The sequence below is a fragment of the Microchirus variegatus genome (assembly GCF_963457635.1).
Source record: "Microchirus variegatus genome assembly, chromosome: 2".
NCBI classification, from domain to species: Eukaryota; Metazoa; Chordata; class Actinopteri; order Pleuronectiformes; family Soleidae; genus Microchirus; species Microchirus variegatus.
Window position 1 is genome coordinate 23,902,122 of NC_139803.1, and position 104,855 is coordinate 24,006,976.

The window sequence follows — 104,855 nt, forward strand, 5'->3', positions numbered from 1 at the left end:
ATCATCCTGTACGAGCAACCACTTTGTTTCCTGCTGCTTGAGTCATTTGAGCAGCTATTACAAGAGTTGACTGCAGTGTCTTAAATGGTTGATTGTTGTTGACAGATGATGATAATCACTATAATCCTCCATCTAATGCTGCTTTATCATGATGGATGTTGTCTGGTGACAGTGTGGCACTGAGCTGCAAAGTCATTAATCCTTAGTGCTCACGTGCCACGGATCTCTGTACGTGTATTGCATTTTTTTTAAAGTATATTTTTTGTGGGCCTTTTCACCTTTAATGGACAAGATAGTTGAGAGAGAGAGAGAGACAGGACATGGGAGGCAGAGAAGAGGGGAATGACATGCAGTACAGGGCCGCTCAACGCAGGATTTGAACCAGGGCCGCCTGCAGAGAGGACTAACACATGACGCAAGTCGGGTGCTCTACCATCTGAGCTAATTACTGCCCCATATTGCATTTTTTTTAGTGATAATTGTGCAGAAGTCACAAAATAGAACTTAAGCTTTGAAATGTGATGCATTTCAGATGGCCTATGGATTGTGCTGAAAAAAAGGATACACTCAATATTGCACAATCTTACAGCTGTCTGTAAGAAGCAGCCTAAAATGCTCTGTGTTTTCAGGGTTAAATTTGATTGTTATCTCAGGATGCTTTGTTAAATGCTCCATCCTGTTAAGTCAATGTTTAGTTTGACACCATGATATTTGAGTTTACACAACAGCACAAAGCTTTTCTCCTCAAAGAGACAACTATTTGACTAAAGAGCGCCGCTTTTCATGGCCTTTCTCTGCAGATAACAATGTTGTAGATAATCTAATCACCAGCATCTGAGCCCATTCCAGTTACACACAGAGAAGCTTTTGATGTCGAGTCATCAGTCAAACTGTCTAAAAAGCCATATAATGAGATTCAAAAACTCACAGCCAGTAAGTGGACCTTGAATCAAACAACAAAATAAATAAGTGTGAAAAATCATGAGCACAAAATACATCCTCAAATATGATGAGTGTTACTTTTGTCATTTGTTCAGACAAAACAACTATTCTTTGAACAAAACGGAGATCTTTTTCACCATTCCCTTACCAAATCGTAATCTGTTTGAACCTAAAAAAAGATGATTTGAAGAAATCAGATTAGATTAGTTACAGTTGAGGGACGAGGCGGCTGCTTTTCCTAAATACCAGTGACACGTTTTTGATAAAACAGACTCATCTTTCAAAGCTCACCCATAAAAAAGTCCCTTAACCCTTTAAGGTACGCACCAAGAAAAAAGCAAAGGATAAATTATTTCTATTTATTTTATTGTTTTATTTTATTTACTTATGATAACAATAAGGACAATCAATATTTTCTTTCTTTTTTTTTTAATTAGACCCTACAGTATTTCAGATACAGGCCTCTACCAAACGGTTGAGACGTCTGTTCATAATAAACCTGGTTTGTATAATTCATAAAATACAACATTCAGAACAAGTGACATTAAGTGTTAGTGAGTTCAGCTTGATGCATTTTTCAATGAGATATAGTGACTTAAAGTGTGGTCGACCAAATGGTTGAGTAGTACCTTAAAGGGTTAATTATCCAGGTGGCTTACACTGCAATGTTGCCATCAGTGCCCATATAAGGAAACTCCTAATGTGAAGATTTTGTTTGCACCTGTAACACAGAGGTGTTAACTCAGTTGCATGCTCATTATGGAGGGTGTAGTGACTGATGCTGTTGGTGTCAATAACAACATCTTATCTCTGTTATCACAAGGCGTCGACTTTGTGCTGGAATTGTTTGACCTCTGTTTATCTGGCAAACCAAACATGTATACATCGTTTACTCTTTCTTTGACTTCCATGATTTGTTTCTTTTACTTTATTTAAGTGTTTATGAAGCGGTTATTAAGTTAGAACTGGGAACATTAAAAAAAATAAGGGAGCAGTAGCCTCTCCTCCTGTGTGAGATCGAGAGAGAGAGCGAAGAGTAGATTAAAGTGAATCATTCTCATCTGTGACATGATCCAGCATGTATATGTAGCCACACCTGGTTTTGTGCAATGGCATGAATTGCGTTCCTGTGGCCCTGCTTGGTGTTGTGTTGCATTCAGTGATGTGATGCAGGCTGTGGTCTTTACAACGATAACACAAACAATACATTTTCTATAGTATGTGAAGATTTAAAGCTAATTTAAAGCTTTTTTTTTATGCTGTTAATGTTATTATTCTGCCTCTGTTTTGGTCTTTGTGAACACCAATGATGTAACACTATTAGATGAGGTTTAATTGGTAGTTTTAATTCTCTGTTCCGCGGGAGTGATATAATGAAAGGTGTTGGGGTAATGTTGGGAGTGTCGAGTTGTCCTATAGTTTGACAAAGAACAACAAAGCTCTGTCTGTGTTTTCACCGCACCCACAGGCACCTCCAGTGAGAACTAAGTTATAGGTTATCTGAGCAAAAGTCAGGATTACACTACACTTGTGTTTTCAGTCACTCCCTACCTGTTTCTAGCCATCTGGCTTTACTAGCACATGTTGTTCTGCTCTCTGTCTATCATGATATAAATCAAACTAGAAAAGCACTCAGAGAGCGCAGACCTCCGCCAAGGCAGCTCAGCCCCCCACAAAATAGCAATAAAAATAGTGATAGTGTCTACGGATCCGTAATGTTCCGGGTCCCATTACGGACATTTCCTGAAAATTTCATCCAAATCCGTCTGCGACTTTTCGAGTTATGTTGCTAACAGACAGACAGACAAACAAACTCCGGCGAAAACATACACCTCCACCACCTTTGAATCTAATGTACAATTGTTTACATTTCAAAGTTACGCCCTGCAGTTTTGAGTAAAATAGACACTTGTCGTCTGATCCTGACCATTTATGACTGCCTGTATTTGTCAGAGCTTTGCGGATTTGACTTCTGCTTTTACTTCTCCTTACACAAATCAAAAACCTAGGAGATTAGGTATCTTTTCCCACACACACTATTTACACTTCCTGTTTCAGACAACTTCTTCTTTACTTTTGTCACAACTGTCTAATTTGCCTGCTCTTTTTTCGCAGTATGCTCCCATTCCAGGCTGCTCCAGGCCAGTTCGGTCCAGAGGTGCGGCAGCAGGGCCTCCGAGTGTGGAGGGTGGAAAAGATGAAGGCCGTGCCACTGGATGCCTCAGAGGTGGGATCCTTTTATAACGGGGACTCCTACCTGGTGCTGGAGAACCGCGGCGAGCAGGGAGCCGACGTCTACATGTGGATAGGTGAGGTTACGTGGTTTCCGTCTTGTCCGCGGCCGAACGTAAATCACGTGACACGTCTGTCATGACTGGGGAGAAAAACAACAACATCAATGTCTTTAATTAATAAACACACATCATAATGCAGCTTCCAGTGTGTCTGGGTGATCTCAGCATCAGTAATGTCACACCACTAATATTTAATTAAAGCTCCGGTGTGTAACATTAAGAAGGGTTTATTGACAGAAATCCAATATACTAGCTGTAAGTATGTTTGTATAGGTCAGGTGTCTGCAACCTGTGGCTCTGGAGCTGCATGTGGGTCTTCAGCACATGGATGTACTATAGGAACTGGATAGAGCACCTCCCCTTTGGCTCCGTTAATCTGACTTCCTGGTTTATTTCCGGGTTGTGTGCCCGAGAGCATGCGCAGCAGTGTTACTCCCATAACACTGCTGGGTCTCTTTTACTATTGTGTAATTAGTATTTTCTTGTTGCAGTACCCAGAGTGGCCACCATGACAAAATTGCCTTCAAGGCAGAGGGGGTGGTGCTCTATCCAGTTCAGTGACTCCCTGTAAGTTAGCTTTTAAAAAAAACTTTCCTTTCAAAGTGGACACCTCTTATTTAGAGTTCAAGGCGAGAAATAAAAGTGTGATTAAGTTGTACCGCATTTCACGAAACTTGGTGGGAACTTGTAATAGCCCAAAACGGACAAAAATGTAAATTCTCAACAGGAAGTCGGATATTTTGAATTCGGCGTCCATCCTGGTGGTTCGCACGCTTTGTAAAGAACAAACTCCTCTGAGCGTGTTTATCGTACCGACATGCTTTCTACCAGTTCTTTTTTGTTTTGTTTCTTTTTTCTACTCCTCAGTTATTTACTTCATTACAGCGCCCCCGTGTGTGCAAAAACAGTGTGTCGCACCTCATAATTATTTATAATTCTGCATTGCTGTTGATGTGCTGAGGCCTTAAAGCTATGGGGGAAAAACAGAAGTACATTCTACACAATTTGGTTATTTTAGTTTCTGCCTCCTCAATGTCACACACTGGACCTTTAACTGAGAGTAAAGAGATGTTTCTCATGTTTCTGTTTTACTGTTTACCCATTGTCACATGCTTACTACACACATAACCCTGACATAGCGCTGCGGTCGAGAAGCTAATAACCTTCTCGGTAATGGCGATGATGACACATGAGACACAACACTGACCTGCTGCATCACTGCGCGAGGAGATAGATTGATGAGTGGATGATGAGAGGGAGAGAAAGAAGGAGAGAGGTCCCATGGGAAACAGGGACGACTCAGGAGCAGAGCTCATTAAAAGTGCAGGAGGACTGTTGCAGTACTCAGATGTGGCTGCATTTGGTGCTTAGGTAACACAAAGAGGATTGTCACGGCTTGAAGAGGACTCTCTCTGCTCAAACAAGCATCTCTGACCCCCTCCTCCACTCATTCACTATTAATCACCGCTGTGTTTATTGCTCTGTGTCCACATCTCGTGCCTGCAGGACCTGTTACTCTCACTCAGAAAAGTCCAGTGTGTGGTATTTAATTGGGTTTATACGCTGAAGTATGTTTGCATCAGTGTATCATCACTTTAAAATAAAAAAATAATATTCTCATTTAGGAAGCTGCAAAAGTTTGTTTCATGTATTTAAAACAAAAAAACACTTAAACTGATTAATTGATTATCTAAGTAGTTGGCAAAAAAAAGGACTAATCAATTAATAATTACAGCCCTAATTTGTTGTTATACATAAATATTTTTGTATTTCGTCATAATCTGCCATGAATTTGTCTCTGTACGTATAAATACAACCAGTTCCATTAGTATTTGGAAAGTCTTTCTACAGAACCACACTGGATTTAAATGAAAACAATCATGATGTCATTTAAGTGTAGACTTTCAGCTGTAATTCAAGGGGTTTAACTTAATTATTGCTTTGACCATTTGACCAAGTGCTTATGTATAGAAAGGACGGTCGTTTCTAAAAAGTTAACGCAATAATAACATTTTAACCCTTTGAATTCAAGCTGAACATCAACACAGGTATCGATTGCTTCAAAATAAAAGTATTTTAGTTGTGTATTGAAACAAATGTGTCCAAATGCTGATTGTTAACACTTCCTCTCTGCAACAGGACTGTGTAGAAAAAAGGCCCGTCTTACTAAAACGATTGTGTGCTTCAGGTGAGAAGTCTTCTCGGGACGAGCAGGTGGCGGGTGCTATGCTGCTGACTCAGCTGGACACCTTCCTGGGCGGTGACCCCGTCCAGCACAGGGAAGCTCAGGGCTACGAGTCCGTGGAGTTTATGGTGCTCTTCCCCAGAGGGGTCAGCTACAAGGTGGGCAAACACCATTCTGTAATTTGAGATCATTGAAATATGATTATCAAACATTGTTCTTTAAACTACAGGGGCACAGTGACATTTCAATTAATTGCTGTTTGCACAATTTTAGATAAAATGTTTTCTCCAGGTCCAGGTCCATAAAGGAAAATAAATATTTGAAAATGCTAATTTAAAGACATTTTCACAGTTGGGTCAGTTAAAAATGCAATAACCTGGAATATATATATTATGTTTGCATACAGATCGACTTGAGATGAGGTCTTAGGAAATATCTTGGACAATATTGGACCAAAATTAGAGTCATGCATGCATCAAAGTTTCATTTATAACAAATTCAACTGAAATTTGAAAACATTTGAAAGGATTTTTTTATTGTTGTCTCTTGGCTTATCTCTCCGTTTATATGAAGTGGATTTTTTTATTATAGTTTTATTGTTTATCATGTCACAGCACATAATGGATGCCTCCCCCCATCTGTCTCTCTCTCTCTCTCTTTCAGGACGGAGGTGTGGATTCAGGCTTCAGGAAGTCTAAGGGCTCGGGGACGGTGCACAGGTTGTACCAAATCAAAGGGAAACGCAACATCCGTGCCAAGGAGGTGGATATGTCCTGGAACAGCTTCAACAAAGGAGACTGCTTCATCCTGGACCTCGGACAGGTGATAACACTTCACCTTTAACCCGGCTGAAGGAGGACATGACATAATATCGCAATTATGACATCACAACGTGCAAAGTAAAGTGTCAGCTCCTGATGCTGCGTCTCTGATCTTCCAGACCATCGTGTCGTGGATCGGATCTCAAGCCAACATCTTCGAGAAGCAGAAAGTGCGCGAGATCGCCTCGCTGATCCGGGACACGGACAGACACGGCAAAGCCAAAATCATGGACGCCAATGAGGGGGAGGAGCCTGAAGAGATGCTCAAGGTAAATACAGTCATTCATTCTGGAGCATGGACTGTGTATGAACATGGATGTAGTCTTCTCGTTTGAAAAGTGAAGGCCAGGAAGTAATACAAAAAAAAAAAACACAAGGTGGCGACTCCACTGCTGTTGTAATGTTAGTAAACATTTTCCTGAGGAGTTAATGGTCTAAATTAATAGTTTCAGGAGTTCTTCAGTAAACCATGATGCTACTTTTGTAAATGATGCTCCCTATTAGAGAAAATAGAGCATTAAAGTGAACACCAGTGTGATTGACAACTGGTATCTTGGTTTGAGTTGATTTGAGACAGGAAGACTATGTCAAATTTTTAGATGCCGACAATGCTCTGGAGATGTTCTATATCCTACATATCGTATACCTTGGTGCCAATCCCAGTCAATTTAGGGATGAACAACCATTCGCTCACCCACTCACACACTAATGGGCAATTAAGAGAGTATAATGTATAAACCCACACTCACACAGGGAGAACATGCGGAAAGGCCGGACTGGGACGCAAACCAGCAACCTCCTTGCTGTGAGGCAACCTATTTTTTATTTAGTTTTCTGTGTTGACGAACAGGTCCTGGGTCAGATGCCGGCTCTGGCAGAGAGTACGTCAGAGGAGGACTGCAAAGCAGACGCTTCCAACTCTGCCTCGCTCTACAAGGTAACGTCATCTGAAAACAGCACTGATGTATTTATTGAGCCAAACATAAACCTTTAGCAGGAGCGTTTGAAGACATTTCTAGGGGGCTCCACATTAAATATGTTACATGATGTTAGAAGAAAATCTAGTTATTGTTAGTCCAACTAAGACTGGACTTTAAAAATACATGTAAAGTCTTACTGCAATTGTACTAAATTGAATTTGTCATAGTTGGACGAACAGACCTCAATGCTTTGATCCAGAAATATTGGAAGGAATTCAAATATACGCTCTGTCATGTTAAAGAATACATTAGTCCAATTAAATGTTAGAGTCAAGCTACAATCACAGCTCATATTAAATACACAGTACAGTACATAATATCTTCCACAAGGGGTCTCTCAGTCAATTGATTACATTGATGTTTTATAGGGGAGAGTGTTGGAAATGTTTGGTGACTGTATGTTCACTATTCACCAACAATTTGAAATGCAGAAATGTTACATATGCTTTAACTCTGCACAGAAACGTACCACTTCCCCTCTGAACCTACGTCTGTTTCCTCCACAGGTGTCTGACGCCACAGGTTCCATGGCCATAACCAAAGTGTCGGCGAAGAGCCCGTTTGGTCGGGAGCTGCTGGTCTACGACGACTGCTTCATCCTGGACAACGGCGCCAACGGAAAGATCTTTGTGTGGAAAGGTGAGGAAACGCTGGCGCGATAGTAGCTGCATGCTGGTTGGATGAAGTTTTCATGAGCAGTTAAGTCTGAGGAGTGCAGATATAGGAAATATGACATTTGCATCATTTAGACTTCATAAAAACGTCCATGAATGAATCCACGATCCATGCTGCAATAACAATCATTTTATGTATACATCACTTTAAGTGCTACATAAAACAAAGTGCTTTCCAAAAAGGAAAATCAAATACCAAAAACAGCACAAGAGCAGCACTGAATCAATAAATAAACTTTAAATTAGGTCAATCTAAAAAAAACTATGACGATATAGATTATAGTAAACATGGATGTTTATATAAAATCCAGGACAAAGTTACTAGAACTAGTAAAATAATAATGAAACTATGAACAAAGTGATAAAGTGTGGTGAGTTGACCCCGATTTAAAGGAAATTATAGCACTAAAAATAAAAAATAAACTGTTGTTCTTCAATTATTAAAGGTTTTTTATTCATTTTGGACAATTATTATATTTTATTGCTCTGATTTTGATTTGTTAGAAATCTGCTGTATGAAAAATAACTGATTAATGATCATTGTTGACTGTTTGTCAGGTAAAGGAGCGAACGCCGAGGAGAAGCGCGAGGCGTTACAGATGGCAGATAACTTCATCGAACAAATGAAGTATCCCAGGATGAAAACACAGGTGCTGTTCACGTTTTTTTCCCCCGCATACGATCAAACTTTTACAGTCACGCGTAAACATCGTTCCAGCTGCTGTGCCTATAAACCTTTTACAGTAACTCGTTAAAAGTAGAAATCATTTACAGTCGTGGTTTATCTCCTACTGTGCATTTGATTATGATCGTTTCTGTGCCGCAGGTGGAGATTCTGCCTCAGGGGAAGGAGACCATCATCTTCAAGCAGTTCTTCCAGAACTGGAACTAAACCACGCAGAGAGAGAGGAGGAGGACAACGAGAACATCTCATACAGAAAAAATAAAGAAAAATATGCATTTACTTGTATGTACATATTTGTTTGTAGATTGTTCTGGACCAGAATCAGAGATGTGATGCCACTTTTATAAATGCAAACCTGTTTTCTTCTGCTAACATCTCAGTCTTATTAAAAAGTAAATTAGCTTCTTTTTTTTACAGTTTGTTCTAGTGTCACAGATATGGTGCCTTTGGAAAAAAAAAATAAACCTGCTTGTTACTTGTAAAGGAGGAGGTTTGAATTTATTTTGTCTCAAATATTTGCGAAACTTTGATCCACACCTTTTGCCCACGACAGGAATTTTTACAACAGTATAAAAACTCTGCATTGGCTCCACAAATATCATCTGCACACCAATAAACCGTCATACAGGACACTTACACTTCTGCAAAAACTGATTTTCTAGAACGCAAAAGAAGCCTCGTTTCAGGGAAACTGATCTTATTTTGGCACTAGAAAAATAATCAGATTTTGAGAAACAATATCTGCTTTTGTCTTAAACGGATAATACAGCTCGCTTTAAGATTTTGTCTCGTTTTTGGTCCATTTTCTTTGTTGTGCTTCTCGCCAAGCAAAATTTGTTATTTTTCTTAAATCAAGAGAATTTAATTAAATGTAAGTTGTAAGTAAGTACCTCTGGCAACACAAGGTATTTCTCCCCCCCAGAGAACTGCTCCTCAGTGGAGATTCTCTGTGGTAAATCCCAGTCGATCAGCAGTTAATTAAATACTCATTCAGCAGCTCGTCGTGACCATATTTGCATTAACAAGCGAGTTGAACAGGTGTACCTTATAAAGTGAAGCGTGTTTAAGTCCATAGATGTATATTAAAAGCAGGATTTTCGTATTCAAATGTATTTTTAAACAATTCATCTATGCATTTTTTTTCTTGTTTATTATTATTAACTGTATTTTAAAGAGAATCGGCTTTTAAAGCCACGTTTTTATCAAGGGTTATCATGCACTTTGACATTTCTTGGACACGTGAAGGCAGTGACATACTGTATATAGTCGTAAATGTAATGCTGAGGGGCAAAGTGTTTTCTTTTTCTTTTCCCCCCCTGACGTGTTACTGTTCACCAGGAAGTCAGTGTAGGCAATGTCAGTAGTAATTATTGAAAAGAAGAAAAAGGAGGAAAAAATAGAAGTACACTATTCTTTTCACTTTTCAAGGACAATAAACCAAGGTGTCAGAAATTGACACACGCTATCAGATTATGATCAGATTATGATCAGATTATGATCAGATTATCTGCAGTCTGATAAAACGCCCTCACTGTGGTGAAGATTGGACAAACTCCACGTCCCTTTGATGGGTTAGTTTATCTAAGAGAGACGTGACAGAAGGACGAGAAACAACAACATCTGTGATGTGTGAAAGCAGAGAATGTGTCTATTTGTGGTTATTTGTGTTTTTTTAATGACTCGCGCTGAAATAAGTAATCACTATCTTCCTGGAAGAGTGACCTCGTTCGTCCGACTCATGATTTAGACGCTCAGGTTGTTGTCAACCTCTCATACAAGTGTGTTAATGTCAATTTGACTGCGTGTAATTATCTGCTTTTAGATAGAGACTAGATGTTGTTGTTTACACTCAGATCTTCTCACCGAGCAAACCTACCACCAAACTTAAGGAGTTTGTCTGTTGTTGACCGTAAGTGGGAGGTTTTGTCAGATGGATATTACACTGCAGATAATAAAACAATGGATGTAAACATGTCCAAACTGTACAGCCATCTATCAACACTGAACGTAAATTATTTGCAGGTTTTGTTGTTGTTGTTTTACCCTGTAATTCCTATAGGTACAGCTAAAGTACTAAAGAATATATATGACATTGCCAGTGTGGAATAAAATTACACTAACTGTACTAACTGTAAAAAAAACACAAAAGTAGACGCCTTTAATTTACTGTGAACGTACAAATATTTTTACAGTGTAATAATGGACATAAACTACCGGTTTTTGAAGGAAAACCCCTTTTTGTCAATAAATATAACATTAAATGAATCAGAAATAAACTACTATTCTAGCTGCAAATGTCTGGTGTTTAATGGAATATGTACATATGTGTATAGAGGCTCATTTCCAGTGTTTGCTAATGACGAGACAAGGCTATTGGATGATTAGAAAACCCTTGAAAACTCTTGTGCAATGAAAACAGTTTGCTGGTTCTTTGAAGAAAGGGAAAAATTATTATTAATTTTGAATAAAAGTCATTATTTCTAATCTTGTCAATGTCTTGACCATATTTTCTATTCATTTTGCAACTCTTTTGATGAATAAAAGTGTGACCTTTAATGGACAAACATAAAAAAAATTGTATAGGTGACCCCAAACCAACTTGTGTGTTTTTTAGACTCTTATTTCTCTCTGTGATTTGTTAATTAGCTGAAACTCTTCACGGCAAAAGTGACATTTGCTTTATTCTTCGTGACATCGAGAGATTTATTGCAGTTATCAGTTCACGTCAGACTGTATGAGAAAGGGGTGTAAGGGTTTTTGTGTCAGAGGCAATTTAACGACAAGGGAGTCCAAAGATCAGGGAAACACAGACGGGAACAAATAGTCTGGAACAGCAAGATGAGAAGCCAGTTTTCTCCACCTGTCGATCTGGACCAGCGCACCACAGGTACCTCATAACCCATTATCTAATTTATATACTTTATAGACTGTATACTGTATACTGTATACTGTATACTACTCTGTGCTGTGACTGTGTGGATAACCTTTCATTTTGCATTATTTCAGCTTATTTTAGGATGTTTTTTTGCAGTTTTAGACTTCTTTTTGTACAGATTTCATTTTCTGACTTGGTTTTCAAGTATCACCTCATCAAAATTGGCTCTATTTGATTCGATAATGATAATAATTTTCATAGTAGTAATGGTTATTATGTAACACACTGCAAAAGACAGGAAAAACGGCTGAAAATGCAAGAAAATTAAAGCCCTGTGATACAAATACGAAGCTACAATAAACAACAAGAAGTGAGAATATGACGTAATTTAATTGAAGGTGAATACATACATACATCAATTTTTTGAAAACTTTAAATCAAATCAATAAATGTTTTAGCTGTTTGAAAAAACCTTTTTCATAAAGAAAAGAAAACCTTGAAATATTTATACACAACACACAATATATTGCAATGTATCTGTAAATTAACAGCAAACTGTTTTTCCCTGGCCGTGCAGGAGTTACCATCAACATGAACAGCATTCTGAAAACTGCCAGAAGTAAGTTTTTATCAATGTTGTAGAATGAATTGTTCCCTTTTCTTATCACATGAATCATGTCTGGTCTGGTAAAAGATTGATCATGTGCTGAAAGTCACTCTTAAAGGTGATTCATCTTAGTTTTGGTTTCTCTTTGGACTTCTATTCTGGATCGACTTCCTCTGAATAACGTCTTTCTCGTAAATCAGTGTGAATCAGTATTATCTGTGGTTCTAAGGACGATGTTCTCCTGTGCAGAACTGAGGGGCCATGGCTCCAACCAAAGCAGTTCAGTGGGGGTCGTGCGCTGGACCCAGCCCAACCTCAACGTCCCGGTCCACAGCTCGGCCCCCTGCAGACCTGGCAGCAACTACACCGAAACCTCACAGGTTTATCTCTTTAAACCCAACATTTCCATGTGTTTTTGAACCTTTCCCATAAAGGCTGTTTGACTTTTAATCAAAATAAAATACCAAAAATGAAATCTGACCTGATTTTTTTTTTTCCGTTTTAAAGCAGCTAAATCCTCGTCAGAACAGCCTGAAGGATCTGCGCAGCCTGCAAGAGTGTGTGCAGTTCATCCATCTCTGGAAAGAGCAGGTGGACCAAGTCTGTAAGGTGAGGAAAGGAAGACAAATGTGATTCAATTCAGCAATTAAACATAACACATTCCTATATTTGAGTTTTTTTGAATTGATATAGTGCATAGTGTGCTGTATATGTGTAGTTTTCACAGAAGTGTATTGCATTCATTTGAAAAAAAAAAAAAAAACACCAAAAATGTTTTTTTTACCCAGTTTTTAGAGTAACTTATTTTTGGGTTTGTTTTTTTGTATACATTTTTTTGGAGCAATTTTTTCTTTCTTTTATCTGTTTTTCTAAATAATTTTTTTTTTTTTTTCTGACAATTTTTTTTCTGTTTTTTGGAGTATTTATTTTTCTGTTCTTCAGAGTACTTTTTTCTGTTTTTCATGGTAATTATTTTTCTGTTTTTCGTGGTAATTTTTTCTGTTTTTCCAAGAAACTTTTTATGTTATACGTGGTCACATTTTCTGTTTTTCGGAGTTATTATTTTTCTGTTTTTCGGAGTAGTTATTTTTCTATTTTTCATGGTACTTTTTTCTGTTCTTCCAAGGAACTTTTTTCTGTATTTCGTGGTAATTTTATTCTGTTTTTCGTGGTCATTTTTTGCCCCTCAGGTTTTCATAGTAATTTTTTTCTGAATTATCGAGATACTTTGAACTCTCGCGAGAACCTCCAACCTGGGAAGTGACTCCCGTGGACCTTCCGAACAACCGTAAAATCCTCAGTCCTCTGCATAAAGTCGACAAACTAATGCTAATACGGTCTATGTGATTTAAAGACAGGACTATCTCCCAGTGTCAGAACAGAAAAAATTACCACGAAAAATAGAAAAATAATTACTCCAAAGAACAGAAAATATGACCACGTATAACTTAAAAAAGTTTATTGGAAAATCAGAAAAAAAATTACTCTGAAAAACCAACCATGAACCCCCACCACCACCACCACCACCACCACCTATAGACTTTGCTTCGTGCATAATGAGTTCATGTGAAACTTTATGATTGCAAATATTGTCTAAGCGTTGCCAGGGAAACAGAACATTATGTTTCTCGCTCATGCAACAGGTGACAAAACCGCTGATAGGAAACCTGTTTATTGAGCCTTTTTACGAGCCAGCTACATAACCTGCTCTTTGTAACGCAGGACTATAGAGATATTATGGGCTGTACGTGATCGTTTTACGCAAGTGTAAAATAAGGTTGACACATTTTTAAAGCAGTTTTAGAGCAATTGATTATTTTTAACCAGAAGGAATTTGTCATTCTGCTCTTTATATGGTCATTGTAAGACACTTTTAAATGTTTTTTTTTTTTTTTTAAATGTGTAAGACACTGTGTGACCGTGTGTGGTCTCGTGTTCTTGTAGGGTGCTTGTGATCCAGAGGAAGGCACCAGTAAGAAAGAGGACGAAAACTCAGACCCACATGCTGAGCGCAGTCTTGATAAGAGTAGGAAACTGATCCTGGAGTGGGCCGACGAACTCCACCATGTCGACCAGGTCAGTGAACATGATGGGATGGATGTGACGGATGTGTGCACGTCTTTAAATGACCATTATTTTTTCATTATTTATTGATTTAATTAAAATGATGCGTATTCTTTATTATATTTTTTTAAATTATTGTTTTATTTAAAATAATAATACAAATAATAACAATGGCTGTTCTTGAGTCCTCAGCTCCAGAAGGAAACGTCTGAAGGTGAAGGAAATGAAGAAGAAGAAGAAGAAGAAGAAGATGCAAATGAGGAAGCACAAATGAGGATCATGGGTTGGGCAAAGGAGCTGCAGACGGTGACTGAGGTGAGACGTCAAAATGTAAAACACATGTAGTAAAGGAAGTTTTATTCTAATTCCTGTTGAGAGAGTGAACGCAGGTGCATTAGGTGTGTGTTTGTGTGTGTGTTTACAGAATTGTGGTGTCGAGAGAGATGAGCTGGGAAAACTGCCGCTCATGTTGGGCCGCAAGAAAAAGAGACTGGTCAACCTGCTGCCTCTGCTCGAGTTCATCACCTGGTCTCTGCTCAAAGAAGACAGCAAGGTGAGCGGCCCGTTGTCTCCAGACTACTGACTTCATACTGCAGACGTGGTTGCAGTCATATGCAGGTGTTGTAAGGCCAGATTAGGGAAAACTGCTCAGGTTATAAAATAGAAATTGTGACCTGAGTGAACCCTGCTCTTCTTCTATCTCTGTGACCTTTATGGAACGCCTGGAGATACAAAACAAACATTCCAGGTGACATAATTTGCAGATGATGTTCCCGTGTATGTAGCTAAGAGCTGATTTAAACTATAAAGAAAAAAGGGACAAAAGGGAATAATAGAAGAAATCAAATTTAAAAAAGATTTTGCTTTTACCTTTTAGAGGATGATTCCACAAGCCTGGTTACTGGCAAAGCAAAGAATCGGGAAGGCAGGAATTCCAGGATACATCCCAGACTCAGGTGTGCATTTCATTATTATTATTATTGTTATTATTATTATTATTATTGTTGTTGTGACTGTCTGAAGGTTATATTTGCTTGTTGTGAGCAGTTTATTTGAATCCTTTTATTTGATTTTCCATTTCATTGTATTCAGCATCTCAAATAACAAAATAAATATAATTAACATTTCTAAAAATGTATATATTTAATATTACTAGTTTAGCCATTATTGTATGAGTCAATTATTGCACTTTCTGCCACTGAAGCTTTCCTCCTGTAAAACACAACATTCCCTTGATCCCACTCTGCTTCCTAATGTCAAGCAGTTTCTTTTCTTATCGTTTTTGTTTCGATTGGCTGATAAATTACAAATGAGTCCTGGTGATCATCTCATGACCTCTTCAAGCGTTTTCCCCTCCTGCAGCTTTGATTATAACGAGTGTTTCTCTTCTACTTGCAGTTTGGAGATGGATTTGCAGTGCAAAAGGTAAGAGAACAGAGCCTGATTCACCAAAAACCAAACCTCACATTGACAAGATGTTAAAGGTCCCATATTATGCAAAAACAACTTTTTAGTTATTTAAGTCCTTATATCTGGGACTCTTGAGGCCCTATCAGTCAGCAAAGTGTGAAAAAAGATGACTCACTCAAATTCCTTGAATTGTTGAATTTGTAAAACATGCGAGAGTGCTGGAGAGGGCAACCGCTTATCCGAAAACCAGAAGTCAACAAAAAGTTCTATTCTAGGCTCCACAGTGCAGCACAGAGTTCTACACAAACTTACAGCCTCAGAGGATTTATCTGTCCAGTGGATACATGTTATATATGACAGCAATGTGCCTGCTAGAGCCTGCAAATGATCACTTTTCCAAATGCTAACTGCTGTTAGCTCCCAGTAGCCTCTGTGGCTGATGTCTTTTCCTGTCCCTTAGGTTTAGTTTTTACTTTTTTTTAAGGTGGACGTAAAGAGATACTACTAAACAGAGCGTTCTGAACAGGGCTGTTTTGGCAGGGTGATTGAACTGCTGCGGTGCTTCATCCTTATGGTATTTTGACCAAAGAATGTCACAGACATGTTCATTAGGACACCAGGGAACTAGGTTAACTTGGAGAAACAGGGTATAATATGAGTCTTTTAAGCTAATTTACCTTTTGCTCCAAACAGCTGATGTGCTTCTTGATACCATGACCAACCACTCATGGCTGCAGCTGTCAGATGACCAGAGGATGGTCCGAGAGGGCCTTTCTGCATCTGACCCACCTGACAGCTCGCAGCGCTTTGACAGGTGGCCGTGCGTGCTGGGCTGGGAGGGCTACAGCAGCGGCCGCCACTACTGGGAGGTGGACATCGCCAACAAGGGCTACTGGCGCTTGGGGGTGACCACTGCTGACTCCAAACGGAAGGGCAGGTTCTCCATGACCCCAAAGCAAAAATACTGGGTGCTGTGGCACAGCACACAGGAGTTCTACGCCTGCACTAAACCAGAGACGGAGCTGCCGGTCGGCCTCGTCCCTCAGCGTATGGGCATCTACATAGACTACGAAGAAGGCCAGATCTCCTTCTACAACGCAGTGACAAAAGCTCACATTTACACCTTCACTGGAACCTTTAAAGAGAAGCTGTACCCTCTGTTCGCACCGCTGGACGGCCAAACAGTTCTGAAAATCATCCCGCCGCACAAACTCTCTTTGAACTGACAAAGTCGGACTTTAAAAAGCGTTTATCAGACATTTAAAATGTTTTAATTTGACTTCAAAGGAGATTGGGTTGAACTGGACAGAGAGTATACGACAAAGTCAAATAGCAGCAAAACTCACAAGGTGTTACTTTCAAAACAACATTTTTACCACTTTCTATCTGAACTAAAGACTGAACTAATGAAATCGTCCACACAATAAGTTCTTAGTGATCAAAACACATCTACAATGCACTTTTTGGATATATGCACAGAATAAACATGTATTGTAAAAACTGCATGTTGTCTTTTAATACTTTCGTCTGACAGATCCACATACATGCATTACCGTATGTCAGTCATTTTTATAAACATAAAACTCTTCTTCCAAAGAGCTCTTTGGTCGCACTTTATCACTGAAATGATACTGTATATGTGATGAATGAATATCAAATCAAATCATGCGGTTTTGTCTATCAGCCGATTGTCAGATTCCTCTCTTACAAACCCACGGTCCGAATGATTGACAGTCGACGGCGAAGAGACTCGCACCTCCGCGCAGGTCGGCACACACCCTAAAAAACTGCAGATAAACTACCATTCAAAAGGTTGGGGTCATCTGTACTTTTTTTTGTGTTTTCCATTAAAAGTCACACTTTATTCATCAAAAGAGTTGCAAAAGGAATAGAAAATATAGTCAAGACATTGACAAGACTGATAATGACAGTAATTTGTAATTGTAGCCCTACTTTAGATAGCATTAGCCTAATAGCATAGTTGCCTAAGTCATATTTGAGCGTTTTCGGGAAAACGAGAAAAAACAAATTTTTTAGCAAGCACGTTGGTAAAGTTAGGCAGGTATTCAAGTCGTGTTGAGCTTATTTGGTTTTATTCTGGAGTTGAAGATTTGCACATCTGTTTTTTTTTTTTTAAACCAAAGTCATTAGACTGGTTTACGTGTTTAATTCCAGGTCAGTATGACCACACAACAATGACACTGGTTTGGTGTAAATAACACAACCATAATTAATGCAATTCATCGTGTTACATTTGTTTCTATAATAGTCAAGGACTGGCTACAGTGAGGTGGGTGGAGGGGGCCCTTCAATTCAGTTTAGGGCCCCATAAAGACGGCTATATTAATATTTATGTCTTCCTTTTTCTCTCTTTATGATGCTTTCCCTGTACTGACATGTTGTCCCAGTGGACGTGGACTTACGGCATGTAGCCGTATGCTGGATGTCCATCCCGTCCCACCACAGCCACTGACCCTCCTGCCTGGAGTCCGTCAGTCCCACCCACAGGTACAGCGAGTGTGGACACTTCTCGATCACACCTTGGATGAAGTCCTATGGATGAAAGCAACGGCATCGAGAAGACTTTTCTTGATTAATTAAAGCTGCAGTGTGCGACTTTTTTCATTGAAACAAATCTCAGTTGTATTCAAACCTTTGTCAATTTAATTCATCATCATTCATTTCATAGTGTGCACGTGTTCTTTAGAGGACTTCAGTTCACCTATAGTTGATGGCTCTTAAACTTTCCAAGAGAAACTGCACAATATGTCACATATTCAACACATTAACTGATTGTATTCCACTCCAGTGGTGACAAGAACATCCTTTACCATCTCCGAAGAGTCTTCGATCACAGCCAGGCTGCTGTTGTGATGGCTGCAGAACTCTGCGCTCCCGTTCCACTCGCGGTTTTCCTGAAGTCCCACTGAGAAGAAGTAGCAGTGAGCTCTCCACCAAAGCCAGCCGCCTGGACACAAGCTGCACCTGGAGTTCAACAGAGTCACACTGGGAAAGATACACAACTTAACTTAACTTTTAAGTTTATAACATGAGGGAAAAAGAGGAAATTGTGACTCACCCTGAGTGACGGTGTGAAGCATCAAGTCCAGATCACGGCATTCTTTCGGACATTGCTGCAGACGCTCTGACACTTTTTGTCTCCGAGGTGCTAGAAGGTGTTTGACAAAGCCCCTGCACTGCCGTCCACATCGCTGAAGAATTAGTTTTCACACATTGAAACATGTTCACATCCAAACAACATTCAAAACACATTCCTTGTATTGTGAAACCTTGACGTGGCCATAAACCTGATTCTGAGTTTGAGGTCAACTGAGGTTGGAGGTCAAGTATACACAACATGTTATATAACCGTATTGGATCGAACTATTACTTTCTTTTTAGGATCAACATTTACGTTTTCACAATATAGATCAAATCTGTACAAATGTGCAGTCACAGACGATGACATTGACATAGAGTGGTGATATAAAAACATCCACTAGAGGGTGGAAAAATAAAATAAAACAGTTGTGAGGGCTGAAATAAAACAGGTCTAAAAAAAAAGAGTTAATCAATAATTATACATTTTTATGCATTAGTGTACTGCACATACGGTATATTACATAAGTGTGCAATCATTACACTTACCGAACGACACCAAGGCCAAAAGGAGTCCCGCGCTGATAACAGTTACCATGGCAACAGCCACTCGGGCTCTGCTGTGACAGATCTGACAGGATCCTGTGCCTGTGATTAGATTAAAATGTTTTATTTCTGGACCATCACTGATAGCAAAATAGAGGCCCCATTACATTGTTATACTTATCAGTAATAAAAGTAGACGATATACAGATTTTATACTTCATATAGAGGATTTGACTGCTAATCTTTTGACTTTTATGACAGGGAAAGTGAATATTTGCATGTTATTCCTCAGCCTACAGTCGAAGTGTAATATCAGGAAATATCGGACTATTGTCAGGAACTCACCTGCAGGTGTTTCTCTCTCTTTTTCGACCCCCGTGAGTCTCTGCGATGGATCCATGCTGGTCTTCGGTCTTCTCTACGTGTCATTTTGCACACATTTTAGCTGCACTAAAATGGAAACCACTCCACCTGTTCCTCAAATTACAACCATTCTGTCCTACACGGTCCAACGGTTCAAAATGCAAGTTTTAAAGCCCTTAAAAAAACACGGAGTAAAGGAAGCTGGCTGGGTGTGCAGTTCATGTGTTCATGTGCACCATATATATGTACAGAGGCTGAAGGTGTTATATATGTGTGAACGCAGCTTTTTCACAGTCGTGTTTTTGTTCTTATGTCAATAAGAACACTCTCACTGCTCCTCCAGTGTTTTACCTACTGATGGTCTTTTCTAAGTGTGCAAAAATGTATTTATTCATCTTTTGTTTTTGTACAAAAATAATCACTACTTCCACAGAAACTAGAAACCTCCTATTTGTGTAAAATCAAGTTTTTTTGTTTGTTAAAAAAAATAAAAATAAAAATAAAAAAAGGCATATTAATTCTCATGTGGTCAAATTTCCCTACAATCCCTAAAAGGTGCATTATGTAATAAATCTAAAGCAACTGGCCATAAAATCCTCCTAATATGTCACAGAGACTCAGGAATAATGTTCATATAACAAACTGAACTCACCAACAACAACAGTACAGACAAAATATTTGCATTAAAAAAAATCTTTTGCAGACTGCAAATCATGTTTATGTTTTGAAATCATGTTTTGGCATGTGGCGCCACCTACCGCCATCTACCACTCATTGCAGTCAGTAGAGTCTCAGCTGCAGAGCAACCACGGGTTGCCAGTTACTTCAGAAAATAAAACCTAAAAGACCTCGGTATTTTGAATTTGAATGTAGAAACCGTTTTTGGCCACATTCTTACATATGGCACCTTTAACTTCTGTTGTTCTGTTGTGTTTGATATTCATTTAAAATCCTAATTTGAAGGAATTGATTAGATAAGGTTTTACTGTTATAAAGCAATTTTTGAAATAAGGCAAACCTTCTTCACCACCATCTTTAATTTCGTCTCGTAACACACAACAATATAACAGAAATGAAAAATGTAAAACATGCTTAACATAATATGTACACTAAAGATTATTCCCCCGTGTTTCCACGCTCCTGCTTCTTCAGATTCCAGGAAATAGCATTCCCCAAAGACTGGCTGAAATGTGCTTGCAGCTGCAACACAACACATTTTTGAAACAAATTATGAAGAAAAAAAAAAAGAAAGAAGCAAAACAAACAAACAAACTCTGCACCTACATCTGGTAGTGAGTGACATACCTGGAGGATCACACTTTCCTCTGAGGCGGCGCTCGCGCAGAGGAGATATTCGGGGGACGAGCACATCATCGACAGGCCTATTTCCATTTCCTCTGATTCTGAGAAACAAGTGTGAAGAGGAAGTTTTTCTCTCATTCGTGCTTCAGTATTTGCATGTGGCACGTGAAATAAAGGCCTACTGTTCTAATGTCTGCACAGTCACCATGTTTTATCAGTATAGTGTGCATTTCGAAAGAACTTCCTCTTGTTTATTTTGCATTTTTAGCCCAACTGCTTTAAACAGAATTTCTTTTACAGAAGTGACAGCATTTATGTTGATGGTATTTTCAATAAAAAGGCAGTTTCAGCTGATAGAAGAGAAACAAAAAATAAAAAAGTAATAAAATCATACACGAAGCTTATAGGAAGGTGAAATTATCATGTAAAGTGTGCTAAATGACTAGGAAAACCCTCACCTGTAAAATGTGACGTGGTCGACGGAGGACTTTGAGCTTCATCAGTCACTGTTCGCACTTCAAATGTGTAATTGCTCCCTGATTTCAAGTCGCCAAACGTGTACGTGGTTCTGTTAATCTCCGACACGGACTGGCTGTGGCCCCAGAAGCTGGAGTTGAGGCGAACAGCGTACAGGGGTCTAACTGCATTCTCAGGCGCCGTCCACTGGAAAGTGATGTGGGATTTGTTGGTGGAAACAGCTTTGGCGTCAGTCGGTGGATCCGGCACTGAACAAAGAGAGAATGAAGTTACTATCTATACAGTTGTTGAATTTAAAACACTATTTTGCATCATATATGGACAAAAGTATTCAAACGTCTGATCATTACACGTACAGAGGCTGTATTGATGTATTGAAATACATATACAGGACTTTAATATGGAGTTGGTGGCCCTTTTGCATCATTCTTGGCATTTATAAAGTCAGGCACTGATGTTAGACGACAAGGCCTGGCTCACAATCTCTGCTCCAGTTCATCCCAAAGATGGTTAACAGAGTTGGGGTCAGGGCTCAAGTTCTTCCCAGGGTTATTATAGTTAACGTCAAAAACTAAAACTAGCAGTTAAAATAGTTTTCACTGAAATAAAAATAAAAACAACAATTAACAAAGCAAAACTAACTAAAACTAAACTGAATTGTAGATAAATTTAGCTTCGTCTTCATTTTTTCCACAACTTCTTCTAGAAGAACCATTTGAAGTTTTACTTTTGATTCACCTGCAGGTGTTAAAAGTTAAAGAATGAAATTAAAGGATTTGATAATCCATATTTGGTGTCACAGTGTCTACAAGTCAAGGCTTTCTCTTAATACCTTAAAAACTAAGACAAAGACAAAATGAAAACTAAACTGAAACTAGTCAATTCCTCAAAATAAAAACTAATGAAAGTTTCAAAACTATAGCTAGAAAAGCACTCGGTAGGCGCAGACCTCGGCCCAGGCCGCTCATTGCCTACAAAATACACCCTGGTGACAAGCAGCGTCTACGGATGACGGGCAAAATTTACACACTTGTTCCTGGTCCCATTGCGGACATTTCCTGAAAACTTCATCCAAATCCGTCTGGGACTTTTCCTCTATTAAATATAAGGGGCCGAGCCCAAAGCCCGACTAAAACACCTGAATTTAGTACTTAACAGGTGAGGCCAAATACTTTGTCCATATATCTGTATGTACTCTGCATTTTCCATACAACCTCCTCTTGATTATACATACTTATTAACAAACTTATGAGAGTTAATGTTACACACTGGACCTTTAAAAAGGGGGAAAGAGGAAAAACTCGACACCAGTGACTCACGGGTGAATTTGGAGCGTTTTACTTGCGAGCTGTGGAGATGTCCACTAACACAGGAGACCATCACTGTGTAATTGGCTGCCGTCTTGAGAGAGGAAAACGTCCTTGTTCGGTTGGTCAGTCCCTGGATTGTTTCAACATTTTCACCATCCAGCTGGAGAACGACGGCAAAGGATGAGCAATTTCTAGCAGCGGGGGTCCAGGTGGCAGAGAGGGAGTTATGTGTTGTTTGTAAGCTCAGGTTTGAAATCGGTCCAGGAGCTGGGATGGAGGCATAAAGTCAGATTAGTGACATTTCAGCAAAGGACATTTATAGATGAGGTTCTGTCACACACAGGTGTTGGTCTCCATGAAGACCACGTCCTGAGACACAGTATAGACAGACACTGGACCATAACAAGACTGGACATCCCTCCCTGTTAGCTGCAGAATCATTTGTAGAAAGTTACCGGTGTAGTTGACCACGGTCACTTTGTCTCCCTTCACAGTCCCATTGACCAGCGCCGTCACACTGAGCATGATCCTGGTGCCCATCGGCAGACCTGGTACTTTCACTTGCTGCCGAGTTTGAGTCGAGTTGTGGTTTATTACGTCATCAAACCATTCGCTGTTAGGAAGAGAAACAACAATAATGACGATAATGAAAGTTTACCAAAAAATCTGTAATATCCTACCTGTGTTCAGAAGGTTCTCTGATAAAGACTTGAGTTGTCAGATGACCAGATATAGACCGAATCTAGAAAAGCACTCGTGTTCTGTGTCTAGCAGTTTATGTTAGCTATTTATTTGTATTTATGAAATACATCCTTGGGGCTGGGAGGTTGTGAATTTTACTGCGACATTTACTGACTCGGAGAAAGATAGGCCACATACTCATTTCATGTGGACCGTAAAAAATAATGGAATTTAAACAGAATATCAAAAATATATATATATATATAATATAATGTATAACTCAGACTGCGCGCAGTCATGATAGGGCCCTCGCATCCCCACTCACTTTCGAATACACAAAAACTTTCGTCAACTTTCCACCTTTGACGTGTCCACCGAGTTTCGGGAAATTCAGTGGAACCCAATATTCCCTCCGTTTTCACCTTAGGGGGCGCTATAGAGCCATTGATCAGCGCATGGGTCCGGGAACTATGCCAATATCGCACTTTCACCAGACCTCACCTCCGTGCAAAGTTTCAAGAGTTTTTCTGAGCGTTAACCCCTCAAAAAAAAAAAGCCACGGATATCATAATAATCTGAAAGATAACAATAGGTTCCTCTCACAAATTTGTGCCAGGAGCCGTTTCGGCCACTGCCATTCTTGGCTCGTGGCCTAATTTTATATATATATACATATACATATACATATATATATATATTATTCTTATGTGGCACTTTGCCTTTATTTTTAATAGAGACAGGAAACATAGTGAGACAGTGGGGAGACAGTAGAAGGTTCCTTTATGACCAGTTGCTCAAGGTAAATCATCAATATGATGCACACCAGATGCCCCATCACCAGATGCCCCATCATTGCAGCTTTTAAATTGTTGTGCAAAAAATGTGCAAATAATGCGATTGAAACAGTCTGACTCCTCCTTGCTCTATTATGTATATGTGTGTATAAGTACAAGATTATGGCCACCCATTAATTATACAATCGAGATATGTAATTATCACCAAATACATACACATCTCTGTCATCCACCGCCTGCACCCAGTAAGCTGCAGCGTGTCCCTCTGGTGGCCTCCAGCTGAGCAGCAGGGAGATGTTGGTGTTCTCAGACACACTCAGGTTGGCTACTTTACCAGGTTCTGGAAAAGGGGGGAAAACAACAGATAAACACTGATAACAAAATACACAAGGCTCACAGGTGTTTCTGTTCAGGCTGGATGTGGCATCACTGATTTGAATTTGACATGATTTTAATAAACAAATATAAAGGGAAAGAAAAGGAGCATTGTGTGTAGCACCCATGTTATTTATGGAGTGCCGTTTGTAAAGCGGCTCAACTTGAGAATAACTGCAACATTTTGTCACAATTAGCTTCAAACAATGTTTGAAAAAGTGGTGTGAATTTTTGAAAGTCACTTTTTAGCACATTTACAACAATATTAGTTAACTTAGAAATGTATTAAATAGTCAAAGCTAAAGATTAAATGTTACACCTAAATGTTAAATCTAAATCTAAATGTTAAATATAAATGTTAAATGTAAATGCTAAATCTAAATGCTAAATCTAAATGTTGAATCTAAATCTAAAAATAAATATAAATGCTAAACATAAATATAAATGTTAAAAATAAATATAAATGTTAAATCTAAATCTTTTGGGTGAAACTAAATATTTAGCTAATATGTACCAAGACTAGTGTTTTTGTGATATAATCTCACTTGTATATGTCGAGATGCTCGATCCTTCGCTCAGTGTGATGTTGTCCCCGACTCCTGTGAGGACAGTGAACGTGTGAAGGCTCCCAGGCATCAAACCGTCAACTTCTGTGCCCTCTTCGTTATTCCTGTGATTATTCTCATCATCGTCGACCACAATAAGATAGAAATCCAAGTTCCCCGCCGGTCTGTTCCACATCAGAACCACGGATGTTTCCGTCACACTGGTTATTGTGAGGTTTCTTACTTTGTTAGGTACTGACAAAAAAAGAGACAATACAAATGACTAAATATCAACACAAAAATCGACCACTTTATTTGGCTAGTGTACTTCAACTTAAAGGCACCATATGTAAGAATGTGGCCACATACGGTCACTACACTCAAATTCAAAACACCAAGATCTTTTTAGGTTTTGTTTTCTCCGCAATTGTATCTCAGACGTAACTGGCAACCCGTGGTTGCTCAGCAGCTGAGACTCTACTGACTGCAATGATTGGTAGACGGCGGTAGGTGGCGCCACATGCCAAAACATGATTTTAAAACATAAACATGATTTGCAGTCTGCAAAATAGTTTTTTTTAATGTGAATATTTTGGCTGTACTGTTGTTGTTGGTGAGTTCAGTTTGTTATATGAACATTATTCCTGAGTCTCTGTGACATATTAGGAGGATTTTATGGCCAGTTGCTTTAGATTTATTACATAATGCACCTTTAAAGCTGCAGTAGGACACATAAATATAAGCAAATGTCCAAATGAGTTCACACAGTGCTGATTAAGTTAATCAGCTCCACACAACTTTCTGTGTTTCTCAGTATAGTCATCAATGATTCATTTCATACACAGCAGACAGACGTCTGTAACTCACTGGTGTAGAAAGAGACCTCCTGTGGGTTGAGGTCTCGCTCACATTTTACAGGGATCACCTGGACAGAGTAGAGTGTGCCCGCTGTCAGGTTGAAAATGTCGGTGGTCAAATTAGTCGGGGTTTCCGTCATTTGTTTGTCACCCGTGACCTCGACGCGGTAATGGCTGACGCCGTTGGGTGCCGGAAGCCACGAGAGCGAGGCACCGGCGGACGTCACGTTGGTCACGTTGACGTGGCCGAAGAAGCGATCTGGGATTTAAAATGAGACGATTATTGTGAATTGGGAGTACAAAAAAACAAAACGGTGAATATGATGCAAAATTTTTATCATGCATAAAAATAATTAATAGTTATTCCCTGGGCAGTGCTCAAAGACTTTACAATAAATGAAACAAGCAACAGATGCAATGCTGAGCTGAATTTGCATCTTCTTCTGGTTTTAATGAGTAGATAATTAGTGTCAGAATGCATACATTAGCTATATGCTTCATCCTAGATGTAGACATTATAAATTAAGTAGTTTTTGGCTGAATATTTGGTAGCGTGTGTCTATGGATTTGGGTTTTAAATGTGCTATTAGCATGTGGATTCGCAACCTTTGACACATGGAGAATGAATGGATTCTTTCTCGTTGGTGTGAAGTGAGGTCACATGCAACAGTCCATGTAAATGAAATACTTAGTCTCATTTAAATGTCATTTATCCTAAAAATGGAAGTGTTATCGCCAAATCTTCAATATGAATTTGATTTTAAAATAGGTACTAATACATACTAAGTAAGATCTCAGTATGAGGGGTAATTACTGTTTAAAATTCAAGATTTTTTTCATAAGTGGTGGGACAGGAGAAAATTCAACCAGTTTTGGCTTTCTGGTATAGTAAATGTTGTGAAGAGCAGCTAAACTGGGTATATGAATTCATTCATTCACAACAGCCATTTTGCATTTAGCATTTCATGCTAGCTCACTGTCGCACTGACCCCATGAAACATGTCAAAGTGTATTGTAAAACCATGTTGTGTGCCACACATATGACAAGAAGACGGCTTGAAATGAGTCCTTACCTTCATAACAAATAAAAGGCAGAGGCTCTGAGCAGCTTTTTTCAACCCAAGCCCCAAAGCTTAGCATGGCAACACAGGAGTCTTCCATATAATTGTCATCAGGCTCTGGGTCAGTGTGCAGCAGCGTTGACGAGCACATACATCCTCCTTCAACTGACAGCGGTGGGGCCATAGTTGTGAAGTCATTTTGGTCAGTGACACTGGTGAAGCTAGTCATGTTAGTCATATTGTAGTCAGGGACACTAGTGAAGCTAGTCATGTTAGTCATATTGTAGTCAGGGACACTGGTGAAGCTGGTTATGTTAGTCATATTGTAGTCAGGGACACCGGTGAAGCTGGTTATGTTAGTCATATTGTAGTCAGGGACACTGGTGAAGCTGGTTATGTTAGTCATATTGTAGTCAGGGACACTGGTGAAGCTGGTTATGTTAGTCATATTGTAGTCAGGGACACTAGTGAAGCTAGTCATGTTAGTCATATTGTAGTCAGGGACACTAGTGAAGCTAGTCATGTTAGTCATATTGTAGTCAGGGACACTCGTGAAGCTAGTCATGTTAGTCATATTGTAGTCAGGGACACTAGTGAAGCTAGTCATGTTAGTCATATTGTAGTCAGGGACACTGGTGAAGCTGGTTATGTTAGTCATATTGTAGTCAGCGACACCGGTGAAGCTATTCATGTTAGTCATATTGTAGTCAGGGACACTGGTGAAGCTATTCATGTTAGTCATATTGTAGTCAGGGACACTGGTGAAGCTGGTTATGTTAGTCATATTGTAGTCAGGGACACCGGTGAAGCTATTCATGTTAGTCATATTGAGGTCAGGGACACTGGTGAAGCTATTCATGTTAGTCATATTGTAGTCAGGGACACTGGTGAAGCTAGTCATGTTAGTCATATTAAGGTCAGGGACACTGGTGAAGCTAGTTTGGGTGGTAAATTCTGTGTGTCTGGTGAAGAAGCTTGTTGGCCTTGCGTTCATCGATGCTGGGCAGGTGCAGGAGCAGCTGCAGGACCTCGGTTTTGTGAGGGAGGATTTCAACACAGGTTGACCAGGGTACCAGTTCTGGAAGGTGAGGAGGTCCCCGTTGCTCCATCGTCTCCAGGGCATACTGGAGTTACCGGTGGAGTTACTGGTGTAGTTACCATTGTAGTCACCGGTGGAGTTATTAGTGGAGTTACTGATGGGATAGAAGTTCTTCCGGAGTCCAATCCATACATCAGAGGTGAGTTTCTTGGTAATGATCTGGATGTTGTCAGGGGTCAGAGTCACCAGCTCTTTGAAACAGACCTAATGTGATACAAAAAGTAACTCAGTAAGTCATTTTTGCCACACAGGCAGACAATTACAGTCTAAATAAATAATTTGCACCCCAAAGGACAAGCAGTAGATAAAGGATGGATGAATGATAACTTTCCTTTACATTTCCTTGACGAGTAGGTCAAAAAAAAAAAATCAACTTATCCCTTGAAATAGCTTGATATCTGGGATTTTTATTTTTTTTAACTGTTTTTACTGTTTCCAGCATTTAACTTAACCTGTTCTGTGTTTGGTGTCCGGGTTAGGGTTGGGCAGTCTAACCCTGTTAATAAAATTCAATACTTCTGCTACATGGTGCTAGTTAAAATACAAAACTGCACTGAGGACAAATATTCTATTATATAGAATAACCTCATCATCTAGCTCTGTTCTCTTTAGTTGTGCAGCTCCACACAGGTGCACTTTGGTCATTTAGGTCACACCCTTCCCAATATTTTTTTTTTCAAACACTCAAGACTTTTAATGTACCTGGCAATGGTTCCTTGCCTCGTTCCATGTGAGACGATGGGTCTGGGTGAAGTATTCTCGGTCTGCTGTAGCAGGCATCAACATCAGTGCTGCACAGACAGAGGAGACAAGGTCAATAACACACATGCCACACTTTAAACTGCCATCATCAACAAGACATGGTGTTTTATTCTGTAATATATGAACACATTTCTAACACAAAGGCGAAGCAAGAACATTTTTAATATAAACCCAATAGTAAAAGCCATACTGAACATTTTAAACTTGTGGTTCAATAATTAATGGTTGGACATAATATGCAATGAATGAGAGAAAATAAAATAAAAATACTGACAATTACTACCAGCTTCTTAAATCAAACTGTTTATATTGTGGCTATAGATTATATATCCTATAAGAAAACAAGATATGAAGAAATCATCTTGGACTCAGTTAATTGAAAAATTTAAATACTGCATCTTTATAATTGGTGGAATAAAAAAAATAATAATAATAATAATCAAGACTCACCCCATAATATCAAAATACAGACTTTAACCTGTTGAGTGAATGGTCTCATGACTCGCAGAGAATCCTTTGGAATAATTTCATCAGAGAACAGTTACCTTTACACAAAAAGTAAACTTTTAAAACTTAAAAGTTATACTTTTATGTCAGAGATACAGCAGTTGTGTCATCACTCACCCAGGCTACAGATGAACCACCCAGCTCTCTGACCAGGAAAGGAAATAAACTCTCAGTATGACACCTTAACACATTTATACACAGTCCGGCAACATCATATTTAAGGAACAACACACAACTCTGTTCCACAGAGGACGGGGTCACGCTCTGAATGCAGGTTTTGCATTGAAATTCCACAAATGCAAAGTACTAAACGAAAAGGTGGTGTGAAGAGCAACGGCACATTATGTATAACAGATTTGTGCAATAGAACACAGACACATGGTGAGATTAAGCATTTATTTTAGCATGACTAACAATGCTAATTAATACAAAAACATGAAAAAAATAACAATGAAAAATATATAGTAAAAACATAAACCTCTTTTATAAAAAAAACGAAGATCCCAACATAATCAAAAATACCGATATTAAACTAAGGAATGCCGTTGGTATACTTGAATGGCAGTGGTAATTAAAAAGTAGTTTTAACTACAGACAGTGATTGGTCGCTGAAGTGCTGATTAAATGATATTAAAACAAAAAAACATCATCCTGTAAAATAAAAAAAGGTCCTGTGAATGTTTATTTCCTATGGAAGTATTAGAATTTCTCCTCTCCCTCTACTTTTGCCTTGTTGTTTGCATATAAAAACTCACTAATACTCGAAGATTGTTTGAGGGCGAGCCAGCCAGCCCCGCAACACCGTGTAAAAATGTGTGTCACCAAGGGAAACATCATTCATTCATTTTCTACCACTTTAACCTCCACATGAGGGTCGCTGGTGCCAATCCCAGCTGACATAGGCCGCCTGTCCATCACATAGCCACATAGACAAACAACGGTTCACTCTCACAGGCAAAGATGGTGTCAAATCTGTTTTTGGACTGTGGGAGTTAAAGTGGAGAACCCCCCCCCCCACACACACACACAGGGAGAGCATGCAAAAGACAAAGGAAAACAAAATAGCTATAATGGAATACAGTTAAAAATGAACGGCAGTGACTTTGTTAAATTGTGATCCTCTGTAATCATACATGTTTTTTGACCAAATTCAGATCATAATTATTGTTCAGACAATCCAAGACAAATGCGCTTTGGTTTTTATGTATTTAGATCAACATAATAATCGAAAATGCAGACATGAATGACATTCATGATCGGTGCTCTTCAGTCGCTGTCACTGCGCTCTCCTCTTTGCATCAGCCGCTTGCCAGAAGAGGGCACAGCCACCTCTGGTTTTTTATTTTTCACTTTGCTGCCGAGAGAGGGGGGGGGGGGGGGTGGAACAGGATGAATGACACATATGAAGTAATTTTGAATATACTCAAACTGCCAAGTGGTAAACTATACATCTACACCAAAGTTAGAGAATCCTGCATAAAGCATTTATGACGGATTAGATTATATCAAACACTTAGTTTAATCAAGTATTTATAAAACATAGACCTTGCACAGATCATTAAATAAACCAAACTGTCTTCGGGGAAATGTATATATTTTTAAATGGTATCACAGCTCTGGATCATAACCACATCTTGAAGTACCTGGAGACTTAAACCTGTATTGTTCACTGTGGTTTCGTTGCATTTCTTACCTCTCTTTATCCAGCAGCTCTAAACCATCATTGATTTTCTTCAGCGTCTCATATCTTTCACGGCCCTTAACCTGCAGGAGAAATCACCAGAAAATGATTTAGTGTAAGGAAAACGTACTACAGAAATCCAGCTGTGGACCACTAGGCATCTTAACTCACATGGAGAACGAACACCTCCTTCTCATCCTCCTCTGCGCTGGAGGCAGACTTGCTCTTCTTCAACATCTCAGGAGGTGCTTGAGTGCTCTCTTAAAAAGGAAAAATCAAATTAAGGAGATTAAAGAGCAGAATAGATGGGATAGTATGAAATCTAGCATATTTCAACACAAACATACTTCGTTTCTTGGTTTGCTTGGTGCCACTTTGAGTCTTGGTGCTATTCTCCTCTTCGGTTTTCCGGTCTCTTCCAGGACAAGCACAGACTCGAACCTCAAAGCATCTCCGACCCAACACCAAACCCCTGGGAAGAAAAAGAGTACAGTTCTAAGAACTAAAGGGGTAATTTTGGCTGCACAAACGACACTAAATACCAACTTTTCAAACTATATAAAATACATCTTATTCAACACTTTGTAAACATCCAAAATACAATTTGTCTTGATATACAGTTAACTATCTAAAATATGAAGCAGAATAAAGTTTTACTCTGGGGTCTCAAGGGTGAGGATGGTGAGGATCGGCCTCCGGTTCATCCCTCCCATGCAGGAGCTGTTACACATGAAGCTGAGGAGGATCGTCGTCATCTCTGAGCCAAGCTGGAGCAAGAAAAGTAAAATGGGTTAAACCGACTGCTTATTATCAAAAAAACACTACACCATCTGATAAAGACACTATGACCATAGGAGCATTTCAAAGTGAGACCATTTTGTTCAAATGCTTTATGGTAACAAAATTACAGACAATATTTCAAGAGTTTAAGTTTGGAAGCTTTACCTGTGGGGGCTCATAAGGCACAGTGACGCTCTGCCTCTTTGTGTGCCGATCCTCAAAATACTGAGCCAGCTGGCTCCCCTCCACTCTAATGAGGTGGCTCCGATGGTCCGCAGCTGATATGAAAAACATTGGAAAAAATTATTTAATCACTACAGAACTAATAAGCTAAAAACAGATTTCACATAAAAAGTAGGGATGGGACTTTTTTGTCGCCAAATCTATCGACAACCGACATGTGCGCACCTCGACAAAAAAATGTATAGTAAAAAAAGTCGAAGTGTCATAAACACGTAAAGTTCACGACCATGGAGTTTTAAAGAAGCTGTGCAAGAAAAGGTGATCCTGCTGTCCAGACTCTCTGCGCTCTCACATGCACGCGTCACCGGCTCGTTCTCTCCAGTGGCTGTGCGCGTCCAAGCGTTTGTGTGTGTGTGTGTGCAGTGCGAACGAGGTTGCGCTTAAGTTTAGGACAGGAGTGGGGGACATAACGCGAGCGCTAAATGAAGACGGCATCTCACCCAGTCAGGATCACTGTACTTCACTCTGGTGGACACCTAACGAGTGCAGGTTCAAAAACCTGAGCGGTCTGCTGAGTGGCAACACGCGTTCCAGCTGAGTCCGCTTTTTTTTTTTCACTCATTTTTATTATCGCTGCTCTGATGGTCAATAATGGACATTACAGCCATATTTTTGAGCCTTAAATTAAGTAGTACAGTGTAGAATAGTTTACACCCCCGCATTGCTGCTGTTGCTGCAAAAAAAAAAAATCCCAACGTGGACCTCGACAATAGACTCTAAAAACTTGTGAACTTCCCATCCCCCAATAAAAAAGGAACATTTTTAATGCAACATTGTCCTTACGGTCTTCATTCTGGTGATGAGGACATCTGCGCACCACATCGGCAACATGCTCCGTCTTTTTGTACACCGCGGTGGCTCTCAGCACAGCGCCCTGGGGTGGCTCTTTGGCCACCAGCACCTCAACGGGGGTTGTTTTTGCCAGCTGGCAATAGAGCTTGTTGAGGAGCTCCGAAAACTGAGAGAATCACAAGGAGAAAGCCATACATTTAACTTAATGTCTACACACGCATAACGTGAAACTCAGTCCAAAATCTTTACCAGAACTGTTCTTTAAGACCAAAACACTCAAACGCTACCCTTGATAAAAGTACTAAAAGCTACTCTTTCTAAAGTAACAAGGCAAAAGTAAGGTTCTCCAGAGCCATAACACGAGTTCCTTACAATTAAAAACTATTGTTTATCTCGCTATCGCCCGTTTTAACCATTTCAGAGCTGGATCAGGGCAGCGGAGGAACATGTCCCGTCATGTCAGAGTGGTACTTTACAAGCAGGCAGCAGCTCTCCCACAGACCAGAAGACAAGTTAGGGGCGGGAGTTTCAGTGCAGACCACCCTAACTTAGCCAATCTGACCAACCGCAGTGCACTGCTGCATGAGTCACACACAGATATCAATGCCATTGGCTGTTAAAGCACTGTGAATTAGTCAAGACCTTTAAAATTTAGCTAATAGTCACAATGAGATTCCACATGAACGCCATCGTGAGAAGAAAAGAATGGAGTTTCAACACGGAGCTAAGGTAAGATACTTGATTTTACCATTTATTAAAACTTATTTTTTTGTGTGAGCTACATCTTTTCCATTCACAGAGATCGGAATATAAAATCTGTCAGTGAGTAGCGCCACAGCTCTGGGCAGCCCATGAAAGTCTTTGTCTCAGGAATGGAGCTCAGACTTACACTGTATACCAAGTTTGGTTGCACGATAACCTGCTATGGGCAATGGTGAAATGAAAATCTGGGATCGAGTTTTTTAAGTCATACACAATTTCCGACATTAAAATGTGTCTCATATTGATCATTACTGAAAAAAGACAAGGATTATGGTAAAAACCCATATTGCTATAATGTGCAGCACTGTTCGGTATAAAATATAAGCCTTTCTCAGCCTGGAATTTCTTACCGTGGAGGTGACTGATTTGGCTGTGCCAGACTTCTGAAAGCGAAGTTGGAAGCCATATTCCCCAGGGTAGTCGGTAGTGACTGGAACAGTGGAGGATGGGGGAGTAACGCAATCCTTAAGCAAAATCTCCGGTGGTGGAAGTTCAAAGAGTTTCTCATCAAACTGCTCAGTCAGCACGTGTTCATTGATGAGATGCTAAAGAACAAAAGCGTCAGGTTTGCCTCCTTAACAAATTCAGCTTAAGACCCAATGAATATTGAGGGAAATTAAAATGCAAGAAATCTATTCCAGTTATTATAGAGGTAGAGCAGCTTACCAACATTTCCATATTTCCCTCTTCCCTCCATGCCTCATGCGACACGTCAGTTGTTGGTGGGATGCCAGAGATGGAGGCAGTCACTCTGCAAAAACAAGCACAAAGTTAAACCTGTTTCTGGGAGACAGTGACATTTGTATAGAGGTTATCCATTATCATATAAACTTACACTCTCCCCCACAGCTCCCTGAAGGAGTCGTCCTGGCTCAGGGGCAGGTCCTGGCTCAGGGTCAGACTGTCAAGACCTTGCCCTTCCATCATTTATTTCTCGCCTTTGCCCAGCAGAGAAAATGAGGGAAGAGCCGAGGAGCAGGAGGGCTGATGAAAACAGGAAGTAAGTACTTGTAACGTCACATATGAAACTCAATCTCTACCACACTTCCCAAATAACCGACTCCCATCAGATTCAGCAGCATATGACACACATTTTACACATTTTATAAAGTAATGTCTAAGTTTGTATTCCCTGGCTTTTAATTATTTAATACTTATTTTTAACTAATATGCTTAAAACAATGGTGTGATTAATACTACTGAAAAAAAATTCAAAATGTCTAGCTTATTCCAAAGTGATATTGAAAATGATGAGACGTTATGATATACACAAATTTTCTCTTGCCAGGATTTGGCTTGTGATAGTGTGGCATATCTTACATGTAGGTCCCTATTTTATTTTATTTTACAAAATGTATCGAAAGTAAGTATTCAAAAATTAGTTTGTAAATTGACATGCATTAAGGACAAATCTCCATCGCGAATGAGAACTAAATTGAAAACAATAAGGTTCGAAAAAGAACTACGTCAGTATTTTAGTTTCACTGAAGATACCATAACGCTGCTACACCGGAAATTCAAGTTTCCCTGAACGAACATTAAGTCGGCCTTCTACTAATTGGGGATGAAAAATCAACTAAACCAATACAACCACCACTTTTTCTCAAATAGACAGACATGACATGTGTGAGAAATGGAAAGAACGGAAACAACAAATCAAAGACGGTAGAGCCCAAATATACTACACATGCTAATGTTAGCCTCCATCCATTTTATGTCGAGCAGAAGGCCAAAAAGCTGAATGAACCAGGCTTCGCTAGGCCCTACGGTCCAAACATTTCACCACTAAAAAGACGAATGAATACAACGTCTTGAAAGTATGTCGACAGCGGAATGACTAGTGTTTATGCAGTGTAATGTTATTGTTGCTCGGTCGCTTCTGTGTTGGCTACCGAGTTTTGCGTTAGCTGGGGCTAATAACGTTAGCTCTACGTTTTGGGAGTGCACCGACTGCGGCTAGCTAACTGCAGCCAAACTTTCTTACTCGGCAGCGTTCACCTGCGGATTTAGTTTTGCGTGAATGAATGAGAGGTGCGTGAAACACGCAGCTACCTGAGAACGACGCGCCGCCGCTGTCGAAGAAAGGTGAGTCACAGGTGAAAGTGGTCGCGACAAGCTGACCGAAAATGCCAAAATATTATGAGCCGAAGTGGAGCACGTTGTTTTTGTCGGGGATTCCCACGCAGATGACGAGGGACTGATATTTAACTCCGCCTCGCGTCCAATCAGGGAGCGGCCCGCTCTCCCGATGCACTCAAACGCAACACCCATAGACTGCTCATGGAGGAACAACAACGCAAAACACACTCTGCTGCTTTTAAGACTATCGGAATTATTAGTAAAGGATGATAAACAAGTCACATTTTTTTTATTAAATAGGGATGAAATACATCCCAACACCCCAATCTGCGTATCTGTAACAATATTACAATACTTTCCATGTTGTATATCAATGAGACATCACCTTTAAACTATTTGTATTGGTTACTGGTTGTTTAGGAACATATAACACATCAAATCATTTACATTACTTTCTTAATAAACTAATTCATGAATAAAATATTCCTATTGTTATTGTTATAGTTTTCTGTTTGTTTGTTTTCTACCTTTTGTAGAGTCAGATACTTGGATAATTGTTGTTTAATCATGACATGATTCCATAAACAAGTTTCACACCAATGTATGGAAATCAAGTGTTTGAATTTGTTCCTCATCTCACAACTTTTGCATGTTTGTGACAAGTTCAACCCACACTTTGCTTCTGCCTCCGTTTCCTCCACAGTTGACCCGGAACAAAGCAGGGTCAGCGTCTCCCCTGAGGATGGTCATGGTCAGATTGTTTCCTCCTGCGTGGCTCTGCTCATCACTTCTCCTTCACACTGTTCGGAGATTACGTTTGAGTTTGAATCAGGCGGGATGCACTTCCATAACCCTGTGGATTAGACGGACTCTGTGCAGGACCTCACTCAGATGACTGCAGTCATGCCACTTGTGCTATGCCGCTGCATGTTTTCCTTAACCGGCGCCCAGAATCAAACGCAAACACTGGGCACTGAACATTATTAGTGCCTCTTTGAGTCAGTGTGGCTGTTTGACCTTTGAATGAATGTGTGCATGTTGCCAGCGAGTCCAACCTGATCCTGCACGCAGACACAACAGTGAGTATGAAGAGAACACTGACATCATTCATCATAATGGTGCAGGAGATTCGGTAAGTGAGTAATACGATGTTAAAGATCATATTTTACAGGACGCATGTGTGTGTGTTTTGAATTCTATCCACTTCATACACAAGAGTTTATAAGTTAGTAATTATAATCTAGAGCCATGTCATAGATTAATGAGATTATCCTGATTTACCTAGTCTATTCTAATTCACTCATTAGGTTGTGTTGACTCATATTAAAGGTCCAGTGTCTAAGATGAAGGGACAATTGCTTTGGGTTTTTTTTTTTAGCTTTAAAACAATAAGCCTTTGCATTGTACTGTGCCACCATGTTCCAACTGTATAGTGTATAGTGTATCCTTTCCAGTGCACTGACGCATTTGTCACACTCGCCATTACATGTCACAAATTCTTACACCCTGGACCTTTTTGTCACATGCATAATAGATTCCCAAGATGCCACCTCTCCACTATTTCAGGTCACATTTATGCTGGATCTTTAAAAACTCGATACCACATACAGACATAGAAAAACACAGAAAGCCCCCCCAGAAAATGTAATTTAATACTTTTTAAAAGGGGTATGATTATTTATATATATATATATATTTTTTTTTTTACATCGTTCTATCAGTGAACAACTGTCCTCATATGGCATTTACGTGCAAATGTCGCAGCCTGTCACACACACTTTGACACCGACCATGGACACACACAGCACCTGCCACCCATCATGCAACTCAATTTACTATAGCATGATTTTAAACTTGCTGACCTCACTGGCCACTTAATGTGACGTTACATTGACTAACATTCATTACCTGGAGACTCTAACCCTAAGACTAACCATACTGTCTTCTCCTTAAAACGTCCTCATTTACATTTTAGGAACTTGCTATTTGTCCCCATAAAGAAGGCAAGTCCCCATAATATGGCTCTGAACAGATTTAGGTCCCCATAACATTGAATAATATCTGGAACACACACGCATCACATGATTGCCCTTTATTCCTCACTCAGTGTACTGACCTGTGTGTGTGTGTTTAAAACATGCACCAGTTTCCAGCTTTGGGTACAACACAGGTGACATTTTGTGATAATATTGTGCTGAACAGAGGATTTTGGCGCCAAATATTCTTGCGAGTGTGCTCATGTATACCCTCATGAATACATGCAATATTTTTGTTTAAATGTCACATGTCAATATGTTTGTCTGTAACCACCAGCCTATGCTGGCTGGCACTGTGTATGCCACTGTTCTGTCTCTCTACATTTAGTAAGAGCCACAGACGGACAGTTTGACTGTGTTCGGGGGCCTCGGCTTTGCACGACGGGTGTCGTGTTTCGTTTCCCCACACGCTTTCTCTGTGTGGGTATGATGGCAGCAAAAGGAAAAAGCAGGGAGAGAGTCCAGGGAGAGCGTGACGTGGGGTGGGGGGTGTGTGTCTGCAGGGGCTGGGCTTGTATCCTTTTATTAGGACACCAAGAGCGTGATAATTTTCCACTGAACTTTTGGCAGATTCTATAGCACAACCATCACCACCTACACTGCTAACTCAGGTGGTAGGCAGCTTCCAGATTTAGGGTCCACCTGTTGTCTGTTGGAAGAGGATCAAGCTTTGTTGTGTGAAAGAGGGGGAGGATGTGGTGTGTGACCTCTTTGGCATGTGATCTGAAATAGACAGGGATTTGTGGCTGTCAGGAAGACAGACAATGGCAACCGGGGGAGTCAAAGACGAGCCCCTGCGAGAAATGTCGAGTCATAGCTTGGTGCGTGTCGTACTCTGGTTTGGGTTCACTTGAGGTCCAGCATCTTTGGATCCACGTCACCTTCATATTGTACCTTTAATAAACGAGTTAGCTCTTAGACAAAGACAGGAGGTGAAGCAAAAACGTAACAAACAACCACTGTTCATCTCCGATAATCCCAATGTATGTCAATAAATGAAAAGAGGAATCATTAAATAATAAAATAATAGTCATTGTTTTACATGTTTAAACACCAAGAGCAAAGAAAAATCTATCACTAAGAATATTTATATCCATCCTAATTCAAAACACAAAACTTGCACACTTCGAGCCGCTGCAGAAGCATGGCAGCACATAATGGCTGCTTTCATGAGGCAAGACCCTTGCCGAAAGTATTACAGCTTAATCTAAGGCTGCAAATTCATTTTATTTTTCATAAAAATAATGAAGCATATTAATTATGATGTTATAAAGTGAGTTAAACACAAAATACTTAACAAGTAGGTAAAATAAAACTGAGCAAGCAGCTACATTAAAATAATTAAAACTAACAAATATGACTATAAATAAGTAGAACTGATCAGATTTTGAAGCGATTACACTTATACAAACTTTCTTATGTGTTATAAATATTCAAGTTATGCTGGTAAAGCCTCTTAAATGTTGCACACTTTGGAGAGAACAGAAAGATAAGTCCTTACATTTAGGTTCTGACTCAAGATTTGGCTCAATTTGGCTTATTCATTCTACTTCTGCTATAAAGACCATATTAGATTGCTCACAAAACTGAGCCCAGGGACCAAATTTGGCCGTGAACAATCTTCCAGTGTTACTGATTTCAAAAAGGAATCTTCAAATGTAAACACAAGTGTCTTAGTAAGCAGCTTCCACCTCTTCCACAGCAGCATAAGACAGAGCAGACTCCCTTGTCTGTCAGGTCCCATCAGTCTTCTCTTGGTCTTCTTCCTGAACACATGCTCTCTCTCGTCTTTCATCTGCAGCCAATGGCAGTTAAGGTCAGGAGAATCGTCCTCTGTTCTGTCGCAGTACCTTAAGATCGGGGCCTCTGTGGACTAAACAGCCTCACCCTTCACTCCCCCCTCTCCTGGAGGTGTGCACGTGGGTGTTCGTCTCTCCCAGCTGGACTGACTCCACATTTCAAAGAAGACGCAGAACAGGACGCACGCACATGTGTTGTTGACTCTTTTTCTCCTGTTTGGATTTTACTTTCCCATTGGTGTTTTTTTGGGCTGCTGAAGGGCTCCAGGTTTAAGTCGGGGGTGATTGTTGTCCCTGTGGAGGAGTTTCACGTGTCTGCATTTGGCGCTTGACGCATCTGCCACTGCGTGTCTGGAGCCGCCAAAGTCATGCCGGCCGGGTTTCAGCAACTCGGAGGGGAGGTAAACTTATCTCGTGATCTTTTCACTCCTCATCAGCGTGGCTAAACTTCTTCAATGCGCTCAAAACGTATTTGGAAATCCGCGTGCTCTTCGAAAAGCCGTTTGTGCATTTCAGTATTGCTCCGTGCGTCATGATTTATTCGCAGAGGTTTTACGCACGGGAGTAACTTGTCACTCTCTCATACCCAGATTGAGGTCTCAGTCTTGGGTGTGACAAATTTAAATTTGTCTCATCCAATTAAAAAAGAAGAAGAAGAAGAAGCAAATCCTAACTCACTGATTGGGTAGAAACTAACATTTATATAGAATATTAAATTAAATTGTTGGTAAACTTTAAACACACTCACAAGATATTGAAAATCAGTAAAAAAAAAAACATAAAAGGTACAAACTGGTGATAAGAATAAGATAACAATGAGCATTAATATATGGGGAATTGCAGCTTTAAACAATAACATTTTATTTTCTTCTGACAGGGCTTGGGCCCTTATTTAGTTCTCCGTTTGACCTTGACAATGCAAATATAGCTCCATTTACAGGTCACAGCTCAGTGTTGTTGGTTTTGTAATGCCCACACTTTGACAGGTTCACTGCCCTCATTAACAATAGCAATATTGCAGTGTTCGGTCTATACCAAGAAGCATAATTTCACTATTTAAAGTTTCCTATAGCTTTAGCTGCTGTAGAAATGTGCAGGTTGATTCCTTAGATGATCTGGCCTTTTTTTTAATAATTTAACTATAAATTGGGACATCACAAGAAGTAAAATCTCACATTTTCTGAACTGCACAGTATGAACAGTTCATGCATTCTGTTTGAGTTGCTAATAACCATGTCAATAAAGGCAGCATTTATGTCTGATGAGTACAAAGAAAATAACTGACTTCTCATTCAGTTAAGGTGAAGTGTAATGGAGCATAAAAAACCACTGGCTTCTATATTGTTTTACCTTTTCTGCAAGGACAGAAGGAAACAGGCACCCTTTTGTTTTGGGTCATTAATACCAAACAGCACTTATCTACAGACTCAACACAGCAAGGTCAAGGCACTGTAGAAACTTTCACTCACTCGTTTTCTGCCACTTTATCACCTCCTCCTCAGGCGAACGCACAAGCATTCACACTCACATTCACACCTATACACTGTAAAAAGAGAAAAGTTGAGAAAACTCCAGTTCCATCAACTAATATTATTTTGTTAGACAAACTTGTAAGTTAAAGTTGTGCCAACTCAAAATTCTGTTTTCAAACAGTTTGGCTAACTAATCTTGTTCAGATAATTTAAAAATTAAATAAAAAAAATAAATTTTGAGTTGGCACAACTCTAACTTACAAGTTTGTCTAACAAAATAATAGTAGTTGATGGAACTTTTTTACAGTGCACAGAGACGAACAAGCATTCACGCTCACATTCACACCTTTACACTGTAAAAAGAAAAAAAGTTGAGAAAACTCAAATTTAAAAATGTTCAATTATCTGAACAAGATTAGTTAGCCAAACAGACTATTGAGTTGGCACAACTCTAAGTTACACGTTTGTCTAACTAACTAAATAACATTAAATGATGGAACTTTTTAAAAACTCAAGATCTTTTGTTGGGCTGTAAACTCAAAAATTGATTGCAGAAAGTTGCCTTGAAACTTTTTCTTTTTTTTTACAGTGTACAGTCAATTTAGTGTGTCCACTTAACCTAATCACCAAACTGTAACCGGAGAAAACCTGGAAGCACATGGGGAGAAAATAAATGCAGAGTCCACTGGGATTCAAACCTGGTGACCTTTTTGTTATGAGGCAACAATGCTAGCCACTGCTCTGTTGTTTGTGAGTGAAATAATATAAAATATTTTATTTTATTAATTTCAGTCTTTATCTGGCAGCTTTACAATATCAATCTGCTGTAGACAAAGATCTGAGCGTAAACTATAATCTGTCACTCATGAAAAGGCTCTTTGAGATTTAAAACACACTTCACTGGAAGGGGAGAACTTTATCTCCCCAAGGTCATCTCGTCTGTCACCTTGGAGACAGGTGCCTGCATGGCCTGATGGGAAACTGGAGGGAAGTTAAAGTTCAGGCGTTAACATTCACTGTGGCCAGTGAAGTCACTGACATCGTCTTTCATCTGGATCACCGTTATATTTAGTTGGTCTTAACAGTGGCGTGTACTGTGATCAAGTGGTGTTTTTACAAAAACACATAATATTACTCACCATGATAGCGATTATATGATCTTTGTGTGTGTGTGTGTGTGTGTGTGTGTGTGTGTGTGTGTGTGTGTGTGTGTGTGTGTGTGTGTGTGTGTGTGTGTGTTTTTGCTGCAGACAGTTACTGGAACCCTTGCTCTCTCCGTCTTCACCGCTGTACTGGGATCTCTGGAGTTTGGATACAACATCGGCGTCATCAATGCACCTCAGAAGGTAAAAACAAACAAACAAAAAACCAGGGCATGTTCAAGTGTGGGATTAAGAGGCGAGACAGTGTAAATAGAACCGTTGTTTCATGCGGGAGGCCAACACAGTGGCATGTGTTCAGTTGTCGACCGAGTTGTTTCTTGTTATTCCCCGATTTTACACAGTAACGTGTTTGATGCCACAACATCCTGCCATGCTGTGTCATGGCACCTAATGTTGTGAAGTCAGTGCGTGCACAGAGGACATATTGTCAACAAAGTGAAGGGAAGGAAAGATGAAGGTATGGTGTTGACAGACGGAGACGGGTGGTGTGGCTGAATCTTTGCGAGCATCCTCGTATCCAGTACTGGTCACCGGATCAGATGTAGGAAAAAATAAAAAATGAATACAATATATGATAAAAAAAAAACCCCGTTGATGTTATTGTTTTGCTTCGCTTTAGTCTCTGAGAACAGAAACAGTCAAACATTATTTGTACGTGCAAAACTATCAGACTGTCTGTATACAGCAGTGTTGTAATGTAACAACGTACTATTATCTGTACTTTATTTATATTTCGAGCAGCTTTTAATTTTACTCCACTGCATTTAAAAATAAATTGTGTACATCTACTCCAACACATTTCTCCTAAGTATCTTCGTGACTCGTTACTACCAAATTAAATCAGAAGAAGAAGAAGAGTTGGCTCAATTCTAACTCCTCACTTTTTTTTTTTTAAAGACGTTTACTTCTAAAACTTAAGAACATTTTATATCAGAAAACTAATGTTGATACTTAAGTTTAGTAAATGTCATATACTTTAAGACTTTTACTGAAGTAATATTGTTATTACTTATTACCAGAAGTCATTTTCTGGTAAGATACTTGTACTTTTACTCAAGTATTCCTTTTAGGTACTATTTCATCAAACTGCTGAAAAACAAGGTTTTTTTTTAGCAGTAGAATTCACTTCTGCAACTTTTTGTGGACAACCTGTTGGCAGCCATCTGGCTTTACTAGCGCAATGTTGCTGTTGCCTCCCTCTGTTTTGAAATGAAACAAATCACCTTGTGTGAGGTATCAGGAACGTCTACAGGTGACATGAACTCTCAACGCAGCTATACTGAGAAACATAGAGTCACGTGAAGCACACACAGGCTTGACAATGGTTCGACTGGAACAGACATTTGTTTATATTTAGGTTTCGAACCGTGTGTGCTACTTTTAAATATCACATGACTACTTTACTAAGCACAGCCAGTAAAGAGAGACATGTGTCACCCCCGAAGACTGCACTTGATTTGAACACCAAGAAAAAAAACATATGAGCCGAGTCGTGTTGAGGTGATGGATTTGTTTTTTTTCCTCAATCAGAGATTTGTGATAGAGTTGAACCATTATGTTTTAAAGACTGTCTATGGTTGGTGGTAAATTCATCTGTGACATGCTTTGGTCAAAATACCATAAGGATGAAGCACCACAGCAGTTCAATCACCCTGCCAAAACAGCCCTGTTAAGAATGTTCGGTTTAGAAGTATCTCTTTAGGTTCACCTTAAAGGTCCACCTTAAGAAAAAGTAATACGAAACTTAAGGGACAGGAAATGACATCAGCCACGGAGGCTACTGGGAGCTAACAGCAGTTAGCATTTGGAAAAATGATCGTTTGCAGGCTCTAGCAGGCACATTGCCATCATATATAACATGTATCCACTGGACTGATAAATCCTCTGAGGCTGGAAGTTTCAGTAGAACTCTGTGCTGCACTGTGGAGCCGAGAATAAACTTTTTGCCCTCGCCTGCACTCTCGCGTGTTTAATGGATAAACGGAGCTTCGTGAGACAACAATTCCAGGAATTTAGCGCATTGTGACGTCCCAATGAGTGCGGAAGTCAACATCGCGTGTTTCATCTCCTGTACTTAGACTGAGGAGGCCCACAAAAACATGAGTGACTCATCTTTTTTCCACCCTGCTGACTGATAGAGCCTCCAGAGTCCCAAATATATAAGGATTTAAATGATTAAAAAGTTGATTTGCATAATATGTCTGTTAAATATCACCTATGCTTTCTTCTACAGATCATCGAGGCAGAATACAATGCCACATGGGTGCAGCGGTATGGAGAGCCCATCCCCTCAGGGACCCTCACATCCCTCTGGTCCCTGTCTGTGGCCATCTTCTCCATCGGCGGCATGCTCTCCTCCTTCTGCGTGGGTTTTGTCTCGGAATGGCTGGGCAGGTATAGGAAAATGTGTCTTCAGAATCTCTGCCTGAGGATTTATTATTTATTATTTTTGTAGTCCATCTGAATAAAATCCCTGCATCTTAGAGGGTTTATAGTCACCTTTGCTGCCAATACATCAGGGCAGAATAATTTCAGTACCCAACTGTGATTTGGATTTCATGGATTTTGAATCCTACTGTGTGTTCTGATGCAAGAAGGAGAACCTAAATATATTAATTGTTGCACTAAAATGGCATACAACATTTTATTAATTAAAGTAGAAGTCAGTTTCAAGTTGCATAGCCTCAAACTGCATTTTAAATTTGAAGATGAGTCTGTTTTGTTGTATCCTGTGAAGTTACTTTAATTACTTTGCAAAAAAAAAAAAAAAGTGATGTGTAAATAAAGTCTGATTAATTAAATTCTGAACAGGAAATGAGATTGTGACTGCAATCCTGATGTCCTGGATGTCTATAATTGACCTATTATATTTTTAGAAATAACAGCAAATGACATAGTAGTCGTAAAACTATTTTAGTGGTTAGCTTTTATGAGTATCTCCTATCCACCTCGGCATGGATCCAAAATGGCTTCCAATTTTCCAGTTCCACTCATTCAGGGCGAAACCGTGCCCCGGATGTTCCACGTTGACCCACTTTCCGGCGGTAATTTGAGCTGCGACACAATCTGGAGCCCACATCTTCCACTGAGTGAAAGACGATCTTCACAGAGCAGAGCTGGCAGCACTGGGTCACGAGGGTAGTTGGGTGGTGGTGGTGGTGAGAGGGACGCACTAGAGTGCACTGAGGGCAAGGTCGTCCACTGTACACACTGGCTGCCCAGTGAGGGCAGAAGGAGCTGAAGATCACATTCACCTTTACTACATAACAGTGTGTTCAGTTGACTGTTTATTCACTTAAAAGTCAGAATTTGTGACTCATGTCAGGGAACTGTGTTGGGGCTACGCTCTGGCTGTTTTGTTTTTTTCAGGCTACTGTAGAAACAGTGCACAGCAAGATGGTGGCCGCCGTAAAGCAAGGCCCTTGCTCCAAAGACATATAAAAGGCATATTCTAATCTATGGGATCTATGAGGAAAATGAGCGTCTACATCCCATGTGATTTATAACATTTTCCAAAGGAATTAATGGTTTCAATTGCAAGTTTCTGGTCACATTTTTGGAGATAATGTCCCTATAGTTTATGGCCCACATAGTTGGTTAGCACTCTTGCCTTTGTTTGCATGTTGTGTACGTGGGTTTTCAGCAGGTTCTCCGGTCCATAAACATCCAGATTTGGGGATTAGGCAAATTGGACACTCTAAACTGACCATAGGTGAGAGTGAATGGTTGTCTCTATGTGGTCCTGTGATGGACAGGCGACCTGTCCAGGGTGTGACCCCGCCTTTCGCCCTATGTCAGCTGGGATTGGCACCAGTTCATTACAGAGACCATCCACTTCTGCATGTTTTTGGACTGTGTGAGGAAAGTGGAGATCCTGGAGAAAAACCCATGCACTCATGGGGAGAGCATGCAAACTCCATGCAGCTACAAAACCTAACAGTATTTACTCTAAAGTGATTACACACTTATATAAATATACTTATGGGCATTATATTCAATTTCTGTGAGTAAGTCACACACTGGACCTTTACTTTTGTTGATTTCATCTCAACTAGAAGTTAGGGTTAGGGCTACTAACCCTAACCAACCCTCCAAGTGTGGATAGAGCCTCAACTGACTGTTTGAAAGTGGCGTATGATTTTGTGCAACAGTGTCCTCTGGTGTCTGAAACAAGACTAGCTCTAAGACTAATGTGAAGATAAATCAGCTTATGAAAGGCTGACATTTGTGCATTTGAGTGATGATGTTATTATCATCAAAAAGCCCAAATTCCACGGCATATAAAAAAAATTATTACTTACTTAATGACAGATGTGAATCTGTGTGTGTTTTTGCAGGAGGAAAGCCATGCTCATAAACAACTTGTTTGCCTTCATCGGTGGAAGCCTGATGGGAATGTCCAAGCTTTGCGGCTCCTTTGAAATGATGATCCTCGGACGTTTCACCATTGGCGCCTTCTGTGGTGAGCAACAAGCCACTGTCCAGTTCTCTATGGGCACATTTGAAAAGAAGAGTTTAGTTAAGAGTTATGACTCTTGCTCTCTGCAGGTTTGGCATCAGGTTTGACACCGATGTATGTGGGTGAGATTGCCCCTACCAGTCTGAGAGGAGCACTGGGCACACTGCACCAGCTGGCTATAGTCACTGGTATTCTCATTGCACAGGTATGACATGAGCATACTGATGATGCTGATTTCCTGTATGTCAACAAGGACCTGTGTAATTCTCCTCTCTCTTGGCAGATCCTGGGCCTGGAGTCATTACTGGGCAGCGAGCACTTGTGGCCTGTCCTGATGGGTTTAACCATCGTGCCGACCGTGTTTCAGATGGCTCTGCTTCCTTTCTGCCCAGAGAGTCCCAGGTTCCTCTACATCGTGCGCAGCCGCGAGCACCACGCCAAGAGCGGTGAGGATGTTTCTTTCATCGCCTATCACACACACAATCTCATTGTGTGGCATCCATGAGAATAAAACTAAATTGCATCTATATGATGAGACATTATTAACATTTGTTAAAAGGGACATCCTGCACTCAAGGATGGATTACTGAACAAGGGCTCAGGAGGCCCTGAAGGCCCAGCCTCTCCTCTTCTATCGCGATATTGTCGCAACTATGTTATTATTCTATGTTATTTTATGTGATGTGATATTATGTGATGTCTTTACAGGCCCCTGAGGCTATGTTACTCACCCCTGGTGTCTTGATGGGGCCCTCAGTCACATTATTACTAGCTAGGTGTTGCCTGATAAAAACACATTTAAAGGTGCAACTGGCCATAAAATCCTCCTTATATGTCACAGAGACTCAGGAATAATGTTCATATTAACAAACTGAACTTACCAACAACAACAACAGTACAGACAAAAAAAATTGCATTAAAAAATATATTTTGCAGACTGTTTTGAAATCATGATTTGGCATGTGGCGCCACCTACCGCCGTCTACCAATCATTGCAGTCAGTAGAGTCTCTGCTGCCGAGAAACCACGGGTTGCCAGTTACGTCAGAAAACGAAACCTAAAAGACCTCGGTATTTTGAATTTGAATGTAGTAACCGTTTTTTGGCCACATTCTTACATATGGCACCTTTGACAATGCAATCAGAGAAGGCCGATTTCACCCCATTCACGCAACAAGCCTCTGGCACCCTCTGCTGGTCATACTCATCTGTTTCATTTTCATAAATGAGCGGTTATTGTATAGATGGTATTTCAGCTAAACATGTTTCCTTGTTCTTGACACATCATTGCCATTTTAAGTCTCTACATCAGGGGTGTCAAACGTCAGAATTGGCCCACCAGAGGGTCCAATCCGGCCCAAAATTGCACTTATTTTTCTCAAGAAATTTCAAGAAGTTTTGTAAAAAGAAACTTCATTAAATGTTAAACAAAGGAAACTAATTTGGAGTTCTTGTTCATAGGATACTAATAGGCTCAAATTGTGGCCCCTGAGCTAAAATGAGTCGGACACCCCTGCTCTATATAATACATTTCTTACATGAAGCACCTTCATGTTGAATGCTCCTTACCTGTGTGCAGGTCTGAGGAGGTTAACGGGCAGGCAGGAGGTGGGCGACATGCTGGCAGAGATGAAGGAGGAGAAGAGGCGCATGGACATGGAGAGGAAGGTGTCCATCCTGGAGCTTTTCCGCTCTCCGCTTTACCGCCAGCCCATCATCATCTCCATCCTGCTGCAGCTCTCACAGCAGCTGTCCGGGATCAACGCGGTGAGTGTTTGGGTTCAACTTTGCTTTCTGGAGCTTCACTTTCACACTGTCCTGACTTGGCCCATTAATCCACTATTTAACCTAATTCTGTGTATTCCTCTGGCAGATTTTCTACTACTCCACCACTATATTTATGAACGCAGGAGTCCAGAGTCCGGTCTATGCCACTATAGGAGCCGGCGTGGTTAACTGTGCCTTCACTATCGTCTCAGTGAGTCATCACAGCAACAGCACACCTTCTTCACCTTTGTTTGTCCATGTTCTCTTTCTCCCTGCGGTGATATCAAACTTTCATTTTGAACTCAGAGCGATAAACAGTCCGTAACAGTCCTGCTCTGCCCTTATTACCGAGCCTGAGCCTCTATTACTGTTTAACAATGTTATCAGAGGGCAAATAAGATAACCAGCCACCATCCTTCTTGTAGGCGAATCGCAAACATTCCTACATTCAAGTTTGTTTTGGCAAGTTTCAATGTCATTAAATGAGTAAAGTGATTTGATTTTAGACTGAGTTAGCAGCAAGGCGGAAAACTGGATGTATTATTGTGAAATTGATCACGATTTTTTGTTATATTTGGAGTCATGTGTTTTTTGCCAAACTGGAATATTATGTCCTGGCATCAATTTTAGATTGTTTGTAGGGTAACGGACACCAAATCAGCATTTAGGTAAAAGTAAAAGGGTTTAGAAAAAACCCTGATAGTATATATATAATTTATTTTATGCCTAATACATACGAGTACAGAAATATGACAAATGTATACATATTAGGGCTGCAAAGATTATTATGATTACTATGAAAATAGATTATTCAGTTTTAGATTAATTTTTTATTTAAGAAAAAGAAGCTTTTAGATTTTTCAGCTTCTTATATGCGAGTTTCATTGTCCCATTTGACAAAGACATCATGAAAAATGTTGGTTTCTCGGACACAACATCACACACATCTGAGAACATCATCATGTCGGGGTTTGGGAAACACTAATCGACATTTTCTGACATTGTGTGGACCAAAGAAATACTTGATTAATCAAGAAAACAATTAGTAAAGTAAAGGTAATTAGACGGATGTAAATTAAACGAATAGGATGTTTTTCTTTCCATGCAATCTGGCCATGTCACATTACTTATCCTGTATTTATGTTTGTAATGTGGGTTTGAACACTTTAGATGTGAATAAAAGGACATTTATATCAATTAAAAAAAGGAACAAACTGTCTGTTGTAAGTTGTAAGTGTTGTTTTCTCACATACAGCTCTTCCTGGTGGAGAGGATGGGTCGCCGCACACTCCACATGTTTGGACTGGGAGGAATGTGCATCTGTGCCGTTATCATGACCATAGCTCTGGCTTTACTGGTCAGTCTCCCTCCCAGAGAACATAACATTTATCTACTATACTCCACAAACCTCTGAAAATGTGGTCGTCTTCTTCTTTCTCCTCATGACAGGAAAGTATTCCCTTCATGAGCTACATCAGCATGCTGGCCATCTTTGGTTTTGTCGCCTTCTTCGAGGTCGGTCCAGGTCCCATTCCCTGGTTCTTTGTCGCAGAGTTGTTCTCGCAGGGTCCGAGACCGGCTGCGATGGCCGTGGCCGGTTGCTCCAACTGGACGGCCAACTTCATCATCGGCATGGGCTTCCAATATGTTGCTGTGAGTATTAATTACATCCTGGTAGAAAATAACAACTGATGACTTCCTGTGCAGGAGCTGGGGAAGGGGCTGAAGTGTGAAAAAAAATCTAATCTTACATATTTATTTGGATGACCATACACTTAGAAGCAAATGTTTGGCCCACTAAACATCAGGTTTATACCACATAAACAATTGCAGAAATTACAAATCATGCCATTTTTGTGGCATTATTACACTCTGAGAACTGTTCCTGTGGGTACATTTAAAATAAGATATAGAAAGAAATACTCCAAAGACTCCATTGAAAGACATTTTTTCAATGTATATACATACACATGTATATATATGTATATATACAGTATGTGTATATACACGTATATATACAGTATGTGTATATACACGTATATATACAGTATGTGTATATACACGTATATATACAGTATGTGTATATATACGTATATATACACAGTATGTGTATGTATATATACGTATATATATACATCTATACAGTATATATATATATATATATATATATATATATATATATATATATATATATATATATATATATATATATGTATATATATATATATATATATGTATATATACACACATATACACATACATATCAAATTTCAAATTTGTCTCCACAAGGTTGGTTACATCCTGTCCTTAGACCCTCAACCAGGGTAAGGAAAACTGCCTCAACCTACCTTAACCTGCATATATACATATATATGTATACATATATATACTGAGCTAAATTAACCTTTAAGTAAGAAAAATTAGAAAAAGCAATTAAATGGAAAAAGAAGCCCTCACCTGGTCAGTGGACAAAATGGTCTATCTGTGCACGTCCATGATGCGATGTATTACATTATGTGCCATCTTCTCATGACGTCCCTTCCCCGTCCTCCAGGAGCTCTGTGGGCCGTACGTCTTCCTCATCTTCGCAGCACTCCTCCTCTTCTTCCTCATCTTCACATTCTTCCGGGTGCCAGAGACGCGGGGAAAGACCTTTGACCAGATCTCAGCGACCTTCAACCATTCCTCGGCAGGAGGAGGAATGATGGACATGGACATGGACATGGACATGGAAATGGACATGGACAGAGACATGGACAAGCCCAGCACCGAGCTGGACTACTTGGGGGAAGGTAGCATAAACTGAAGAGAATTGAAGAGAAACAGAACTGAGCAAAGCTGTGGATGAACTGTGTGAATGTGTTTGACTCCAAACATGAATTTTATGACCTGTATATTGAGATTTATCTTTATATGTGCACATGGATTATGGAGCCAAAGCAGTGTTTAATAAGGTATGTGACAATTTGGGTGCTTTTGGATTGTCCTTTGTTGGTACCATTGCTATTCAAGTTAATAACAAAGGCTAATAAATTTAAAAAAAATCTACATTTAAAGAGTTGACAAATGACATTTAATGGAGTATAATGTACATAAGAAATGACTCTGCTGGCTGCATCACTGTCAAGTGGAGAGGGGACTTCCTGCACTTTATTTACAAAAAAATAGGATAATATATGTGGGAACATTGAAGAGACAACTCGTAACTTTAAATCCAAGGAACAATGTTTTAAATCACACATTTTAGTTTTTAAATTGAATGCTTTGGTGTTTTTATTTCCTTATTCCTCTAGGTATCCGATTGTGGGTAAGATTAAGATTTTAAATATGAGCAATGAAAAACTTCAGTGATAGAATGCCAACACTCCATGGTGATCCAGTAATTCAGAGGGGGGGGGGTAAAAAGTCCATCATTGCTAAACTGGCTTTTAATCATGAGGTGTATTCCCAGTTTATGCTAAGGCAAAGTGCCAGAACAAAGTATTTTTATAGAACATTGCACAACCTGTAGAAATACTATTTAATTAATGAAGCAGTCTATTTTTACTACTACTTTGTGTGTACAGTGTGTCGTTAGTGTGGTTACTGTTTTAAGGGTGCGAGGGTCTCAGCTCTTTATTTATACACAATAGCAGGTGTTTGGGTTTGTAAACAGAAGCTTGAGATTATGTTAAAACTAGAAATGTGCAATCTTAAGAGGCTGCATGTGTAGAAGAGTTTTATATCACAAGTGTCCTATTTTTCTGGCATCCTGTCTTTGCGGTTTGTTCCATTAAAAAAGGTCCAGTGTGTAACATTTAGGAGGGTTTATTGGCAGAATTGGATTATACAGCTGCATACGCATGTTTGTAGGTAAGGTCCTTTGGTTTTCTAAGCCTTAGAGAACGACTTTTATATATGTACTTTAGGCAAGGGCCCTGCTTTATGGAGGCCGCCATCTTACACCGTCATGTTTCTACAGCAGCTCTAATGGACAAAAGAGGCAGAAACTTACTACGCAAACCATCTATAGTCTCATTAGATGTCACCAATTCTCACACAATGGACCTTTAACAGTGTGGATCACTTGTATTGAATATTTGTAACAAGTTCAGTGTATTGAGTGAATATTAATACCATAAACATGCGAGTAAAAGGATGTACATAATGTTACCCAATAAAGCCTTTGGAGTCATCAGTCATAACAGATTTCAATATTCTGATGTTTGTGTAAAGCGGTTTAACTGTTGGGTTTAGAAATGACAACTGAGTTCTGAGTTTTGCACACACGATTTATTAATTAGCATTTTTCTTTTTAAGCAACGACATTGCACGTTATCCCCTCTGAAAAAAAAAAAAAAAAAAAGAAGCACACAAATAAAGTAAAACTAAAATGAGTTTTTCAATATATCCTCAACTGAGGAAGATGAAGGGAGTCGGCATGTTTAACGTGACTGAGGTGGTAAAGAACTAAACTGACTCCCATAATGCACCACCAACCTCACACCTGCTTAGTTTCCCCCCTCTTCAACCAAATTAAGTTAAATAAAAATCAAGGTAGGTTCCTCTAAACTACTTGATGAGCCCAATCTAATCAAAGAAAAACTGTATTTTTTAAGGGGGGTGGAACAACTGGGCTGTCAAGCAGATGGTCCATTTTCCTTTTTTAAAGATGTACTTTCATTTCTAAATTCTGATCATTTCTACACACCCCTCCACCCACCAGGATCTAAATTCTTCCCTACCAAACGTCAAGTGTCCAGACGAGACAACACAAGATGAGGGGGGAGAGGCCTGAGGGGAGGACAGTGAGATGAGGGTTGGAGTATGGGGAAGTGCAGGGAGGGGAGAGCAGTGCACGTGTTCTGAAATAGTTCCAGACAGCCCCTCCAACCCCCGGACCTACAAGACACAAACAAAGAGGAAATAAAAGCACACAGACAGACACAGGGAATGAAAGACATCATAGAAATAAAGACATTTAGACTGCATTCAGACCTGAAATTATCCATCCTGAGAGATCTGATCACATGCAGGTTACACCAAGTTCAGGTCTGAACACTCACATCCCATACAATCCTATACAGCCGGTTTCCCTCTAGTCACTATAAACACAGTTTGTCACATGCTTAAAATAAATAAAAGAAATGGTTAAAACCGTTTTCAATGTGATTAGAGCTTTGATTAACTCGGCCTTCTCTCTTCCTCTCATTTACTCACATCTATACAGTCAGACTCGTCAAGCAGAATATCGTGATTGCAAAGAGCGATGACCTCAGTTTTGAGTAAAGTCAGTAAAGTAAGTCATGGGAGATGCATCCAGGTGTGAACAGTCAGATCTCCAGGGGACGGATTGTAACACCAGGTCTGAATGAAGCCAAAAACAAAGACACCTCTCTAATCCCTAAGATTAGGATTAACCTGAAACCCAAGTTCTCAAGAGTTTAAGCGAAAACATTCCCTGCATTAAACAAAGTCTAGGTCCAACCATGTACAGACTCAACCTAAAATCCTTCAACCCTTTTAATGCCACCACTCCTCATTAAATCCCTGTGACTCAACAGCTTGTTAACTATCGCTCATATAAAAAGACCTCGACACCCTCATTTGACACATCAATGTGGGATCCCCACCTCTTGCCAAGGGTCACATGACTGTCCCCTCTCATTGATGTCACTCTGTTGGTGCTGGGACTGTTGTGGTAGCTGCCTGCTGTGATGTAAGACAGTCAAAACATGACTCGTTACAACACAGACAAAAAAAAAGAAAAAAAAAAGAAAAAAAAAAAAAAAAAAGAGGGGAAACCTGAAGAGTTCAGCTGCTTACCTCAGGTGATTTGGGCGCTTCAGGAGAGGATTTGGGAGAGGCTTTAGGAGAGACCTTTGGAGATTTCGATGCCGATTTCAGGTCGCCTGGTTTTGAATTCTGAGGTGGGGTACCAGGCTCTGACGCAGACTTCTCTGTATCATTCTGCACAATGTGTGAGCAGAAAAAAAAGCTATGAAAACAGTGTCAAACAAGTGATTATTTAATAAACTCCACAGATTAATCGATTGTGCCTCAAATAAAACATTTCTGCTTGGATAGAGTCATCATCTCCATTGTCTACACTGATTACTGACCACACAACACAAAAAGGTAAATGGGCAGGTTCTCGACAACTAGCCAAACCCACAAACACTAACTTTTGACACAGACGACTCGGAATTCCTTTGCCTGCGGCGTCTTGAAGGCCGCCGTTGTTGTTTCTGGCCTTCGTCGACTTCTCCGTTAGTCTGCGGTTCCTTGGCGGGATCAGTCCGTTTCTCTTCAGCCTGCTCCTCGACCTGTTCGACGGCTGCAACCTGCTGGTCGTCTGCAGCCTGATCGGACTTTGGCCGAGGCCGGAACGGTCTGGGGATGCAAGGACAGAAAACATGCATTGACTTGTTCAATCCAGAAAGCGTACACAATCTCAGGAAACTCGAGTGATGGGTGTCAAGTCACCTGCGATATGGACGCCAGAACCTGCGCCGTGTCGGTCGCTGCATTTGGTTGCCCTCTGCTACATCGGTCCTTTGCTCTTCAGACTCCCCCTGACAAACCAAGCAAAAAAAATGTTTTACCATACACTGTACAGTAAATGAAAACAAACGTAGTCTACTTCTACTTCCAGTCCATTGAGCCGCCGATCCAAAACCCAGCAGCCAATGAGCAGGCAGCTTCCTAAGGCTCGCCCATGTATTTTCAAAACAAATAATACAATACACAAATCTAATTCCAAATGGTTGCAGGCGACTTCCAAACTTGCAAATCTTGTGGCTTACGTCTTGCACGTCCTGTTGCGGCCTCTGTGGCCTGCGGCGTCGCTGCTGCTGCTGCTGCGGTCTCGTTCCGTCGCTCTCCCCTGACCCCTCACCCTCAACAGCGGGGGCTTGGCCATCACCAGGTCTGCCCTGGTCATCAGGCTGAGGGCTACGGGGGAAGAACCTTCGACGGAAGCGCCGTTTGTTGGGCGCGTAGCGGCTCCCTTTGACTGGAACGCCGCCTGGGCCTGTCACATTGGCCGCCTCGGAACCCTGAGGGACAGCGCAGAAAAGCGGCAGTCGTACAAGTTGTTTGAATTCATCATGTTCATCAAAACGGACAGCACAGTTCTTACCTTTGCTGCTTCGATCACGTCAAACTCTACGACCTCCCCATCTCCAACACTGCGGAGGAACTTCCTGGGGTTGTTCTTCTTGATAGCAGTCTGAGAGGATAGATGAAACAAAGGATGGGATATTAGGTCTTTCAGGTATGGCATTTCCTGTTATGATTAACCTCACCATAACAAAAGGGAAAATTGTAAAAATATGCTTTAAAAAAAAACAAAAAAAAAACAGAACCTGTGCACACTCTGAAACCTACTGGTACTGAGAAAAACAAGGTCAATGTAAACACATGAGGTGCTAAATACATGAGAAATGCCTAGATGTGTGCCTTGAGGCACTCCAAAATTAAATAAGGATTGTAGTATGAAATCAAGCTCGTCGACATTTGTTGAAACATGTCCCAATAAAGGAAATTTACGATGATGAACTTTTTGTGGGTGCTTTTTATTGATTACCCGTGATAACATAAGTCATTCACTCACTCATTCGTAACATTAAATCACTCACTCACCTGATGAACGAACACATCTTCTTTGGTGTCATTCCTGTGAGAAATAAAACCGTCATTTATACACTTTCAATGGAAACAGTAAGAACTAAAGTTACATAGATAATATTAATAGTAAAATAAGGTTAAAAATAAAAAGTACCTGTTAATGAAGCCATAGCCATTACGTACATTGAACCATTTCACTGTGCCTTGGACCAAGGTGGCTGCAACAACAAGTAGCACATATTATTATTCAGCCATTCAAGGATTATCCTGATATCTTACTTTGATCAATGGCTGCCAATGCAAAAACAAAGAAGTGTCGTCCTGCGTGTCAATTATTAACAGTTCAACTTTGAAACCAGGTCCGCACTGGGTCACGAGGCTCACATCGATAACTGGTTATAAACACAAGTCAGCAACTTGTTGATTTTACGATCTTCATGGAGGAAAAACATTAAAATAAACGGGAAAACACCGAACCTCCCTTAATTAGTACATTCACTGCACCTGTGGTAGCGCGTGCACGACCTACACGGAGCGCGTGACCGTTGATGGAGGAAATGCAGGTCATGCGTTCACACCTTTCACAGGTTTAATGACCATTTCTAGTCTCTTACAGACAAGTAATTAAGAAGAAAAGCTGAAGTTGTTGTTATTCATTTTTAAAAAAAAGTACAAAATGACACAATTTAAGCAGACCACACAAATGTTTTTTTCTGTATAAAACACGTGCTGCGGGTAAAACGAAACACACACACACACACACACACACTGCATGGTGTCAAAGCAGCAAAGCGACTCACACACGTCCACATGACTTAATGTTTCCAGTCAAGTTTCACATATGTAACCGTTCAACCGTGACATCACAGGAGGAACAATTCAGATTAATCGCGTTGGATTAAAAAAAAAGAAAAAGGGGGAGCTCATTTTCGCTCCACACCCACCTATGACTTTCCTCTCCGGCTGGGATTTATCCTCCTCCTCCGCTGCCGAAAGTGGAGCGCTCTGCGCCTCGGCGTCGGTCATGCTCGCTGTCGGTTAACCACTCTTTCACTCCTCAGTCCCCTCCCTCTTGCTCTTCCCGAAACTTTTCTACCCAGCACGGCTTACTTTTTATCCCGACATCCTCCCGTGCTGCCAGACCAAAGCCGCGCCCTCATTGGTCTCCACCGGACGTGGCGCTGGACTGTGATTGGCTGAGTTCTGTGAGCAATTGGGAGGGAAACATTGACAGGTGGAGGACAGGTAAGAGGGAGAGGAGCTTGATTTTATAACGGGAAGTGTTTTCTTTATTATGAAAAAATAAAGTCATCATTACAGTAAAGTATCTCATAATTATGATATAGTAAGTGATAATTATGACAAATAATAAGTCATAAATATGGCAAAGTATCTCATTATTATGAGATAGTTTGTCATAATTATGACAAATTATCTCATTATTATGAGATAATAAGTCATAAATATAGCAAAACATCTCACAATTATGAGATAGTAAGTCATAATTATGACAAAGTATCTCATTATTATGAGCTAATAAGACATAAATATGACAAATTATCTCATTATTATGAGATAGTCAGTCAAAAATATGACTGAAATATTGAAATATTCTGACTTACTAATATATACTGCAGATCGTTCAGCCCTACTAGTTCAAAAGTGTCAAATTAGTTCATGCAATGCTGATTAAGCTCCACACTACCTTTACTAAGTCATGCACTGCAGTTTTAAAGGTCCTGCGAATCAGAATTAGTGATATTGAATAGTGACACTGCCAAATAATACATGGAGGACTCGGGACTTTGCAGAAAAGATGTCTGTCTTCCTTTGCACGTTTGTCCATTTATTCAGAATCAAAATACTTGATTAATTCTGGAGGAGAATTAATCAAGTATTAATCTGGCATGAAGCAACTTTTCACAGTTGCTTCATGCCAGATTAAGAGATATACAGTTACAAGAAAGTACCAAATATTACAAAAATAGAAGTCATTTTATATATACATAAGTGTGAGTGAAAAGTCGGTAAAATGAAAGCTGCTGCAGAAACATTACACTGCAAGATGGTAGCCTCGGTAAAAAAAGGTGCTTCCCTAAGGTACTGTACTGTACAAAAAACAAACCTCTTTTTTTTGTTAAATTCTAAAGCAATTATACAAACAAACATATGGCGAGTATATTCCGTTTCTGTCAATAAACACTGATCTTATACTTTATAGATCTATTGAAAACTATGGAGAACAACCTGACTGGATGACATGTGGCTAAATAGGAGTGTTTATTGAAACGGAGTGGATACGTTTCTGCTTGTATGAAAGTTTGAAACAACATGTAACTGGCTTAAAGCTGTAAAAGTCTGTTTTCATGACATAAAACTACATAAAATGCAGATTCACAAAATAAACAATGTATGATGTGACATGTTTCCCCTGCTGGTTAAGTGTTGCCTGAATCATATTAAAAAAATCATTATGATTTTTGGAATGATTGTTCTCTGTAGGATGCCATCACAATTAAAGCTCTACTGTTTATTACCCTGGAAACATGTAACCATATTGTAAGCAATAAAATCAACAAACAAAAAAAGATAAATTCTGTGTTATTTCCCCCACTAGGAGGAAAACACTTGTGACTTCTTCACTATGATGCATTTAGAGTGACAGTCAAACTGTAATTTTGAAAAATATTAGTGGATGGGGATAATTTTTTGTTTTAGAAAAGCATATAATTATAGTAATCATAGTAGGCTGGAAACAAACATATGTTTCCTTTCCTCAGTCCAGTTCTTTTCTGCACTAAAGAAATATAACATTCCCTTAATGTTGAGGGTTAGGGGTTAGGGTTAGAAAGCAATGACTGGATTTTGGGGTTACCTATACCTTTAACAGCAGCTCGCAGCACACAGGTCATGGGACTCTAGTTTCACAGAACTAAATTTAACCCAGCAGGTCTAAGAAGTGCCAAGTTCAACAAAAAAAGATTTGGTGTGCACAAAAACCATGGGTCTCTGAAGAGGAAAATAAGGACTCTGCGTAGATGTGTCATTGTTAGTAACAGAGGGAATCACAGTCAGCACAGGGAGGCAGCACTGACACTGACAGTGTCTGCAGTAGATGAAGATCTTGTTTATTAAACTTTGATTTACTGAATTAAAGGTCCTTTGTCTTATTATAGTAAGGTATAAGTATAAGTAGGTGCTTGTATTTACTCTTTAAACTAATATACATAACATGGAAATAATAAAAAACCCAAGAATGAGAAACGATTATTTGTTTTACATTGTCACTGCAATAAATATGTGCAATTTAAGTATTTTAGCCAACTTTATCCACCGTATATTTTCATTTTAGAAAAAATCTGCCAAGATATTTACATTAACACGCACGTGTCGCAGCTTTTACGCACAGTAAATAAAGTCAAGACAGAAAGAACTGCACTAGAATGAAAGCTGCGCATGCGCCACTTTGCCGAGAATGGGCATTGACATAAAAAGAGCATCAAGCCACATAAACTTAGCCAAGAGAAGACAGGAAATTTGGGCTTCGCCTTCAGAGTAAGAGCAACTGTCAGTTATGGGAAAGAAGGAATATTAACACAATCATAATTAACGAAACAGCCATTTTTATTTAATAATAATGATTTTTAAAGTTTTTTTTTTAGTTTTTTTTATTAAAAACAAGTTAAAATGGCAGTAGGCCTTGAAAGCGGCTGACTGACTGACCACATGCCCAACATGCTCTTTGATTTCCTGTTGTCAAACTGTCAGAACATCTGGTGTGATTAATTTATGGAATTACTATACATTATGTAGTACAACGTAACTAAAGGACTATGGGAAACAATGGAGCTACACATTATGGAAGGATATAATAGATTGAAACTGGAACTGCATCATGGAATCATGGAATTCTGCATTGTGGAGTTTATGAAATACAATGTAATTCTGTATGACGGTATATTTGGTGCAAAGTCACAAGCACATGTAACTGTAGATTTCACATGCGCACACTAAAGTCACAAATGCGTAACCGTAAAGTTGAAGTTGTACATTAAAGTCACAAATGTGTAACCGTAAAGTTGAAGTTGTAAAAAAAATGGTATACCTTGTACACACAAATCCTTGTTACAGGTACACAAATCCTTATTACAGGTACACAAATCCATGTTACAGGTACACAAATCCTTGTTACAGGTACACAAATCTTATTGCTCCAATAGTTGCGGTGCAGTTGGTGCAAAACACATTCACACACCTGTGTTTCATAATCTGCAATATTTGTGCATTTGTAAACCGTAAAGTTGAAGTTGTACATATTTTTTTTATACCTTGTTAACATGAAATAGGACTACAGGTACACAAATCCTTGTTACAGGTACACAAATCCTTATTACAGGTACACAAATCCTTGTTACAGGTACACAACTACAAGTCAATTGATACAAGTGCTCGAATCTGCTTCTACGAGTTTCAGATACTTTTTTTTCCTCGCTAGGTGGTATAAGTGGTGCAAAAGGATTTGTAACTTGTGCAAACCGAGCGAATCGATCGATAAGAGAACAAGGCTTAGAGTGGGCGGGGCTTAGGAAGCTCTCTGCTGAGTTTTGAGTGACAGCTCGGAGTCGCAGATTCACGACACTAAAAGTGTCAAATATACGAGAAATAAAGTCGCAGATTTATGAGATTAACAGTACATTTCCATTTTATTAAATATATAGACTCACGCCAACCATTTCTCCCGCTGTTTATGTGTTTTATACATATGAACCGTATCTATATCAGTTCAGTCTGTGGGCTCCCGGCTACGTTGCTGTGGGTCACGTGACGACATCTCCATGACAACCACTCAAATAACGGACCCCTCACAGAAACCGTTACGTGTGTCTGAAAGCCCAGAAGAACAGCGAGTAAGAGAAGAGGAGCTGGTCTGTGGGGAATGGCTCTTAAACTATGTCGTAATAACGTCTCCGGTTTAAAAAAATAAAAAATAAAGGGAGTATTTTATTGTGATATTGTGGGGAGGAAGTGCAGCAGTGCCAGCGGTGAGGAGGAGGTGAAGGAAGGAGAGAAGGAGGGGAGACAGGGAAGAAGAGCAGGCTGAACGTACGGAACTCGTCGCGGGGCTTTTCGTCTTTTCGGCCCGGTGGCTGTCAGTGTGTGTGCGCGCCTGAACCTCTGTACGAGGTCAACAGGAACCAGGAGGAGGAGAGAGAGAACAGAGAGGCAACGGCTGGGATAAAGGAGCAATAGACAGACAACTGGTAGCATTTAAAAAACAGAAAAGAAGAAGAAGAGGGAGCAGAAGGAGGCGCAGAGGAGGAGACACTGACTCCTGCTGCCACTGCCGCACACAGTTAACAGTGAGTTAGCTGCACGGCTTCAGGGGGGCAACAGAAGAGCAGGTGGACTTAAAGGTAAACCAGGAGAGGACAGCCCGTGTCATCACTACCAGGGTGAGTTCATGAATAAATCACCCCTGAGTTCACAACTTACTACATGCACACGTTGTTCCAACGCTGTGTGTTGTTGTTAAAGTCTCAGGAAGTGATAACTGTCTGTTCAACTTATCGCATCATTGTGGCAGCTCCATAAGCGAATAATGGAAGAATAGTCAGTGGCCAAATCCTGCGAGACTTCATTGCAAACGGACGTTTAGCACCACTTTTATTGTCCGGCACACACGCACACACTCACACAAACAAAACACAGTCACTCATGGCTGTGACTCGTTACATTGGCTGATGTTGTTTCCTCAGTGCGCTGTAGCCCTCACGAGTATTAGCTTAGTCATTACAGTGCAGCAGCTGGGCCAAGATTCCCAACTACTTCCTCACTTCCATGGCTATAAAGTGTGCTCGTGTTATCTAGTTCACAGCGTTCAAATGACCAACGTCTTTCACAGCGTGGTCCATATTCACGTTACGCGGCGTTAAGGTGTCTTGTCATGTTTTGTCACAGGACTTGAGTTTAGGGCCTCGGCCTGAGCGCAGTCAGTGCGCATGGATGCGGCTCTCTCTCTCTCTCCCTCTCACCCATACACGCTTACCGACGACCGTGCGCTCTAGGCCTCAGTCCGCTCCCCTCTTTTCATCACTCATTATTACAACTCTCTTTAGAGTCTTCTGTTTTGCAGACTTTGTTTTAAATTGCACTCCAATCCCAATGTTTGAACGCGTCACGCTCAGTTCACAACATGGACGACAGTCCGAGGAAATCACGCTCGGTTTCACATTTGATCTATGGGTCTCTAGCGCAGATTAGCGGCTCCGGTTTAACGTTTAACCCCCGGTGACCAGACACTTAAACTGGGCAATAAAGCTCACAACGGTGCGGCTTTAAGTTGTTTATGTCAATGATATCGTTTCTTTAATTTAAGTGTTTGTTGTTATTGCTGCGACTCGTGCTAAACTTTTTAATCGAGCTGTCATTGTACTCGTGGCAGAAAGCGGGTCTGCACCAACAGGGAAAGTCATGGTACAGGACAACATGAAAATAACCTGTCACGATTCTCATGTAAACAATATTGCGATTCGCGATGTTATTGCAGAGTTTTAATATATATATGTATTCTGTATAATGACACAAGGAAAAGCTGTAATGGAAGATGTATTACACAAACGTATATATCATCTTTAGATTCATATTTGTAAGCTTTCAGAAACGTACTCATATACCGTTTTTCTGCAAAAAATTTTGAACCGTTATGGAGCCAGAGTTGTTAAAAAGTGGTACAAATTGTTGTAATATGTTTAGTAACATTCATTACAATACTGATGTTACCAGAAATAACCAAAACATTACAAAATATTATCTTACATATACTTTTTAAAATATTGTGAGTAAAATGATCAAATTCCGCTGTCAAAATGTTCTATTCACAATTATCCCAATAATGGAAACATTCATCATGATTAACTCATTGTGAATGCTGTACGATAATATCGTAGATATCGTCCCCTTGTACCCTAACTAGGACAAAAGTTTCAGCACTTTAAACGCTAATGAATAAAACTTGAATAGCAGCTTTCATATTAAACTCAATGTGTACATAATCTTTTAATGTTTTGAAGTTGGACTGCTCTCAACTTGAGCTAACTAACAGATGCCATGTCTCTGCTGCTTTATTTAGCTCTGACTGACTGCATTTGTGTCATTCCTGGGCCCAAAACCATTTAATAAAAGTGTTATTTCCTGTGCACCCCCCCCCCCCCAAGTTGTAGTTCATTATCCCAGCAGACGACTCACATTTCCTTATTCCTTCACTGACATACATGGCAGATATTGAACTGCTGCTGCCTCTATCATGGACTAACTTGAATAAACTCTCACTACTCTGTCACATACATCATATAGCCGCAACTGCTAACTGTTTCTCATGTTGTGGCGGAGCAGTGTGTGTCTGTGCCCTGTTATCACTTTCAATAATTCTCTACGACTTCATGGTTTGACAAAGTGAAACACACAACGATCTGTCACATTAATAACAGTCATCCATTTGTTTCCCAAACTTTCTATTTGGGGACCGAACTTTGTAAAGATGGCAAACTGTCATGACCCAAATCACAATATCACTTGTGACAAGCGAAAGTTTTTGCGTAATGTCGTGACTAATTTACAACTGTGTATTGGTACATATTATGTACATTATGTTTATGTACGCACATACACTTTAAAAACTTTTTGTGCAACTCAAAGCAAAGAGGAAAGGACTCATAATACCAATACAAACAATACCCAGTCCGGTAAGGTCACTCTAAATCCCAGACAGGATGTGACTCTATGCCATAATATGTAATAAAAACCGTCCTGCTTTTGTATTTTCCTAAACTTGTCCTGAACGTACAGCACATGTATATTATTGTGTACTGACCTCCACAGCAGTCATGGCAGATCCAGACCTGGACTTCCAGACAGGTGATGCTGGGGCTTCCGCCACCTTCCCCATGCAGTGCTCAGCCCTGCGCAAAAACGGTCATGTTCTGCTGAAGGGCCGACCCTGCAAGATTGTCGAGATGTCCACCTCCAAGACTGGCAAGCATGGCCATGCTAAGGTCAGTATATCACGAAAGTGAAAGCCCATGTCCAAGTTTTTGTGACTAAAACTATTTTTCATACCTGCAAGAAGCAAATCAGCACCTCAAACGTCAATCAGTTATACCGTCATAACTTTTTTAAAATCAGAACTGAGCACTCATCCATATTAATGAACATTAATGGACACTTTCAGGCTGTCTACATCATTAATGTTTTCCCTTAAGGGTCACAGTATCCTTTCATGGAATATACACTCACTGGCTAATTCTTAAGATATTATGTGGACCTAACAAAGTGTCCAGTTCTGCTGCTGTAGACCATCAACAAGGTATTTTTGTAATGTATTGTTGTGTAATTTGATTCATCCTTTGTTTGTGCAGGTGCACCTGGTTGGTATTGACATCTTCACTGGTAAGAAGTATGAAGACATTTGTCCCTCCACACACAACATGGATGTCCCCAACATCAAGAGACTGGATTACCAGGTGAGACTGGAACCTTTAATCAGTCCCCAAAAACCTCTTAGCTAAAGAGGCTGAGACGACCAATCACATGGACCGATCCCACTCTCAAGAATCACAACTGATCCTTGAACTGAAAACAAAGCCCCAGCGCTCTCATATACTTTCTGTAGTTATTAACGATGCTGGAGAGAAATGTGTATGACTAAGAAAACTATAAGGTAATTTCTCCTCATCACCCTCTCTCCCGCTCTGTGTTTTTCCAGCTCATTGGGATCAACGATGGCTACCTGTCCCTGTTCCAGGAAAGCGGGGAGGTGAGAGAGGACCTGAAGGTCCCTGAAGGAGACCTGGGCAAAGAGATAGAGAACAAGCATGAGGCTTCAGAGGAGATCATGGTCAGCACTGTCACCACACATTATACTTTATACAGCTGTGGCTGTCAAGGAAGCAACTGGAAATGATTTGTGACTCAGCAGCAGCAGTAAAAAAACTCAACATCTTTTAAAGATATAATACATCTAAAAATATATATTTGTTAAGTAGTGAACATTTGACACTCCATTTGACAATCCATAGAAATTTGTATTTCTATTTAAGGTAATGGACAATTTCATTATAGTTACCTTTTAATGACATCATCTGCTTTACCATCTCTGTTATAACCACTTATAAAACAGTGAGGAAGAAAATGTTCCGTACTACTTCATAGCTGGCTTTTGTTCACCTTTGACCATAGAAAGCCAGATTATAATGCTGACGTGATAAACAGTATGAGGAAAATAGGTGTAACCTGTACCAAACACAGGTTGAACATAGGTTCACTCATCGTTCCATCCTTATTTTCATCCAGAAAGCACCGTAAGAGCTAAAAGACAAAAAAACAAAAACAAAATAAGCTCTTACAAGATATGAAACAAATAAATTAAGTCAATAACCCATAAACAATCGTGCCGTATAAGGCTATGCTTAACTTAAAAGTGCACATACAGAAAACTAGCATAACTTGCTCTCAAAGCTAATGGTCTCAAAGCACAGACACTTATTTGCTATAAATTATAAACAATGTAAGGAACATAAAACGTAAAAGTTAAATAAAATAAGCTTTTATAAGTACATGAAACAAACTAATTAAGTCAATTAACCATAAACAATCATGCTGTATAAGGCTATGCTTAACTTAAAAGTGCACATACAGAAGGGACCGTATCTATGTTCCCCGGGTCCTATGTTTTCGTTCCTATGTTCATGTACTTATAAAAGCTTATTTTATTTAACTTTTACGTGTTCTATGTTCCTTACATTGTTTATAATGTATAGCAAAGAAGTGTCTGTGCTTTAAGCGGACTGTATCTATGTTCCCCGGGTCCTATGTTCCCCGTTTTCCCAAAAAAAGTCCTATGTTCCCCACTTTGTATGTGACAGGGGAACATGGGACCCTTTTTTGGAAGGGTTAGAGAAAGGGTCCTATGTTCCCCGGACACATACAAAGCGGGGAACATAGATACGGTCAGCTTAAAGCACAGACACTTCTTTGCTATACATTATAAACAATGTAAGGAACATAAAACACGTAAAAGTTAAATAAAATAAGCTTTTATAAGTACATGAAACAAACTAATTAAGTCAATAAACCATAAACAATCGTGCTGTATAAGGTTATGCTTAACTTAAAAGTGCACATACAGAAAACTAGCTTGCTCTCAAAGCTAATGCTCTAAAAGCAAAGACACTTATTTGCTATAAATTATAAACACTGTAAAACATGTAAAACAAAAACAATACCTTGTTCCCATTCTGGCCAGGTGCTAAATTATAACTTCAGGAGCTTTGCATGTTACCAAACATGGACTTTATCTTCTTTTGTGTCTAAAACGTCAATAGCAGTCTGTTAGGGATCATTGATTCACAGGAAATACTTCAAAACAAAAGCCCAAAACTACAGGTTTCATTAACAAATTAAAAGCTCACAGTAAGTTATCAATATTAATGTAAAATAAAGGTTTCAAGCATCATTTATGTGCAGCTTTCCTGTCTGTACTCATGTGCTGAGTGTTATTCAATGACACGACTGGTGTTTCTTCCTCATACAAAGCTTGACGTCTTGTTGAGACAAACAGCCACAAACTGAGCAGGAAAAATTAGTCACTGGATGTCCTCCATCGTTGTCCGTAGTGTTGTTCTCTGCTGTGGCGCGTTAACCGTAGCATAATGGAAAGACAGAGTTGTCAGAGGACAATGTGAAATGTCAAATCTGATCTGCACTGACTCAGAAGTAGAGAATGCAGCTGTCTGACTCCTCTTTACTCCTCCTTCAGATCACCGTTATAAGTGCAATGGAAGAAGAAGCTGCAATCAGCATCAAAGCCATGGGTAAATAAGCCGCTGCAGGTAAATACAGAGCTCCAGCTCTATCGGCCAGACACGCAGCTGTCCTCCACCCCCCCCCCCCCCCCCCCGCAACATCCCCCAAACACCCAAAACTAGCACCTAACTCAAGCCTGCCTGAAGAAGAGTGTCTGCGTGCGTGCGTGTGTGTTATGGAAGATTATGTATGTGTGTGTGTGGGGGTGTTACACCACAAGCCACCAGCATGTGCCATTCCAGTGCAAGTGTGTGTGACATCATGTTCAGTTCGTTGTTCATGAATGGGGAGGAAAGGGGGGGAGGCAACTCCAGTCAGTTATTTGGTCCTCGGTGACCCACTGCCGTGCATGTTTACGATGTTTCCCTGCTCCAACACGCCCAATTCCAATGAATGGGTCTTTATCAGGCTCTTTCGAAGCTTGAAGATGAGCTGATCGTTTGAATCAGGTGTCTTGGAGCAGGAAAACGTCTAAACCATGAAGGGTCACCAAGGACCAGGATTGAAAAACACTGCTATAAGCAAAGCCATATGTTGCTATTTCCCCCCACAAAATAGACTCTGTTAAGAAACATTCTCATCGTTACTGTATGCGTTTTTTTCCGTTAACTAATTGTCAGTAAATACAACAGAAAAAACACAGATGAAGCTCATACAGTATCACTCCATGGAATATCACAACATTTTAAGGTAGCCAGTGTGATCCACAGCTGTGGCCAAAGTTTTTTGACGTTTAGATTTAATCCAGAAAGAGACAGCGTTTTAAAAATTAAAACAGTATGTATGGACCACACTTTATAAAGTCCACGTTTGTCCATATTACTGCAGTTGTTGTGCATGTCATATAAATATCTGTTTGAACAGGTTAGTTGAAACTTTGAAGACTCATAATTGACCAAAAATGTTACAGTGAGTGAATGTTACCAAGCGAATGATGATCAGCTGGATTTGCCTTCCCCACAAATGGTCCAGTGTGTAAGAAATAGTGACATCTAATGGTGAGACTGCAGATTGTAACAAACGGGAGGACTCCACTGCTCGCCCCCCTCCCTTTTCCAAGAGTGTCAGGGAACTACGGTGGCCTTGGCGTGCCAGAAAGTATGGCAGGAGAAAGAAATATATCTGAGCTGCTGTAGAAATGTGGTGTGTCCCTCTCTGTAAAGCAAAGCCTTTGATTGAAGGCTCTGAAAAGCAAATATACAATGAAACATATACTCATTAATCCTCCTTAAATGTTACACACTGGAGTCTGGACCTGTACTTTTTTTTTTCATGTTAACACTATTATGAGCATGTGTATATTTTTTTGGGGGGCGTAGCACTATCTGATATTAACGAAAGCTTAAAGTTCATAATGTATTTTTGAGCTCTGTTTTTTGTTGTTTGTTTTCTTTCTGTGGATTGCACTTCATTTTACAGCCTGATCTGCTTCCTGTACTTCCCTCTAAGAAACAGCTTGTAGCATTGTTGTAATTGTCGGGTCAAACTGTTTTTGATGATGCACTTTCTCACCTACGAACTGTGGGCTGTAGAATCAAGTGTCCACATGAAGATGTTATGTTTAAAGTTGATGTATATGCAATGCCCCCCCCCCCCCCGTCTGCATGGGGCAGGTTAAAAACTCTTTCATTAAAATGTTTCTGTCGTGTTTATTTCTCTCTTCCTTCCTCTGGTTTCTGAATTTTCTTTCCCCTTCCTTCTCTTCTCTCTCTCTCTCCCCTCCCATGCAACTCTGTTTCAGGGCAAACAAGATGCACTGGACCTGGGGGAAAAGAGGAGGAGATATTGCCTGGTCAATGCTATTCTCCCTCTTTTTTCTTTCTTTTCGTCTTTGGTCTCTCCCTCACTCTTTGGGTTCAATTAATTGGAATTTGAAAAACCCAAACGTACCTTGACATATATTCGCAAAATAAGACCACATCTAAGTCCAGATGTGTGCAAATGTAGAAACGTAGGTGAAGGTCTCTCACTAATAACTGAGTAGGTCTACAAATATTCAGTAGCTGCCTACAATCAGGGAGAGCGAAAAGCGGCGATAACGTCTCAGCCGTTTTGTTTTCCTCATCACACCCTGTTTTATCAAGGGCTTCAACTCTAAAATCTGCTTTGTTCTGTTGAGGCTTGTTCAGCGTGCGTGTGCCGCACAGGACTGAAGACATGACTAAGTTGTGTCTTTACTGTACGGTCATTTTCTTTGGCATTGTATCTGAACGAGTCTGTTCTTTTGCTGTTTGTTTCATCAACTGAAACTTGCTTATTAAACAAAGGTTACCAACATGGCACACTGAGGTTCTTGTTTTGTCTTGAATAGTAAAAAAAAAAAAAAAAAAAACTGCTTCTCCTTCTCCTTCGTTCAGCCACACCTCAATCTGATGTCATTCATTGTTTAAAAAAAAAAGAGAAACAAACAGACCTGTCTGCAGAGACGCTCAGAGCGGGGCCTTCACACAGAGTTGGCATACCTTTAAAAACGTAAGTGATGATTCAGGAGGCAGACAAGTTGTGGCAGTTTGGTAATCCTTACTTTGTGTTCACAACAGCAAGTCCAAACTGTGCAGGATGTCTCAGTGACAGGCAAAAAAGAGAAAAAAAAACGAATAAATAAGATATGACACAAACTGTTGGGCGTGGCGTTTCCTTATCATTTTATTTAGCAACATAAAAGCTTTAAAAACAGAACACAAAAAAACGTAACTGTCAAAAATGTTTCGTGTTTGGGTTTAACATGATGGGCTTACAGACATTTTGTTGATTTAATCCACAAACTCTAATCTGAACCCACAAAAGTCTGGTTTATTCTTTTTTTTTTTGCATGAACACACTGGTGTCATTAATTTTCAGAGAGTACACGCTGGTTCACGCAGCTTAATTATTAATATAGTGCGCGAAAGCACTGATTGAATGACTTTAGAGTGAAGGTATGATAATCAGATCTTACAAATGAACATTTGAAGTCATGTAAAAGTCAAATCTGAGTGTTTTAAGCTCCGCTCCTCATGTATGAACATAATCAAAACACAACTTAAAAACCAGATGCTCTACAGGAAATAAAACAACCATCATGTGGCATGAACCAACCCGATGACTCTCTTTGAAGAAGCCGATTAGAAGTTACTCGTCATGTTTTGTTTTTTTCCGGATGAAGAGAGGAGTTGTGCAACTGTGGCGATGATGAAGGTGATCGTGTCAGTGAGTTACTTGCTGTGGTGGTAGAACCTCTGGCCGCTCTGACTGTGAGACAGGAAGCCGTGGCGAGGAGCGCTCTGCGGAGAGCTCTGGAACGGAGCCTGGAGACAGAAACACAGAGCAACAGATGTCAGCATTCGCCGACGAACCATTTGTTTGAAACGAAGACGATTGTGACACTTCACAATGGCTCTTTTTTAGTTTATGTAGTGGACGCCAGGAACACATGGTGGCAGCACTGGTAGGGCACAATGGAAAAACCACACACATGAAGGCTGGGAGTTGAAATGAAAGAACATGGATGAAGATCTGCAAGTACAAGGCACAGACGCAGGGAACCAGACAGAGACTATATTAGGGCTGGGCAATAATTCAGTAACAAATGCCACATTTTAATGCAGAAATGTCACATATTATGTCTTAAATACATCTTTAAGTTTTGTCATATTGAACTGTTCATATTTACATAATCCATCCATCTTCTATATAATATAAATATTGATATTTTTATTTTTATCAGATGGAGGATTATATATTGACTATCGGCTACACTGATTATAAAATTGGCATCCTTCATAGACTCTTTTTCTTTCTTTTTTTAGCAGCGTTTGTGTTAAGAGCTGTGCGAGTTCTGGGGGTTGACCTTGGCGGTGGGAATCTGGACGGCCATTGACGGTGTGGGCAATAATCCTGGAGCAGAAGGATGCATGGCTCGTGGATGTAAAGGCCTCAAAGCTCCCTGAAATGTTGACAACACACAATAATAAACCATTTCTGACTCATATCATAAGATAGGATCAAGACTTAAAACAATTTGTATGAATGCTGCTTAAGGAGTGTTCCATTCTCCAGCTTCTGTTAGTAGTAATTGACCTTTCTGCAATAAATGTTTTATCCCATATTATGTAATTGGAAATCTGTGAACTGGTCTTACGGCGTCAGTGAAGCCTGACTGTTGGTTGGCATGTTCCAGCTGCTTCTGCAGTGGTATTCCTGCTCCAGGAATGTATCCTGCAGGAGAAGATAGGACAAGTTACTTACAGCATTCAGATGACTTCACGGTTCCTCTGTATAAGAGATTTCGGTAACACTTATTCAACATTAACTAGGTGCTTACTAACATGAATATAAGTAGTATACTAGCCCTTTATTCGTAAATATTAAGCACGTATTAACACCTTTATGTAGGAAAAATCTTAATTCATGTCGTAATAGAGGTAGAATAAGGAGTTAATACGTGCTTAATGATTACTAATAAAGGTCTGGTATGCTACTCATATATGTTTGTAAGCACCTAGGTAATGGTGAATATGTGTTCCCTAATCTAAAGTGTTACCCACATTTCATTGGAGGAACAGGAGAATTGAATGTGCAGAGAGAATAACGCAAGAGGAACTGACCGGGCTGGGAGGTGAAGTGACTGTGGACCGGGTAGCCGGGCTGTTGGTGGGGGAGATACTGCATGGCTTGAAAGGCAGAGGCACCTGAGAGAGAATGACAGTAAAAGTGAAAGCCCCATTTTCGACCAAGTCGTACAGTTTGGTTCAGTCTAGGTGTGACAAGTTATGAAAGTAACCAAAAGTAATGTAACATGTAATTGTGTTTTCTTGTATCACAAATGAGTCACATGTACCTCTGATTTGAGAGCTGCTTGCAAAACTGACGGGTACAGAGGGTCCTGGGGCGTAGGAGGAGGGATGCTGGGCCTGAGCCACCCCATAGGGCTCATGGACTCCCTGACCCCCACTGAACTGGCCGTGGTCTGCAGAGGCTGAGCTGAAGCCAGGTGTCTGATAGTGACGTGTCTAAAAGAAGAGAAGAGGAGAAGGAGGTGTTTTATTGGTTTCTCCATTTAATTTTTAAGTGTGCTTCTACATATGTTTCTGCTATGTAAGAATCAAGACTATGCATATACAGACTATGTATATAAATACTATGTATATACATATATAACTCAAGCTAAAAACAACATGCAAGTATGTAAACAATGACGTACACTAACAAATCAAAAACAACAACTTTTTTAGAACAGAAGTTATACACTCAGCTTCAAGTCTAGCTTCAGAACAATATTTACTTTGTTTTAGATTTAAAACAAGAAGATAAATAAACTCTAATGTTCATAACATGGTATTTAAACTGTATTTAACTGTGTCCCACTGCCCTTGTGTACTATCAATCCATATATCCCATTGTTTATTTAATTGCAGTCTTTGTGATTTGCTCACTGCGCTGCTTCAAATTGCGCTTTTAGTTTGAAAATGATTAAGCCCAAATAACTCTGTGAAAAGGTCACTGAACATTAATTTACTTACGGGAATCACAGCAGCAGGGAACAGCTGTTTGCTTCGTTCTCCAAGCAGAGCACCAGGTCGACTGTGGCTGACCGGACTGCCTGAAGGACAAAGACAAGACAAGAATCAGCTGACTCATATGAACGATGAAGGACAATGGTAATCTTCCACATGAACCCAGATGATGGAACCTGAGCAGAAACTCACCTTGAATGTTGAGGAGGTGCTGCCCTGCATGCATGGGCAGACTGGATTGGTAGCTGGCTGATGTCAGCGTTGTGATATCACTATAAAAGACACCAAAGCACAACAGATGAATACCAATAACAATTATGTACCACTCAAATCTAAATAAAATAAACAGAATGTACCTCTGCTCCTTTCTGCGTCTCTTTTCTTCTTCATGAAGAACTTTCTTGAGCTGTAAAAACAGCTGATGTTTCTCTTCTTGGAGTCCCTGAAGTTTCTCACCCATCTTCATCACCTAGAAATGAGGTAGGAGTGAAAATTTAACATAAACCCAGACTAAGACAGGAAAGTTGTTGATGAGAATCAAACTTGTGCATAATGTGTTTTTAATCACCTGCTCTTTGGTTTCCTCCAGAGACATCCTCTCCTCTATTTCTTTGGTCCTCTTCCTCTCTTCCTCCTCCTTCATCTTCTGCTCCATCATTTTGTCTACCTCTTCCTCCTCTGGAAAATTATAATAATTTTCAGCAGTGTAGGACAACAGTAATAATAGCAGACATTGTCAATACAAATAACAACACCTAAAAACAAATTAAAATGTTATATTTTATACGAAAACATTTCAATGATATCTTAACATTAAATATCATTGATAGAGCTCAAGTCACAAGAAACAACACATCAGAGGGGTTAAACTGCTTAAAGAAGAGAAAGATAAATAAACATTTTACATTCACACAGGTGCTCTGCAAACACGTAGCGACTGTATTTTTTCCTTTTGTGGCACAAATAATTTTTACTATGTCAGGACAACACGAGAGATGCTTTTAACCATTGTCCAGATGCCTGTGGTTTGGTGCTTTTCTCTGCAGACTAAGTGTAAAACAAGAGGTAATTAAGGTGTCTATTCTTCTATGCCATATTTAATACAGGAGAAATTATTACAGAAGCAATGTAATATTAAATGGGGTTATATACTGTATAGAAGCATAACAAATTTGACCAGTATCAGGTCTGTGAAGGTTCTGGGTAATTTGTCATTATATCCTCAGGAGTGTAGTAGATAGATATAGACAACAGTTTATCTTGATATAGTATTACAAGCGAAATACTGAAAATAAACCAACGATATGTTGATAATCGATGTAAGATCACAAACACGTTCTCACCTTGTCTCTTGCGCTCTCTCTCCCTCATGATGTGTTTGTGGAGGGCTCTGGCCATCGCATTGGACAGCTTAGGTCTCTCCAGCAAGGCGGGCATGGTGACAGGCAGTGGAGGGGCCAGCTGGTATGGGTTTAGAATTCAATTTTAAACATGCGAGATGTTACCAAAAAAATACTGCGAGTTATTTAACGTATTTTTCTACATCTTACTTTTGGTATAACCAATAAAAGTGCCACAAATGCAAATACTTCAGGCCTGGCTGCTACTCCGCTGCTATGTTAGCATATCTAGCTTCAGCTGGTGGTAACTGGGAGTGCAGTTAAGTAGGTTATCAAACTGCACTGCATAGCTTGTAAATACGCATTATCTATTAATTAACAGCAGAAGCATAAGATTCAAACACGCATCATAGCAACCGTAACTTATAAAAACAATTGGACAGAAAAGCAGCTAAGCACAGACGGAACGCCTTTTTATGACGTCTATGTTCTGTCGTTTATTTCGACAAAGTGCAAAAATTCTTACTTTTGTCGCGTTGTGAGTTTTTCAAAAAATATTAAACCGTTTTGCGGTTTTCGGTGTGAAGCAACTTGACTGCGTATTTGACAGTTAAACAATGTAAAATAAAAACTTCCCAACAAAACATAAACAGACAAGAGATTTCCAGCCCGGATGTTAAGGTTGAGCTTCCGGTGTCATGGGCGAAGACGAATCGTTCCGCTTCTTCTACGATGCATTCTGGGAAATGTAGTTTCCCCTGTCAGCAATCGTCCCACTTGTCGAAAAAAGAAATGTATGGTTGCATACCCTCCTAAAATATAAGCATAAGTATTTTTTTTACTTAAGTACTTATATATTAGGCCTAAATATATGGACATTTCAAAAAAGACATAAGATAAAATGTTTTGGGGTTTTTTACATTTGTATTTTGTACTGTTTTTTATACTTTGTATGGTGACCTTAAGTTTCCTGAAAGGTGCCTATAAATTAAATGTAGTATTATGATTATGATAATCCTAATTATTAATATTATGATTATAATTACAATCATAATTATTATTATTATTATAAGGCCTATAACTTGACAAGCAAAAATATAGGCCCTATCTTAAGCTGAACCGGTTTCCAGTGCATGGTAAGCACAACATGGAAAGGATCAGCCACAGTAGCTGATATGATAAGGCACATACCGGAAGAAAAGCTGAACTTAAACAATTGTTGTGTGTTGATCACATATCACATTGTGTCCTCGAGGACAAATATTTAGGTTAGTAATGAAGACAATGTTTGGTATTTCTGGAATATTCGCTCTCACGGTGGAAAACAAGATATTTGTTGAACTAAAGCATGACACAATATAGGTTAGAATATTAAATAAACACAAGAAACACAGATAGATTTTTATCACATTTTATCATGTATGGTCATGAGTGGAGAGAAAGAGCCAGTAATGCAGCTGTATACTGAGTTCAAATCGTATTTTCTTCTTTTAAAAAAAGGAGACAACTTAAAAAAAAAAGAAATTGCAATCAGCTTTACAATACCTTCAGAAATCAAGCCATCTAAAATTAACAATAATAACAACATTAATCATAATAGCAATCAACAGAATAGTCTTACCACTGAAAGCAGAGGATGGTTGCTTTTTTTTTTTTTTTTTTAAGTCTGAATTCTATTAGACTCCATGCTCAGGTCAGATGCTGGGCAGCGCACTTAACTGTCATTTCACAAACTTCAGTTATGGTTGAGTTTTTAAACACATGATGCAAGCTATTCCAGCCACAGAAGAACTGCTGCAAAACAGTTTCCTTTACTCTGCCAGAGACAACATTATCTGCCTTCAGTTGTGGTTGCTGTTAATCTACTACCCTAAACTCAAAAGTACTTGATCTTCGGTCAACAAAAGTGGACAGCCAATAACTATTTCTATTGTCAGTAAGAGCTGACGTGAACTCAAACACAATGCCTTTCTTCCCTTAACCCTTGAATAACTAATTTAAACCTCGTCCTAACATAATTTCCTTAATTTTTCTCGGATTTATATGATCAATTATGATACTAGAAAAATAACTGGCCACGAGACCACCCAAGTTTTTACTGAAAAGAAAGGAGGCAAATATAATTCAGACTGCAGAATAATAAAGACATATATGGATGGGAGAAGGGTAACGTATGGGTGGTGAAAGTGCATCTGACATATTTACTCTGGGAACTCTAGGCTGCTGAGCTGGATTTAATATTTAAATGAATGCATGGTGGAGGTCTCAGAAATGTGGGTAGTGGTTGGGGGGGTTGGGGTGGGATCAGATTTCCCTTTGGCTGTTCCCATACACACTCTCATCACTGTAGGCAATGTAGAGGAAAAAGTCCTCTTCATGGTGCTCCTGAGAAAGAGATGGAGGGGGGAGGGGAATTATGTTAGTTACGAGATCAAAAACGTAACGTAAAAACAAGATCGCTACATGAAATGACATAACAGAAGAAGCCCTGGTCAGCGAGCGAGTATGACTCACCTGGTACAACAGTCCCATAGTAGCTGAGGTGGGTGGAATGACGTTGTTTACAAAGAAGAAGAGAGCATCTTCAGCTCGCAAGTGGATTCTTTTTCGAATGAGGAAGTAAAACTGGCCCACTGATTAAAAAAAGGATTGAATTTAGAGAATATAATTTAATGCCTTGGTACAAAAACAAACAATTAATAATAAAATAATGATAATAATAATTCACCTGTCAGGTCAGATGGGACAAGGTATTTCTTCTTGTCCAGATCTCCTATTCTGGCTTTAGGGGCTTTCTCCACGATTACCTAAAAATGAATCATTAAGAGTTACTGTACATCATGTTCTGATGAATCTGGTGCATGTTCCACTGAACATAGCCTTTCTGTGAAATGAGAAGAAGATCCAAAGTTCAAATTTCACCTTCGCCTGAAAGAGGAACTGAGAATATGTCAAATAATCACCATTTTACAATCAATTTTTTACTCCCCTTTGTGACAATAAAATTATTAGCTTTTGGTTTGGGTGAAAAGTCATTTTTGTCTGATGAATGTCTTAGAGGCATCTATTTGGTGCCAATATGTTGATCAAAAGCAATAAAAATAATTTAAGAGTGATAGCAGCTGTGAAATAAAAGGCAGGTAACTATTATAGAGACAAATTAAGCTTGTCATACAATTACAGTTTATTGATCAGAAGGGCTGGGCAATAAAACAATATTTATTGCGCAATAACTGATAGCAACAGATTTGTAAAATGTTACCCAGTTTCACAATTGTTAATTGATTTCTAATTTTAAGGGAAAGTTGAAAAGACCAAAATTAGATTAACTGATATTTATCACGATAGACCTGCATATCAACAGACTTGAGCATGCTTTAAATAGATTAGTGCTTTTATCGTAGTAATGCATTTGGCTTTATTTTCCAGCTCTATTTGTGAGCAGTTTCCAGACAGACAATGTTGTCAGGTCAGTCTGAGCAGCAAAGTGACAAAGGTTGTGTGATCTACATAATACATCCACAAGAGGCAGAGCGACGTAAACAAGTGCTCTGTTTGTTGACACCAACTATTTTGAGGCGCACTGCCATTACACTTTCAACATACAAACCAAAACTACTCACAGCTGCACTTATATCCAACAATATAAGTCTATAGCCTACTCACTTCAGACTACTTGACTACTTTACTGGCTTTTATTTCTTCTCGACACAAACAAAAATTAAAGACCATCATTTGTAGTTTTGAGGAGAATGAGGAAGACCTCCCGGGGTTTGAAAAATTACATTTTCCTTAAAGGAATATACAAAATAATAATAATAACAACAGGTGACAGTTCTATGTTATTTCCCCACAATTAAAAAAACAAAAAACAAATATAAAACAGAATAACACCATTACATGTTTAATACCTAAATATCAAACTTTAGATTAACTTCTTTTACTCAGGAAGGGATTTTGTTAGTTTAACAACGAGGAAATTTCTTATTTATTAACAATAGTCTAAAATACAGGAAGGATTACACGCAGCTCTTGCTAGCTGGCCTGTTCAGCGCGTCCGAGATTATTGACCAACATCTATCGATTTCTAACATGACAGTTCACAAATAGAGAATGATGCGCAAATAAACAGTTGGTCTGCATAGTTACCCTGCGTTTTACAGTGTGGATATCAAAATAATTATCTGAAAGAGACGACCGTCGAGCTAGCCGTCAAATTGCTAACAACACGGATCGAGAGAGGAGCTAACGTTAGCTACTTACTGGTACCCTGTCCGGATACTTCTTCCTTATTTTCTCGCCCTCGGACCGTCTTTTCTCAAAAGGATGCTCTTCTTTGTATTGGAACTTCATCGTTAGAAGAGATGACAGACAACAAGTCGGTCACTCCGCGATTTGTGAGAGATCGGTTTGGCGCAAGGAAGAGCTGAAATTCGCTGACACACACGACAAAAACAAACGATGCTAACTAGCTTTAGCTCGCTACAGCTGTTTTCCTAGTGCGATTGCGGCGGATGGATACAATAACAACATGACGTAGATGACAGTCTAGTTCGCAGGGCGTGCTTTTAGCTATCATGTAGAACATTAACCTATATTTGTATGGAACTTATCTACGTGCATTTACATAACATTCTGTGTTTTAAATTACACAGACTGCTACGTTATTTCCCGTGGTACTATTTTATTTTGATCAACCACTGCGGATAAAGACGTAGGAATGGGCGGTGAAGAGGCATCTGTCCTTGTCATATGACCGAGGCCCAGCAGCGTTAGCAGCTGCACAGAGAAGGAAACACCAAAACATGTGATAATTCACTGTGATTTTGGCTCCGCAGCTCAGTGTTAACTATAATCTGAGCTCATATATATCTAGTGAAATGGAATAGTGAAAAAATTATATTTCAAATTAAAATTCTGCTTGTTTTATAATCGTTCATGCTTTTAGACCATGGAGCAGTGAGCCTGTCCAGCCTCATCTGTGCTGTTCTGTATTTTATGATGACATCCATGACAAGGTGCATAAAAAAACATCATGTAAAGTATAATGATACCTTAAAGATGATTGAGTTCTAAGTATGGGCAACAATTAGCTGATGAAAAAGCTTCATATGAACCCCATATTATCACTAATATGTGAAAGGAAGTCTAGCTTCTCCAAAAGGATTGTGACTTTTATTATATTGCTTTAATAGTTTTTAATAATATAAATCACTTTTTTACACACAGACCAAATTGAATTGCCAACTTTCACTTTGAAAGACAGAATGATGTATTTAAAATACTAAACGGTTCCATTTCCTACTTCCTGAAAAGTCACTAACCTGTGTATTGCGCAAGTGTCCAACAGCTCTGACTGGGACTCCCGAGTTGCTCATGTGACCATGGCTGCGGTACAACTCATTCGTGAGCTGCAGGCATGTGATGTGTTTGGGTTTTTTTTTCTTCTGTGCAATGTTACATTTAGTCAGACTGTATCTACAAAATCTATGAAATCTGAAAATTTGACAAGACACAGAGCCCTGACTGTGAAACCACATATTTCACTTTCAGATAAGCTGGGTCAAGTCCATCACAATTAGTTTGACAATGTTAAAGCCTTGGATCATATTAAAGTTAAGGTTTCCATCATACAGCCTAATCTTATCTCTTCCATGTCAGGGACTCTAGATAGTAGGTTACACTCTGCTTTAGATTAGGATATAATGTGCTGAATCATTGGTGGATGAGATGATTTCAAACTCCCTGGTTTGGCAAACTTATTTTTAGACGATGAATAGTTACTGGCAAGTGCTTTAGGTCAACCTGTAAAGTGTGCAACAAAGCTTCGCACGGCAGCTATCGATTTGTGATGGAGTATAAAATAATACCAAGTACTTCTTCCCTCCAACAAAACACAAACCTTCCATCGTGATATTTCAAGGTGTATTTAGCAGAGACGAGACAATCTGACCTCACCAAAGCCTGGTGAATTTCAGGTTCGAGTCACAATTCTCTCCACATATAATAGTCTGGGAAGAAAACATCAGGCAGCCACACCTGGATATATTTATATCATTAATGCAATAGGATCAGCAGATGTTTCAGTCTAAAACGTACGTGTAAGAAATACCATATAGCAAATTGATCAAATTAAACAACGGCATAAAATGACCGGTGAGTCTTCTGAAAAAAATTAATTAAATATACATTTTGTGTGACATTTACTAGTAAGAAAGGGTACACATATCACCATGTACACACTCAAAATAGAAGTTGCACACATCTCCAGTGGTGCTGCAGAGTGCATTTATGGTGCAAAACCTATGTAGATTCCTTCAGTATGGAGCAAGCACGACACGCATGTTCATTGCTAATGCTGATTCTGGAGGGAATACTTTCAGAGAAGCAGATGTAGATATCTTATCCCTGGAGCAGTGTGGGACTACTGAAGGGACCAATGCAGTTTCCTGTTACACCACACAAGGGCAGCAGATTATCAAAAAGCTGGTCTCTCCACAGTGAAGTTAAATCAGTTAGAAATTTGCAAAATAAGAAACAAACAAATAAAACAAGCTGGATAAAAAGTGGCCGATACTGACAAGTGTTTTATTAATAACACAGACCTGGAGACAGAGCCAATAAGAAGCCACTGTGAGCCTTAACAAGACTGACATTGTTCAGAAGGCATTTTAAAGACATAGGGGTCTAATAGTTGAACCCATACATTAAGGGGAGTGGGTAAAAACTGAAAGGGGGAAAATCCTCAAATTTGAATCAAATACAAAACCAACTGCAACAAAAACCAGAAGGGGCAAATTTAAGTGCAATTCCTATTAGATGAAATCAGGTTGGCATCAAATAGTAGTGGGGAAAGAGCAAAATGAGTCATGGTATGCAGATGTCACATTATTATATATCGTGATAACAGATAAACAAATAATATATGGAAATGTTGCACAGCAGTCCATATTATTGATAGAAGCTGTTCTTTTTTTCCCCTCACAACTCTTCAGTCAAGTCTTTATCACCGAGTCCTGTTGGGAGCTTTGTGCAAAGAGTGATGTTGTGGCTGAGAAAATTAAAAACTGATAGACTAGTTGTCCAGGAAAATGCCTGTGAGCGGTATCCATCAGCTACTTCATGTAAGATGATCCGTTCTTGTTTAGGTGACAAAAAAAACATGTACCTTCTGGAATCAATGAATCAACATGGGGGGGTGTGACGATCTAAAAAACAGGTGGTTTTTCATTTACCTCATTAATTTCTGTCAGAATATTAAATTGATGAGTTGTTGCTCAAGTGCAAAGTCTGGTCACGATGGAAAGGGAGAAGAACTGATGATGAAGAACTGTCTTTGTTGGTATGCTGATCCCTCTCCCCCCTCCAAATCTTCAAAAAGTTTAAAAAGGACAAACAAACTCAGCAAGCATTCTTCCGAATCACGTACACAAGCTCACCTCCATACAAACACAGTCAGTATCAGGAGCTATAAGGCAGAGAGGCTCCATTTTATTTTGAAAAAAAAAAAAAATACAAATAAAGAATCAAAAAAAAAAGGAAAAGGAAAAAAGAAAAGAAGCTGGCTCTCCCCCCTCTCCAGTATTTTCTGGGCTCTGGTGATCCCATACTGTTCATTCCATGTGAGGCGGTCGCCCCAACCCTCATGTCCTCAGGACACGTGAGACGACTGACAGAGGGCTGGTGGGTCGTCTGTGTGGGAACGGTGGGCAGGAAGGAAAGAAGCCAGCAGAGAGGAAGTGGCTGGTCAACAAGTCCCAACCTCTCTTGATTCAGCCAATCACCAGAGTCGGTGCTGGTGGAGGTTTCGACTGAGGACGGAGCGGACATCAGCAGTAAACCTGAGAGGAAGACAGAGGTCCACTGTGTTAACATTTAGGAGAGTCCAATTATACGATCTGTAAGTGTGTAACCACTTTAAAATAGAAATTGCTTCATAGCCTTGGAATAAGCCTCTTGTTTGTACTTAAAGGGGACATGTGATACCCTATTTCTCTGTGTCTGTGCTATGCTTTGGTCAAAATACTGTATGGATGAAGCACCACAGCAGTTCAATCACCCTGCCAAAACAGCCCTGTTCAGAATGCTCTGTTTAGTAGTATATCTTTAGGTCCACCTTAAAAACTAAAATAAATGAAATTTAAGGGACAGGAAATGACATCAGCCACAGAGGCTACTGGGAGCTAACAGCAGTTATCATTTGGAAAAGTGATCATTTGCAGGCTCTAGCAGGCACATTGCCGTTATATATAACATGTATCCACTGGACAGATAAATCCTGAGGCTGGAAGTTTGTGTAGAACTCTGTGCTGCACTGTGGAGCCAAGAATAGAACTTTTTGCAGACTTCGCGGACTTCCAGTTTTCAGATACCATTGTCCTCGCCAGCACTCTCGCATGTTTTACGGACAAAGCGGAGCTCTGCTAGACAACTCCAGGAATTTAGCACATTGTGATGTCCCAATGAGTGTGGAAGTCAAGAACGCGTGTTTCATCTCCTGTACTTAGACTGAGGAGGACCACAAAAACATGAGTGAGTCATCTTTTTTCACACTTTGCAGACTGATAGGACCTCCAGAGTCCCAAATATAAGGATATAAATGATTAAAAAGTTGATTTTGTATATGTCCCCTTGAAGGTAAGGGATTTTGCTTCCATGATTTGGTATGCTGTCATGGGAACATCTTGAGGCACAATATTATAAGCAACATGCAGAATAATGTCAGTGAGGTGGTGCCGGCAGTCATCTTAAATGCTGCCAAACTGCATTTTTAATGTGTTAACATTCTCTGATAACTAAAATAATGTGTGCTTAGTTGATGACCCGAGTTCATGTGAACAAAGAAAACAATGAGTTGAAGTGTTTGCGCTCTGTTAAGTGTTTTACCTTAGTGCATCCAGCATAGGCAGCAAGTTAAGAAGTGCTGTGTCACTAGGGTCGCTGAACCAGGACTTGATGGGTATTGCATTGTCTGGAGGGTAGAAGGCCAAGTCAGTCGTGTCAGAGGAACAGACAAGAGTGGGATTTTTATGCTGCGTTGTTAAAGACACCGCTGAGTGTTAGAGGAGCTGCAGAGTTAATGTACTTGTTACAGCATTTACAATACAAAAGCTTTGTATGAGAAGAAAACCGCTTTGTGGCTTTTGCGCTCCATCACAAGATGATGTGTATAAGATTGAACCTGATAAATCATTAATTAAAGGGACTCACTAAATTAATTTAAAAAAAATAACAAATAAACAATTTATGGCTGTTGTTTTATGCTTATTTGAGACAATGCAAATAGAAAAATATAAACACAACAAAAGCAGGTTGCTGAAATGGGTGTTAAATCTTACCTGGATGGTTACGATAAGCACCAGGCGAGTTGTCCAGGATGACAATACTGGACAGGTCATTGTGTACTACAGACAGGTCTTTAATATAACTACCTAGATCCAATGTACAGTGCTGGAAAGAGAAACAAAAGGAGAGTCCGTGGCACCATCAAAAAAGAGCGACTGAAGAGATTTCAAAACATAAATTGGCAGAAAGGAATCAATCAGTACCATTTACAGTATATAAATGTGTATAAACACAGCACTACTGCAGGTTTTTGAGCAATACCTGTCTATAGTATCTGCGTCTCAGGATGTTCCTGTTGTTGTCCAGTTTGTCTGCCACCGCTGAGCCGTAAATCTCCATACTAGCTGTAAAAACCACCAGCTCATACCACTGGCTCACCTGTGCACACACACAGAATATGAAGGACACAACAGTGTAAGAACACAACGTCAGTGCTGCTGAGTAGGTCTCAAAGGAGCATTGTCCAAAGCAAATACAGGTATGTGTCATTGGGTTGTGAGTGAGTGGTGTACAATGGAGAGAGAGACTCAACAGATGACAGACATAATAAATGGTTGACCTGAGAAAGACTCAGCAGAGAGAGATCTCATGTTCACACAGTGTGCTTTTAGCGCGTTAATCTAGGACTCAACAACAGACAGTCATGCAGAGCAGTGACAGATACTCACCACTTCTAAAAAGAAGTCAACATGTGGCCTTTTATGTACAAAGAACCTGACTGGGTGCTTATCAATGACGACCTGCATTGGAAGGGAAACAGAGGAGCCCAGTTCATTTAGACGAAGCTGCTGGTTAACCTGGAATGTATGAAACATGTAAATACCATTTATCTGCAAGTAGCAATTGTTTTTCATATAATCGATTAATCTGAGGATCATTTTCTCAATTAATTGGTTAGTTGATTGATCCAAAAAATGTAAAAACATTTTTTTTTAAACACCATTAACCCATTAGTCAGTTATCAAAATATTAATATAAATTAACAGTTGCATATGTGTTACAGCCCTTACCTTCAGAATGAAGTCTGGCGGTGTTCCCGCTTTCACTGTGGGTCTGAGGACCCCGTCATGGTGAGAGTGGATTAGTGTCTCATCCAGGTCCAGAACCAGAATCTTCCTCTTTACTGCATCTGAAGTTAACCAGACAATAACTATTATTGTACAGTAGATTTTTTACACACCAAACTTGCATGTACATACATGAAAAAAACAAGCCTCATTAGTGGGAGAAATAAGGTGCCACTCAAGGGTTCAGCACCTTGACTTGGCAGGGCAATCGTTTGGAATCGTTAGGTTGTAGTTAAGTATGGACACAGATGTGATTTGATCACTTTTCATGAACAGTGCACACAGTCTGATTGAAAATAACTGCTTTAAAAAAATAAAACAAAAAGAATAATCAGATTTGTCCACAGTCTTACGAAGCTTTAAGACCGTGCCGTGTAAAACAGAACAGCTCATGATTAAGAGAGGTTTTTTCCTTTCAGGTTATTTTAAAACACAAGGATGCATTCCCTATGCATAACAATCTTCTGTTCTATCAATGCAAGTAACAACAGTTGAGGAATCGGTCTTTTAGAGGAGATTGTGGCAGACGCTCAAGATGATGTTGCTTGAGTGATTTCAAAGAATGGGCTTTTAAATGTCTCCTTCGTGTCTCTATAGAAATGAAAGGAGGCTCATTCAGAGTGCACACACACCGGACCGTGCTAGTATTTAATGGGATTCGAGCATGTGCCATTTCCTCTCCACTTCCAAACTGCAAACACGTCCAGTTGCTTCTAGAAAACAACAGTTCAAACATTGAATACAATCATTTACTGTGGCATTTCACACGGCACATTTAAATGTAAATATGAATGCGTGAAGTGGAAATAAATCTGGCATCCTGTCAACAGAAACACACTTTTATTCTCATTACTCGTTTGGATTTCTCTTATAATGGTGGAACAGTTTATTAAAAAAGTCAGTAGCATACGCCCACATTAATTGACAAAGCACAACAGGTTTATTGAATCAACTGAGAGCAAAAACAGAGGCCAAGTGCGGTTAACATCTTGCCACGTGATCCACCTAAATAAACAGAAACGCACAAGAGGATAACGCAAAGACATGGCATGAAAATAACAGTCAACAGCTTGTCTGAGTTTCCTCATGTGGAGGTGGTGTGTCACAGGAGTCTGGCTGAGACTGTTTATTTTCAGCGAGAAAAGGAAAGTCCAGAGGAAAAGGGATGAACTGAGCACAAGAGTGCATTGACTCGATGCCGATAAGTCAGCATAATCGCTTCTTCCTGGAGAAACCTGTTCAACCTCTACTCAAATGTCCTCATAACAAAAATGTTATAATGGTGTCTTCAATCCACGCCATCTATCTAATATTACCAAAAACAAAAAAGCAACTGGCAAAAATCATGCAGTAAGTATATTCCTATGTATTTCTTGCATTTTCCTATTTCCACAAGGGCCCCAACAATTTGGTTGAGTGGATATTGTCATGAAAACAACCGTGTACTCACTGAGTCTGTTTTTGGAGATAGGAGACAGAGGCAGAGTGTCGTATCGCACCGTCTGATACTGGATTATCTGCAAAAGAACAAAGCACACGAGACAGTCAGACAACGCTATTTTAAAAACATACGTAGTCTTTTCATCTCAGTACAGGTGGGGAAAAGGGGGAGCTGCAAGTTTTGCACTCAGTGCTGCAAAAGCTTCTCATTTCCTCCTAAGTATCTGTCTTGTGTGATTATTTTAAGCAAGAGGTGAATCATTCGGGGGCATTAGTGAAGGGGCTTTATGTCACTGTTACTCAGGCAATCTATAGGCCAATTACCAAAAAAAAAAACACAACTGAGAACTAACTGCATTAGAGCAAGCCAATTTTTTGATGAATGGTCAAATACTGAAATCCTAAACCCTGTATATTTCAGCTGGTGATATCAGATATCGGAAAAAGAATGATTCAGTTCGATTCAAAAACCCATTGTTAAAATGTGGAGCAAACACAGTTGGAATTGTATATGTTCTTTCACTGGTTACGGCAAGATGGTAAATGTATTGAGAGTGAAATAAGTTGTTAACAAGCTTGGTAGTGTAAAAACGACTGTACTGAACCAATATCTAGATTAGTCGTGTATCGTCAAGGTTATATTTTTGCTGGCTTTCAGGAATTAAACGGAGGCTTTTCCCTCTTACTTCCTTTCTCTAATCTGGTCGGACTAACGACAGAGTGGCTCCTTCCCAGTGCCACTCTTGCCCAGGGGCTCTGCACTTTTCTTCCCAGGGCTATTTTTATCCCCCTCAGCTGTCAGTGGGTGTCAGTGGAGCATGGGGGGCACACACACACATACACAGAAAGGAAGACTTGCAGGGGGACTTTGAGCCAGTGGGACTGCTTGGTACCTAAGCATTGAACAGGGCCTCCCCCCTCCGTGTGCCCTCCCACTGCTGCCTGGCAGAGTAAGCTTGGGGGAAGTCTACTGGTGGTGGCAGCAGCAGCAGCAGCTGCTGGGCACCACCGGGGGGACCTCACCCTGAACGTCCATCTGGACCCCGAGCCTGCAACTGAGACTGTCCTTTAACACAAGTACTAAAACTAACATTTCAGTTATTTCTCTCTAACCTGAGCAAAAGGTCAAACATTTCCTAAATAATTATCAAATTGGAGTAAGTACCAGGATACTGGTAAATAATAGCTAGCATTTAGCGCAGACATTAACAATTGAACTAATTGGCTAACAATTTAAATAGCTAATAGTTTCAGCAAATTCTCCATACACTGTACAACACTGAAGATAATAAGCACAGCTGTAACATTGTTGACAGTGCAATTAATAAAACAGCCTTCTCATCATCTTTGTACGCACAAGAGCATACATGAGATCATGATCTGGTCCTAATCCTAAAGTTTTGGATCGGGCCACCTCATGAAGGGTGGACAGAAGATATGTTGATGTGCACCTGATTTACACTCAACCAAAGAGTTACTAAGGCTATTAAAGCTATAGAACCGAGGTAGGCACAGGCCATGGTATTTTTGGTGTCTATAGCGGCTACATAAAGCACTCTCTGGACCACGATGTTGTTCCAGTGCATCACCAATTATAAACAACAAAGCTGAAGTGTGAGTGAGAATGAGAGGGTGAGAACGAGAGGGTGAGAACGGTACGCACTCTGTGCCCGACATAATCCCTCTCAATTTGGACATAACATGGACTGGACTACTCGCTCTCAGGGCCTGTTGACGACTCGCAAGTGTTATTGCCACACAACAAAATGCAGACAAACCCTGATAACTGAAAGGTAATTGCGACTGCACACGAGACACTCCTTAAAACTATATTGGCCTGATACAGAGCGAGAGTCGAAGTCCACTCCTTACTACACCGCTAACACATGTCTATTACCGACAACCACTGTGTGTGTCAAAGTTACTTCTGACACCTTACATGCCATATATTTATGAGTGAAGGTGACCTGCAGCCTTGTGTCTGGGTGCATCTTGAATCCAGCCAGTGGATGTAGGAAGTCTCTACTTTGCAGTGTAGCTGGATGAGCCATTCATTATAAAACAGACACCTAAATACATTAAGATTGCAATCCACTGATTAGTCGACGCTAAAAATGTGAATAAATGTTTGTTATTTACCGAGAGGCAAGTTTTACAGGTCAGAAGGTTTGCCGTCTTAGTAACGGAAATATTTTTGGTAGACAACCTGAAGTATTAGCAGACCTGTAGAGCTGAGAGACCAATATTTACAGTGATTAATCATCATTTTCCATCATATTATGATGAGCAAATGGTTCACGAATGAACTATAAAAAAGGATGGCTTGCTAACTAAGAATTAATTAAGGTCTTTGATTAGAGACGATGCATTTCAATTCCGTGTGTTACTTTATGTACCACTTCTATTTCTTGCATGTGTGCAATCGTTGATATATTTCAATTGGATACTCTGACACTGTCCAGACAATTAGTTGGAAATGCTGTAGGAGAATTGTTTTTCTGTTCATTTAATTCTCTCCTGCATAAATTTGACATAGCCTTCTTATATTAGAAAAATAGAAGTATTGAGGAGCATCTTTACTTGGCAGAATGCATCACTCATATAGAAATATTTAACTTGTTCATTATGCGGCACTGAAAATGGATGTAGCTCTCATGGAAAGGCTGATCGCTCAGACCACAGGCAAAAGTGGCATCGCTAAATAAATGTTTGTTATTTTAAACTGCATTTTCTGCAGGAAATGCATATTTTCAAGTCTAAAGTTTATAAACCCAAATAAGCATGACAGATGCATTCAATGGGGGAAAGTGGTCACTGGGAGCCACTTCTGCGGACAAATATTAGAACATTAGGAGCCATAGCAACGAGAGCCATAACTTTGCTCACTTGTCACAGTAACACAACAAGGGCCAACAAGTCTCACCGTCCGTAGGTGCTTCCTGAGGATGTACATAAAGAGGCCCCATATTCTAGACGTCATGCCGAGAAAAGTGCGGATGCCAAGTAAACAATGCCGGGTCTTCAGCATGTTGATGAGCCCACACAGACCCCACAGTCACTCAATCTTTACTTTCAGTTCCAAGTTGTTTGGGGGGGTAACTGCAGAGGGAACTTGCCTACCAGTGACTCAAAATCCGTCTTTAGCCACAGTAGCTTTTCAGATCATCAAGAGGCCAAGCAAACGTGTGAGTACCTCGCTCTGCACACTTGTGGCACAGTTATCGATAATGAATAAAGTGCATTCTCACAGTCACTGTGAAAGACAAACGTGGACGTGGGCAAAGGAGAAGCTGCTGCACGACGGCTACTGTCGCATGGACATTAGCACGCTGCTGCGGCTCCTTCTGCTTCTTCTTTGGCGTTTGGCGGCAGCCAGCATTCGTACCGTCGTTCGTCTTCTCTTCCTTTCTTTCCGATTTACACCAAAGGATCACAGGCGTTAATGTGGGCAGCTAATTAGGCTAGCTCGGGAGCTAGCTGTCTAGTACCAACTAACGTTAGCAAGTAGCCGCCGAGCTACCGCTAGCTCGACGGGGTGACCACCTTGAACCTTGGACAAAAATACCCAGAAAAAGCGGTGGAGCCGTCCGTTGACAAGCACCGGTTCAGTGCGACTACACTCTGCACCGCGTCCGAAAAGAGACAGCTTTACTGAAGTTGCTAAAAGTCCAACCGGCCCGGTCAAAATCAGTTTGTAGTCCAGTGGAAATCCGGAATGAAACTGCGAGCCGCCATCGCCGCCTTGCCGTCACTTCCGCGAGGAACCGCGGGGTCGCGCGCAGCACGTCCACGTGGAAAGAAAATAAACAGACGTGCACGAGCAACGATGGAAATCCACTTTAAAAAAAGTCTGTATAACAAGAAAGCAACTATAAATGTGTTTTAGTTATATTATAGGAAATGCAGGTATGTGTCACCTTGTAGATATATAGCAAAACACTAAGTGATACAGTGTATTGAGTTAATAGAATGTTCAATTCAGTGAATACAACTTGAATTAAAAAAAGAACATTGGAAAGATATCAGACTATATGGAATGTGTGTGGAACGTTTACTTTATTTGCATTTAATTCCTAAATTCAGTCTATATTTGATTGCCTTGGTGATATCTGTATCATTTTATCTTGCTGTGACAACTATGTCTGTGCTAAAAATAAAATGTAATAAAAAATATATAAATATAAGAACATAGCCCAGAACTATACAAATAATTTAATTAAAGCTATGGGGACATCCACCATAGCTATACATGCAATAGGGAGTAAAACATTAAAATGCTACATGAATATTTATTCAACCAACCAAAAATAATGTGCACACATGGTGGATGTGTACAGCTTCCCTAAAGTGTTCTATGTTAGACCGCAGAGGTGATGTAAAGTCTTGTTTTGTGGCAAAAAAAACATTTTTTTCCCCCTGTGTGAAACCAGGTGCATGATTCTTCTTGAAAAGGTACTATGCTTTCCCATTGTTGTGGACACTGCCATATACTGTAACACAGTTTAGTGCAGACATCTTTAACATATGAGGAAATGGAGATGGTTGTACATTAAATGTACAGCAAAAAAGTATATAAAAACAAACTTATGTTAGAAAGTAATTTTATTTTACAAGGAAAAATATATATACAATAAGGTAATCACTGATATTTTGAAACTGTGATCATCATAGGTATTCAATTATATTTCCAAACTCCATGAGATGGTGGTAAGGCTTTGAAACTGCACTGCTATTCAGTGGCAAAGAGTATATGAAACATGGTCCATGGCCAAATCCTACACATCAAGATCATCATCTGGATCCTCCTGATCATAGTCGTCGTTGGCATCAGGCTCATACAATATTCGTCCTGAACCAAGGCCTGGGTGGAGCAGAGCTGTTTTCCTGAGGATAAATAGAACACATTGTTTTTTTTTTAGATTGTTTAAAGTCATATTTAAAACATTTTAAATGAACTATAATAGAAAAGATGCTCACTTCTCTTTGCTGAAGACAAAGGGAAGTGCAAGTTTCTCTTTGGCTTCACGCTCTGTGTCAGATAAGCGAAGATTGAAGGTCAAGTTTGCTGTTGGGTCGGCCTAAATAAACACACACACAAAAAGTTCAGTCTTGCTATATATATTTGTTAGTGTTATAAAATACATATGTTATATATTTCACCTCCTGTTCCTCAGTGTGTGGCTGTTTGAGTCCACTTTGGCTGTACTTGCTCTGCACTATGAGGGTAAGATCTTCTTTGATGGTGAAAATCTCCTCCTGACAACAAATTCAGTTATAGTATCAAGAAAAGTGTAGAAAAAAAAAATTGACATTCAAAAGTTAAGTGCTTACATTTTGCATAACCTTCCCCGACTTTGAGCGCTTTGTTATTTTTGCCACTGCTTCATCTCCATTTATTCCCGGTACAACAGTGATGACTGAAGTAGCCAAGTGGCATACACTTCCCACAGTCCCTCTCTGATGCATATCTGCATGCAGCACACCAATGATAGTTCTCACAGCTCCCCCTAGATAAAACACAAGATAGAAAAACTTACATCATGGAATGAATGCATCTTTATATAGTTTCACTTATATTATATTTTACAGTCAATATTAAGGCTTGGATGTCTTCTTTATTCATTTAGAGAATCTGAATAAAATATCACACTGACTACCTTTTTTAAGTTGCTGGAGAGTCTTGCAAACGACTGAAGGACTGACATGCCTCAAAATCCACGAAAGAGAGTCGATTACCAAGGTAGCAACCTTGGCGTGTGATGTTTGCTTTACCAGATGTGTAATTTCCTCCAAATTGAACTGGTGAACTGTGAAAGCTGGATGATCGGTCCAGCCAAGGGGGTCGGTAAAAGCATTGTGAAAGTGTAGCCTGAAACATAAACACATCAAATTTAATAGGGAAACTAATAGGAGAACTTGATAGGGCTGAATTAAGTGTACATGCATAGGTTGGTATTCATTTTATCATGAATCTGAAGTTACCTCTGAGTGGTTGATTCTTTTAATCCATCTCTCAGTTCATCCTCACTGACGTCAAAAGCAATGACATGGATATCTTCATCCCTGAAGTCACAGCTCAAATTAGTGTTATTTTAGTAGCATATATTAAAAACACAGACATGTGTTCTTTTAATACCTGTTCAATGCAGCATTGATGAAGCTCTTCAGGAGGTGTCGACCAGAATAACTAGCAGAATCTACCAATGTAAGTAGAAAATTTAGAAAATCATCATACCACTTCGTTTCAGATACTTAACATATGTGTTAAGCGTTTACCTTGTATGACGAGGAGTCCTCCCGCATCAGTCCCTTGCCATATCTCAGGCAACATTGTATTATATAAATAAACTAAAAGTCAAGATATCAGCTAGTTAGCATGCTGCTAACACAGAGCATACAGTAACATAACCACTACAACGTAACATAAACACTACACGTATAGAAATTAATGTAAAACATAATACATATCTCAAAGTAAAGGACTGCCACTGCTGGTTGTCGCGGCAAGTTTCATTTCACGGAAAATTAATCCTTTACAAATCCAACATGTTTCGCCGACACAGCGTGTGTTGGGCAAACTAAAAAAACTCAACACCCCAGAATGCATGGGAGATACAGTTCAGCCACACTCACTACTGGAGTACTGACACCGCGATAAACTACGTTACCCAGGATGCATCAGAAGACAAACTGCGCTGGCAGCATCAAGAGGTTTCTGCCGCGCGCACGGACGAGACCGTGCGAAACTCCAGTCGTTTTGTATGCAAACCGCGAAGAAACGACAAACTTAATCCGCGAAGTTACAATTATGGACATACGTTTACCACCAGTCGCGTTAACCTAACGAATTCGACAATATGTCTTTTTTTAGTTTCGATTGTTGTTTTAATGACGCATGGAAGAAAATAGAGCTTTGATTTCTGTGCGTTAAAGGACAGGAATTAGTATTTTGTCAGGCTAATCACAATTCAGAGGCGGTAGGATTTTGGTGCGTTAATATTAGCTGCTGTGTTGGGATACTACAACTCCGATCGGAGAGTGGAGAGGTTTTCTTTTTGGAGAATATCGTCTTCAGTTTTACGCGCCCTTGGCTTACTGTTGCTGCTAAAGTTGCCGGGGCGGTAGGGTGCAGCCACGCCGGGGAAAAGCACAGCTTGACGGCCGCTATTCTCCGGCTAGCTCGCCTGCTGCTTCTGTTGCTGGGATCGAGGCCTTGTCGGTGAGGCGACAATGCTTGACATAATGTCCGAACACCAAGGTACGTTTGACTAGTATCATTGACACCGAGTCATCTGTCGACGTGTTCCCCGTTAATGCAAACCTGATCGCTGCATATGTCTTTCTGTCAACTGTAATGGTTATTAAAACGAATTACCTAATCCAAGTTGTGACTAACGTTAATGTTACGTTTGGTTGCGTATGCAATATTAAGAACATGGTTTGCTCTTGTTAACTTAAGTGTTGCAGTTGAAATGTAAAATATGTTCAAGTGCATATGTATTATTCACTGTTTTTCAACATTAATGCTAGTTTCTAACCTTAAGTTAATCTTAATTGCAGTCAGGCTGGTTTGTTATAGGTAGTTGGGCGCCGTTCCACCTAGCTTGACGGTAGTAGCCCAATGGCTAACATCACTCAACCACATACCTGGAAAAACTTTAAAGTTTGTCCATTTCACATTAGTTTGTTGTTGTTGTCACCGATAAAAAATCAATTTCAACACCAACCAAAACTTCAACGTTGACAACACAGTTGATTTAGCTTTGTCCATTGCTAACATAAAGCTAGCATAGCCACCGAGCCTCCCACTTCAATTTCAAGAAAGCCAGCGTGATTAGCTGGTTAGCACACGGTAACTCTTTGGATACATTTATTTAGCTATTGGCAATTTACAGTTGTCCTCGTCGGGTTTGAATGTGATTCGGAACAATACACTGGGCTTTGAGAACCATTGTTGCTCTTTTATATTTAAACGCGTTAGCTTCCACTCTGAAATGTCAGCTAACGTTAGCATGCTTTATCCAGACGGCACGAAACGACAAACTGAACGCCTGACAGCACAGTTCTTAACCATCTTAACTACTCGTTAAACTAAGTATTTATAGCTATTGACATCAATTAACCGATGTCAGTGATCGTTGTCGAAAGAAATAGCCTGACTTGGCATGAAGTTCAGGCAGTGATCGAGTGACACCGGTTGCGGTTGTTGGTACCTTGCTGAAGCTAACATGGAATAGAAAACTTACTTATTTAACCATCAACCTGTATCATTTATGGCAGGTCAAACAAACGCACAACTGAACACCATGTTTCTATGACACTTACAACGCTATAGAGTCGTGTTAGCAGCAAGCTAATGCTAGCTGAAGCCCACTCGCGTGCAGCGGTGCCCCAGGTGCTTTTTGTGTTGGTTCCTTTGCTTGTTACTTATCAGAGTCGTTTTCTTTCTTTCTCGCACAGATTCACTGTTGACGTGTAAAACTGAACCCCTGGTGAGTACCATACAATATAACTGAAAACATTGTGTATCTTATTCTGTGTTTTTCCTTTGAAGTTGAAGATAGTTTAGATTTTTAACTTGTGTCTCTCTTCTGTAGCCACCAGAGAGGAAAAAGCGGACAGTTGAGGACTTCAACAAGTTCTGCAGCTTTGTCCTGGCATATGCTGGTTACATCCCAAGTCCAAAAGAGGTAATCCAATTCAGTTGTCAACATGGTAGTTAGAATTGTGCTACATCCACATGACATTTTCAAAGATAATGTGTCCAAATAAGTCAGTTTCACCTTGGTATCAAAGGTAACCTGTTTCTATACAAACATGCCTCCAGTTATATATTATTTGATAATTCAGGTACACACGGCATGTGTGCCACTGTAAATTTTAAAAAGTTAGTAGTGCAACTACTAAGAAACCACCTTGATTTTTTTTTTTTTAAATGGAGTGAGTGACATTTTCAAACTGGATGACAGGCATATCTGTAGTACAATTAATGCATTTTTAAATGAAAAGACATCAGTGTGGATGTAGTCTTGGGTATTGGCCATCTAGCAGAAGTGTGGAAATATAATTCTTATTTTTTTGCTGGCTTATAGGAGAGCTCATGGTCCCCAACATCATCCAGCTCTGCACACAGTTCAGGGCTGTCGGCAGATGGAGGTGGTGGAGGCAGCAGCAGCTCCATGGGTAACACGTGGCCAGACGGGAGCTCCGACATCCACACCATCCACACGTTTGTTCGAAAAGCTCGAGCAAATAAGGGCAAAAATATTCGCCGCATGCACTCTGATAGCAGTCTGCTGGACAAAATGCGCCTTAAAGACTCTCTGTACGAGAGCCAGGTCAACACAAAGGCAGAGCGCAAGAAGGACAAAAAACTGAAGAAGTTATCGCTTGGCTCTGCTATGATGACAGCAGACAGTGGCAGCAGTGAGGGCGAGAAAAGGGCCCGCATCAAACGCAGCAAAAACTCAAAACAGCCAAAAGCAAAGAAGCTCAAGAGTCCAGCTGCTCAAAGTGAGACAGACTCAGAGGCACGGCACACGAACTCAGAGGTACGACCCATCAGAGAGGACCTGACGGTGCACGGGAGCTCCACGCCGACCATGCAGGGCCTGGGGAAGATGCAGCCAGACGACTCCATCAGGGAAGCAGACATGAGCTCCAGTGAGGGGGAGACTTGGATCGCAGATGAGGACATCATGGTGGAGTCGGGTAGGGAATCTTTATATTTTTCCTATAATGTTCAAGTTTTATAAAGTGTCTGTTTGACTCTTATGTTTAAATCTCATACTTTTAAGCAATTTTTGCTAATGCCTTTGTTTTAAAAATAAAAAATGCATATTGATGCCGCTTATCAGCACAAGTGACTAATTTAGTGTTTTCTTCATGGACGCAGGGGATGATTCATGGGACTTGATCACCTGTTACTGTGGGAAGCCATTCGCAGGGCGGCCGATGATCGAGTGCAACCAGTGCGGCATATGGGTGCACTTGTCGTGTGCGAAGATCAAGAAGTCCAACGTTCCCGACATCTTTTACTGCCACAAGTGCAGGGACACACGACGGTCGGGACACAAAAAAGACACTTAAAGGCGAAGAGGACGGGGGAGAGAGACGAGGAGCGCCCAAACCTCTTCCTTTTTTTTTCTTGTCCTGACTCTTGTTTTCTTTGATGCCTGCAGCCAAAACAGCCTAAATTATCATCTGGATGGCAACTGTATTGTCAGTTTATAGACTTTATTTTGACAATCAAATCCATTCTTATTTATCCCTCTTTTTTTCCTTTGTTTTAATTCTAGTCTCTTTTTTTTGGCTACCATGAGAAATTGAAAAAAAAAAAGACAACAGGGACAGCGGAGAATCATTTTAGTTTGTTACAAATTCACCCATATATCGATTGGCTATATTGTTACCAGCAATGTGCACAATTTCACATTTGCTCTCAAATTCAACATTTTGAGAGGGAAGTTATTCCCGATGTTGACAAATTGGTGAACATTTCTATCCCTCTTTTAGTATCCTCATAGTTTCAGTTAAAATCTTTTTTTTCCTTGGCTTTAAATCAGTGACAGATTTCCACACTGAATCAACATATAGCCTAAAATATGTAAAATGTCTTTCCTGTTTGTTTAGAGGTAAGTCATATTGCTAGATGGGCAGCTCATATTTCTTTTCATTGTGTTTTGGCGATTTACATGTTTAACTGCATTTGTTTACGTTACGTTAGTGTAAACTAAGTTAGCTTCTTTTTTTTTTAATTGGTCGTCGGTGGATAAAAAGGAAAGGATGTAGACACCTCACTCCTTAGATTTCGAGTAAGTGATCTTTGAATTTATTGATTCAGCTAACACTTTAATATTTTGGCGTCTGCAATTGCATCTAAATTGCTAAATGTTTAAAATTGCACACAGACAATTCTTTGAGCAGGGCACTTTTTAAAAAATATAAACCCAAATACCATCTCCAATGCATTTATGGATGGTACTGGAAGTATGGTGAGCTACAGTTGACGAAGTCTGTACTTGGCCTGTAGCTGTGTACATTCTTGATTTAGCGCTTAATGTTTCTCCCTGTCTGGCTTGTTAATCAATCATTAATGGCCATTTTCCATGAACAACATTTACATTGAAAACTGTTCAATTTTGATGTTTTTCGTTTCATGTAAGGTTATTGGTTTTTTTTTTTCTTGTCGATGAGGGCGTGGTAACATCGCTGTAGGACAAATGGTTTGGCAGTGCTTCATGATGTCAAAATGGCCCAGAGACTTGTTTATGAAAGGTTGTAAAATATTTGGTTTCCTATTTCATATAATTGTTTATTTCTTAGACTTCTGAGAAGCGGGTTTTAGAGACGCGCCTGAGTCGGAGAAAGGAAATAAGATTGTCTCACATCGAGAACGGAGTAGTGTACAGAAAATAAGTTGAGGCCGCGTAGATTGTGGCGTTTGTTTATGTTGTTTGGTTTTACCATGTGCTTTTTCTTTTATTTGTGGGAGAGTCTTGGTAAGTCTCCAGTAGCAGTTGCACTCTCTCTACAACTTTAAACTCTGTGTACATATCCTGTTCTTTGACAACTGTACATACATGAAAGTGAAGAGAGAAAATACCCAAGCAAAAATCTATATTTTCTGCAGTCTGATATTGTTTTCTTTGATTGTAGCTTGAAAAATTAAAGTCTTTGGGAACATAAAGTTGGTTTTCCGAGATCCTTTTAATTCACATACATTCAATAAAATACTAGTTTAATACACAGTTTATTAGATAAGCGCACACAGCAATGTGTTTGTCATGTTTGGGTCTTCTACCAGTAGGGGGAGGTGGTTGACAAGAATCTCAGTTGCTTGCAATGCATGAGTTGAGAGAATAAATACAGCACATACAGAATAATAAAATCCATTGTGGAAAAAAATAAAACAAAAGCTCAGCTGTTGACTTTTCTATTTAGCCCTAGTAATCCTCCCGGAACTTGTTAGGCTCGTCCTGTAACACAGAAGGGTCAAACGCTCAGTTCCTTATACAGTACAAAACAAGGACTACATGAATTATTAATAAAACATCATTGTTCAAATCTGTGGTGGAGATTCTAGAAATGACTCCTAACATTATTCTTTGTGCAAAAGAGAAACAACAAGTAATCTAAGAAAAAACAAACCCATTCTATATAGACACAATCAACAGTTTAATTTTAGTTTAATTTAATTTTCCATTCACCTTAGGGTTTTGGACACTGGCCATTTTAAAGCTGCCAATGGTGTCCAGAGGAGCAACCTTCCTCCTGTAGTCATGGCACAGAGAGACAGATTAGTCCAAACATCAAGTTACATTTTACAAAATATAATATTCTTGCAGTCCAATCCAAATTGTGTGATACTAGGTCTCATTTGTCCTTACCTCTTCTCGGTGGCTTTGCGGTGATGGTGATGGTGAAGGAGCTGGGGCTGGTGCTGCCGATCTGTCGGGACGAGGAGAGTCTCTGAAGGAGAGGGTCGACCGCTGGCATCCCTGCCCACGTCCCACGCGTCGCCCACAGAGAGGTCTCCCAAGTCTGTGTGTTCAGACAGGCGGTAGAAGAGCTCTTCTTCTGGCCAGCTGACTTCCTGCAGAGGAGAATATCATCATTATTATAACCAACAGATACACTGACATGATTCATTTGTTTGTCCTACCCTTTTGTTTCTGGAGCTGCTTGGCAAGACAGCAGCAGAAATCTCCTCCAGGAGCAGATAAAGAGCCAGGATGGACAGCGTACACCTCAAGTGAAGCATCTGTGCAAAAAAAAAAAACGATGGATGGATGGAAATTCAAGCATCCAGTAGCAGTAACATCCATTGAACATATACATACATTAGAGTTAACTTATAACACAGTAACCATACGCTGAGATTGACCGGAGAGAAAATGTGTACAGAGAAATCAAAGAAATTAAATTAAACATATGAAAGAAAATTAATCATTTAGACTTAGACTACTTCCTTTTAATGTCATTGCACAGAAAACACAACAGTGGATGTCGTTGCTTGGCAACCGGAAAATAAAACCCTAAACCATTTGCATATGATTTAAATATGTACAGAGAAATTAAAAATGTGCAGGAGTTAAGACTCAGTTTTTTTTATAAGTTAAAAACAATTTCTAATAAATGTTATATTTTTGAACAAATCAGTTGTATGTAAGGCTTAAAATGTTTTTCAAAAGCAATAACGAGATATGGCAAGTTTAAACAGAAAGTTATCATAACTTAAACTTTAGCTCACCTTTAATCTTCAGCTCTTCTGTAGAGTTTTGCTCTCAAAGACCTTGGTCTGGTTTTCCAGTGCAGGCTTCTTCTGAGCCACTCACCACTCTGGAGGGTATTTGTAGCCACGATTCTAGGGTGGGTTTATATGATGGGACGACCAAGGGCTGTTTTGTCTAGGTGTGTGTGTGTGTGTGTGTACACAGAAATTCTAATTACATCTGCCTACGCCTTGCGGCATGGCATTGTCATCATTAGCTTCAAATCTCCCAGAGCTGCTCATACGAGATTTTAAGTGCTGACAACGTGCCTCGACACACGTACAGACGCACTCATGCACACTCACCCACTCCCACTATAACTTTCCCACTTTCCTTACAGCATGGACGAGGAGCGATGGAACAATGATGTTTGAGGCTTGTAATGGGCAAAACATCACTTTCAACTACTTTATATGCTTTTGAATTTCATTATTTTCTACTGTATGATTGCTTATAGTTTGGTTATATTATTGTTTCAAACCTTGCAAAGAAAGCATTTCTAACCTTGTTTTGAAACACACTTTACAAATAAATGTAGAGCTAAAAGCTAAAGTACCATCATATCAAGTCATTTTCACTGAGGGCCACATCAGCATAATGGTTACCCTCAAAGGGCCAGATGTAACTGTCATACAGAATAAATGTAACTAAATGTAACCAAATAGAATGTAAAAGGTAACTACTCCGTAACATATTGCTAAATAACTTTCTGTATTTATTATTTATTCAATTTCAGTCGCCGCATGACGCATATACATACAATGATACACTGCAATCTAGTGGCGGTGCCGTCATGCATTGTGGGAAATGTAGTTTGTGGTCAACGCACGCCTTAAAGCAGCATAGACCTATTTTAACACAGATTTTTAGGAACCAATTAATCACTTGCGGGCCACATAAAATGACGTGGCGGGCCACATCTGGCCCCTGGGCCTTGAGTTTGACACGTGTCTTAATGCATGCAAAACAATCAGAACCCTTACTTGCACTTTAAATAGATACGAATTTAAAGAAATCAGAAAATATCGTATGTTCATAGTCATAAAATACTTATATGGACCAAATGATTGCCATGATTTCACAGGCTTTAACTGTGATAATGCTGTATCTTTGTGTTTTAGTGTGACATTACCATCGATGCAGCTATTACAGGAAAGTCCTCCAGTGCAGTGGTTCTCAAACTTTTTATACCAAGTAAATTGGCCGAGCAAAGTCAGCTACAGACTTCTCTCAGGAGGCAGATGTATTCCCAATAAGATCATTTGCTCTGTCATCATCCTCCTCTTCATCACATATACTTTTACACACAGGATTGGCTCCAGTTCCCCCCACGACCATCATGTGGAGGATAATGACATAGAAAATGGATGCATGGAATACTGCTAAATCACAGTTATACGGCTTAACTGTAAAGTGACAATAAAACATTCATTTATGCAGGGTAATCTTGCTCAATCACAGCAATGCACTGTATGACATTATTACTGTGAAGTTACAATAAAATAAAACGTTACTAAATCATACGGCAGTTTACAGTAGTACAGTAGTTTATTATGAACCGGTATAGTATATTATAGTATAGTTCATTTTAGTGAAGGGTATTACCATTATAAATGGATTGTGTAGATGTCCTATGTTCACATTAATCTACCATTGTAAAAGAAAACAAAACTTTTTTTCAATGAGCAATGGCATACTTATTAACATATTAAAAGCCATTTTTGACTCACTCAAAGAAATAAGAGATATTTTTTAACTGTGAAACAGCAACAATTAAATAAATAGTGCACAAATGTCAATGCCTGTTGACAGCCAACATTAGAGATGACTGATAAGACACTGATTTCTTGTATGTTATGTTTGGCGGAGGGATCAGAGATAGTATCATGTATTCATTGTGTGCTGCTATCATGTCTTCATCACTCCCGCTTCGCCCCGACATCAATACTGTCGGACGGCCACCCAACACAGACCACACACACACACACACACACACACACACACACACACACACACACACACACACACACACACACACACACACACACACACACACACACACACACACACACACACACACACACACACACACACACACACACACACACACACACATATAAGCCTCCCCGCCCTCCTCTGCTCGCTGCCACTGTCTCCAGACAACAAAACAGAGAGGAGACACTGCAGCAGGGACGGATGGAGAGATTGGCAGAGGATGGGGTGGAGGAGCTGGTCCACTCGTTTTCACTTTTCCTCTTTTCCCGCCCTGTCCTAATTATTTCTATTTTGGGGACACTGAGGCTCACCAAACATAGAGCTAGTGCTGATAGATCAGGCATGTATAAATAAACCGAGCCAAGGCTAACGGCATGTCAGCAAGGGCAGAGGCCAGATAGGCTGCACTGATTACCTCCATTATCAGGGACAGGCCTCATTAGGCGCCTCAGGCGGGGTGTGTGACTGCGAGTTCTCTTATTGCATTGCACATTACACATGTAAACATGCAGAGAATCCTTCTAAATCAGGATATTTTGTTGTAAAGGAGTTCAATTTAAGGTTAGGCTCAGCGACAGGTTAAGTGGATGTCGGAAAATCACAACAATCCTAGTCTGCGTCTCAGCACAAACATGTGGGCCAGTAACCCTGACCTTGTCAGGACCAGTAGTCATCATGGAGACCAAAACCTAGTCCTAGAAGCTCATTTCTGAGAAACTGGATTTGAACTGTAGCTAGGTTAAGGTTAGTCATGAACTGGTTATGGATATGGTTTGGAATAACGCTTTGTTAAGGTTGTCCAAGTGAATGGAAGCCAGTGCAAAGTCCTAAGAAGTATAGGTTTGCAAGGCTCTGTGTGTGTGTGGGGGTGTGTGTGTGTGTGTGTGTGTGTGTGTGTGTGTGTGTGTGTGTGTGTGTGTGTGTGTGCGTGTGTGTGCTGAATGACTTCCCTCATGCTCCGCCTCAGTGTGATGCCCTATAAGTAAGAGATGCTGCAGCAGGTGTCAAATATAGACTGAGCAGAGACAAATGTGGACAACCTTAGAAAACACTGACAACAGAGAAACCAAATTGTGTTGCTTCAGAGACAATAACCATCATTGGGAGTGTTCCCAAATGATGGCAAGATTGACATTTAAAATTTGCAACATTTAGACTTGTAAAAAGCTGTGTAAGCAGTTACACTGATGTATGAGAGGCTGTTTGAGAAACAATTCAGTCTTGGGCTCACATGTTACATCATAGTCCCTCACAAACAGTACTATAGTCACGTACATGTACTATCATACTCTCTCACAAACAGTACTATAGTCACATACATTTACTATCATACTCTCTCACAAACAGTACTATAGTCACGTACATGTACTATCATACTCTCTCACAAACAGTACTATAGTCACATACATTTACTATCATACTCTCTCACAAACAGTACTATAGTCACGTACATGTACTATCATACTCTCTCACAAACAGTACTATAGTCACGTACATTTACTATCATACTCTCTCACAAACAGTACTATAGTCACGTACATGTACTATAATACTCTCTCACAAACAGTACTATAGTCATGTACATTTACTATCATACTCTCTCACAAACACTACTATAGTCACATACATTTACTATCATACTCTCTCACGTACATTTACTATCATACTCTCTCACAAACAGTACTATAGTCACATACATTTACTATCATACTCTCTCACAAACAGCACGATAGTCAGGTACATGTACATCATACTCTCTCACAAACAGTACTATAGTCATGTACATTTACTATCATACTCTCTCACAAACAGTACTATAGTCACATACATTTACTATCATACTCTCTCACAAACAGTACTATAGTCATGTAAATATATGAGAGTAAATGTACGTGACTGTATTACGTTTTTGACTGCCATTTCTGCTTTAAAAGTATTATTTAACACATGGCTTCTCACTCACCCTGAGGAGCCACTGTCCTGCATGGTTTAGATGTTTCCCTGCTCAAACACACCTGATTCAAATGGTCAGCTTGTCAGTAAGCTCTGCTGAAGCCTGACAACGACCCTTTTATTTGAATCAGGTGTGTTGGAGCAGGGGAAACACCTAAAAACATGCAGCACAGAGGCTCCCCAGGACCAGGAGTGAGAAACCCTGCAAATGTGTGCACAATATAACAATTTTTGACTGCCATTTCTGCCACACTTAAGATCATTTGTAACATTTCCAGCACATCTATGGGTAACAAATGAATCACAACAGATTTGTACTGCAACTCCCCCCTTGATGAGAACATTAAAGTGGCACTTTGCATGACCCAGTAATGTATCAACAATAAAAATTCCAAGGACACAATATGTTGCCTAATAACACAATGTAGTCTTTGTACATGCTTTCAGTTTTAGACACAGGGACATTAAAGGCAGAAGCCTTTCATGGACATTAAAGGCTAGTGTGTCATCTGACGAATACAAACCTGATTTCTTTCCTCTCTTTAGGCCGTCAGCTGCTGGACTAATATTTAGTCGGGGGGACAGTTTTGTCTCCTCGGTTGATAGTGGTTCAGATTTTTATCTTTATTATTCCTTTGGGGGGAATTTTGCTGTACAGCCACAGCAATAGGAACACTGTTTTATCAGTAAGTATATCCCCGACCCCCCATTTTTAAATGTACATAGTCGTCTTCAGGGGTTAGTCGCAGACAGCCGGACTTGCTGGAGATTGAGCTGAAGATGTTTCACCTCTCATCTAAGAGGCTTCTGGTGAGCAGGTGGAAAAAATCCACATATTAGACTGGATATCTAGAGCAGAGGTATGTGGCCCTCCAGCCCATTTCATGTGGCCCCCGGCCACTTAATATTTTGTTAAGTAATAGTAATAGATCACAAATACAGTGCTATAATGAACTAAATATCATTCCATGTCAATACTTTTATTTTGAAATTTCATGAAATATAATGTTTTTCACATGACTTGGCCCCCTACTGGCCAGACTAGATCCTTGTTGGCTTCAAGGTAACTTTAGTTTGTGACCCCCTGCTCTGGAGAGTTGATATTGCAGGTCAACCATCCAATGTAATGGACAGAGAGGTGAAGACGAGGGTGCGGGCAGGGTGGAGTGGGTGGAGACAAGTGTCAAGGGTGATGTGGGACAGGAGGACGGCAGACCAAGTGAAAGGGAAGGTTATGGTCCTGAGACACTGGCTCTGTCTAAAAGACAGGATGGACAGGATTAGAAAAAAAATGCATATTCAAGGGACAGGTGGATGGTTTGGAGATAAAGTTGATGTTGAAGATGGAGCTGCCGGGGGCAGGAGGAGACGAGGAAGACCACAGAGAGGGTTCATGGATGTTGTGAAGGAGGAACAGAGGGGAGAGGACACAAGGGATAGGACAAGATCAGCAGTGGCGACCCCTAATGGGAGAAGATGGAAAATGAGATGAATTGGGGGATGAGTGACACTCTTTTTACTGTAAGTCACATGTGTCAAACTCAAGGTCTGGGGGCCATATGTGGCCCGCCACATCATTTTATGTAGCCCGTGAGGTCTATACTGCATGGTGATTGTGTTACCCGTGAAGTGACGGCATCCCGCCACTAGTCTGCAGTGTATCATTGTATATGCATCATGCGACGAATGAAAGTGAGATTGAAATATCCACAAATGATCCCAAAATGTCCAGGAAGAGACAGATTGATGCAGATGGAAGGCAGTTTCCTATTTTTCAAAAAAACAGTATGTCTTTTGTGTTATGAGGCGGTGTCGGTCGTCAAAGAGTACAATCTACGTTGGCATTTTGACACCTAACAAGGAGCCAAAGTTAGCCTTCAAGAAAAACAACAATCTGTGATCGCAGCAAAATGTGTTCACAAAAGCCGTAACCAAAAACGATGCGGCAGTGAAAGCTAGCTTTATTGTAGCTGAAGAAATCACCCATGCTTTTCTGAGTCTTTTGCTGAGGGTGCGTTTGCATTTAGTTGCATTTATTCTGTCTAATCTGGCCCTTTGAGTGCAACCATTATGCTGATGTGGCCCTCAGTGAAAATAAGTTTGACACCCCTGCTGTAAATTGTGTTGGTTT

The 104,855-nt window shown here is 39.9% G+C and overlaps 11 protein-coding genes across 14 annotated transcripts; 5 read left to right on the forward strand and 6 right to left on the reverse strand.

Annotated features, from left to right (window-relative positions):
* Positions 1-3,058: 3,058 nt before the first annotated feature.
* Positions 3,059-8,800, forward strand: capgb (capping protein (actin filament), gelsolin-like b; the record flags this gene model as incomplete). Its single annotated transcript, XM_083910778.1, has 8 exons — positions 3,059-3,251; positions 5,425-5,579; positions 6,085-6,243; positions 6,362-6,511; positions 7,093-7,179; positions 7,729-7,861; positions 8,455-8,546; positions 8,723-8,800. The coding sequence occupies 8 exons, from the start codon at positions 3,059-3,061 to the stop codon at positions 8,786-8,788; spliced, it is 1,035 nt and encodes a 344-aa protein (XP_083766904.1). The 3' UTR covers positions 8,789-8,800.
* A 2,619-nt stretch (positions 8,801-11,419) lies between these two features.
* On the forward strand, positions 11,420-16,763 carry LOC310940802 (E3 ubiquitin-protein ligase TRIM69; the record flags this gene model as incomplete). Its single annotated transcript, XM_083905813.1, has 10 exons — positions 11,420-11,468; positions 12,034-12,075; positions 12,313-12,443; positions 12,571-12,672; positions 14,008-14,139; positions 14,320-14,442; positions 14,552-14,680; positions 15,005-15,083; positions 15,526-15,552; positions 16,231-16,763. 10 exons carry the CDS (start codon positions 11,420-11,422, stop codon positions 16,761-16,763), a joined length of 1,347 nt encoding a protein of 448 aa, XP_083761939.1.
* Positions 16,764-29,823: 13,060 nt separating this feature from the next.
* Positions 29,824-34,530, reverse strand: tp53 (tumor protein p53). The gene is made up of 10 exons (XM_083910309.1): positions 34,409-34,530; positions 34,240-34,324; positions 33,924-34,118; positions 32,803-32,977; positions 31,942-32,054; positions 31,654-31,763; positions 31,344-31,468; positions 31,168-31,256; positions 31,009-31,079; positions 29,824-30,669 (listed from the first exon to the last, which is right to left on the reverse strand). Exons 1-10 carry the CDS (start codon positions 34,498-34,500, stop codon positions 30,582-30,584), a joined length of 1,143 nt encoding a protein of 380 aa, XP_083766435.1. The 5' UTR covers positions 34,501-34,530; the 3' UTR covers positions 29,824-30,581.
* Positions 34,531-39,467: 4,937 nt separating this feature from the next.
* On the forward strand, positions 39,468-52,471 carry LOC310944317 (solute carrier family 2, facilitated glucose transporter member 4-like). The gene is made up of 11 exons (XM_083910064.1): positions 39,468-39,888; positions 42,210-42,305; positions 44,356-44,516; positions 46,460-46,584; positions 46,671-46,786; positions 46,865-47,027; positions 48,160-48,347; positions 48,454-48,558; positions 49,603-49,704; positions 49,797-50,000; positions 50,902-52,471. Exons 1-11 carry the CDS (start codon positions 39,856-39,858, stop codon positions 51,151-51,153), a joined length of 1,545 nt encoding a protein of 514 aa, XP_083766190.1. The 5' UTR covers positions 39,468-39,855; the 3' UTR covers positions 51,154-52,471.
* Positions 52,472-53,999: 1,528 nt separating this feature from the next.
* Positions 54,000-57,007, reverse strand: LOC310944364 (Y-box-binding protein 2-A-like; the record flags this gene model as incomplete). Its single annotated transcript, XM_083910132.1, has 9 exons — positions 56,900-57,007; positions 56,110-56,173; positions 55,971-56,004; positions 55,468-55,557; positions 55,133-55,384; positions 54,813-54,901; positions 54,512-54,719; positions 54,153-54,296; positions 54,000-54,035 (listed from the first exon to the last, which is right to left on the reverse strand). Exons 1-9 carry the CDS (start codon positions 56,979-56,981, stop codon positions 54,000-54,002), a joined length of 999 nt encoding a protein of 332 aa, XP_083766258.1. The 5' UTR covers positions 56,982-57,007.
* Positions 57,008-60,983: 3,976 nt separating this feature from the next.
* LOC310944226 (eukaryotic translation initiation factor 5A-1) lies at positions 60,984-69,415 on the forward strand. Of its 2 annotated transcripts, none has more exons than XM_083909940.1 (6): positions 60,984-61,408; positions 63,837-64,006; positions 64,370-64,474; positions 64,717-64,848; positions 66,769-66,841; positions 68,557-69,415. In XM_083909940.1, the coding sequence occupies exons 2-5, from the start codon at positions 63,839-63,841 to the stop codon at positions 66,829-66,831; spliced, it is 468 nt and encodes a 155-aa protein (XP_083766066.1). In that variant the 5' UTR covers positions 60,984-61,408; positions 63,837-63,838; the 3' UTR covers positions 66,832-66,841; positions 68,557-69,415. The 2 variants fall into 2 exon arrangements, with proteins under 2 accessions (XP_083766066.1, XP_083766065.1); XM_083909939.1 differs by having other exon boundaries at positions 60,985-61,408; positions 63,834-64,006; positions 68,557-69,412.
* Positions 69,411-74,310, reverse strand: gps2 (G protein pathway suppressor 2). 3 transcript variants are annotated; one of them, XM_083909936.1, is made up of 11 exons: positions 74,177-74,310; positions 73,654-73,771; positions 72,879-72,988; positions 72,667-72,779; positions 72,503-72,582; positions 72,317-72,396; positions 71,635-71,806; positions 71,402-71,485; positions 70,936-71,012; positions 70,645-70,740; positions 69,411-70,102 (listed from the first exon to the last, which is right to left on the reverse strand). In XM_083909936.1, exons 2-11 carry the CDS (start codon positions 73,745-73,747, stop codon positions 70,010-70,012), a joined length of 999 nt encoding a protein of 332 aa, XP_083766062.1. In that variant the 5' UTR covers positions 73,748-73,771; positions 74,177-74,310; the 3' UTR covers positions 69,411-70,009. The 3 variants fall into 3 exon arrangements, with proteins under 3 accessions (XP_083766062.1, XP_083766063.1, XP_083766064.1); XM_083909937.1 differs by lacking the exon at positions 74,177-74,310 and adding an exon at positions 73,861-74,095; XM_083909938.1 differs by lacking the exon at positions 70,645-70,740.
* A 735-nt stretch (positions 74,311-75,045) lies between these two features.
* LOC310944855 (gamma-aminobutyric acid receptor-associated protein) lies at positions 75,046-78,148 on the reverse strand. Its single transcript, XM_083910697.1, has 4 exons — positions 77,914-78,148; positions 76,379-76,457; positions 76,165-76,283; positions 75,046-76,035 (listed from the first exon to the last, which is right to left on the reverse strand). The coding sequence occupies exons 1-4, from the start codon at positions 78,001-78,003 to the stop codon at positions 75,955-75,957; spliced, it is 369 nt and encodes a 122-aa protein (XP_083766823.1). The 5' UTR covers positions 78,004-78,148; the 3' UTR covers positions 75,046-75,954.
* A 2,173-nt stretch (positions 78,149-80,321) lies between these two features.
* Positions 80,322-88,565, reverse strand: ctdnep1a (CTD nuclear envelope phosphatase 1a). Its single transcript, XM_083910707.1, has 8 exons — positions 88,426-88,565; positions 85,513-85,579; positions 84,006-84,124; positions 83,664-83,735; positions 83,257-83,373; positions 82,989-83,100; positions 82,537-82,621; positions 80,322-81,491 (listed from the first exon to the last, which is right to left on the reverse strand). Exons 1-8 carry the CDS (start codon positions 88,528-88,530, stop codon positions 81,431-81,433), a joined length of 738 nt encoding a protein of 245 aa, XP_083766833.1. The 5' UTR covers positions 88,531-88,565; the 3' UTR covers positions 80,322-81,430.
* A 1,649-nt stretch (positions 88,566-90,214) lies between these two features.
* Positions 90,215-92,083, reverse strand: elp5 (elongator acetyltransferase complex subunit 5). The gene is made up of 8 exons (XM_083903748.1): positions 91,779-92,083; positions 91,639-91,699; positions 91,485-91,565; positions 91,160-91,371; positions 90,834-91,009; positions 90,663-90,758; positions 90,480-90,580; positions 90,215-90,386 (listed from the first exon to the last, which is right to left on the reverse strand). The coding sequence occupies exons 1-8, from the start codon at positions 91,831-91,833 to the stop codon at positions 90,278-90,280; spliced, it is 891 nt and encodes a 296-aa protein (XP_083759874.1). The 5' UTR covers positions 91,834-92,083; the 3' UTR covers positions 90,215-90,277.
* A 168-nt stretch (positions 92,084-92,251) lies between these two features.
* phf23b (PHD finger protein 23b) lies at positions 92,252-97,125 on the forward strand. Its single transcript, XM_083885874.1, has 5 exons — positions 92,252-92,760; positions 93,963-93,994; positions 94,100-94,192; positions 94,595-95,213; positions 95,398-97,125. Exons 1-5 carry the CDS (start codon positions 92,733-92,735, stop codon positions 95,589-95,591), a joined length of 966 nt encoding a protein of 321 aa, XP_083742000.1. The 5' UTR covers positions 92,252-92,732; the 3' UTR covers positions 95,592-97,125.
* Positions 97,126-104,855: the final 7,730 nt, after the last annotated feature.

Bases quoted from the DNA above. Each gene is read 5' to 3' on its own strand.
- tp53 (XM_083910309.1), bottom strand. From the start codon at position 34,500: ATGATGGAAGGGCAAGGTCTTGACAGTCTGACCCTGAGCCAGGACCTG. The intron at 31,764-31,941 runs GTAAAGCTTCCA...TTCTTGCTCCAG, and splicing joins TGCCTTATGAGCCCCCACAG to CTTGGCTCAGAGATGACGAC. The intron at 31,080-31,167 runs GTGAGTTAAGAT...TTTCTCCTGCAG, and splicing joins AGGAGGTGTTCGTTCTCCAT to GTTAAGGGCCGTGAAAGATA.
- LOC310944317 (XM_083910064.1), top strand. From the start codon at position 39,856: ATGCCGGCCGGGTTTCAGCAACTCGGAGGGGAG. The intron at 44,517-46,459 runs GTATAGGAAAAT...GTGTTTTTGCAG, and splicing joins GTCTCGGAATGGCTGGGCAG to GAGGAAAGCCATGCTCATAA. The intron at 50,001-50,901 runs GTGAGTATTAAT...CCCGTCCTCCAG, and splicing joins TGGGCTTCCAATATGTTGCT to GAGCTCTGTGGGCCGTACGT.
- LOC310944226 (XM_083909940.1), top strand. From the start codon at position 63,839: ATGGCAGATCCAGACCTGGACTTCCAGACAGGTGATGCTGGGGCTTCC. The intron at 64,007-64,369 runs GTCAGTATATCA...TTGTTTGTGCAG, and splicing joins GCAAGCATGGCCATGCTAAG to GTGCACCTGGTTGGTATTGA. The intron at 64,475-64,716 runs GTGAGACTGGAA...GTGTTTTTCCAG, and splicing joins TCAAGAGACTGGATTACCAG to CTCATTGGGATCAACGATGG.
- gps2 (XM_083909936.1), bottom strand. From the start codon at position 73,747: ATGCCCGCCTTGCTGGAGAGACCTAAGCTGTCCAATGCGATGGCCAGA. The intron at 72,583-72,666 runs GTACATTCTGTT...TGTCTTTTATAG, and splicing joins AGACGCAGAAAGGAGCAGAG to TGATATCACAACGCTGACAT. The intron at 70,103-70,644 runs GTCAACCCCCAG...TTCTGTCTCCAG, and splicing joins TCCAGATTCCCACCGCCAAG to GCTCCGTTCCAGAGCTCTCC.
- LOC310944855 (XM_083910697.1), bottom strand. From the start codon at position 78,003: ATGAAGTTCCAATACAAAGAAGAGCATCCTTTTGAGAAAAGACGGTCC. The intron at 76,458-77,913 runs GTAAGTAGCTAA...ATTCATTTTTAG, and splicing joins AGTATCCGGACAGGGTACCA to GTAATCGTGGAGAAAGCCCC. The intron at 76,036-76,164 runs GTGAGTCATACT...TCTCTTTCTCAG, and splicing joins CTATGGGACTGTTGTACCAG to GAGCACCATGAAGAGGACTT.
- ctdnep1a (XM_083910707.1), bottom strand. From the start codon at position 88,530: ATGCTGAAGACCCGGCATTGTTTACTTGGCATCCGCACTTTTCTCGGC. The intron at 84,125-85,512 runs GTGAGTACACGG...GGTTAACTTCAG, and splicing joins TATCTCCAAAAACAGACTCA to ATGCAGTAAAGAGGAAGATT. The intron at 82,622-82,988 runs GTAAGATTTAAC...TCTACCCTCCAG, and splicing joins TGCTTATCGTAACCATCCAG to ACAATGCAATACCCATCAAG.
- elp5 (XM_083903748.1), bottom strand. From the start codon at position 91,833: ATGTTGCCTGAGATATGGCAAGGGACTGATGCGGGAGGACTCCTCGTC. The intron at 91,372-91,484 runs GTAACTTCAGAT...TTTATGTTTCAG, and splicing joins AAAGAATCAACCACTCAGAG to GCTACACTTTCACAATGCTT. The intron at 90,581-90,662 runs GTGAAATATATA...GTGTTTATTTAG, and splicing joins CACACACTGAGGAACAGGAG to GCCGACCCAACAGCAAACTT.
- phf23b (XM_083885874.1), top strand. From the start codon at position 92,733: ATGCTTGACATAATGTCCGAACACCAAG. The intron at 92,761-93,962 runs GTACGTTTGACT...TTTCTCGCACAG, and splicing joins CATAATGTCCGAACACCAAG to ATTCACTGTTGACGTGTAAA. The intron at 93,995-94,099 runs GTGAGTACCATA...TCTCTTCTGTAG, and splicing joins CGTGTAAAACTGAACCCCTG to CCACCAGAGAGGAAAAAGCG.